The sequence below is a fragment of the Hyperolius riggenbachi genome, chromosome 9, assembly GCF_040937935.1.
Source record: "Hyperolius riggenbachi isolate aHypRig1 chromosome 9, aHypRig1.pri, whole genome shotgun sequence".
Classification (NCBI taxonomy): Eukaryota; Metazoa; Chordata; class Amphibia; order Anura; family Hyperoliidae; genus Hyperolius; species Hyperolius riggenbachi.
The window spans coordinates 173,311,450-173,436,449 of record NC_090654.1 but is presented as its reverse complement, the minus strand read 5'-3'; the positions used below and the strand labels follow the sequence as shown (position 1 = coordinate 173,436,449).

General features: G+C 44.3%; 2 protein-coding genes across 2 annotated transcripts in view; one reads left to right on the top strand and one right to left on the bottom strand.

Moving 5' to 3' along the window:
* Positions 1-7,752, top strand: part of TASOR (transcription activation suppressor) — a 165,231-nt gene extending 157,479 nt beyond the window's left edge. The window contains 3 exon segments of the mRNA XM_068253699.1: positions 1,717-1,895; positions 2,424-2,579; positions 5,531-7,752. Coding sequence (XP_068109800.1) covers positions 1,717-1,895; positions 2,424-2,579; positions 5,531-5,976 — 781 coding nt within the window. The 3' untranslated portion in view covers positions 5,977-7,752.
* Positions 7,753-27,545: 19,793 nt separating this feature from the next.
* Positions 27,546-123,789, bottom strand: CCDC66 (coiled-coil domain containing 66). Its single transcript, XM_068253698.1, has 12 exons — positions 123,645-123,789; positions 121,202-121,333; positions 111,234-111,469; positions 110,485-110,569; positions 105,295-105,456; positions 103,065-103,209; positions 94,513-94,659; positions 80,363-80,865; positions 70,742-70,779; positions 62,468-62,736; positions 47,044-47,171; positions 27,546-27,796 (listed from the first exon to the last, which is right to left on the bottom strand). The coding sequence occupies exons 1-12, from the start codon at positions 123,756-123,758 to the stop codon at positions 27,743-27,745; spliced, it is 2,013 nt and encodes a 670-aa protein (XP_068109799.1). The 5' UTR covers positions 123,759-123,789; the 3' UTR covers positions 27,546-27,742.
* Between the last annotated feature and the right edge of the window lie 1,211 nt (positions 123,790-125,000).

The following is a 125,000-nucleotide window of genomic DNA, read 5'->3' as shown; positions in this document are numbered from 1 at the left end:
GAGGCAAGTGAGGCCTGCAGTTCTTTAGATGTTGTCCTGGGGTCTTTTGTGGCCTCTCGGATGAGTTTTCTCTGCGCTCTTGGGGTAATTTTGGTCGGCCGGCCACTCCTGGGAAGTTTCATCACTGTTCCATGTTTTTGCCATTTGTGGATAATGGCTCTCACTGTGGTTCGCTGGAGTCCCAAAGCTGTAGAAATGGCTTTATAACCTTTACCAGACTGATAGATCTCAATTACAGTACTTTTGTTCTCATTTGTTCCTGAATTTCTTTGGATCTTGGCATGATGTCTAGCTTTTGAGGTGCTTTTGGTCTACTTCTCTGTGTCAGATAGCTCCTATTTAAGTGATTTCTTGATTGAAACAGGTGTGGCAGTAATCAGGCCTGGGGGTGACTACAGAAATTGAACTCAGGTGTGATAAACCACAGTTAAGTTATTTTTTAACAAGGGGGGCAATCACTTTTTCACACAGGGCCATGTAGATTTTGAGTTTTTTTTCTCACTAAATAATAAAAATTATCATTTAAAACTGCATTTTGTGTTCAATTATGTTATCTTTGACTAATAGTTAACGGTTTTTGATGAGCAGAAACATTTAAGTGTGACAAACATGCAAAAGAATAAGAAATCAGGAAGGGGGCAAATAGTTTTTCACACCACTGTATGTGTGTGTGTATATATATATATGTGTGTGTGTGTATATATATATATACACACACACACACACACACACACACACACACACACACACACACACACACACACACACACACACACACACACACACACACACACACACACACACACACACACACACACACACACACACACACCTTCAGCTCCCTCGCCGTCCTCTTGGACTCTCTCGATCCTCCGCTAGGGGCCTCTGAATTTCCCAGGAGTCGCTGGGAGCGTTCTGCTAACGCTTTCCTCATATAGATGGCCTGATGTGCCCCTTTATTAGCCCCTGTATAGATAGCCAGACGGCCCCCCCCCCATTAAACCCTCCATATAGCCAGGTGTGCCGCTTTATATAAGTCCTTGTATAGATAGCCAAATGTGCACCTTTATCCCTTCAGGTATAGATAGCCAGATGTGAGCATTTATTTCCGCCTTCAGGAATTGCGCACAGATTTTCAATAGATTTTATGCTAAAAAACAATTGAAAATCTGTTTGTTGTCCGCTAATAACGACCGCCTCTGCCGATAATCTCGTGTGTGAACAGCAGCACCCAACCACTGCCTACAAAGCGAATCCAATCCAAAGCCCCCCTTCAATCAATTCGGCCAATCAAGGGCCAGCAGCTTTTGTTCTCCAGCTGCCACAAGCCCCTTCAGGAGAGTCTGGTCTGCTTGGATTTGTTGCATTTCCGATAAGATCATCATGACTGTCAGGTGTTTCGTCTTCCTATCTTACAACCACCACCTTACCCCTCATCTCAAACCAACCGTGTTTTATGTAACAATGTTTTGGTTTTTGGGGGGTTTTTGTTACATTTCACTTTTTTACACTTTCTGACTTGCTCTTCATGAGTACTAAAACAGTGTATGCATTTCAGGTAATGTTTAGCAAATCTTTCTAGCTATTTAATAAAATTTGGTTGAAAAAATTACTTACTGTACTAATAGTAGCGGTTCATTTCTGTAAAAAAAAAATGTGCTTCTTTCATATGTACTCGTTAATTTTTTTCTTTTTTTTTTTCTTCCTCTTTATTAGGATGAACAAAACGGCTTTGAACATGTTGACACTCATAAACACTTATCAAAAGAAGCATTTAGTGGAGATCCTCGCTTATCATAATTGTGATTCTCAGAACAGACAAGCTCCAGAACTGGACTGTCTGATCAAGCGGCAGGTTGAAAACATACAGCAACGGCACTTAATATTCCTGACAGGTACCTTATCCACTGCAATCCTCTATCAGTATTAGCAGTAAGGCCCAGTGCACACCGAGCGGTTTTTGGAGCGATCCGCCGGCCGCATCCGCCTCTAAAAACGCTTGTCTAATGTATTGCAATGGGATGGTGCACACCGGCGGTTTGCGGTTTTTGCCAAGCCGCAAACGCGCCTCCTGCTGCGCGTTTGCGGTTTTCGGAAGCGTTTCGTCCTCAATGTAAAGTATAGGAAAAACGCAAACCGCTCTGAAAAACGCTAGTTCAGAGCGGTTTGCCAGGCATTTTTGTTACAGTAGCTGTTCAGTAACAGCTTTTACTGTAACAATATGTGTAATCTGCTACACAAAAACGCACACAAAACCGCTAGGTATGTTTAGAAAACCTCTCTAAACATACCTAGAATCGCTCTGAAATCAGCTCCCAAAACCGCTAGCGTATTGCGGATCTGCTAGCGGTTTTGGTGTGCACTGGGCCTAACTGAGTGAGCATTCTCGGTTTATATGCCTCACCATGACAATTCTCTTGCAGAAAAGAATGAATCGCTGTTTTCTAGCCATGCTGAGAATGGAATTGTGGTGACACGAATGGAAGAGTTCATGCAGAATTTTACAAATCTTGTTGGGCACCATAACAGTAATGAAGAGAATTGCTTATCACAGCTGGTAAATCAAGAAAACAAACCAGGTACTTTAACATATGAATTACCCTGTACGTTCTGTAAAACTACTTAAAGTATCCATCCAAAATATATTCACTCAGTCTACTCTTCTACTACATAGATTTGGTAAGGTTAAATTCTTTTTGATGACTCTGGAAAGTTAATGGCTGCAATTGGGGACCAGGAGGGGTTAACAGCAGCACTGCATAAAGTACTGCACCCATCAATCTCTCCCGATCCCCAGTTGAAGCCATTAAAGGGAACCAGAGAGGAAGCACCCTTGGGTATTTTACCATATATATCAGTAAGAACATTAGAGAAAACACTGAAGCTGGCCATACACTAGGCCGATTCCCTGCCGATCGACAGCAGATTCGATCACTGGGATCGAATCTGCTGTCAAATCATTAACAATGCTAAATTTCAATCTATTTTGTCCTGAAATAGATCGGTCCCGTCGATTGCTCCTTGCGGGAAATTACCGTCGATCGGTCGCGGGTAGATAGCGCGTTGCTATCGGCGTTCGAATGCTCGACGACCGAAGCAATACAGCTGGAATACATTACCTGCTCCGCCGGCGCGACTCCCCAGGTCTCCGCTGTCTTCTTCTCCGCACTAGTCTCCGGGTCCGACAGGCTTCACTTCTTCCTGTCCCAGCAGGAAGTTTAAACAGTAGAGGGCGCTCTACTGTTTTAAACTTCCCCGAGACAAGAAGTGAAGCCTGCCGGACCTGGAGACCAGAACGGAGAAGAAGGTGGTGGGGTGTGTTGTAAGACACAATTTGTGATTTATATGTGAGTTTTCACTCAGTGTGTGTAACACTTGATAAAGGCCACTGGCCGAAACGTCGTGTGTTTTTTCTATTACTATGGTACAATAAACCAGCATTTTTGCACAAATCCAGGTGGAGACCCAGTCATTTTTGTCTTTGCTGCTGTGAATGTTACACACCTAAGAGGGATCCAGGTGTGGACTGGTTGACTCCCTGGTATATCTATTACTTTGCGGTAGAGCTGAGGGATCACTTTTCTTGCTGCAGAACGGAGAAGAAGACAGCGGAGACCTGGGGAGTTGCGCCGGCGGAGCAGGTAATGTATGCGGGGGGGGGGGGGGCGCGGCGGCAGCACCACCGCCACAGATTGTGAATCTATTTCAGCCTGAAACCGTTCACAATCTGTTTGCAGTAAAGGAAGCCATACGATCCCTCTCTTATCAGATTCGATCAGAGAGGGATCTGTTGGTCGAATCTGATGGCAAATCGACCAGTGTATGGCTACCTTAACCATGCTCTCTGTTTCATCCTCACTGCTAAAAGTGTCTGTTATCAGCTGTGATAAGAATCCCGGACTGAGCATTCAGTATGGCTTTGCAGGGAATAATTATAGCTGAGTCATTATAGCAGAGCCACAAGGGGGCAGGCTTGGGCTTGAAAAGACACCAGAGAACACAGACTCAGCTATAATCTTTCTGTAGCAAAGCTAGACTGAGTGCTCAGTCGGAGATTCTTATCAGAGGTGATAAATCAGATTAAACAGAGAACAATGAAACAAAGAGCAGATTAGGTGTTTACTGTCATGTTCCCACTGATTTATAAGGTAAAATACAAGAGGGTGCTTCATCTCTGGTTCTCTTTAACTCATATGGCCCCCAAAATCTGCCCATTAACACCCCCGCCCAGTATGTGTCTCCCTAAGGGCGCCAACCTCTCTACCTGTGTGGATCTAAGGCTAGCAGAGGGGCTGCAGCATAAACTAGCATACCTAAGCTGCTCTGGTAGCCTTAGATTCACACAAGAAGAGGGGGAGAGAGACTGGCACCCTTAGGGAGACATGTACTGATACTCTGATATTGGGACCCTTGTCTATAATCTGAGAAATTTAGGTCTCACTAGTACAAGGCAACCCCTATGACTCAAGTATAGAGTGACTATGTCTGACACACCGATCTCCGCTCCACTGAGTTTCGCCCAATCGTAGGGGTGCTGCTGCCGGATCTTGTCCGGCATGGCCTCTTCCTAATTTTTGGACAAACACTTTGAACCTATAGCAGCATGCGCTGGGTAATAATGAAATTACGCTTGCACACAGGGGGATGGTGCTACAACACGCAAACTGGCCCCTCCCCATGCCGCCAGGTCACCTCCTCCACTCCGTCACCGACCCTCCATATAGCTCTTTCCCAATCACCCACATTCTACAAGCATACCAGCTATTAGCCATTCAGTGTGGATCACTCTGCCACCAGCCACATAGGCACCCTGGTTTCTGTCTGATGTAATGACAGACACTCTTCATTGTGGTGGATTTGCTTTATTGCCACGGCAAATACCTCTTTCACCTGATTTTTAGTTTTATGTTGTGAGAAATACAGTGTGTATATATATATATATATATATATATATATATATATATATATATATATATATATATATATATATATATATATATAAATAATATCTCCTCTTGCATTTGTTTATTCAATCTGGGTAGTTAATGCTACTAACTTTAAATGTGCGTAAGAAAATAAGTATACTAACATGTTTACTTGCTATTGGAATTCCCTCCTACATCTTTACACTGCAGGCTCATCTTTTTAACATTAACAGAAAAAGTTAATGCTTTTGGAAATACCTGTAGGTGCTTTGCTTTTGTACTCTGTATGTGCTTTGCTGGGTTTTTTTTTTTGTTTTTTGTGTGGGAGCAAACTCCTTCTCTCAGCTTGGCTTCTTTGACCTCTGCAGTTGGCAGATTCTGGCATTTCACCTTTGGTCTCTGAGCTGGGATTTCACAATAAACTAACTTTTTCTTTTCGTTTTTTTTTTTTTTTTTGTTTTTGTTTTTTTCAAATCCCAACTTCTACGCCAAAGGACAATGACCGCACCACTTGATAGAAGAATTTTCCAATGCATGCTGAGTATAAGAGGCTGCCAGAGTGGGTATTCTAATTAAGTTAAACCTGGATTCTCTTTGCCATACAGCTCTCACCGAAGCTGATGTCAAGGAGGAAGAAGATATGTCTCTAGATTCAGAGGATGAGATGCCCCCGATAGAAGTCTGCACAACCAACCTGAAACCAGAACCTCACGTCGATGATGCTATGAGCCACTTAGAATCTGCTGAGGATTCTCAGAATGAAGCGTTAAAAAGGACACCCATTGTTGACCCTGAATTCATGCAGCCTATAACCCCAGTGTCGACGGCTGGTTCCACCACAGGTGGGGATAGCAACACAGCTTCCAACAATTATGGGGACTACGATAGCAGACCATTGGCCATTGCTCCTTTCAACCTCTTGACTCATCAGACTTTTCTAGGATCAATGTTATACCATAACCAAACATCAGGTGAAAACTTTTTCACAGGTTCATACAACCAGTCAGCGGAACAAGAGACATTTTCACACTCTAAATGGGATCAGAAGTGAGATGTAATATAGTTTTTCCTTTCACTTACGTGATGTAATTGAAATATTTATACATAAATGACATTTTGTAAAAATTTTGTTTTGTTATAAAAAAAAGTAAAATACAAATTTTATTATATGTGAAGACTTCTGCCTTTTTTGTATTTATGATGCAGAATGAACTGGTAGACCATGTATTTTGCCACTCTAGGAAAGTTTCACACTTAGTAACTCCTTTTTATACTTTGTTTTGAACAGTATTTGACTGACTGAAACCATATGTTTTATTCATTTTTATGGAATTTTTTTTTACTTACCTCAGTGGTTTCTACTTAAAACTTATTTTTTTCCTGATGCAGATAAAGGAGATTTAGCTTGCCAGTATAGTTTATTAAGAAAATGACTGTAAAGCATGAAAGATTTTTCTATATCAGAGAAAAGGTGAAAGTTGAACTCCAGGCAGACTGTTTAAATGCACATGATATAGAAATATATTTTTTTTATACATATAAAAATGTATGTGATATCTAATCTGCAAAAAGACCATTTAAGTGAGTGTCGGTCTTTAGCTATTCCAGCAACACACAAGCATTGTGCAGCTCAGCTGGGCAAAGTCCCTCCAGCTTGCTGATAAAATAATGCTGATCAGCAGCTAACTGGGTTGGTCAATGAGATGCAAATAATTTTGAGTTGATGTGTGATTATGCAAATACAATTTTCAAGCTGCATAATTTTGCATAATCCTGCATTAAATGACAAAAATTTGCACCTCATTGACTCTCTCTACTAAGAGATAAGGTACTTAATTGTATTTTGTTTTGTTTTTTCTTCTCCCAGTGATCAAGCTCACCACAAGCCTGACCTCAAAATGCAGTGCTGTGAATCTTGAAATGCCAGCATTTGTTACATGTGGGCAAAAGACTGAATAAGGGACTTTCAGTGGCTGTTTATAAAGTAAACTCTGATTCAGTAAACATTTGGTTATGGTAAACTAAATGTCCTGGCCAAGCACCATAAGTATATGGGAGTAACATATGGTATAGTAAAACCTGGATATAATAGAAGTTCTGTTATAGTAAACCTGTTTTTGGGCCCCTGCGATATTCTATACCTGGATATAATGGAGTGGATGCACGCATACCAGTCAGACCCATGAGCCGTGGCCAGTAAATTGTAGCCTGCATACTATCTGCAAACTAGTCTGGATTACCTCAAAAAGCAGCAGCCGGTGAAACCTATGCTTCCTGTGTAAACTGATCACTGAAGGAATTGCCTATAATCTGTGACTTGTTTGTGCATGGCTGCCTGCAACCATACAGCATCATCCAGGCTGCACAGACATGTGGACAGAGGAACACACTATATAAGTACTGTACCAGCATTAACTGGTGAGATCTACTGTAGGATTTCAGTGCATGCTGTTGTGATTATTGCATGCAAATAACTGCATATAGAGCACTTTGTGTTTATATATAGCTAAATTGTCTGTGCTCCCTTGCTGAAGTTTCTGAAAAGAAAAAAAACTGCTCCCAATTATTGACTGAATTAAGCACAAAATATACTGTAGTACAGTATCTTGAGTATGATCATTTCTGATACCGTAAATCACTTTGCCCGGGCCCTTGGAGTTTACTATATAAATAGATTCCACTGTAGTGCATTGACTGCGTTAAATATTCTGTTGGTGAACATTTTATTTATTTTCAACTTGCCTGGAGTTCATCTTTACTTGCAACCTGTAAGTTAATCTTTGTAGCACATCATCCACTCAATTAAAATGCTGCTTATTTAAACATTTCCAGGTGTTTTACTCTTTTGTGAGAAATATATACATGATATAAGTTTTTTGTTGTCACTGCACTATTATAAATGACTGCGCACTCTGACATTATTCAGTACATTGTGGCTTCTATGGAAAGTTTCAAACCATACACTGCAAAATATAGTGGCTAAATAATCTTACTCTAGTTGCAGATAGCAAATGGAGGACTGTATCTACTCATTCGCTGTATGGCACAATATAGGACTCTAAAATAGTAAGTTAAGTAATATGCCACCCACTTTGCAATGCTCTTTCCTTAGGGCCCTTTTACACTTAATGCGTTTGTATGCATTTTTCCATAGCAGTGCATTGTGAAGAATATTTCAGTTAAAACACACATGTATAATGGGAACTGTGCCATAGGAAAACGTATGCATTACTTTGAAAATAATCATTTGCTCTCTGTTATAACAAAGAAAACTTAAGTGCAAAAGGGGGCTAAGGCACCTTTTACACTTTATCACAGCTCTTATAAACAGCAACTGATTATCGGCCATTTCTAACTCTCTATTCACAAAGTGGAAAACTGTTGGCACTTGTCAGGAGCACAGGTACTGAGGGCTCAACTAAATCTAATGCTGAACAAAGCAAATTATGATACCAGTATAGATAGGTGAATATGAATAATGTGACAAAATTCCAGTTTTATGGGCTGGAACTGTGCTACAACATTCTTTTCGCGCTCCCTAATAGTCCTACCTGATTTCAGCCAGCCAGTAGTTGCAGCCAAGTGGCACACAGATGCTTAACAGGTCACAATTGCTTAAAATTGTGTGCGTTTTCCACAATGCTTCCCAATGCACAATAACAGTGCACTGGGGGCAATGTGTGATTTCCCACACCGGGAAAAAAAAGCTGGCACTGTTGCACAATGTGCGTGATTTCCTACTGATGACAGCTGGTTTTAGCTGGCTGCCACCAAGGATGCATATTTGTCTGCAGAAAACAGACATTTTTCCCTATAGACTCAAGTGCCCTGCTTGATAGTCAATAAGATGCTAATAATTCTGACTTGTTTGGAACACAAGTGGTAGCTGCTCTGATCAAGCTAATAACTAGCACACGAGGAACAGGAGGCTGGCCTATGCATGAGACAAACACTGTTACGAGGCAGGTGCATCCCCTGTTGGCACAAGGGTACCCTCAATGGAATTTGCCTTGTTGCAGCTGACTTACCACACATGCCTGTGGCTATTCTACACCAAATAATCTTGAAGACTGAGCTCTTGTGTTCATCTGCTAGTTTCATGTCTGAGCAGAGGTTTCTTTTTAAGGACTCCCGAGGTGAGAAACTTTTTTTTTTTAACTTACCTGGGGCTTCTTCCAGCCCCTACAAGTTGCCTGTCACTTACTGCAGCTCCGATCTTCCTTTGTCTCCCACTGGCAGCCTCTGAAGATCGCCGACCCTGGATGGGTAGACATCTTCTGTGCGGACACACCCATGTCATCAGGAGAGTACTGCGCAGGTGCAGTACGCTCCAAGTGACCAGAGCTGCAGTGAGGGGACACATGACATGTAGGAGGCTGGAAAAAGCCTATATTACTTTGGGTGTCTGTGATGATATATAACATAGGACACTGGCAAAGGCTATTATGGAAAGGATTCAGCTGTAGAATTATTCCACCAAAACTTCTTGGATTTCTGCAACCTTGATATTCCAGTAAAACAAAAAACTTAACAGCAGCATAAGCATAACTACCAGCATATGTAGTATCCACAGACAGAGCACTCCAAACAGTCCAAGAAGTTTAAAGGTAAAGTCGAGTCAATTAGTCCAGTATTCCATATACAAGCAATTGGAATTTTTCACTCCTGTAACTGTCGGATCCAGGAGGTTGGAGAAACGGCACCACAGCTTGCTGTCTCCTTCACAGACTCCCTCCACAAGCCCCAACTACCTGACCTTATATGCAGATACAGGATCCTAGCTACCTGGAGACTCCTTTGCTCCCAGACCATTCAATAAATACAGACAATCCCCTCCTTCAGGAGCCAGCAGTCAGACCATTGTCTATTGGTAAACAGGAGCGGATAAGGGCAAGTCTGCTAGCAGACAGTAGAACAATAGAAACTCCACCTGACTCCAGAAAGCTAAAATAAACATGACAATATACAGATCACTGCAGGAAAAATTACATATTGCAAGAATAATAACATACATCAGCGTCCTTTAACCTTTTCAGGACCACGTGCATTAGATTCTACGCTGCACTTGTGGCTGTTCTAGCCTGATGCGGCGTAGAATCCGCTCCCGACGCGATCGTGTGCACCCGGAGGGGGAGATTAAGCTGTCATATGACAGCCGACATCTCCCCCGAGTGATCAGCAGCCATCGCGTATGGCTGCTGATCACGTGATCACTATGATCGCCGTCGGATCGCAGTGATCAGTTTGACAACTGCGGCGGCAGGGGGGAAAAGAGGATCCACTCACCTCCCTGCCGTTCCCGCGACGATCGGCACCCCCTTCCGCTCTGGCCGGCATCTCCGCTCCGTCTGACGTCAGCGCCGGGTCCCGGCTTGATGACGTCATCAAGCCACGACCCGGAACTGATCGTCAGACAGAATGGAGATGCCGGCCGGAGAAGAGGGTCCCGTGCGGCTCATCGCTGGAGCCTGGAAGGTAAGTGAAGGCTGCTGGCAGAAGGGGGGGCCCAGGCCACCATGGGGGGACACAAATCCAGGCAGCCACAGACGGGATCCGGCCGCCTGACCCCCCCCCCCCCCCCCAAATGCGCGCACTCCCTTCCCGCTCAAAATGCCTGGTCCTTAAGGGGGGGGGGGTAGGGAAGGTGGCCGGTCCCGAAAAGGTTAAAGAGGAACTGAACTCAGAATATAAAAACAGAGCATTGCAATCTATGTTAAAAATTGTAGGCAAACACAGTACAATATATGTACAAAAATGTGAATAAACTATAATATACAATTATATTGATAAGCCACACCCTCTGTGACCCTACTCTGCTGAGGCAAGGCTCCCAGCGATCAATGGGAGACCTTCTGCTTATGCAAATCCCCTGCAGCTTTGTTTGTTGACACAGTGAGTCATCAGGAGGCACTGTGAAAAGAGAATCCTGACAGCCAGCTGAGGGACTGTAGAAACTTAACTTTGTTGTAAGGCAATGGGAAACACTGGGCTAGCTGATAAAAAGTGCAATTAGAGGGCAGCATGATGCAGAGCTGTGCATGGAGGGTCCATGGGCAAAAATCTGTCTGGTCTCTCCATTGTTATGACTGCATGTTTGGATAAGGTGTTAAACAAATTGAAATGTTTTTGCCAGTCCCTAGACTCCAGGACGACTGCTTTCTGACTTGTGTGAGTGACTGGCAGGGAGTCACATTACAGGCAAGTAGCCTCTGTGTGATGTGGGTCTGCAATACAGATAAGATCTCTGCTCCATCTCCGGCTATTCTCAATTTCTCCCTATACCTCTTCTTTCTGGACTAGAGCACGCCAAAATCACAATAGCAATCGCTAGCAATTTGTGAGCGCAATTTTTAGAGCGATTTTTGAATGAATCGCTCCAAAAAATGCTACATGCAGTGTGTTTGCGTTTTTTAAAAAAATCACTACGCTACGGTGAGAACGCAGTCATAGGGGTAACATTAGCCAAGCGCTTTTCAAATCATTGTAGATTTGAAAACCGTTCAGAAGTACTCTTGGTTTAAAAACGGGCTCTAGGTCTGCTTTTCACCGCGCCCGTCCGCCGCCCGCTTACCCAGCCACCCGCGTCTGTCGCCCGCTCACCCGCCGCACATCCGCTCACACGCCGCCCGCTCGGCTCCTTTGCCCCGTCCTCCTGTGTGTGAGGGGCTGGGTCCGTGCTGCGCACATGCGCAGTAGCAAAACACACGGACCCAGCTACACAGAGACAACTGTCCCTGCTGTACGTAGGGACAGTTGCCTATTATTATATAGGATTTATATAGCGCCATCTTTCGCAGTGCTGTACAGAGCATATTGTCTTGTCACTTAACTATCTTTTTCCTTCTCTTTCAGATTTTCTCTCCTCACCATTTCTCCCCTTCTCTGCATAAGGGCTCAGACACACTATAAGCGCTTTTCTGAGCGATTTTACTGCGATCGCGATTTTAATGTAAGTCAATGGGAGCTCTTTTTAAAAGCTTTCAGAAAGTTCTGATGGCTAAAAAGTGCTCATAAAAGCGCTTATAGTGCTTCACAGTGTAAATAGGACTGAACAAGTTTTTCCCTGGAAAAAAAATGAATACATTTATATGCTTCACTGTTAATGCTTCACTCTATATAAAACTAAACAAATGTCCACTAAAAACATATAACAGTCCTCCTTACACTGAAGCACCAAACCTCTCTTAGTGTGTATGTGAACTGATAACGAGAGGGGGACATTGGGCTTGATTCACAAAGCTGTGCTAACTGTTTAGCACGGGCGTGCTAAACAGCTAGCACGTAAAGTGCTGCGCCATTTGCGCGCGATAACGCGGACTTTTGTCTGCGATCGCGGCACTTTGCGCGCGCAAAAGTTCGCAAGCGGTACTTAACGTGCTAACTGTTTAGCACGCCCATGCTGAACAGTTAGCACGGCTTTGTGAATCAAGCCCATTGTGTATCTAAAAGGGTTGCTATTTTGCTAATTTCAGTAAAAACATTTTTTTGCCAGAGTAAAGTAATATCAGTGAAGCGATTCAGTGTAAAAAGGACTGAACAAGTTTTTCCCCAGAAAAAACATGACTACATTCATATGCTTCACTCTATTAAACTAAACAAATATCCAATAAAAAAATATAACAGTCCTTTTTACACTGTGAAGCACCAAACCTCTATTAGTGTGTATGTGAACTAATAGTGAGAGGGGGAGATTGTGGGTTGCTTTTTGGCCCCCCAAAAAAATAGTTTTTCCTGAAATTAAGAGTGAAATAACAGTGAAGCATATGCGTGCCTGTCATATTTTTTTTAGTGGACATTTGGTCGGTTTTATAAAGAGTGAAGCATATATATTTATTTTTGGGAAAAACCTGTTCAGTCTTTTTTACACTGTAAAGTGCCAAACCTCTCTTAGGGTGTACGTATGTGAATTGATAACGAGAGGAGACGATTGTGTATCTGAAAGGGTTGTTTTTTGGCAAAAAAAAAAAAAAAATTTTCCTAAAGTTAGCAAGAGTGAAGTAATATCAGTGAAGCATATGCGTGCCTGTCTTTTTTTTTTTTTTTTTTTAGTGGACATTTGGTCAGATTTATAAAGAGTGAAGTATATAAGTGCGATATATATATATATATATATATATATATATATATATATATATATATATAATCTCTCTACAGGATGACAAGCAGCCGATCTCACACTGCAGGAGGCATAGTTAGAGAAAAAATAATAATACTTTATCAAGGCATGGGCCAGTATAGTGCAGAGCAGCAGCAGAAGCCACAGCTGTCACTTTCCTGTAACAGGGCGACTGCTGATGACCTCATGACACTGGGCTGCAAATCTCATTCTGTGGGCGTGAATGGGCATGTCTAACTCCAACTGTGACACCGCCCACAGAATCAGACTCTGCACCTCCCATGGAGTGAGAGCTGCAAGATGGAGGGAGAGAGTTGCAAGATGGAGCCTGCCATTCTCTTTTATTCATAGTTGTATTGCTCAAATATATCTACTTTTATATTGCCCTTCACAAGTGTTTTGTGGCTAATCATTCATTTCAAAGGGATAAGGAGGCCCAATTTAGTGACTTTTATGGTTCAGTTCCTCCTCCTTGCCGGTTCAATTCCCCGGCAAGGAGGCAGCGCAGGAGGGTTTTTTATTTTTTTAAATCATGTAGCGAGCCTAGGGCTCGCTACATGATAGCCGCTGAGCGGCGGCATCCCCCCACCCACTCCGATCGCCTTCGGTGATTAGCGTAAGCAGGAAATCCCGTTCAGAACGGGATTTCCTGCAGGGCTTCCCCAGTCGCCATGGCGACCGGGCGGGATGACGTCACCGACGTCATGGATGTCGGGATGTCATAGGGAATCCCGATCCGCCCCTCAACGCTGCCTGGCACTGATTGGCCAGGCAGCGCAGGAGTCTGGGGCGGGGGGGAGCGACTCGGCGCGGCGAGCGGCGGCGATCGGGAGTTACAAGCAGCTAGCAAAGTGCTAGCTGCTTGTAACAAAAAAAAATTATGCAAATCGGCCCAGCGGGGCCTGAGCAATCCTCCTGCGCAGGTTACCCCGAACTGAGTTCGGGATAACTGGCAAGGAGCTTAAAGCAGTATTGTCACCATAAAAATCTAATTTCAACAGCAACTGGTCTGAGTGTATTAAAGTGGATCCGAGATGAAAAACGTAAATGATCATTTCTTTCTGTGATACAATGCGGGCAGCCATGTTCTGCTTGTCACCATTACACACAGGTAAAGCTACTTTGCATCTCCACTCCTCAGCCTGTGTAAACTCCACGCCACTCTCTGCCCCCTTGCCTCTGAAATCTTGTGCATGCTCAGTGGGAGACAGCAGAGAAGCAAAAAGACAGCTGGGGAAAGAGAAAGGATGAGGGCACACAGCACAGTTTCTAGAAAGCAGAAAAATGTATGATAAAATGGTGGCCAGCAGCACTGCAGAGGATTGCAGGACATATCACAGAGTTCTCCGACTTAAAGGGATACTGTAGGGGGGTCGGGGGAAAATGAGCTGAACTTACCTGGGGCTTCTAATGGTCCCCCGCAGACATCCTGTGTTGGCGCAGCCACTCACCAATGCTCCGGCCCCGCCTCCGGTTCACTTCTGGAATTTCTGACTTTAAAGTCAGAAAACCACTGCGCCTGCACGCCCGTGTCCTCGCTCCCGCTGATGTCACCAGGAGTATACTGCGCAGACACAGAACATACTGGGCCTGCGCTGTGCGCTCTTGATGACATCAGCGGGATCGAGGACACGGCAACGCAGGCGCAGTGGTTTTCAGACTTTAAAGTCAGAAATTCCAGAAGTGAACCGGAGGCGGGGCCGGAGCATCGGTGAGCGGCTGCGCGGGCACAGGATGTCTGCGGGGGACCATTAGAAGCCCCGGGTAAGTTCAGCTCATTTTCCCCCGACCCCCCTACAGTATCCCTTTAATTTAGAAAAACAATACAGCATTAGCCATTGTGTACCTTAACATACTACTGTGCAGTGTCAGTGTTCAATTTCTTGCACACTCCCTGCACTCTTCTGCAGAAACACTAGCAGCTTTCTGTCCTGGCTGCCTCATGCTTGTGTCTGTAAATGGGGGCGGGGCTGCTGTAGATATACAGCACATTCCTCTCTCCTCTGCCAGGCCAAGTGCCTGAGTGTCAGATAACGGCAGGGGGGGAGAGAGAGCCCGGCCAGGCAGCAAGTTACCCAACTGAGCTCCAGTTGATATGGAGCATTCAGGCACTTATTACTCTGCAGGCAGCTGTGCACGAGTGGACAGGGCTTTTTTGTGATGGGCAATTCAGCATGTGTTGCTCTCCACTGCCCCTTTGAAGTGACAGTGAAGTACCCTGCACAGAAATCCAACTCTGGTAGCAGGTGTGCATAGCCGGCCTTTGACCTGAGCGACCAGAGCGGTCACTCAGGGTGCCGACTTCCAAGGGGGCGCCTATACCTGATTTCCTATACTGGGGGCACCTATAGCTGGCTACCTTTTACTGAGGGCACCAACACCTGGCTATCTAAACTGGAGACATCTACGTCTGGCTACCTATGAGGGGGATGGAGACCTTAACTGACTTCCTATACTGGAGGCATCTATGCTTGGCAACCTATATTGAGGGCACCTACATATGAGATCCTAAACTGGGAGGGGCACCTATGCCTGGCTACCTGCCTATACTGAGTCTGAGGGCTTTTTTTTTTGGGGGGGGGGGGGCAGCACTGCGGCTAGCCTATAACACGTGGTGCAAATTGTCAGTGTTGTGCTATCATTCTAAATGGGGGGAAGGTGGCTAACTGTCCCACTGTCCTAGGAGATATCTCAGGAGAAAAGGTGAATTGCATATGGGTGTGTGTGTGTGTGTGTGTGTGTGTGTGTGTGTGTGTGTGTGTGTGTGTGTGTGTGTGTGTGTGTATACACACACGTGCACGCGGAAAAAGGATGAAGGGGGGGGCGCACAAAAATCAGGTTTCGCACAGGGCGCTGTGAAACCTAAGGCCGGCCCTGCAGGTGTGCTGCGTTATTACCCATCCTGACTCCAGAAGCTCTCCACATGATGACAGCACATGAGTTCAATGAGTGGGCACCTCCCCTTAGGCTTCTGATTGGGCTGATGCGGCTAGGAAGATGCAGAGTAACCAGAAAAGTAGTGTCTGCAGTCAGTGATGCTGCTCAAAGAGTTCAGAATCTCCCAGCTGGTAATGCCTCCTCCCCAAACTGAGCTCCCATGAGAACTTGCTACATGGGACTCTAACGCCTTAGCATTGGAGAGGAGCTGTGGGGGTGGCTTGATTACTTCATATGGAATAAAGGCATTAAAACTTAAAATAAATTTGGCTTGAGGAATGCCCTGTAAAGTACATGTACGGGGCACAATTGTGAAATGTGTGAAAGTTTATCTCAGATCCACTTTAAGTGATAAAGATGCTAAGCCTGCATTTAAAACTTGCAAAACGGTTTCTGCTGTTATGGTTTGTAGTTATCACAAACTTTGGCACTAGGGCCAGTGCTCCTAAAGAGTTGAATGCTGGGAGTTCTTTTTATCTGTAATATATTCATCCTCTTCCATTTATTTTCCTGTCTAGCTGCTTATCAGAAACACCCTCTGATTACTTGTGTTCACAAGCAAGGCTGAGGTGACTCTGTCTTTTTTTTATTTACACATCCAATCACTGTGCAGTTGTTAGTATACACCTCAGTGGGAGTGTCTGAAGACTCTGGGAGGAGGGCAGCTAATGAATACACAATGAGCAAGAGAAGGGAGGGGGGGAAACCAAGAGTCAGGGAGGATATGTCATCAGCATTAGCTTGGCAAAATGGCCACTGCCTAGAATAGGATTTTCTGCTTTTCCTTTTATAAAATTCACAGGAATCATTACGTGGATAGCACAATACATCTATTATGTAAGTAGAATTAATATTTATCTATTTACGTGTTTTTATTTCTAGGTTAGCATGGGTGTCACTTGTTCTTTAAAGTTTTTATCATGCATAGCCCACCCTCTTGCTCCTCATGTACAAGTTATTAGCCTGATCTGAGCAGCTACCATTTATTTGTTCTTTGCTTGGAATTTGGCATGTGAAATGCACTTCCTGCTGAATACCCTACCCATCAAAAACCACATCAGTTATGTTGGGTACACACCAAGATTTTCTGGTCGATTTACTGTCAGATTGATTATTTCCAACATGTCCGATTTGCTTTTCGATCGAGCATTTTCTGATCGGAAAGCAAATCAGACATGTTGAAGATTGATCCGACAGTAAATCGGTAAATCTCAGTGTGTACCCAACATCAGTTTAGGCATACCTGTGCACAAAAGTGGTCCGACCATATATTTTAGATTTGTTTATTTGCTTGGCGTTAAGTTGATTTTTAACAGTATTCACATCTACCTGTAATGTCTGCACCATAAAATTTTTAAAATTCTGATACTGGGAAGTAACCGGCTGGAGAAAAATTATTAACTTCAAAGGTTTCTAATTTGATACAACCTGTATCCAAATGCAACAACTCAGGGAAAATAGCATCTCATTGATCATGTCTATTTAGAGGTTCTAAGTTTGTGTAGCTTGAAACACGTGTGTTGAAAGTACACAAAATATTTGCTTTTTGCAACAGAGATGAAGAAAACTTAAAGGAACACCATCAAAGTTTGACTTTTTTTTTTCTGATCCTCTTTAATAGGAACTCCAAGAGAAGAGACCCAGCACCGTCTTCAAGTGTATTATAAGCTCTTTTATTTATTTAAGGCATCAAAAAGACAAAAAGGGCAAGTCTGTGCGACGTTTCGAGAGGCGACTCCTCTCTTTCTCAAGCTGACAAGCCCTCTGAATACATAAGACACAATCAGCCTTAAATAGTCCTTGCTCCACTAGGGAGCCAATCAAAATGGTCTGGACGCCCTGTCATCAACCAATTAGGTTAAGTTCCTGCTTGCAGGCCCTCCCATCTGGTGGAGGACCTGATGGGGAACTACATCTATTTATACACTCCAATCATTTTAAAATGGCCGCTAGAGGGTCGACCAATGGGGGTAGAGCATGTTCTGAATGGAAAAAACGTCATTCAACCGTCATGCGGAAATCCGCATTGAAAATCCGCATGTGGTTGCGTTCAATGCGTATGCGTAAAAACGTACGCGTAAAACCATATTCCAATACTATGACCACGCGGAAATCCGCATTGGATATCCGCATATGGTTAAAAATTAATGCGTATGCGTAAAAACGTACGCGTAAACACCCGGAAGCAAAAAATCGTCTAAACCATAGACGTTTCAATCCAATCGCCTATACCGGTTACGCATAAAATTGATCTATACCGATTGAAAAATGTACATGCTCCTAACCCTAATAGGAATGAGTGTCAACAATATAGAATATATGATAAGAGAAATCTGAAAAAAATATAAAAAGGAAAAAATGACAAAACTCACGCTAGGTGTCTGGCGGCCACCCACAGCGGCGGCCAGACACCGAACGTCACAAAAAATGAATATAAACCACATCTCACCCTCCCAGACTGGCGTCCGTCTTAATCGCGGCGGCCAGTCTGGGCTAGCGAGAACAAAATTACCAATTCTGTCCCGACTGGCGTCCATCCCTGGCGGCCACTCGGGAAAGAAACAGGCAAAAAATCAAAAAATATATGCTTTGAAGGCCAGCCCGGACTGGCGGCCACATATCAGCGGCGGCCAGTCCAGGAGAGCCAACAAATCAACATAGTCAATAAATATATTTTTTTCAAAACAAATAATAAGTTTTGCTATAAACTCCTCTCCCCCCCGGCCGGCGGCCACCAATTGTGGCCGCAGGTCGGGAAGGATCGGGAAAAAAAGAAAACAGAACCAACCCAAAAAGGAGACTCCAGGCGTCCAGACCAAACAATAAACAACAAGACATCTATCTATAAACACATGGACCCAACTCGTATTTTCAATGCGGATTTCCGCATGACGGTTGAATGACGTTTTTTCCATTCAGAACATGCTCTACCCCCATTGGTCGGCCCTCTAGCGGCCATTTTAAAATGATTGGAGTGTATAAATAGATTTAGTTCCCCATCAGGTCCTCCACCAGATGGGAGGGCCTGCAAGCAGGAACTTAACCTAATTGGTTGATGACAGGGCGTCCAGACCATTTTGATTGGCTCCCTAGTGGAGCAAGGACTATTTAAGGCTGATTGTGTCTTATGTATTCAGAGGGCTTGTCAGCTTGAGAAAGAGAGGAGTCGCCTCTCGAAACGTCGCACAGACTTGCCCTTTTTGTCTTTTTGATGCCTTAAATAAATAAAAGAGCTTATAATACACTTGAAGACGGTGCTGGGTCTCTTCTCTTGGAGTTCCTGCTTGCTGTTCCTGGAGACAGAGGGACAACGACCAATAGCACGTCGCATCTAGATGGTTGGGTGCTGCCTGTAACCACTTGATCCTCTTTAATAGAAAGAAGGGAGTTGGGGGGGGGGAGGGGGGGCGAAATCATGTCATTACTTTTACTACCACTTTCACTTTATCAGATCTTACATATGCTTTGCTAGGAGTGGAGTCACCGATGGGTCTGCAAGGCAAGCCCTCTGCCCTGTCCTGCTTGCATTAACAATCCAGAGATGTGGGGGCAGACAGCACTATTTAGATATTCATTGAATAGTGAACTCCATAGTCTGTATGTAATCTGCCTGCCCACACCATAGCATGGATTGTTTATCCAAGCAGGATAGGGCAGAGGCAGAGATTGTCTAATCTTGTTGCTGTGCAGACCTGTCACCCAACTCCACTCCTAGCACAGCATATATAAAATCTAATAAAGTGACAGTAGTAGTAGTAGTAAAATAAAAGAAAAACAAACATTATTACTAACTCCCTTCTGCCTATTAAAGGGGATAAGAAAAAGTTACTTTGGATGTCTACCAGGCTTAAAGGAACACTGTTTTTTTTTTATTTGCCAATTTTACCACTTCCTTGTAGTATGAGCTTATGTTCATAGTATTCAAAATGTGTTTGTCCTCATGCTACATGAAGGTGGCAACATGTCAATTAAAATGAGATATGTTTACCAAGCTTAAGCTGTCTGAACAGATCCAAATAGATAATTCTGTTAAATTTATCTACATGGGGTAGGATCCATAAAGTGCACCTGAGACAAATGGAGAAAGGTTTTTTCTTTTTTTTTTACTCACCTGAGACTTCTTCAGAATTTTTTTTTCTTTTTCCAGCCCCTGTAGGCAGTCTACTCCCTCTATGTTCTCTCCTTGTCACCTCCGTTGTCAGCCCTGTAAAGCCCGACTTGGCTGAGTCAGTCACAAAATACTGCGTAGGCATGCTCCTGGCCACGTGCACCACCCCATCCTGCTCCCGTTGCCGGTAGCATCCTGCACATGCAGTTTTCACAAACTGTAACTGCGCTTATGGGATTGCAATGGAGGAGGCATGCGGCCTGGAACCAACATATTTGTAGTGTCCAATAACCCAGCTGAATTGTGGACTTCACAACGGCAAAATAAAAAGGGACCAGACGGACATCGAAGGGTGCTGACAGACTACAGGGAGCTTGTAGGAAGCTCCAGGTAAGTAAAAGTCCTTTACTCCCATTCATCTCAGGTTTACATCAACTGAGCAGGAGGACCTAAAGAAGGCTGGGCACAATGTGCATATTGGAAAAAAGGAAGGTCTGAAGTAAAAAATAAAGTTGAAGATTTTATGGTATTGCCATCATAACTGCAGATTTCTAGTAAAAAGATTGTGTATATCGGGCATGGCTGAGCCCTTATTCATAACATATGACCGCTCATCCTTATATGCATGATCTTTTTACTAGGACACTGAAGTAAAAAGTTGAAGATTTTATGGTACTAAATCATAACTGCCGACCTTCCTCTTTTCTCCAGTCTCTCAGTAAGGCTTAGTCAATACATAATTCTGCATATTTCTAGTCCAGTACAGTTTTCTATTAGTTTTAGTTATCCAGTTTAGTTATCCAGCTAGGAATGTACACCTCTTATGTGAACATAGCCATAGAAACATACAAAAATGATGCCAACTGTCAAAAACTGACAGGACACCTTTTTATGTGTGAACCAAGCTTTAGTTCACACAAAAAGCTTGGTTAACACACAAAAAGGTGTCCATAACAGTTAGCATCAGTTTTGTATGTGTTCACACATAAAAGGTGTAGATTTGGTCCAGTCAGGTAAAACTGACAGGACTGGGATTGTCTGAACCAAACCTTAACTGCTTCCCAACCGCCGTATAGACAAATGGCGGCCGGGAAGCTGACGCCGCAAGGACCGCCGTATTGACAAAATGCGGCGGTCCTTGTATGGGCATGGGCGGAGCGATCGCGTCATCAGTGACGCGATCCTCCGCCGGGAGTCGGAAGCCCGGCACTTTGCCTCTGCTCGCCGGCCACTTAGCAGCGCCGGCGAGCGGAGGGATCTCGGGGATCCACCAATCAAAAAGTATAAGGCACTTTGTTAGGTAAACAAAGTGCCTTATACGTGCTTCCTCCTCGCCTCGTGGTCTCATTGTTGCAGAGACCACCAGCGAGGAGGAAGCACATTGTGAGTATTCACCAACACTGCTTTTTTTTGCCCTTAGCCTCCCTGATCACCCACCCCAGGCCTCATACCCCCCCTGATCACCCCAGCAGACCCCTGCCTAGCACCCTTGCACCCCTACAAAACCCCCACCCGCCACTAACTAGCGACGCTGCCCCTTAGTTTAGGTCCCTAACTGCCTCCTAGTCACCCCTGATCCCCCCCCCCCTACCTTTAGATCACCCCCAGACCCCATCCCAGACTACCCCCCTGTATACTGTATACATCTGTATACAGCTACCTTACCCTCTGATCCCCCTCTGATCACCTGTCTATCACCTGTCCATCACCCCTCGGCACCCCCACCCATCAGAGCAGACCCTAACTGCCCCGCGGGGGTAACCGATCACCTGCCCAGGCCCTCGATTGCCCTCATACCCTCCTTCTGATTACATCCCCTGCTCTTTGTTTACATCTGTCCTCCCCAGCAATCACTAACTGATCTTTGATCAGTAACCCCGTGTCTGCCTCTCATCAGATCAGGACTCAGTCTGCCCCGTGCAGGCTCCTGATCAACCCCCCACCCCCTCAGACCCCCCCCCCCCCCTAATCACCGTCCAAGTGCATTGTATTTGACTGTGCTGCGCTTGTATTTGATTGTGCTGCGATTGTATTTGATTGTCCCGTGATCTGCTTCGATTGTCCCGTGATTGTTTGATTGCCTGAGACCCCACTTCCCACCACACCCAACCCCCCCTCCCCCCCCACCACACCCAACCCCACCCTCCCCCCCACCACCACCTTCCGAGTGCATCAGATTTGCTTGTGCTGTGATTGGAGTCGATTGTGCTGTAATTGTATTTGATTGTCCCGTGATCGGCTTCGATTGCCCCGTGATTGTTTGATTGCCTGAGACCCCACTTCCCGCCACACCCAATCCCACCCTCCCCCCATCACCTTCCGAGTGCATCAGATTTGATTGGGCTGTGATTGGATTCGATTGTGCTGTAATTGTATTTGATTGTCCCGTGATCGGCTTCGATTGCCCCGTGATTGTTTGATTGCCTGAGACCCCACTTCCCACCACACCCAATCCCACCCTCCCCCCATCACCTTCCGAGTGCATCAGATTTGATTGTGCTGTGATTGGAGTCGATTGTGCTGTAATTGTATTTGATTGTCCTCTGAGACCCCACTTCCCACCAACCCCAATACCTCTCAAATACTCCCTTTTTGCTAGGTAGGTGCTCTTTTTTTTCTGGGTAGTCTCGGAGGAAAACCCCATAAATTTAGCAATCCAAAATGGCAAGAAGGGGGCTTTCCGATGACGAGGTATACAGGTACATGGACCAGTCGGATGAGTTCTTTTGGGAAGAATCATCCGTCGAATCTTCCGGGTCCGAATTTGAACCTGTAGAAAGCAGTGGTTCCCTGACCGATAGTGATGACGAGGCTATGGTCCTGGCTAGAGCCAGGCGTACCAGACCCCAAGTCGTTAGACCGCAGGTGGCGCAGGATCCGCCTCAAGGGCAGCAGGGTGGTGCTAGCGCTGTTGATAGTTTTCTTGGTGAGGCAGGCACCAGCAGCGCAGCATCTCCTGGACTTGGTACCAGTACTTCTGTAGACCCTGGCGAAGTGGTGAGCGTCAGCATGGAAGTTGAAACTGGTACGGTGGCAAGTGCAGTAGTACCCCCGTCGCAGCCACCAAGAAGAAGACGGGCCCGTAGTACCCATAGACTCCCAGAGGTGCTGGCACAACCAGATTGGCAATCCCCTGATTCCGCCGCACCCGTAGTGCCCCCTTTCACCGCCCAGTCTGGAGTCCAGGTGGCGACAGCTCATCTAGGAACGGCCCTAGAATTTTTGCAGCTGTTCATCACCCAGGTTCTCTTGGACTTAATTGTGGTTGAGACCAACCGTAAAGCCACACAATTCATCACCGAGCACCCAGAGAGCATGTATGCCCAGCCTTTCGGGTGGAAACCAGTCCAAGTTTCCGACATTAAAATCTTTTTGGCCCTTATCCTTCACTTGGGACTAATGAAACAAAATGTATTGCGGTCGTATTGGTCTACGAACCCAGTACATCATGTTCCCTTGTACCCTGCTGCCATGTCCAGGACACGATTTGAGTCCATCCTGCGCTTCCTGCACTTCAACGACGACGAAACCTGTCATGAAAGGGGAGACCCTGCTTATGACCGGCTCCACAAAATTCTGCCCCTCATAGACCACCTGTCCTCAACATTTGCAGATGCTTATATCCCTGAACAGAACATCTGCGTAGACGAGTCCCTCTTACGCTTTACCGGGCGCCTTGGCATCAAACAGTACATCCCAAGCAAGCGCGCCCGGTATGGGGTGAAACTGTATAAGCTCTGTGAAAGGGCCACAGGCTATACATGTCGTTTTAGGGTCTATGAGGGAAAAGACTCAAAATTGGAGCCGGTCGGATGCCCTGACTACCTGGGGAGCAGTGGAAAGGTTGTGTGGGACTTGGTGTCACCCTTGTTCCAGAAGGGGTACCATCTTTTTGTGGACAATTATTACACAAGTGTGGCCCTCTTTCAGCACTTAAAGTTAGAAGGAATCCGATGCTGTGGCACTGCGCGGCCTAGTCGCCAGGGCTTCCCCCAACGGCTCATTAACACCAGACTTCAACGGGGGCAGAGGGCCGCCTTGCGTACTGAAGACCTGCTCGCGGTGAAATGGAGGGACAAGAGGGACGTTTACTTTCTGTCCACCATTCACACAGACACGACAGTCCAAATTCAACGGGCAACTGCGGTCATTGAAAAGCCCCTTGTCGTCCACGAATATAATGTCAACATGGGAGGGGTGGACTTCAATGACCAGAGGTTAGCGCCCTATTTAGTTACCCGGAAAACAAGACGCTGGTATAAGAAAGTGTCTTTTTATCTGATTCAATTGGCAGTTTACAACAGCTTTGTTCTCTACAGTAAGGCTGGGAGAACTGGATCTTTCCTCCAATTTCAGGAACAGATCATTCTGGACATCCTGTATCCAGGAGGTACCAGGCCCCCCCCCCCCCCCCCCCCCAGATGCAACTACCGACTGCATGGTAGGCATTACGCCTATCAGATACCGTGTGCCCCAGGTCAACGCATCCGAAGAAAACGTTGTCGTGTCTGCAGCAGGACTGGAAGAAGAAATGACACCAGTTTTTATTGTCCCCGCTGTCCTGACCAGCCTGGCCTATGCATAGGGGAGTGCTTTAAGAGGTACCACGAGCAGGTACACTATTAGAACCTAGGGAACTCCAGACACAGGAGTAGGCACACACTCACTTGTCTTTCGCACAATGTCCCAGGTGGAGGAGAGGTGAGCTTGAAAACCCAAAAAAACGGGTAAGCATAAAAGTGGGAAGAAGGATCGGTTTCCATGCTTGATATTGCTGATCTGTCCTGGGTTGGCGATATAAGACGGCATGTTTGAATTTCCCTCGAGTGTGGACACCCCCGGTTTATATGTGATTTGGGCCTATGATGATGCTTTAATGCCACACAGAGTCATCTCTATTGGCAGGCATATTGCTGTATCCTACAGGCATAATGCTGTATACTAAAGTTCTGAGGCCCAGTCACATAAGTTGGTGGCTCACCCTGAGTGCAGGGTGGCACGGGGTGTCTCTCTCCTGAGGTTATCACTGCCATTGATGTGGAGGAAGATCTGCCATTGATGTGGAGCAAGGTATGTTTGCCGTTCATTTTTCCTTTCAGCCCAGAGTGCATTACTTGTATACCCAATATAAGGAGTATAGCAGAAACTCCTAATACTGGCCATACATGTAATGATTGCAGAGACCCTAAAATGCCAGGACAGACTCCACAAATGACCCCATTTTGGAAAGAGGACACCCTAAAGTATTATGTGAGGTGCACGGTGAGTTCATAAAAGATTTTAGTTTTTGTCACAAGTTAGCAGAATTTTTTTTTTATTTTATTTTAACAAAGTGTCATTTTCCGTTTACTTGTGACAAAAAATAAAATTTTCAATGACCTCACCATTACCCTCATGGGATACCTTGTTGTGTATTCTTTCCAAAATGGGGTCATTTGTGGGGTGTGTTAACTGTCCTGGCAAGTGGGCGGGGTGCTAAATTGTGAGCACCCCTGTAAAGCCTAAAGGTACTCATTGGACTCTGGGCCCCTTAGAGCAGTTAGGGTGCAAAAAAGTGCCACACATGTGGTATCGCCGTACTCGGGAGAAGTAGTACAATGTGTTTTGGGGTGTATTTTTACACATACCCATGCTGGGTGGGAGAAATACCTCTGTAAATGACAATCTTTTGATTTTTTTACACACAATTGTCCATTTACAGAGTTATTTCTCCCACCCAGCATGGGTAAGTGTAAAAATACACCCCAAAACACATTGTACTACTTCTCCCGAGTACGGCGATACCACATGTGTGGCACTTTTTTGCACCCTAACTGCGCTAAAGGGCCCAAAGTCCAATGAGCACCTTTAGGATTTCACAGGTCATTTTGCGGAATTTTAATTCCAGACTCCTCCTCACGGCTTAGGGCCCCTAAAATGCCAGGCCAGTATAGGAACCCCACAAATGACCCCATTTTAGAAAGAAGACACCCCAAGGTATTCCGTTAGGAGTATGGTGAGTTCATAGAAGATTTTATTTTTTGTCAAAAGTTAGCGGAAAATTGATTTTTATTGTTTTTTTCCACAAAGTGTCATTTTCCACTAACTTTTGACAAAAAATAAAATCTTCTATGAACTCATCATACTCCTAACGGAATACCTTGGGGTGTCTTCTTTCTAAAATAGGGTCATTTGTGGGGTTCCTATACTGCCCTGGCATTTTAGGGGCCCTAAACCGTGAGGAGTAGTCTGGAAATCAAATTCCGCAAAATGACCTGTGAAAGCCTAAAGGTGCTCATTGGACTTTGGGCCCTTTAGCGCAGTTAGGGTGCAAAAAAGTGCCACACATGTGGTATCGCCGTACTCGGGAGAAGTAGTACAATGTGTTTTGGGGTGTATTTTTACACATACCCATGCTGGGTGGGAGAAATACCTCTGTAAATGACAATCTTTTGATTTTTTTTACACACAATTGTCCATTTACAGAGTTTTTTTTTTTTTTTCTTCTCACAAAGTCATTTTCCGCTTACTTGTGACAAAAAATAATATCTTCTATGAACTCACTATGCCTCTCAGTGAATACTTTGGGATGTCTTCTTTCCAAAATGGGGTCATTTGGGGGGTATTTATACTATCCTGGAATTCTAGTCCCTCATGAAACATGACAGGGGGTCAAAAAAGTCATAGATGCTTGAAAATGGGAAAATTCACTTTTTGCACCATAGTTTGTAAACGCTATAACTTTTACCCAAACCAATAAATATACGCTGAATGGGGTTTTTTTTTATCAAAAACATGTTTGTCCACATTTTTCGCGCTGCATGTATACAGAAATTTTACTTTATTTGAAAACTGTCAGCACAGAAAGTTAAAAAAATCATTTTTTTGCCAAAATTCATGTCTTTTTTGCTGAATATAATAAAAAGTAAAAATCGCAGGAGCAATCAAATAGCACCAAAAGAAAGCTTTATTAGTGACAAGAAAAGGAGCCAAAATTCATTTAGGTGGTAGGTTGTATGAGTGAGCAATAAACCGTGAAAGCTGCAGTGGTCTGAATGGAAAAAAGTGGCCGGTCCTTAAGGGGTAGAAAGCCCTAGGTCCTCAAGTGGTTAAGCCGGGTTTACATTGGCACGCATCCGCTCCTGTGCTGCGTTCCGCTCCGTGAAGCGGAGCGGAAGGATGGTGCAGATCGGGAACGTCCACTCCAACGAGCGGAACGCAGCAATGTGAACTTTCCCATCGGGAAAGCATTGCTTCCGCTGCTGCGTTCCGCTCATTGGAGCAGAATGTAAACTATTTAGAGCCTAATGTGAACCAAGCCTAAATCTGCTTGTCTGTGTCTGTTCTAGAATTTATGTATAGTGTGAACATGGACATGGACATAATGCTGGCTCATTCAGCTTTTTTCTAGAGTTGCGGGAACTAACACCCCCTCCCCCTAATTGTTTTTTATTTGAAAAATATAGGTACTTTTTAAAACTAACATTAAAAAAATATTTATTATATCAAAAAACAAGCTCTAAAAATACAAATTACATAAACATCTGATAAATAGACAACACAGCCACAAACACAAGTTCACAATAATTTAACAGTGCATCTAAATATAATTTAAACAAATACTAACAAAAACAGTCCCGATGTAAATGCCACATCACTGGAATTCCAGATATCACCCTAAACATCAGGCATCAAGCCAGTCTCCAGTTCCCTTTGTTTCTGCAGCAAGCCCTAGAAATACAAATAATTTAAAGGTTAAGTTTACTTCAGCTGTGGACATTATAAATCTCACAAAGTCTTTTTATATGCTTTTCACACCCAGGAGATGTGTAATAGATGTGAACATGGCCATATAATTATATGGATAGTACATATACACAGTGTGTTGTACAGCTTACATTATTTTAACATGTCTTACTTTTTTCAAACAATCTTTATTGATAAAGAGTAATAATACAGTTTACATTGATTTCAGACAATGTGATCAGCCAAGCAAAACACATCAAACAAGTAACATTAACATATATAATGATATAGGACAAGAAATATAAAATGATCTCGCTGTAGAAATATAAAGCAATTGAGCCAGTAAAAACCAGGAAAAGTTCCTGGTAATTCTATTTTTAATAACCCTCCAGGACAGTGACTTTGAGACAGGGCTCCGCCCCCAGGAACAGGAAACACCTGCGCGAGCTCTCTATAATTTTTTTCCCTAGGTATCTCACCTCAGTTGTGTTAAATGACCGGAACCTTGTATATAGGATACCTTACTTTTATCTTCACCCACATCAAAATACATGATGCTTATGGGCGGGAACTAAGACTGTCCTGGAGGGTTATAAAAATAGAATTTCCAGGAACTAATCCTGGTGTTTTCATCTAACCCTCCAGGACAGTGACTTTGAGATGATAACCAAGTATCACCCAACTTAGGGAGGGACCACAGCTTGCAGGACCTTTCTCCAAAGGACTGTTCTCCTGCTGACATCAAATCCAACCGGTAGTGTTTTATGAATGTATTCATGTTCTTCCAGGCTGCAGCTTTGCAGATGTCAGATGCTGATGCCCCAGCTCTATAGGCCAAGGATGTTTCCATGGCTCTCATTGAATGTGCTGTAATATCCTTTGTTGACTAGACCCCTGCTTTTTTAAGTTTCCTCAATACTAATTTTTAACCATCTTGCTATTGATGATTTTGTCATCTTTTCTCCAATCTCATTTCCTGAAAAGTTGATGAAAAGGCTTGTAGAATTCCTAAATTTCTTCACTCTTTCTAGGTAAGTAACAAGACATCTTCTTACATCCAATGTCTGCCATTTCTTTTCCTTAGGTAAAATGTCATCTTTACAAAAAGAAGGCAATATAATTTCTTGACTTCTATTCACAATTGATGACACTTTTGGTAGAAATCCTTCTACCGTCTTCAGCACCACCCGATCATCAAAAATTGAACAAAATCTCTCTTTAGCACTGAGTGACTAACTCCCCAATTCTCCTTGCTGAGGTTATTGCAACTAGGAATATTGTCTTAATCGTCAGAAATCTTAAAGAGGCGTCCTGTAAAGGTTCGAACGGTTCCTCCATTAGGGCATTAAGGACTAATTATAAGTCCCACTTAGGGTATAATCTTCTAATAACTGGTTTTGATCTCTCCACCGACTTACAAAATCGAATGACTAACGGATCTGTTGCCAGTTTCTTGTCTAATAAAACTGACAATGCAGCCACCTGTACTTTCATTGTACTCAACGCCAGACCTCTATCCAGACCATCCTGCAGAAATTCAAGGATGGTATCTATATCATTTTGCGTAAAACATGTCTTCTCCTTCCATGATAGGTATGTCTTCCAATACTCTGCTGGATAAACCTCTGGCCTCTAAAACGTCCCTCTCAGATACCATGCTATGAGATGTAAATTTGGGATCTGAACCCACTTGCATTCCCCTTGTTTTAACAAAAGATCTTTTTGTGGAAGTGGCCATGGCTCCGCCTTTAACATGGATATTAGAAGTGGATACCAAGTTCTTTTAGGCCAATTTGGTGCTTTTAGAATAAGGGACATCTTTGATGACTTTAGTTTTTGTAGTACTAATGGGATTAGTGGCATTGGTGGAAAGGCATAGGCCTGCTTGAATGTCCAATCCTGAGCTAAGGCATCTATTCCGCATGCTCCTCTCGGATCCAGTGAAAAGAACTTTGGACACTGACCGGTTTCCTGGTTGGCAAACAAATCGATCTCCGGATCTCCCCATTGCTTTGCTATTGTGCGGAACACTCTTGGATTTAACATCCACTCTGAGTTGGACATAGTTTGTCTGCTCAATATGTCTGCCATTGTATTTAAAGTTCCTTTTAAGTGAATTGCTGATTTCGATAACAGATTATTTTCTGCCCAATTCAGAATACTTAATGACAGATCCAACAGCTTCTTGGATTTTGTTCCCCCTTGCTTGTTTATTTAGGCCCCTACTGTCACACTGTCTGTTCGAATCTGCACATGGTGACCTACCAGATTTTCTGCAGCCTGAACCAATGTTCTCTTTGAGTTTTGAGTTCTCTGTAATTGGAGAACTCTAGAGTTGTCTGGACAGACCAACTCCCTTGAAAATATAGTCCGTCAAGATGAGGCCCCCCAACCTGCTAGACTTGCATCTGTTGTATCAATCTTTGAGATTGGTGGTCTCCATAGTCTTCCTACTTGCATGTTTTCCCGCTCTTTATACCAAGATAGAGACTCTTTTACTGTATTTGGAATAATTAATACGTTTTCTAAAGAGCTTTGACTTTTGTCCCAGTTTGTTAACAACCAATTCTGGAGTATTCTTGTGTAAGCCATTGCCCAGAAAATTGCGGGTGTAGTTGAGGTTAACAGACCTATCACACTCATTAATTGGCGTATAGATATTGTCTCTGATTCCTGAAAGTTTTTTATGGTGTAAATAATCTTCTCTATCTATTCTTTTGGTAGAAACAGCTTCTGACGGGGAGTGTCTATAATGAATCCCAAAAACTGTATGGTCTGAGTAGGGTCTAAGTTGGACTTTGGTAGTTTATCAACCAGCCTGCCTTTTGTAAATTGATCTATAACTCTGTTCTTGTCTCTTTCTAAAGCTGGCCATACACTGGCCCGATTTGCTGCCGTTTCGACAGCAGATTCGATCACTGGGATCGAATCTGCTGCCAATCGTTCGTGCTACACGCCGAATTTCGATCCATTCCGTCCGATCCCGTCGATCGCGCCGTGCGGAAAATAACAGTCGATCGCCCGCGGGTAAAGAACGCATCGCTAGCGGCGTTCAAATGCCCGACGACCGACACAATAGAGCTGCAATACATTACCTGCTCCGCCGGCGAGACTCCCGGGTCTCCGCTCTTCATTCTCCGCTCTGGTCTGGTCTGGTCTCCGGCATGCTTCCCTTCTTCCTGTCCCGGCAGGAAGTTTAAACAGTAGAGGGCGCTCTACTGTTTAAACTTCCTCCAGACAGGAAGAAGGGAAGCATGCCGGAGACCAGACCAGACCAGAGCGGAGATCCAGGAGTCGCGCCGGCGGAGCAGGTAATGTATGCGGGCAGGGGGAGTGGTGGCAGCACCACCACCACCACCACAACAGATTGTGAACGGTTTCAGGCTGAAATCGGTTCACAATCTGTTTGCAGTAAAGGTAGCCATACGATCCCTCTCTGATCAGATTCGATCAGATAGGGATCTGTCTGTTGGTCGAATCTGATGGCAAATCGACCAGTGTATGGCTACCTTTTCAGTACAGCATTGTCTGCTATTACTAGCAGATCGTCCAGATATGGGATGATGGTAATCCCTTCTCAATGTAAACTGCCTACTAACTCCGCCATCACCTTGGTAAATATCCTCGGGGCTGATGATATCCCGAATGGGAGACAGGAGAACTGATAGTGCCTGGTTCCATGCTTTTCTTGTATGCTGAACCTCAAGTACTTTTGTGATCTCTCGTTTATGGGTATGTGCCATTAGGGGTCTGTAAAGTCTATGTTTACCATAAACATATTGTGGCTCAATAGATTTCTCACTGAGAATACTGTTTCCATTCTGAACTTCTCGTATCGAATGAATGGGTTTAGTGGTTTTAAATTCAGAATCATTCTGTACTTGCCAGTCGGCTTTTTTATCAGAAAAATCCTGGAATAAAACCCCGACTTTTTTCTCCTGTGGAGGAACTTCTTTATGACATCTCTGTCTAACATGTCTTGTAATAAATCTTGTAAACCAACTCTCTTTTCCATCTCCTTTGGCATCAAAGTTTTTACAAATCTTAGAGGAGGCTGTTGAGCGAATAGGATCTTGTAACCATCTCTGATCAGTTCCAGAATTAAATGATTCTTTGTCATCCTTTGCCACTCTGGAAAAAACCGAGACAGTCTGCCCCCTTCTTTTAGTTTGGCGTCATTGCTTACCCTGGGAATCAGCTGATTTTGACAACTGATTCCTCTTAATGGAGTCTTTTTTGACAGGCCAGGGCTTCCTTTTTTGTATATTTCTGTCCCTATTCTGCTGGGTTCTACAAAAAAAAGGCTTATTAGTTTTAAACCTCTTTTTCTTTGGGAAGAAAAACTTCCTACTGGCTGTTTTTTCTAGTAACTCTTGTAATTGAGGACCGAACAAAAATTCACCTGTAAATGGTAAATGACAGGCTTTAACTTTAGAAGACTGACTGCCCTCCCAAGTCTTAAAGTGAACCTTAAGTTTTGAAAAAAAAAATGAGTTTTACTCACCTGGAGCTTCCCTCAGCCCCCTGCAGCCGACCGGTGCCCTCGCCGTGTCTCGCTGATCCTCCCGTCCCCGGCGGCGACCACTTCCGGTTTCACCGTCAGGACCCGACAGGCAGGGGAACGCGAGTGATTCTTCGCGTTCCCAGCCAAAATATCGCCCCTATGCGGCCAGGTGGCGATATTTTGGCTGGGAACGCGAAGAATCACTCGCGTTCCCATGCCTGTCGGGTCCTGACAGCGAAACCAGAAGTGGTCACCGGCGGAGACGGGAGGATCGAGCCACGGCGAGGGCACCAATCGGCTGCAGGGGGCTGAGGGAAGCCCCAGGCGAGTAAAACTTAATTTTTTCGAGACTTAAGTGCCTCTTTAAGCCATACATTTTTTTCTTGCATTATTAATTAATACAGATGTCTTGGCTGTAATTCTGAGAGATTCCATTGCTGCATCTGTCATATAATTGGTAGATTTTTTTAACTACTTCTAATGCCTCAAAGATATCTTTTTTAGGTGCATCAGACTTTACTAAATTTTCTATTTTCTCTACCCATAAACTTATAGTTCTAGAGACACAAGTACTAGCAGCAGCAGGTTTAAAATTTATGACTGCTGCTGAATAGGGCTTCTTGAGTGAAAACTCCATCTTTTTATCTGCAGTATCCTTTAAGAACCCCATATCTTCGAAAGCTAATTCGTTTTCTTTGTTTAGCTGGCTAAAAGCAGCATCTACGATTCCTACAATTTAGAGTCCTGCTCCACAAAGGGGAATCTTTTCTGGAATTCCTTAGAAATAAATAAATTTCTTATCCGGATTCTTCCACTGAGCATTAATTAGTTACATTTTTCCGGTTCATTCTTCAACAAAAAAAAATCTGAGGGGCAGGATCCATCCCTGCGTATAGTTTGTCATGCATAGACATTTCTGTAAAATTGCCTGTTCTTTCTTCAATGTTGAATGAATAGCCTGGATTAGTTCTTCTGTCTCAGACTGAAAATCTAAATCTTGAGCAGATAACTTTATCCTCAGTATCACTCTGATCTGAACCCTCTTCCTGTGAAAGTTCAGGGTAGGCTGTCTAGCAGGAAATTCTTCCTGATCTTCATCAGAAGAAATAATCCTAACTGATTTTCTGACTGCCTTTTTGGGTTCAACAACAGTCCCCGTTAGCCCAGCCGGTGCAGCCGCTGATGATGATGCAGGCAAACTGCTTCTAAAAGCCTTGAATGTCTCCACCATCTCCTGTCTCATAGCAGACAAAGTTTTTGCATGAAGCTGCATTATCTTCATCTATTATCTTGTTAATACATTTTTTGCAGGATGCTTTGGTCCATTCAACTGGAAGCTTGTTTTTCCATAAAAGGCAACACCTGGACCTATTAGAGCTATCTTGCTCCGATACATCCTGAAAAACATATATAAAAAGATAAAATTACTTAATAAGGCTCATCCACCTCAATTAAGTAATTACTCAATTGTCTGCTATATTATGCTTAGCAAGTAACTTTAGACCAACATATTATGCAATTATCTATAACTCACTCAGAGTATAATTACGACAGCTGAGAAATACTACTGAAAAAATATAATCAATCTGTTATGCTTATAATAGATAGGCACCCAGCATTAACATTAGCTTTATATAATTCCATCCTTGTAATAAACAAAGGACATTAAAAAACGCTCTGGTCACCTCAGATCAGCCTTAGCGTAATAAAAGTAATGGTCAGCTATGTATGCATCCTAAGCCACATTACACAGCAAACCTAAGAAGTTGCAACACAGTGAAATACCAGTTCAGTAAAGAACATACTGTTATACTTATAGTGGATAGGCACAACCTAAAATACTTTCTATCTATAAACATCCAGTTCCATAATCATTTGACTTTAAACGCTGTAATCAAATCTCAGATCAGCCCACAGCGTAATGTATATAAAGTCATGTTGCCTATACCACATTTATAAAACAATAGTCAGACCTCCATGAACAGACGTGGCAAAACTGCTCTCCAGCTGTCAGCTCGCCTGCTTACCTCTCCGGCGTCTTGTCTGGCGTCCATCCTCCACCACGCTGCACATCGGCTGGCTTGGATGGACGCGTACAGCGTCCTTTCAGTTGCGCAAGATCGGATGCGAAGTATGCGACCTTCCAGTTGCAACGTCATGTTTGGGCCACACCGCTCAGTGGGATGTTAGGAAGGCCCTGCCGAGAAGCAGGGAAGGAGCTGCACGCACACAATTTGTAAAAAACCCTCCAGGCTGGTGCTACAACTTCCCAGGGACCGGACTAGCCTTAGCTCTGCCTGGCTGCTGACTAGCAGATCCCATCAAGAGCTCATGTTCCCAGGGCAGGAAACACACAACTGAGGTGGGATACCTAGGGAACAAATTTATAGAGAGCTCACGCAGGTGTTTCCTGTTCCTGGGGGCAGAGCTCTGTCTCAAAGTCACTATCCTGGAGGGTTAGATGAAAAGGAATGTTTTCCTCATGGAACCAGATATTTAATAAGTGAGGAAGGCAAGGAAGCTACCTTCAAGAACTTTCTTAAGATCACATATCAGACTTGACCCCACCATCATAAGCGGAAATGACTGCAAAATAAATCACGAGGGACCAGTTCTGTGAGAGCATACAAGATGTCAAGGTCATAAAGTGAGAAGTTAAAGCGATTTATCTCAATAATTCACAGGATCCATTAATCTTCTGATGGGGTATGAGTGGGGCCCATACAACTGTGCAGTGGAAGCATGGGTTGTAATGGGATAGGGGCATTAATAGAGCGAAATGTATCGCTGTCTTGGAATTCAAACCCTTGTGTCCACATGATGATACATTTTTTCAGACTTTTCCTCTCTGGAGTGTATCAGCTCCTCCATCTTAGCAATTTGTTCTATTTTTTTGAAACCAAAGGAGGATCGAGGGAGGACCAATTTCCACTTTAAAGGGATACAGGCTTTTGCCACATTTAACAGATGCTTTACTAAGGATTTTTTGTAGGAGCGGATGCTTTCTTTAGATAAATGCAGCAGAAAGACTTCAGGTTTCCATTCTAGAGTTTCACTAGCAATTTCTTTAATCAGAAGATGGACCTGCTTCCAGAACGGTGTAATTTTATTACATTGCCACCAGATGTGAAGTAAATCTCCAGCAGATCTCTGAGACTGGGAAAAATTTGGTGTAGAATGGCTGGAGTTCTATACCAGTGAGATAATGGTTTAAAATTCATCTCCTGAGTTAACACACTAAGGGAACTTTTATGGGTCATAATGCAAACTTTTTCCCAATCCTCTTCTTCAATTGTAATCTGAAGACGTCTTTCCCAAGCATCTTTGAATAAGACATCTTGTCCCTGGACTAAGTATAGAAGGAGGTGATACATTTCAGAAATCACATGGGTCATAGGAGACCCCTGTAGCACTATTTTCTCAAAATCAGTAAGTCTCCTAGAAAAATTAGTGAGTTTTCGTATTAAAGATAGAAAGCGCTTTAGCTGTAGATATTGCCATATTGGAGGTGGTTGGGCGAAATCTTACGTGAGGGCCTCAAAGGCAATGGGTTTGCTGTTGTTCAACAGATCTTTTATTAGTAAGGCTTTCAGGTTTTGAAGGTGTGGAAAAAATTTGTTAGAGCAACCGGGGGGCGGGCAGGGGGGTGGATGAAAGTCTTTCTGTGCCTTACGGAGGAAAGAGGGCCCAGGGTAGAGGAAAGTTGTTTCATAGCAACATTTTTTAAATCCCTGAAGGGTTGCCCATATGAGGGGGTGTGCTTTTAGGTTAGAGTATAAAAACGTTAAATGTTCCAGATCAAAGTTCCAGGTTAGCCAAGCTATATCTATGTTAAGGAATTGCCTCTTGAGTTTCACCCAATCTTTGGTGGTTTTGTTACAATTAGAGATGCGGCGAACATCTTTGGGGCTTTTACTACTTCTGGGTCGCACTGACCCGGAGTAGTATGCCTGCGCTGCCCGGCGGAGCGCGTCCTAGATCGCACTCCTGTTGCCGGGCACTCTCTGCGCATGAGCGTGACGTTGTTCATGACGTCACGCACAGAAAGTGCCCGGCAACAGGAGCGTGATCTAGGACGCGCTCCGCCGGGCAGCGCAGGCGTACTACTCCGGGTCAGTGCGACCCAGAAGTAGTACAAGCCCCAGGGATTTGGAGATGTTCGCCAGCGAACGGTTCGGGAACCGTTCGCCACATCTCTAGTTACAATGCCAATCTATTACTCTAGTCAGCAAGGTTGCTTGATAACGCCAAATGTCTGGAAGACCAGCTCCACCACTGTCTTTAGGGAAAGATAGTTTTTCACGTTTGAGACGGGGGAGGGGGTTATTTCCCCAGACAAATTTAGACAGAAACCAATTTTTTGGGGGAATAAAAATTGGCAAAGTAGCCAAGAAATACAATATACGAGGAAGTATTGTCATTTTAATGTTAGCTATCCTTCCAAACCAAGACAGGGGTTTACCCACCCAGTGTTCCAAGGTGTGTTCAGTGGTCTTGTCAAAGCCGAAAAAGGTCCGTCATTTTTGAGGGGATCTGAACCCCAAGGTAAGTAAAGCTTTCCGACGCCCATTTAAATGGGAAATTCTGTTTAAACAAGGAGTGCATAGGGGTGGAGAGGGAAACATTCAACCCAAACAACTTTGTAAAATTGATTTTTAAATTAGAAATGATGGAAAAGTTGGAGAATTCCAGTAATAAGTTAGGTAGTGAAATTAGAGGCTGTGTTATGAAGAATATCGTCATCAGCAAAGGCTGCCGTTTTATATTTCTTCTCTCCAATCTGCACTCCGTGTATGGAAGAATTTGCCTGCACCGAGTTCAGAAAAGGCTCCAGAGAAAGGATAAAGATAAGTGGGGATAGGGGGCACCCCTGTCTTGTTCCATTATGTAAACAAAACCTCTCAGAGAGCACACAATTTACCCTAACTTGAGCGGAGGGGTCACTATATAATAAGCCAATCCATTTCATCATGTGATTTCCTAGGCCTAAGTCAGTCAGAAGTAGAGTAATATAGTTGCAAGAAATCCGATCAAAGGCCTTCCCGGCATTAGTGGGGAGGAACATTCCCTCCATCTGATGCAGAGAAAGCCAATGGTGGACGCCAAGGACCTTAAGAGACTGAATATGTGGTAAAAGCCTGTTGGCCAATATTTTGGCAAACAGTTTGATATCCACGTTCAACAGAGATATTGGTCTGTAGCTTTCACAGGCCAAAGGATCCTTACCGTCCTTGGGAATAACCGTGATATGGGCGGTCAAAAGCTCTGGGGAATTCCCATCAGTGGTAATGCTATTAAAAGCTTCAATAAAGTGAGGGGCAGGCATGTCTTGAAATGTCTTAAAGTACCGTGACTTAAAGCCATCTGGGCCAGGACTTTTTCCAGTGGATGTTTGTTTCAAAGCTAGCAAAAATTCGTCTGTCGTCAATCTATCTTCTAACAGGGCAATGTCTTCCATCTCAAGTTTAGAAAGTATAAATTTGTTCAAGAACTCTCGGATTTTCTCTTGTTAGCCGATACCTGAGTAGGTAAATTGTAGAGTTCAGAATAGAATTCTGAACATCTCTGTGCGATTTCTGACAGTTTGTAAGTTTTAGGTTTTTTTTACGTATACAATTAACCTGCAATTCTGTTTTACTATTCCTGAGCAGTCGAGCTAGTAATCTACCAGGTTTATTACCTTCCTCGTATAAAGTTTTCTTTCCCTTTAAAAACATATATTGGGCTCTGTAGTATAGCAATTTCAGTAATCGCTTTCTCTTTCCGTAGATTCTCCAAATCAGTGGTGAGTATGGTCTTTATGAGCAATCTCTAGAGATGTAATCTTTTCAATCTGAAAGTTGATCCCAGCCTCCCTCTCCTTCTTGAGTTTAGCCCCAATTTTAACTAGAACCCCTCTAACCACTGCTTTATGCACTTCCCAAACTGTCATGGGATTACTATCTACTGTTTTATTCTCCTCAAAATAACTGCGAATAAATTCTTTACCTCTGAAATTCTCACCTTATCTGAGAGTAAGTTTGGGTTCAACTTCCAGAGCAATTGAGTTTGAGGCATTGATCCCCATTTTAGTCTTGTACGTACAGGAGCATGATCGGATATTAACATCACTCCGATCTCAGAGTCTATAATTCTATCTAAGTCTCTTTGCATTATCGTGACAGTCTATTCTGGTGTACTTATGATGTACAACGGAATAGAAAGTAAAATCTTTTCCAGAAGGGTTAAGCATTCTCCAAGAGTCAATCAGTTGAAGAGAATGTAGCGCGTCTTCAGATCCTATCCCCCCCCCCCCCCCCCCCCAGTATCAATATCCCTTCTGCAAATCCCTTAAGTATAAAAAATTAGAGTCCAGGAAACGACATTGTAGTGTGTTGGGGGCATAGACATTTACAATTGTAGTCAGTTCACCATGAATTTTCCCTTTTATGAACAGAAATCTTCCTTCATCGTCTTTAAATGTATTCAAGCGCTCAAAATTAAGTCTTTTATGTAAGAGGATCGATACATCTTTTGATTTCCCATTAGGGTTCATGGAATGAAAGACCTGGGTGTATAATTTGTGTTTAAGGTATGGGGTTTTGTCTCTTGGAAAATGCGTCTCCTGAATTAAGCCTATATCTGTATGCTGCTTTTGCAATTCCCTCAGAAAAGGTTCTTTTTTTCTGGAACATTCAATCCCTTCACATTATAAGATGTTATCTTTAGGGTCATGTCTGATCTAACCGCTGGCATTTTACAATGTTACCGGACTGTCAACTGAGCAGTGTTATCAATAAATGCTGGTAAAAGTGTGCCCTAATTTGACACTAAGAAAAAGAAAAATTATCTCTGGCATCCTATAAAAAAAAGGCAGGAACACTGTTAAACGTGTTTGGAATAGTTGTTGGGGAGAGCAATAATAGCAATTTAGAATGTTTATAGATAGCAGTTCTCAGTAAGAGCAAAGGCAAAGTAAGGTAGCTCGATCCCCTGGTGGGGTAGCTGGTATTGCGCAACAAAAGATGGAAGCAAACAGGTCACCAAATGTCAAATCAATATTAAATGGTGTATTAAACAGATTTAAAGATTAAGAACCAAAAACTCCTCTATCACCTCTGTACCCCCTAAAATAGCTAGGAGGTTTAAATTCTACAACCTTCCCAGGTAAAATCCTCACAAGCACGCCATTTCCCTCCTATCAGGCCTAAGCTAGAGGACTCAATAACATTATTAGAGTGGTTATTATTATTCTCTTAAGTTGGAGCTCCTGACCAATCTTCCAGTTATCAATCTAGTTTAAGGTGGGACTGGGAGGTTGTTCATTCCTCACATCTCTTAGGAGGAAACACTTAAAAATCAAGAAATCATGACACTTAGATGACGGGATATCACACACAATCAGAATCAGGGTGAGATAGCAGTAAAGGCATGCAAGCAAAGATCTAATTAAACCGTATTGTAAGCGCAATCATAGCCCACAACAAGAGATCCAGTCCTGTAAGGAGAAAGTCATGGTTAAAGAGACATGCGAGACATAATATAATGCGTATAAGTGTACTCAGGAAGGGAGGTATGTTTGGGTCAGACCTCGGCTAGGTGAGTACCTAGCGTGTCACAAAAATCTTATGTCATAGTACTTTCAAGCCTCTAGTAGGCAAGGAGTCCAACAGAGCTGCAAATAGAAGAGAAAAAAATAAGAAAAAGCCAAGAAATCATAAGGTAACTGGTAGAGGTGATCGGTACAATGCTATCAACCATAATGTATCAGAACCAGTTATCAGAGGCACAGTTAGTCACCCGTATCAGAAGAAGCTTCTCTACTCCTTTGTCTGGGAGATCTGTCTCTATGACACGGAGTGTCCTCTCGATGTCGGTGATCTTTCCAGTCTGGTACTTTACGTGAGCGCCGTGGTAAGGCCTTAGACCATGCGCCACCTACTGGTCTTACAGCTCCTGCGTAATACATGTGATCCAAAACCTCTGGGAGTCTGAAGTCAGCATAGAACTCTGGCACTTCAATGTATGACATGTTCAAAGTATCGTAAAAGCGTTGCAAATCTTCTGGGTACTGCAGAGAAGCTATAGTGCAGTCTAGAGTCGCCAGCAGGCCAAACGGAAACTTTGTATGTGATGCCCAATCTGCGTAATTCCACGAGTAGTGGTTTAAAGAGACTCTGAAGCGAGAAATCTCGCTTCAGAGCTCATAATTACCAGGAGCACGTGTGCCCCTACTAAACCGCCGCAATAGCGCCGCTAAACGGGGGTCCCTTCACCCCCAAACCCCCCACTGCGACACTTGGTCGCAGACTTGGTCGCTCCTGGAGGCAGGGCTAACGGCTGCAGCCCTGCCTCCAGTCACGTCTATCAGCGGCGCATTGCCGCCTCTCCCCTGCCCCTCTCAGTGAAGGCAGACTGAGAGGGGCGGGGGAGAGGCGGAATTATGCGCTGACAGACACGCGTGGGGCAGGGCTGCGGCGGTTAGCCCTGCCCCAACCAGGAAGCGCTCCCCCGCTGAAACGAGGGGATTTGGGGGATCAGGGACCCCCGTTCAGCCGCGGGAAAGCGGCGGTTTAGCAGGGGCACACGTGCCCCTGCTATCTATGAGGTCTGAAGCGAGATTTATTCTCGCTTCAGACTCTCTTTAAGAGAGCGTCTATTTTTAAGAGTGATTAAAGAAAGGTCCTGGAACAATTTAACCTCCGTCTCATTAAACATAATAGCATCTTGCTCCATTTGCCTTTAAAACGATCTCTTCTTTAAGCGTAAAGTTGGTGACGCAGCAGATATCTCTCAGGGTTTGAGTTGGCGCCACGCGGCCGTAAAGCTCTATCTAGCTCGATAGGAGAGTCTTCAGGGCGATCAAGAAGGCTATTAAAGATAGATAAAAGAGCTAAGTGTATGTCATCATTCTGCACTGATTCGGGGACCCCCTTAATTCGGATGTCATTCTGTCTTCCCCTATTGTCAAGATCCTATAAGGGCTCTTTCACACTACAGGCAGCAGTAAAAGGCTAAAACGCTGCGTTTTGGCTGCAGGCGTTTTGAAGGCGTTTTCAAGGCGTTTTAACGCCAATACATCACTATCAATTGTAATAAGAAACGCCGCGGTAGGCCCAGAAAAAGCGCCAGGGAGCGTTGAAACGCAACGCTCCAAAACGCGGCGTTAGATGTGAAAGGTAAAATGAAAGTCTATGGACTTTCATTTTACCTTGGAAAACGCTCACTTTGGCCGTGGCGTTAAAACGCCGAAAAAGCCCTCTAGTGTGAAAGGGCCCTTAGTGTCTATTGACTTCAATGAAGTGTAGATTATGGTTGACAGAGGCTTGTTGCAGTTCTTCTATGGCCGCATCTCTGTTATCTCCGGCCTTATTATCTAGGCCAGTGATGGCTAACCTTGGCACTCCAGCTGTGACAAAACTACAAATGACATCATGCCTCTGACTCCCTGATTTATGCTTAGAGCTGTCAGAATATTGCAATGCCTCATGGGACTTGTAGTTCCACCACAGCTGGAATGCCAAGGTTAGCCATCACTGATCTAGGCGTTTCACCAGGCCCTGTAAGTCTTCCCTAAAGTCTTGTAAGGCCCCCATCATGCTTTTTTTTAAAGAGGAGCTGTTAGGTATAAGGTCTCAGAGAAAATAAACACATATATCAGTAGCTAAAGATTGGCTGTACTTACATTACATATGCATTTCACTGTCCACGTTTGGATTTCACAGAATTTTTATATAGTATATGCAGAGAATGATGCTCCTGACAGCCCATGGCAGGTTCCATGTTTGTGAAGCCAAATGTGTCGTCATGTCCTGCCTGCTTCCCTATTCACAGAGGAGCTCGTACAGAATAACACAGTGTGCAGTGAATATTAATGAGCCATGTGGCTAGGAACAATAGCTGACTCCTGCAGTGTACTCTGCCCGCAGAGATTTATCTGTGCTGTGGCTGGACTGAGTTAGAAGCTGCTGAAACTTGATCCCGTCTTCTCCTTAGCAGCCGAGGGGAGGGCCCCAGAATGCTTTGCAGTATGGAATGCGGCTTGCGTCCTCCTTAGGAGCTTAGCTTTGCTGATAAGAACACATTAAATGTAAGAGATTTTTATCTTTAGTAATGTCTTTTTGGCTTCTGTCTAAACTGTTTAACACAGGAGAATAGAGGTTTAAATTAGCTTCTGCAGCCTGACAGTTACTCTTTAATGTCCGAGGCAAGCAATGTCATGTCTGACATTGTCGGTAATGGTTTCATATAGGTGAACATCTTTTGTGCAGTCACCAGAGTATTTTGTGGGAGAGAGTCTGCTGCACTCGGGGCTCTGGCCTGTGTGGGAGATTGAGTCTGCGCCATCTTGGATGGATCGCGCGCTGCGTCCTCCGGCTTCTGTGAGCGGAACATAGCTGGAATATTCCGGCCGGAATGATAGCCAGAGTCTCCCGGGGGTCCCTGGAAGTGTCTGGGTTTGTTTGCTTTCGCTGCCATAGCTGTGGGAACAATGCTGAAGCGGTGAAAGATGAGCCGCAGTCGGAGCTTCTTTCTTAAGCTGCCATCTTCCTCGCTCTGTGACCACGCCCCCCAACACTTCTGACTTTTACACACGCAGCGTTAATGTGTGGATTATGTAAACACACAGTATGACTGTACTATTATATGCAGAGGGTAGGAATGGTTCTGAGTTGATTATGCATATTGATTGAGACATGCAAATTTATGCAGCTTGAAAATGAACCAACTGAATCCTGCTGAGGTAAAATTCAATTGGTCCATTCAAGCTGTATAAATTTGCATAGTCCTGCTTCAACTTATGGTGACCACACACAATACTACAGTAAAATGATGACATTTTTACAGCAATTCAATACAAAAAAATATTCCTGAAAAATCTATAGTTTTTTTTTTAAATCAAGTAAGAAATCAGATCGAATTTCTCGTTTTTATTCAATAAGTCGATTGGGAATGGTGGATTTTGCCGATCAATTTTTTGGAAAATTGAATGGTTTGTGTGGTAGATTGTCCATTTATTAATAAATACACCCAAGCAAATGTTCTCAGTTTCCAATCATAATTGAGGAAAAAACGAACGTGTGTGTGTGTGTGTGTGTGGTACATTGGTCAGATTTTTGAAATGTTATAATCAGTCAGAAAAACTGATTGGCATTCTTGAATTGAACGGATATTTAAAAAATTGTATAGTGTGTGGCCACCTTTAAAATTATTTGCATCTCATTGACCTTCTGTAGTTGATGGACCATTGCTTACTCCTGCACTTGACTTTCAAAGTCTTTATTTGAAGTTTTTTTAGAAGTTTATTATTTTTTATAAGTTTGTCTATCTACTTTAGCGTATGAAGCACCTTATCAGCAGACCTAATCCTCAGTCTCCTTCCAGTGAAAAGTAAGCATTAGCTTATGAATGCATATATGTTCTGCCTAAAACAGAACAGAAATCGAGCCTTTGTAAGTACGGACGACAGCTGAGGGGGATAGCTCACCCTTATCACCTGCAGCACTCCAGGTCATGTTCCATCACTCTTACTTCCTCCTTCAGAAGGAAAGATCAGAGTGATGGAATGCAACGTGGAGTGCTGCTGTCAGAGGTATGGGCAACAAGGGTGTGTTAACATCCTCTGCAACAGTCCAAATTTACAAAGGCTTGGTTTCTATTCCAATTAAAGTGGTACAGATGTTTGCATTTGTAAACTCATCCCCTAGTGGAGAGGATTCCCCTGAGCTAAAGCTGTATTGATCAATTTCTACTTCCTGCTGCTGACACATTCACTTTACACTGCGTATAGTATAGTTTGCAACCATATGTGAACAATCAAATATACTTTAATGGGGTGAAGGTGCATACAATAACTTTTGCTTTTGGAAACTGCAACCCAATCCCCTAGGGTGAGGATTGTGGACACAAGCTTTGCTCAGCCAAGTGATGTGTGCCGACTCTATATAAGGCAGGCCAGATCAGGGTGAAGCGGGACACATGCTGGTATCACAGCTGTGTTCAAAGCTTAAAGTAGACCCGAACTCTTGCACAAGACAGAAGGAAAACAAAGAAATGCACCCTGTATGTATTCAGGCCTCATTCACACCTAAAATCAAACGCAAATGTTTTAAATTTTTGTGCGCTTTTTTCCCCCTTCCAGCGCTCCACTGCGTGCTGCGTTTATGGTAAAAGCGCTTTTCCAGAGTGGTTTTGCAATTCACTCCCCGACAAAAGTCAGGAAGTAAACTCTTTGACCCAGAAAATAATAAATACAAATGTATTTAATCTTAAAAAACGCTCACACAATCGCTGCACAAAGCGATTTTGTGAGCATTTTGCGTTTTTCCCTATACCTTCCATTGAAGCAAAATCGCCTCAAAAATGATCCAAGCACCGCTTTGCTGAACGGATCGCAAATTAACCGTTCAGCTGTGAACTCTCATGGAGAATCATTGCACAAATGAATTTGAAAATCGCCTGCGCTATAAAAAAAAATAAAATGGGCAAAACACCCATAAGGAACGTACACACGCCATACCGCTGCCAACGACAGGTCCGCCAGACCCTCCCGCTGTCCGGACGTTCAGACCCTCCCGCTGAGCGGATCGTTCAGAAACGGCCTCATCAGTCTGCCGACAGTGCGTACACACGTGCTGCTGTCGGCTGAACGTCCGCCCAGCGGGAGGGTCTGACGGACCTAGGTTAGTGTGAACGAGCCCTCAGATTAGGCTGTCCAATTTCCCTTCAATTGTGTCCAATCTCAAGTTGTAATTTGATCCTCCCGTGTCACATGTCTACCTATGGCAGATAAGCCCACTTGAAAGCACGGGCTGTAAATAATATGTCTGCTTCCAAGAATCAGGAAGTAGAAACTGTGCAGATTTATTTTAGGATTTGTATTAGTTGTAACAAATAAATGTTTTTTGTTTAAAGGTTATTATGCTGTTGTATATCTTCGAGAAGAGAGGAAATCTGAGTTAAGGTCCACTTTAAACACTTGAGGACTGCAGTGTTAAACCCCCCTAAAGACCAGGCTAATTATTGCTAAATTGGCCATTGCAGCTTTAACCATTACTGCCCCCGGACGTGAATCGCACGTCCGGGCGGCTGCTCTGCTGCGGTGCCGTGCTTTCTCCCGCTAGCCCTGGGATCAGTGAACGAGAACATGGTTCCCAATCACCGATCCATGTCCCCAGCAGAAAAACCGAAGCGCTCTTACAAGAGGCTTCAGTCTTTCTGCACGTAAAATTTTCCGTGTCATCCTTGTGCTTCTGGTTAGCGAGAAGCACAAGGAGAAAAAAAAGAAACTGAAGGTGGCCATCTTGTGGCTAAATAGTAAAACTGCATCTACATATTTTTTACATTACAATTTACACATATAATAACATTAAAAATTAACTGTTTATTTCCCACACCAAAATATTACCCAAATAAAATTAATGGAAAAAAAAAAAAAAAAAAAAAGACAAATAGTTACCAAAGGGTCTGAACTTTTTAAATATGCATTTGAAGGGGGTATACTACGAACATTTTTTTAAAATTAAAAGCTTGTAAATAGTGATGGACGCAAAACGGAAACAATGCACCTTTATTTCCAAATAAAATATTGGTGCCATACATTGTGATAGGGACAAAATTTAAATGGTGTCATAACCGAGACAAACCGGGCAAATAAAATACATAGGTTTTAATTATGGTAGTGTGGATTATTTTAAAGCTATAATGGATGAAAACTGAGAAATAATGATTTTTTTCCATTTTTTCTTATTAATCCTGTTAAAATGCATTTATAAAAAAATAATTCTTAGCAAAATGTACCACCCAAAGAAAGCCTAATTGGGGCGGAAAAAACAAGATATAGATCAATAAATTGTGATAAGTAGTGATAAAGTTATTAGCAAATGAATGGGAGATGAAAATTGCTCTGATGCAAGGTGAAAAATCCCCGCGGGCTGAAATGGTTAAGGCCAAGCTGCAGGGCCACACAACACAGCACACGAGTGATTCCCCCTCCCCCCCTCTTTTCCCCCCACCAACAGAGCTTTCTGTTGGTGGGGTCTGATTGCTCCACAGCTGTTTATTTATTTTTTTAATAAATTTAGCTTTTTTAATTTCCCCTGCTCCCTCCCCCCCCCCCCCCGCCAGCCAATCAGGGTGATCAGCTGTCATAGGCTTTAGCCTATGACAGCCGATCATTCCCCAGCCTCAGGAGGGGACAGTACAGCACTGCTGCCGATCGCAGCGCTGTACATGTAAATAGACGGCGATCACCCCGTCTAACAGTCTCCCGAGCGGCGATTGCCGCTCGGAGACTGAAGGCGGGCGGAGCTCCGCCCCCCGAGCAAGATCGATCTCCTGCAAAGTGCAGCCCCAGGACTTGACGCCAATTGGTGTTAGGCGCCGCGGTCACGCCCATTGGCGTGAGGCGGTCCTAAAGTAGTCAAGTGGCAGTAAAAGAGTAGCAGTACTGGAAAAACATGAGGGACTTGCCTCCAACTTACACTGATTTGGATGAGATGCATATGTCTTCCTGCCGCAGCATTTTGTTTTTCTTGCTGGCTTGGAGTGCTTACCTCTGGATATTATTTGAGAGGGTGATTTTATTAAAAATGTAGTGGGTGTTTTATAGTAAGTTTTTAAGTTCTTACTCCTTTCCACGGTGACACAAAACCCTCTTTTCTCCAAGTCTACCGTATCCAGTAGAATTCTGTGGTAAAATTAAACTGCTGGTTATATTTAAATAGCATAACCGTAATCCTATGCAAACCTTTCTCAGTTCAGAGAGCCCTCTCAGTATTGCTTGCTGGCGGTCCTTGTTCCGTACAACATTGGGATTCAGCAATGGGTCTCTTACGTGGCCAGAGCTGAATATCTGCCGAGATTCTTGATCAGCACCTAAGACAAGAAATCAATACATAACCAATAAGTAACTGACGATAATGGAAAATCTAGAATTTATTAGTTATTGTGGATCCCCTACCCAAAAAAAAAAAAAAGACATACAGGGTAGATGCTAACCATCTTTGAAACATAACCCTAACCCTTTTGTATTAAGCCATTCAGCATAAAAGGTGTTTTTGTGCCTAAGTAATGTATCATACATGCATGCAATGTCCTCTATTAGAGCTGGCAGAGGTGAGTGGTATCTTGACTAAATGTAGGGGATGACTTATTTGAATGACAATGGGCAGTAATAGGCTGCCTGTTGGATTTTCCTCAACAGGCTGCTTGCTACTACCGCCCATATTCATTTAAATAATATGGGGGCAAAAAATTAATTAGGCCACATAATGTTTCACAGGGAAGCAACCCCTGTGAAGACAGATGGGCTCACCAAGAGGATGCTGACAGTCTAATAAGGGGGCTGCATTTTTCAGGTAATTAATAAAAGCAAAACTTACACAAGGAAATTTAATGTATACCAAATATTCTTTATTAAAATGCTTTGCTTTCAAATAATTGACGGTGTAAAAATAGTTTCTTTGATATCTACATAGATTTGTCGTGCACTTGAACAAATTTTCCTGGACGGCAGCAAAGACAAAAATGAGAATATACCTATATTCCTATTAGCAACATTCAATAATAAAAATATCTGCTGCGCTCATATGAAACCTCAGATATATCATCTCTTTACATAACACATAAAATACAGTAAAATCATAAAAAGAGAAAACATAAAATATGCAATAAATAAATGCATATGCTGATTAGCAATTGTGCAAATGCTGGTTAGCAATGATCAAAACCAATGGTATGTTGATTAGCAATGGTCAAATACTGCCAAGTACAAGAAGAAAAAAAAAAGTTGCAAACAATGGTTATCTAGCAATTATCAAATGCAATGGTATGCTGATTAGCAATGGTCAAATACCACCAATAGCAAAACACAGCTATACTCATATGGTGCCTCAAATCACCTCTTAACACATACGGAGCACGGCTGTCGGATATGGTAGACTTTAGTAAGTAAGATACAAAGGAGAACCCGCTCTATGAATCTTGGTGAGCTAAATGAGAAAGCGTATGCAATTTTCCTACTGCCTCAAGCAAGCTGGAGTGACAGACTTTGCTTCACTGGCATATAGGAGTATTGGTTGCCACAGTTTGCATCAAAGTATAGTGATGCCAGTGAGACGACAATACGGTGTGCTGTGCTGAGATTTGCAGCACATTGCCTTACAGCGCAAACAGCATTTTAGTTTCAAAGAAGTTTTATTGGTAAAACAATAAATATTACAGCAATTTTAGATATGTCCACTTCGGGACTAGATGTATAATGATAATTGGTAAACAAATTAAACAGGAACAAAACAAATAACTGGTATGCAGATATCCAATATATTAAGCAGTGATATAGTAGAGAAAAGAGTGTTCATTTTAACGCTTTATGGTTAGCACCTATGGAGAGATCATAAGGAGAAGACACAGGATCGAAGACCGATAAGCTGCCATGTTTTGATAAAGGTATCAAAAGTATCGTTAATGATTGCAAGAATCCTTTCAGATATCATTATATCCAAGATAATGTTGTCAGTTAGCTGAATGGAGAGTGTTTGCTGCAACCATTGTCTTGCGATGTGAGATCTCACTGCTTTAGCTATATGTTGTGCCAACCGGTGAGGGGGGTGCTTCCACCTGGGGAGTTTGTCCCCAAACAGGAGCATCCCTGGGTCTGGCCCCAGTGAAGTTCCCAATGCTGTGTTTATGAGTGCAGTTACTTTCGCCCAGTAGGTTTGCACCACAGGACAGAACCACCATATGTGGGGCATGTCACCCTCTCCCCCACAGTTTCTGAAGCAGTTTACTTTTAGTTGAGTCAATGTTGTGTAGTTTTAGGGGGGTAATGTAGGCATGATGCAGGATTTTGTAATTCGTTTCAATATGGGAGTAGTAGGTGCTACCTTTGGTGAGAGTGGTACAACATTTGGACCATCTTTCTGGGGTAATTGTGATTCCTAGTTCTGACTCCCAGGTTGTCATAGTTTTAAGTTTGCTAAAATCAGGGGGTTGAGAGAGTAGAGCATATAGTAGTGAAATGAGGCCACCCTCTAAAGGTCTCAGGTCACACCATGCTTCGTAAGAAGTGCGCTGTGGGATATATATTCCCAGTCGATGGTGTCGAAGGCCTTCTCCATGTCTAGAGCAGCAAGTGCCATAGGGATTCTATTTCTCTTGGCAACATGGAGAAGGCCCACAACTTTTCGCACGTTGTCAGGTGCCTGCCTAAAGGGGATAAATCCCACTTGGTCTCTGTGTATCAGTGGGGATAGAAATTTGTTTAACCTGGTTACTAGGATAGATGTAAAGAGTTTATAGTCTATATTAAGTAGGGAAATGGGGCGGTGATTGACATTCAAAGGGTCTCTATTAGGCTTTGGGATCACTGCAATCAAGGAGTTTAAGAATTCAGCTGGCGGGGTTTTTCCCAGAAGGATGGAGTTATAATATCTAAGGAGACACGGGGAAAGCTGGGCCTTAAATTTTTTGTAGTATAGGGCTGAGAAGCCGTCTGGGCCTGGGGATTTGCCATTTTTAAGGAGTTTAATTAGCGTCCTTAAATTCATCGTTAGTTATGGGCATATTGAGGGTTGAGGATTTCTCAGGTCTGAGTGATGGCATTGGGAGCTTGCGTAGGTATGTGTATGGTGAGATTGAGGAAGGTGAGGTGGATTTAGGGGCATATAGTGAGGTATAATAGTTAGCAAATTCCTGATGGATTTTTAATGGGTCTGAGGTGATGTCCCCCTTATCAGTGCGGATTTGTAACACTTTATTTAGATTATGGGCCTCCTTCAGTTTTCTAGCTAGCCAGGTATTTGGTTTGTTGTATTGCGCATACAATTTTGATCTGGTCCATCTTATGGCCTTTTCTGTGCGTGAAGATAGGATTACATTTAGTTGGGCTACAGTAGTTTCAATTTGTTTTTGTAAGTCGAGTGATGGAGTTTGGGCGTAGGCCATCTTTAGTTTGGAAAGTTTGAACTCAAGATTGGATTGCTGCTCTTTTTTATTACGCTTGTGCTGTGATGCTAATTTGATTAGGCGGCCTCTGATTGTAGCCTTATGCGCGAACCAGAGTGTCGATATCTTTGTGTGTGGGGTATCGTTTAGCTTGAAGTAGTCTGTGAGCTGTTCCTCAATCTCAAGTACCGTTTCGTTGCTAGTTAGTAAGCTTTCGTTGAGCCTTCATGGTGGCCTTGCCATAGGAGAGGCGAGAGAGGTACAGGAGGTCAGTACCATGTCATGATCTGACCATGAGCTGATGTGAATTCGAGAGAATATGAGGTTAGGTATAAGTGATGTGGATAAGTAGATTGCGTCTATTCTCGAGTATGTTTTATGGGGGTGGGAGTAAAACGTGTAGGCTCTGGTTTGTGGATTATATTCTCTCCACGTGTCTATCAGATGTAGGGAGTACATGTAGGTTTTAAGTGCATTGGATTGTTGGGATTGTCTCGTAGAAGGGGAAGATGTAGATCTGTCTAAGGAGGGGTTGAGTGCTATATTAAAGTCTCCTGCCCAAAGGGTTTGTGCTTTGGGGAAGTTTTCCGATTTTTTAAGGATTTGCCCTACCGTATACAAAGGGTTTTCAGGTGGGCAGTAGGTGTTTACAATACAAATCTCACTGTTCTGTAGAAAGCCATATAATATTACATATGTTCCATCATCGTCTAGTATTGTCTCATTAACTCTAAAAGGGATGGCATTGTGGAGGAGGGTAATAACACCTCTATGTTTGGATGAGGCTGAGGAGGCAAAGAAACGTTGGAAGTTTTTGTGGAAATAGCGTGGTATTGAGGATTTGGTAAAGTGTGTCTCCTGGAGACATAATGTCTGGGGAGCACTTTTGGTAATCAAACGCTTTTCTGCGCTTCATAGGGGAATTTAAGCCCTTGGCGTTATGTGTTAATATATTCAATGACGCCATTTAGGGTGAGTAGTAAAAATGATAATTGTAGTTTTTGTCATATAAGTGGTTTCCGTGCCTTCTGAGCTTGCATTTTTAGATAGGTGCAGTGTGCAGTAATGGATTCTCTTTCCAATTAAAATGGTACAGTGTAGCTGCTTCAGTGCATACCAAAATAACAAAACAAAACATAAACCTGGGACCAACAGGATCTCAGCATTAGGCAAAACGCCTTTAGGAATGGAAATCATAGACAGAGTTATTAAAGCTCTGAGTATGTTGACCATTTGTGGTGGGACAACAATGCAAAAGTGCAGGCTAGCACTCTAGTGTAGAAAAATTTTGTTAACATTTAAAGGGATACTGTAGGGGGGTCGGGGGAAAATGAGTTGAAGTTACCCGGGGCTTCTAATGGTCCCCTGCAGACATCTTGTGCCCGCGCAGCCACTCACCGATGCTCCGGCCCCGCCTCCAGTTCACTTCTGGAATTTCTGACTTTAAAGTCAGAAAACCACTGCGCCTGCATTGCCGTGTCCTTGCTCCCGCTGATGTCACCAGGAGTGTATTGCACAAGTCCAGTATGGTCTTTGGTTTGCGCAGTATGCTCCTGGTGCCATCAGCGGGAGCGAGGACACGCAATGCAGGCGCAGTGGTTTTCTGACTTTAAAGTCAGAAATTCCAGAAGTGAACTGGAGGCGGGGCCGGAGCATCGGTGAGTGGCTGCGCGGGCACAAGATGTCTGCAGGGGACCATTAGAAGCCCCGGGTAACTTCAACTCATTTTCCCCCGACCCCCCTACAGTATCCCTTTAAACACAGCTAAGCTTTAGGTTAGCATTTGTGGCGCAACAGCACCACCTAGTGGGCAACTAAGCCTATTCTTAAAACAGAATGAAAAAAGGATCTTAACGTATGTTGTATTCAGTCTAATTCACCAGGTCTTCGCTAGGAATATATAGAGAAAAGTTCAACACTGCAAGTAGCAGGGGTTCCCTTCTTCGTGTATATGAAAAATACAAATAGTGGTACAAATGTTCCTCAGACACTATGGAGAAAAAGTTAGTTCAACCAAGATGAGATGGACCCCATCTTCCAGTTCCAGCGTATAGATTCATGGTGGAGTTAAGGTATAAAGGTCAGTGTGGACTGGGCCATCACAGATAGGCGTTGGATGTGGGGATATTCTATTAGGTGGGAGACCCATATAGGCTCGTAGAGCGAGTCGTCCAGATTGTTATATAGCTAAAACAGTTCCTCTTTTTGTGAAGTACCTGGGTGTGACGTATGGTAAGTTCAGCATACCTTGTATAGGCTGATAGCATAAAAGTAAGGGAGGGGATAAGGGAGCAAGAACAAGGGTGAGGCCGCTCAGAAAAGTCGCCTAGTCATATCTAGGTGTGGGGCCTTTAATGTGTGGAGGTTATACTCACGCCAGTATGGCGGCAGTCCATATTGTTGTAGGCCTCAGTCATCGATGCAGCTAGCCCTCCGGGGCAGGGGACTGTGTGGAACGAAGTCTCGTGTTCCGTGCCGACCATACTCTTGCCGGGCGTGATGCCCGTTGAGGCGGAAGAGTCGAGGTGACCTTTTCAATTGGTATCCCAAGGATCTCTAGGTGTCTGCGGCCTTCCTCTGGTGTGCGTGCAACGTAGGTTTTATCCTTGTGAGTAAAGGTGAGCGAGAACGGGAATCCCCAGCGATATTTGATTGAAGCTTTTTGCAGCGCAAGGGTGACCGGTCTAAGCGCTCTGCGGCGCTGAATGGTAGTGGAGGCAAGGTCAGCATATAATTGCACAGAGTTAGGAACGTCCGGCAATGAGGTAAGGTTGCGGGCTGCTTCAAGCACTAAATCACGTACCTCTTCAAATTGAAATTTCAGGATCACGTCCCGGGGTAGATCACTGTTGCGGGGTTTGGCTAGTGCTCTGTGGATTCTCACCATCCGGAAGGAGGCCGGCTCCATCTGTGGAAGGAGTGCACTAAAAAGGTTCAGTGCTGTGGGTTTAAGTTCCTCCTGTGTAATGGATTCAGGCAGGCCCTGGATTCTAATATTGGCCCTCCTGCTTCTATTTTTCATGTCCTCTAATTTTAACTCAAGAGTATCGATCTTGGAGGCTTGATCATTAATGGCCATTTTGCCATCCTCAAGGGCCTCAGCAAATGTGTCTGCTTGCTTTTCCAGGTCTGTTATGCGGTTTCCCATCTCCCTGATTTGGATGGTGAAGTCTCTTACCGCTTCTTTTAACTCCGCTCTGAAGACCCTAGTGATGTCGGCTAGTAAGGTATCCAAAGGTGGGGTCTGAGCTGGAGCCGGAGCCTCGGTAGTGTTTCGCTTCTGGGTTGTAGAATGCGGCAGGCTGGCTGACTTAGGCGAGGCCTGTTGTGGGGAAGCTGGTGCTCCGTCGGCCATCTTGGATTTTGTGGCGCCGCCGCTTTTGGTCTTGGAGTAGCTGCCGATTGTGAGGGTATTTCCTTGTTTTTCTTGCCCCTTCCCCTTCGCGACATACCAGGTGGGGTTTGCGTCAGTTTAGGTGCATATTGCTGGGGCTTAGCCGGTTCAAATTGGCGAAGAGTGCCAGCCCGACTGCGGAGCAGCGGAATCTAGGTCATGTTCCGTCTGCGCCGCGCATGCGCCCCTCCGCAAACAGCATTTTATATGAACAGTGTCCCCCTACTTTAATGGAACTTACTGCATAACAGCACAATACAATATCTGAATTCTCCCATTGAGGTTTCCCTATAAACAAAGCGTGATTTCGCAGTGTGGCTGTACAGTGTGTATGACCAGTGTGTTTGCAGCTGTTTTTTTTCCTATTGGTGGTATTTAACCATTGCTAATCAGCATACTATTGCATTTGATCACTGTTAATCATCATTTGCACCATTGCTAATTAGCATACACATTTATTTAATGCATATTTTATATATGTTTCTCTCCTTTTTTATGCCTTTACTGTATTTTATATGTGTTATTAAAGGAGGTGATTTATACTTCTCATATACATTATCCTATGTTCCCAGCAGAGGGTTTCATTAACTCTGCAAAAAGTGATCAAATTTATTTTTAAAACTTGTTTTCCTGTAACTTGCCAAAATGTGTCAAGCAAGGGTCTAGTATACAGTGCAGGAGAGTATTGATGTGTTTATCATGTTTATAATGTTCACAGCATGTTTTTATGGACGGATATATCTGTCCATACCGCTAGGGAGGTTAAAGAGAATCTGTATTGTTAAAATCACACAAAAGTAAACATACCAGTACGTTAGGGGACATCTCCTATTACCCTCTGTCACAATTTCGCCCCTCCTTGCCGCATTAAAAGTGGTTAAAAACAGTTTTAAAAAGTTTGTTTATAAACAAACAAAATGGCCACCAAAACAGGAAGTAGGTTGATGTACAGTATGTCCACACATAGAAAATACATCCATACACAAGCAGGCTGTATACACCCTTCCTTTTGAATCTCAAGAGATCATTTGTGTGTTTCTTTCCCCCTGCAGCTATCTTCCACTGAAGTGTCAGGCTGTTTCTTCCTGCAGAGTGCAGACAGCTCTGCCTGTATGTAATTCCTCAGTATGTAAAAGCCCAGCCAGCTCAGAGGAGGGTTTATCCAGCTTGTAAAAGCTAAGAGAGAAGAGAGAAGCTTCCCTAATCTAAATAATACACAGGCAGTGTGCAGAGAGGGACCTGGAGGGGGGAGATGCATCACAGAACCACAACACTGAAGAACTTGGCAGCCTTCCAGACACAGGCTGACAAGTCTGACAAGAGAGAGATAAGTTGATTTATTACAGAGATGGTGATAGCAGAAAGTGCTGCAGTAAGCCAGAACACATTAGAATAGCTTTTGGAACTTGTAGGATGATAAAAAACAGGATGCAATTTTTGTTACGGAGTCTCTTTAAGGGATGTAATGATACCTCTTGGATCACATGACTTCTGCAAATCAAGTAGCAGAGTGGGCCCAGTTCCACTAAAAACAGAGGAAATATCACTTCAGCTATGGAACCGAATGCAGAGTTCTCTGGACTACAAGCTGCACCTTACCAGAGGAGCAAGAAACTTGGTGGGATAGTGAAGGAAAGTAGAAAATCTTTCAGGGAGCCACAAGCTCCAATCAGTATTACAATGGATGCCAGCTGCTGGGTTTGAGGCCACTGCCTGCCTAGGCTAAGTACGTGGGAACCGGAACAGACACAAACAGGGCAGATTTTAGGACATCATGGGGGGGGGGGGGGGGGGGGGTGTCAGTGCAGGATGGGGCTCGAGTGAATCTGGGGCCCGGAGAACAATGCCACACACAGGCCCCAACTGCAGTTTATTTCTCCTTCTGGATGCTCATTAACCACTTGCCGACCGTGCGTCGGCAAAGTGGCAGCTGTAGGACCAGCGACGCAGTTCTGCGTCGCCGGCTGCAGGCTAATTAATCAGGAAGCAGCCGCTCGCGCGAGCGGCTGCTTCCTGTCAATTCACGGCGGGGGGCTCCGTGAATAGCCTGCAGGCCGCCGATCGCGGCTCGCAGGCTAAATGTAAACACAAGCGGAAATAATCCGCTTTGTTTACAATCGTACAACGCTGCTAACAGTAGCAGCGTTGTACCAGATCAGCGATCCCCGGCCAATCAGCGGCCGGGGATCGCTGTCACATGACAGGCAGGAGCCTGTTAGAGGCTGCACAGGACAGATCCGTTCCTGTGCAGCCTCGGATCTCCGGGGAAGGGAGGGAGGAGAGGGAGGGGGGGAATTTCGCCGCGGAGGGGGGCTTTGAGGTGCCCCACCCCCCGCAACACCCAGGCAGGCAGGAGCGATCAGACCCCCCCAGCACATCATCCCCCTAGTGGGGAAAAAAGGGGGGGGCGATCTGGTCGCTCTGCCTGCACCCTGATCTGTGCTGGGGGGCTGCATAGCCCACCCAGCACAGATCAGCTAAAACAGCGCTGGTCCTTAAGGGGGGGTAAAGGGTGGGTCCTCAAGTGGTTACAGAGACACCGAAGCGAAAAATAATTATGATATAATGATTTGCATGTGTAGTACAGCTAAGACATAAAACATTAGGAGCACAGATATAAGTCTCATATTGTTTTAAGTACAGGAAGAGTTAAGAAACCCCCAAAACCCTATATAACTGAAAATAAATATTAGAATATTTTCTTTGCTACTAATGTTTTACTAATTATTCATACTACACAACCAATTCATTATTTCATTTTTTTTCGCTTCAGTGTCTCTCTTTAACTACTTGCCGATGGGCATGGCAGCAGCCCCAGGCCCGCCTAATGCCGATCGGCGCAAGGTTCTGTGGGCCTGTTTTGCAGGAGATCGCGCACATCTCTGCTTGGTAGGCGGAGCTCCGTCCCGCTTTCAGTCTCCCAGCGGTCGATCGCCGCTAGGAGACTGTTAGACAGCGAAACCGTCATCTAATTACCCCGTACATGCGATCTAAGGCAGCGCCATGTGACACGGCTATCCGCTCCAGAGGCTCAGGGGTGATCGGCTATCATAGGCTGAAGCCTGTGACAGCTGATCATGGGGATTGGCTGGCGGGGGAGGGGGGGGGGATACAAAAATATAAAAAAAATAGGGAAATTTAATAAAAATTAATAAGATAAATATTTACAATAAATAAACAAAATCTTGGGGGCAAGCAGACCCCAACAACAGAAAGCTGTTGGTTGGGGGAGGGGGGGAGGTAGGGAGAGAATCACTTGTGTGCTGACATGTGCGGCCCTGCAGCGAGGTCTTAAAGCTGCCGTGGCCTATTTCTTTAAAAATGGCCTGTTCTTTAGGGGGTTTTAACATTTGCGGTCCTCAAGTGGTTAATGTGGTGAGAGGTGCCGGGTGGCTCATCCAGGAGTTACCTTAGACAGATAGTGAATAAAGTAATCCTGAGATGAATGGGACAAAAGGATTTTTACTTACCCGAGGCTCCTTCCAGCCCCTGTAGTCCATCAGCTACCTTGATACCCTTCCGATCCATTGTGCTCCTGTGAAGTCTGCACAATCCAGCTGGGCTATGAGGCACTGCGCATGCATTGTGAGGCGTACCTCCTCCATTGTGCTCCCATAGCTGGGAGCCTTCTGCGCAAGCACAGAGGATACACAAATAGAATTTGACGTGTGGGGGACGAGGGGAGTGAGTGGGGTCTATTAAGTTTGCCCAGTATGGGGCCCAACATTTTCTGATGGACACAAAAATCTTCGGATTTCAGGGAACCTCTAGAAGGCAAGAAAGCCCTGGTAGCTTTTCCACCCATTTTTGCATAGAAGGAAGTGATTATTTCTGGCAACACTAACAATTTCATACATAAACAAAGAGGTACCAGGGTTCCCAAACTTCTTCACCTGTCCATAAACATTGAGGCCTCGATGGAACAAAATGCCACATCCATTTCCATAGTTCTCATCAATGGTTTACTAAGTCAACACCAAGTGATGAAGGGAGAATAAAATCTAAACCCAAAAACATTCCAGTCCCTTCTCCATTAGTGAGGAATGCGAAGAACTCTTTGCATCCTTAAACTAACTTGTCTCATACTTTGCAGATAGCCACTGGCAGGAATTTCTCTAACTATTAAGCATTCCCTGGTTCAGGGGCAAACCCAGGATTTTCAAGGGGGGGGGATTCCTGAAAGGTCTCCCTCAGCCACACACAATACAGTATAATAATAATTTGGTAGGACATCATGCTGGGTACACATAATGCAATTTCCCGTCCAACTGACTGACCGGCAACGGGATCGATCAGAAGCAGTTTGGATACAGATAATAATGAGGACAGCCAACATTGGTAATGAAGCATGAAAGTGAAGCATTCACTCAGCAGGGCACAGGGCTGTGCTCATACCTGACTGTTAAGTTCCCCAGAGCTGCTCCATGCTCTGTACATATGCTGCTGCTACATCCAAAGTCAACTGTAGCAGGGAAAGAAAGGGGGCAGTGCAGTGAGCTGCAGGATACCTGCAGATATTCTGGTGTCTCAACTTCTGCCTGTCCGCAGACACTGCACAAACTCTGGTCTGAGGTGTGATTCTGGGCAGCTGTAATCCCCCCTGGGTTTGTCTATGCTGGTTCCGATTGTTTCAGAGTTCAACTATCTAAAACCATCTCGCAAACAGAGATATTCTGTTTCAGGGTCATGTGTTTCATCCCAAGCCAGGTCTTCTGCACCCAACAGGAAAATCCTTAGGAAAGAAAAATGCTTCAAGCATGTCCTAGCTACAAAGTAGAAAGTCACCAGGAGGAAAAAAATATAAGAAAGTGCTTTTTTTCCTGGGTGTAAAGAAAGGAGACTTCAGGGAGCTTTACACATATTTTAGTTTTCCTTCAGCACGGACCAGACATGGCCCTGACTTTTAGTACACTCAAGATACAAAAATCAGCCTCATCAGTCTTCTAGATATGGAGCTGGCTAAAGGTCGTTCACCAATCTCAGGCAAGGTAGTGCCTCCCTGGTGAACTATTTCTTAGCGGCCCTTTGAAACCATGGAAAGGCCATTTTTTTAAATGCCTAAATGTGCGTACACCCTCAGGCTGGGCGGACTTTCTGTCGACAGTAGTGCGTGTGTACGCACTGTCGGAGGACTGATCAGGCTGTTCCTGAACTATCCGAGCGGATAGTTCAGTAACAGCCTTATCAGTCCGCCGACAGTGCATACACACGCACTACTGTTGGCTGAAAGTCCACACAGCCTGAGGGTCTGACGGACCAGTTGTTGGCTTCCGTAGTGCGCGTGTACGCACCTTTACTATTAAAGGGATCCTAACATGCAGCTAATCCAGTCTGACTTCAGTCAGAGCACCTGATCTGCATGCTTGTTCAGGGTCTGTGGTTAAAAGTATTGGACAGATTGTCAGAAGGACAGCCTGGCAATTTTTGTGTTGAAAAGGAAATAAATATGTCAGCCACTATATCCCTCTCATTTCAGGTGTGCTAGGACACCTGAAGTGAGAGAGTGGTATGGAGGCTGCCATATTTATTTCCTTCCAAGCAATACCAGTTGCCTGGCTATCCTGCTGATCCTGTCTCTAATAGTTTTAGCAATAGACCTTGAACACGCATGCAGTAGATCAGCTGTTTCTGTAATTTTTGTCAAATCTAACCAGATTAGCTGCATGCTTGTTTCTGTGTTATTCAGACACTACTGAAGCCAAATAAGTCAGCTGGGCTGCCAGGGAACTGGTATTGTTTAAAAGGAAATAAATATGGCAGCTTCATGTTCCCTTTAAGGTAGCTTCCCTGGTCTCTACCACCTCACCCAGGAGTAGAAATGCTCAATAAGATGTAAATAATTCCAGCTTGCCCAGATCCCTCTCCAGCCCACCGATCAAGCACTGGGGTCCCTCTATATTTGATCCATCGGCTCAAATAGGCCTTTTCTGACTGGGAGCGCAGCCATGAATGAGCACATCCACACTGGCCATGTGGGAGAAGAGGGAAGCACTCATGCATGGAGGAAAAAAACTTGCACAATCGCTTCCTTCTACTGGGCATGCACACATCGTAATCGCACGTGCCCACTGTGGTTGTGCTCTTACACACCCGTGCTCCTGGCCAGATGTTAAAAAGTAATCCAGCACTGGATCGGTGGCATGAAGAAGGTTCTGGGAAGCCACTGGACTAACCAGAGACATACCACTAATGAGGTATCTAACTTTTGTGTTTTTTTTATCACTTCAGGACTGCTCTAACTGCAATACTGTACTACTGTTCTAAACGCAAATAAATTACATTAGCCTCCATAATTTTTATTTGCTCTTCAAAAGTAATCACAAGTCATCAAACCCAGGGAAATATTTTATGCATATATGATCGAAATGATGAGTTCTGCCTGAAAGGAATTACCGTATTTTTCGGACAATAAGACGCTCCGGACTATAAGACGCACCTAGGTTTAGAGGGCAAAAACCAGGAAAAACAAATATACTAAACCTGGTGTGCCTATGGTGCAGGGGTGTCTTATAGATGTTCTCCCCCCCCAATCTCCTCCTGTCCCCCTTGGTGTCCTTCTGTTGCCCTTCTTTATGTTCTCCTCCTGTCCCCCTCTGGGTCCCCTCCTCTCCCCCTCTGTGTCTGCCTCCTGTCCACCCTGTGTTTGTCACCTGTCCCTCAATGTGTCTGGCTCCTGTCCCCCTGTGTCTGTCACCTGTCTGCCTCCTGCCCTTGTGTCTGTTGCCTGCCCCCCTCTGGCTGCCTCCTGTCCCCCTGTGTTTGTCACCTGTCCCCCTCCGTGTCTGGTTCCTGTCCATCTGGGTCTATCACCTGTCCCCCTGTGGCTGTCACCTGTCTGCCTCCTATCCCCCTGTGCCTGCGTCCTGTCCATCTGTGTTTGCCCCCTGTCCATCTGTGTTTGCCTCGTATCCCCCTGTGCCTGCCTCATGTCCATCTGTGTTTGCCCCGTGCACCTGTGGCTGTGTCCTTTCCCCTTCTTTGTCTGGCTCCAGGTGGCCTCCCTCTGTATTTGACTCCCATCCCCCTCCATGCCACTGTGTCCTGCAGTCAGTCTGTAGGAAGAAATCAGCGGCAGCCGCCATCACTCACCTCATCCAAAGAGTGCCTGCGTTGATCAGCTGCTGTTTCCTCCTTGTCGCTGGTGTTCTCCGGGTCCCCAATGTCTTCATCACCACCGCACTGCAAGTAGAAATCAGCGACGGTAGACGCAGGCATCCTCACCTCATCCAGTGAGCCTGCGGCGATCGGCTGCTTCTGGCTCACTCACTCCTTCTCCCTAGTGGCTATTCGCGTCTGACCAGGAAGTGCTGATGCTAGGGAGACATCGGGGACTCGGACACCTCTGGCGGCATGTCCCCTTAGGGACAAAACAAGGAGGGGAGTCCGATCGCTGGGCTCCATAGCTAGGCTGTGCAGGAGGCTGAAAAAACTGTACAGCCCAGCTGACCAAAAAAAGAGCCTGGTCGTTAGGGGGGTTAAGCCTGGGGACCTTAAGTGGTTAAAAGACACCCGAAGCGAAAATAAACTAATTAAATAAATGATTGTATCTATCTTCCTTCTCCTAAAATGACTTAAGATATTCCACAGTTTTATTTTGTTTAAATCTACTTTTTAAGTTTTAACTGTGTTATGGTTTTTGCTCAATGACACATTCATTGAAGTATGCCAAAGCTAAAATATATGAACTATTGAACCTTTTTATCTCTTTCCTGCTCTCAGAAGCCATTTTCTGTTAGGAAAGTGTTTTATAGTTGGAATTTCTTATCAGTGAGGGTCACACTGTAGTCACTTCCAGTCTGAGTAAGGACTGAGTCAGCCACTTACATACCTGATATTTAACGCTCTCAGGCAGAGAAAGAAAAAAAAAGGAACACAGCATAGTTATTTGTGTTCTAGGCACTGTACATCTCATGTCACCTCAGTTATCCTTTAAGTAATGCCTTATTGTATGTTCAAACATTTGTCTGGAGAAGAACATGTTACAATAAGCAGATCTCTACATTACACAGCTTCCCCATGTATTGTTGTTTGCACAGACTTGCACATCACCCCTGCCAACTCCTTTATAAACCAGCTAATGATGAGTGCCTGCAGAGTGCAGGTAACGATCATGCTGGAAGGTGGAAGATGGCGTGCACGCCAAACCCTCCCAAAAAAAGATACTCTTATGCTGGGAATACACGTTTCGTTTTTGCCTTCGTTTTAGCCTTCGTTTCGATTGTGCCTTTTGTCCTTTTCGTTCCCGAAATAATCGAACGTACGGTTAATATCACCACCCACGGTTTCGTTTTGTTTTTCGATTCTGATGGTTTCGTTTTTCCAATAATCGAAGGCTGCAAAGAAACGAAACGAAAATCCCTTTTTACAGGGACGGACTAACATAAACGAACATATAATCGATCTGAACAGCCATCAAGCCTACCAATGGCTCGATTAGATGGATAAAGAGAGATAATATCAAACATGTTCGATCACTAGTCGTTCGTTTTTGGGGTCTATTAATCGAAACTATAATGAGATTATGACTATTTTCACATACGTTTTCAACACTCGATTCGTTTACTGAACGAATCGAAGGCTAAAACGAAGGCAAAAACGAAACGTGTATTCCCAGCATTAGGGCCTGTTTCCACTACACACGGATTCTGGGTGAAGAAAAACTGACTCCATTAAATGCCTATGGGCCTGTTTCCACTAACGTGTCCATTGTATGGGAAATGATGCATGATACAAATATCTGCAAATCGCGTTTAGTGGAAACAGGCCCATAGGCATTTATTATTTATGCATAGATAGATCAGCACACCATGGTAAAGGAATCGATCAGTCTTACCAGACTGCCTGTACTGGGGGTCATGTGTGGAAGGTCTTGACATAGGAGCATCAGGGTCTAGATAGTAGATCTCCTTTGTTCGTACATATGGTACAAACTGTGAGGAAGGTGGTCTGTCAGCATCTTGCTTGTTTTCCACATCTGGAGTTGTGTTGATCTGAGTGGAAACAGAATTCTCACTGTAAACTGTGGGGGCAGGAGTCACGTTTGACCTTTTCTGAGCTTGATGTAATCGGTTTTTCACTGCAGGAACTGGAGGAGACTCAGATCTGTGGAAAGAAGTCGAAAAACAGGGATAAAGCTCAGGCATATAAATCACTCGCTCTTATCTTCTAATACAGCCTATCTTTTTCTTAATCAATGCTTTTTATAGAAGGCAAAACAAGCAATATTTACAGCATCGGCAACACATATTTGATAAATATAGACAAATGGGATATAATCAAATTAAAAGCAGAAATCTCAAGGGTATCTCCCACCAGACCTGCCACAACCTCTTAAACTTACCTAGACAGGCCATGTGTGTAGAGAGTACTTTATATTGTGGACTATAATACTCACTTTTTCCCCTCCAAAAGTGGGGGATAAAAGTCACTGCGACTTATAGTCCAAATGCAAATGTTCCTGACTTGTGAATGCCTGCCAATACGAGCCTCTAACCCGCCACAATGTCTGGGACTCCCTGTACTGTGCCCATGCAGAGGAGGACACGGGAACAAACGGAGGACACAAAGGGAACACAAAGGGGCATAGAGGAGGACACCAGGAGGACAGTGGCAGACACATAGGGGACACAGAAAGACACAAGGAGGATAGAGGAGGACAGGGAGACACAGAAGGTACAAGGGGACATGAAGTACAAAGTGGGCATAATCCACAAGATGCCCCTTCACCATGGATGCACAAGGTTTAGTATATATTTTTTTCCCCTTGGTTTTTTGTCCTCTAAACCTAGGTGCGTCTTATGGTCAGGAGTGTCTTATAATCCAAAAAAATACGGTAATTTCTGCAATCAGAGAGAGCTATTTGAATAAGTTCCCGAGGTGACACGTGACTTGATGAGATAAACATGTGTATGTACAGAGCAAACATAATAATCATAATAATCATATGTTTTTCTTATTTTAATTTTGCTGCCTGAAATACTTCATTTTCAGGCATGCAAGTAACAGCTTCTGTCTTGCCGGTGCCTTATCAGGAATATAGCAAACCGCACGGATAAGCAAATTACAGTCATAAAAGTTTTCCTGGCAGAATACAGCTTCTGAGGGCAGGGGAGAGATAGAACAAAAGTCCAGAGTTCATGTATTTTAACTCCGGGATGCTTAATAGACCGCCATTGAGCAGACATAACAAAACATTCAATCTACTTTGTAAATGTTTAAATATAAAATAAAACCATGGGATAGCTAAAAAAGTAGACATTTTTAAGAGCAGGAGAATAAATACAATTGTTTATTTCATCAGTTTATTTTCAGCCTGGGTTCAATTTAAGATGGCGGGACATATATTTATCCAGTGTAGTTGTGGAGAGTGCACCCCCAGTTTGTTAATAAATGAGGCATATGTGGTATCATTTTAACCGTGATTAGTTGTAGAATACATTTTGTTTTTTTTAAAGCTTGGACCCACGTCTCATAAAAAAATAGGTAAAGACAAACTCATTCCCCCCCCAAAAAAAAATTCATTTTCAGAATTATAATCAAACTTTAGTTTTAGCAAAACTACATGATTTGAGGACCATTCAGTTTAAGTCACAAACTAAATCAAAAGCAATTACATTTTCACATATTCTGTACCAAAATAAGAGTTGTAAAAAGAAAACGAAGTGACAGAATATAATATATAATATAAAATACATATATTGTTACCTGGTTTCTATAGCCGAAACATGTGGGTTTTGTTCTACAGGGTGGGCCATTTATATGGATACACCTTAATAAAATGGGAATGGTTGGTGAGATTAACTTCCTGTTTGTGGCACATTAGTACAGTATATGTGAGGGGGAAAACTTTTCAAGATGGGTGGTGACCATGGCGGCCATTTTGAAGTTGGCCGTTTTGAATCCAACTTTTGTTTGTTCAATAGGAAGAAGGTCATGTGACATCCAACTTATTGGGAATTTCACAAGAAAAACAATGGTGTGCTTGGTTTTAACGTAACTTTTTTCTTTCATTATTTACAAGTTTCTGACCACTTATAAAATGTGTTCAATGTGCTGCCCATTGTGTTGGATTGTCAATGCAACCCTCTTTTCCCACGCTTCACACACTGATAGCAACACCGCAGGAGAAATGCTAGTACAGGCTTTCAGTATCCGTAGTTTCAGGTGCTGCACATCTCGTACCTTCACATAGACAATTGCCTTCAGATGACCCCAAAGATAAAAGTCTAAGGGGGTCAGTTCGAGAGACCTTGGGGGCCATTCAACTGGTCCTTGATGACCAATCCACTTTCCAGGAAACTGTTCATCTAGAAACGCTCAGACCTGATACCCATAATGTGGTGGTGCATAATCTTGCTGGGAAAACTCGGGGAACGTGCCAGCTTCAGTGCATAAAGAGGGAAACACATCATCATGTAACAATTTCACATATCCAGTGGTCTTGAGGTTTCCACTGATGAAGAATGGCCCCACTATCTTTGTACCCCAAATACCACACCATACCATCAATTTTTTTTGTTCCAACAGTCTTGGAGGGATCTAACCAATGTGTGTTAGTGTCAGACCAATAGCGGTGGTTTTGTTTGTTAACTTCACCATTCACATAAAAGTTTGCCTCATCAATGAACAAAATCTTCTGCGTAAACGGAGGGTCCTGTTCCAATTTTTGTTTTGCCCATTCTGCAAATTCAGTGCGCCGATCTGGGTCATCCTCGTTGAGATGCTGCAGTAGCTGGAGTTTGTAAGGGTGCCATTTGTGAGTAGCTAATATCCACCAAAGGGATGTTCAACTAATGCCACTCTCCAGTGACATGCAGCGAATGCTACGGCTGTGGACAGCCACTGGCATTTCTTCATTAATGACAGATTTCATGCGTCCACATTTTGGCAAATCCAACACGAAACTTAGCAAGCAGTTTGATAACTGTAGCATGGGAGATGGGTGGTCTCGTAGGTTGTCTTGCATTGAAATCTGCAGCAACGACCCGGTTACTGCGTTCACCAGACATTAACACAATTTCTATCAGCTCCTCACATATTAACCTCGGCGACATGTCAATGGCTGTAAACAAAGAGAAACTTCTAAATAACTCATGAAAGAATAAAGTTATGTTAAAACTAAGCACACCATTGTTTTTCTTGTGAAATTCCCAATAAGTTTGATGTGTCACATGACCCTCTTCCGGATGAAAAAAAAGCTGGATTCAAAATGTCCGACTTCAAAATGGCCGCCATTGTCACCACCCATCTTGAAAAGTTTTCCCCCTCACATATACTAATGTGCCACAAACAGGAGGTTAATATCACCAACCATTCCCATTTTATAAAGTTGTATCCATATAAATGGAAAGGAAACCTTGTAATGTGCGCTCACTGTTTGACATACACCCTAGTAAAGACAAATATAAATGTATATAGAGTCCATAAACCAAAGTCCAAACGGCTACTTATGTGTCCATGGATCGCTGCATCAGTCACCAAGCATAAGATGTAATCAGATTTCTTTTTCAAAATGCTGCACTCACATGTGTGTCCAGTCTTCTTGTAATAGATCACTCAAAGATAAAAAGAAGGGGACAAAACATAGTGTGATACTGTTTCAATCAGTTGCCACTTCACACCACCCAGTGCTGCAACCTTTATCCCTTAAACATTCACCACGACTCATAGGGTTATGCAGGTCCTCACCATGTGAACTGACTGTCAAATCACAGACAGCAAACCAGCACCATATGCACTCTCCCAAAGCATGCAGGTATCCACCAGGTCATGCGTGGCCTCTCACCTCACTTTCTGCCGTCCAAATTATAAGACAGCATCAGCGCTTAATCACTCAGATGGAATACTCCCAGCCGTTTTTTCCAAACGATATTACTCCACTAGAGTAATAGTAGAGTCACTAGAGTAGACTCTACTATGAGGAATCTGCTCTAGTGGAGTAATATCGTTTTGAAAAAACGGCTGGGAGTATTCCATCTGAGTGATTAAGCGCTGATGCGGTCTTATAATTTGGACGGCAGAAAGTGAGGTGAGAGGCCACGCATGACCTGGTGGATACCTGCATGCTTTGGGAGAGTGCATATGGTGCTGGTTTGCTGTCTGTGATTTGACAGTCAGTTCACATGGTGAGGACCTGCATAACCCTATGAGTCGTGGTGAATGTTTAAGGGATAAAGGTTGCAGCACTGGGTGGTGTGAAGTGGCAACTGATTGAAACAGTATCACACTATGTTTTGTCCCCTTCTTTTTATCTTTGAGTGATCTATTACAAGAAGACTGGACACACATGTGAGCGCAGCATTTTGAAAAAGAAATATCCATATAAATGGCCCACCCTGTACATTATGTACAGTGTTTTCTTTGTCCACATCCTTTTCCTTTACTTTTGTCTAGAGTGAGGTACCGTATATTGCGGCATATAAGACGACTGGATGTATAAGACGACCCCCCAACTTTTCCAGTTAAAATATAGAGTTTGGGATCACTCGCTGTATAAGACTACCCCTCTTCCAACGCACAAAAAAAAAAAAAAAAAAGCATATACTGGTGCTATGTATGAACAGATACTGGTGCTGTACCCTATGTGGTACCCAGTATATAACAGTATATAGGAGATTGACTGCTTGGATTGGTCAACTTTCTCTCTACCTAAGTGAACTGGTCAGCTCTCCTTGTCTGCCTGTTTATCAGAGCGCTATGGAAGAAAAGATTGCGCTGTGTGTCACACACCCCCTGGTGGCTGTGTGCCTTCCAATTGGTTTCAGCACACAGATCACCTAATCTCGTGGATGCAATCAGTGTGCGGAAATCGCTGGACAGACCAGAAGGAGGCGTGCAATCTATAAAACACAAAGTACTAGGCTGCCACCATCTCGGTTACATGGGAAGAGAAGTCTAATCTGCCTGATACTAATACCTGCAAATAAAAATGTTAAAACACACCCTGTTCTGACTAACAACAACAATTCTCAGTAGCGAATCTTCAGAAGGCTAGAATTCTTTCTGTGCGTGGCTGAATAGTAGGTGTAGCCGAAAGATAAATGACTTTTAGAAGTCTTTTATTATAAATGCAATATAAATAATACGTACAGAAAATCATTAAAATCAACAATTAGAGACAATAGCAGCACAGTATGAAAATAAAAGTAAGGGGATAAACAAATACTTAAGTTCATATGAAAATGTCCTTTGTGGAGTCTGAGCACATGGAACAGTCCATTGTTTTCAGTTCAGGAAAATGACCACCAGCCACATGGTCCTCTGGCTGGCTTGAACAGGTGATGTTACACAGGGGAAGACGGCCCCTCCCTGCATGCATCCTGGTTTTATGGAAGCTAGTTTTGGGGGTAGAACAAGGCCGGCCCCCTCCGGTTCACAAACCAATCACCGTTCATTCCCTTGGAGAGAGATTTTAAATTTACTTGTAAAACGCTGTAATTCAAAAATGGGAAATGCCATATTTTGCGGACGACAGATTCATATTCTTCGGAATATGACAATTCCTATGACATCAGACTTGACTACCATATTATGTTTAGTTCCTGAGAGGTTTAATACTTTTTCGTGGCTTATCCCTGGCCCCCCAAGACTGGTATCAAAATGTCCATCAAAACACCACGAATCAGGTGATATACCTCCCATAACTGTCCTGGGTACGGTATTCCTTAGACACGCAAAAATCATATATAGCATTTATTTTCCCTCCGGCCTACGTGGAGTCAAGAAGTCTGATCTCCAGCTGGGTTTATCCTGTCCTTACAGAAAGCCAACAACGCTTTGCCACTTGGGCTTACTGCTGGAAAGCCTTCACACCTAGGTGTCACTGGTCCATGAAGGAACGCCTTTTGAACAAGTTAATTACACAAACATTAAAGGTAGCCATACACTGGTTGATTTGCTATTAGATCGACCAACTGACAGATCCCTATCTGATCGAATCTGATCAGAGAGGGATCGTATGGCTGCCTTTACTGCAAACAGATTGTGAATCAATCACCGATCACAATCTGTTGAGCTGCTCCTGCCGCCTGTCCCCCCCTCCCCCCGTATACATTACCTGAAGCTGGCTCCGGGTCCTCTTCTCCGTGCTGCACCCATCACAGCATCCCGCACCGCATCCCAGCGTACACTTTGTCACTCCGTGACCAGGAAGTTCAAATAGAGCGCACTCTATTTGAACTTCCTGGTCATTGGAGTGACACAGGGAGTTAATGTACGCTGGGATGGAGCAGGAACAGAGCGGTGCAGCGCGGAGAAGATGCCCGGGAGCCAGCGTCAGGTAATGTATTGGATCGGTCCGTCGATCATGCCGTGCGGGAAATTACAGTCGATCGCCCGCGGGTAGGGAGCGCGTCGCTAGCGGCGGCCGATACCTGTATCGCATCGGCCGCCGCTAGCGACGCGCTCCCTACCCGCGGGCGATCGACGGTAATTTCCCGCACAGCACGATCGACGGACCGATCCAATTTCGGGAGGAAATCAGATCGGTGGGTGTGTTTAGCGCGAACGATTGGCAGCAGATTCGATCCCAGTGATCGAATTTGCTGTCGAACAGCGGCAAATCGGGCCAGTGTATGGCCACCTTAACTCCACTGGTCAACAAACTTACTTCATGAAAAGAGCTCTATCCGCTACAAAGAAAAAAAGAGACCCCAGGCTTGACAGTCTGCTACCCCTAGACATAAAATTTTGATCTGGGGTTGGTAACGACAATCGGTGCAGAAAACCGATTGTGATGATGTTCTCTTTTCTCACGACTCTTCCGTGACACTGTGCCCATAAAAAACTCCTCTTTCACCCTTTTGGTCCACCCTTGTATCCTATTTACCTCCTTCTCTGCCTCTCAGATCTCCCACATGTGCGCCTGCGCCGCTTCACTACAGTCCTCAGCAGCGAGATCTGAGAGTCGGTAACAGGATAGGGTGTATCACCTGGCATCATTGTCACCCGGCGTATAAAATGACTCCTGACTTTTCAGAAGATTTTCAAGGGTTAAAAAGTAGTCTTGTACGCCAGAATATACAGTATATTGGCTCAAACAGTGTTGAGTTCACCAATTACACCAGCACTGTGAATTAGTCGCAGCCTATATATATGACATGGATTTTTGAGTGCATATAGGCTCTGGCAATTTTCATATCCTGCCAGTCTGACCAGGTTAGGCATTATGTTGCCTGCTTGAGCAGACACAGAGACACTAGGAGACACGGACACTAGGAGCCCCTGATAGTGTAGGACGTCAAGGGTATGGGACACTCAACAACGGTATGTGCAGAATACTCACAAGGATAGGTTGCAAGACCAGCAACCACAGTGTAATGGCTGGTGAGGAAAACCCGCCCTCACTCAGGTTCTTTAGTCTTCAACAATGTTGGTCACTCTCCAGGAAAAGAAAAGGGGGTATAAGAGTTCCAAGAAACCAACATACACGGCAAACACCCCAAGCTGAGGGGGTTGGTGTTGGATATTACTGGGAGGGAGGAGGCGCCCCAAGATGTGATGTGTGGAAAGGATAATGTCAGCTGGATAAAACATAAATAAATAGGCTTACCTCTAAAAGAAGGGGGTAGCCCAAATAAAATTTTTATTAGAAACCAGGCACTTGAATGATAATGTGTTTCGCGAACTGCAGTCCGCTTTCCCAGATCAAATTACAAAAAGTGTCTTAATACTAGCGTTTTGCAAGAAGGTACCACCTCAACGCTAGTTTTAAGATCTGAGGAAGCGGACTGCGATATGCAAAACGCATTATTCAGGTGTCTGGTTTCTAATAAAAATGTTATTAATTTATTTGGGCTACCCCCTTCTTTTAGAGGTAAGCCTATCTATGTTTTATCTAGCTGAGATTAACCCTTACACACATCACATCTTGGGGGTGCCTCCTCCCTCCCTGCAAAGCATCTACTTGTGGCTACTAAGGGAAACCTAGACAATTCTTAATTTACACTTTGAGAACTAAGAGCCTTTTCCTCTGCAGAGATGCACATCAAAACATAGCTGCTGCTGATCTTGTGACAGACGGTATAAATTTTTGTTTTCAGGATGTCTAAAGAACAGACTAATCAATAATAAATGTAATCATAAGTTGAGCATGAATCACAAGACTTACCTTTTGTAATTGGGAGCAGGTTTCTGAAATGGTTCCTCCTGAAATTACAGAATGATTTTTTGTAAGAGCTGTTACTGTTTCTATTTTTGAATTGATTCACGGACTTACGTATGTAGCAGCATTCCAGAAAACAGGGTCCGTAACAAAAGCCCCCATGATTATAGAGGAGCCTGGGGGACTTTGGGGATCCACTCCTCCTCCCTCTCCCCACCTGCTTTCAGATAAGCATAGGGAGTGGCGATAATATTTACCTGCTCCGGCGCTGCATGTCTCTGCTGTCATTTGCCACTCACCAATCACGACCAACATGAGTAATGAGATCGGGAGCCAGGGGATGGCAGCACAGAGTGTGCAGCTGTAATGCATAGAGGAGACCTGCAGCGCTGGAGCAAGTAAATATTACACTGCTCCCTGCGCTACTCTGCATGGTGGGATGAGGTGGCCGGGAATTATTTTTTTTGGGTGGGGGGGGGGGGTTGATTTGTTTTTGTAATGGCTACCTACCTGAATCATTAACTCAATGCCAAATATAGGAGGGGAGCCAAGTAAGTTATCGGTGTGTTTTTATGACGTGGGAGCAGGGCAGTTTCTGGCCTTTTTGTAATTCCTGGCAAGAAAACCTGTGGCGCCCCCCCCCCCCCCCCATCCCACCATCGAGCATATCCCATATGATATAAACCATATGCCATATAGTACATGTGGCATCAAATAATGAATGCAGGTATTGCATCGCTCACAGAACACATTCCGACATCATGTCCCCATAGAACAATTTCAGGCATCATGTCCTTCACATTGTAGGATCAGATTATCAACCAACAGTCTCCATTTCAACATACATCTTCACAAACATTATGGGATATGCAAATATATTACCACCTGTTACGATTGATGTGGACTGGGGGTGGGTATATCATGACAATGAAGGGCTGACATACTGATATGGTACAATAGTTTAGCGATTCATAACCCAATCTGGAGATAAGCACAGTATGTTGGAAGTGTAGGTGAGACAAGGTGAGAGAATAAGAAAGGAGGAAGGGTAGTAGAGGGTTAGAATTGATGACATGGATGAGCAGCTAGATATTAGTGGGAGAGAAGCACAGTGGAGAAAACGTTTTGTATTATAGTGTCCTTTGTTTGATTCTCAGCCCAGGACAAAATCTGCATGAAGTAACTATTTTTTCACAAGTTTCAACCAGGCACTTCATATTTTTCAATATCCCAAAAATATACTAATAACTAAAATAATTTACCACAAAACAAGCCTATATTAAAAAAAAATATATAACTATTGTAGGGATTAGATTGTAAGCTCTTATGAGGATGGAAAGGACCCCCTGTAAGGCACGGCAGCCACATGACAGACCCTGCGAACAGACAGGGCCCTCAGTAGTGCACATCACATACAGGACAGACCCTGCAAACAGACAGAACCCCCAGTAATGCACAGCATGTACACAACAGACCCTGCCAACAGACAGGACCCCCAGAAATGTACAGCACTGACAGAACAGGCCCTGCCAACAGACAGGATGTCTAGTAATGCACAGCACCCACACAACAAACCCTGTGAAGGACCCTCAGTAACACACATGGCTGGACCCCTAATAGCAGAAAAAACCCCAGTAACAGATAGCCCCAACAATAATGCCTCATTATAGTGCTTCTACTGGCATATCTCCTGCTGGCAGTTCCTCTATGCAGCAGATATGTCAGACCTTGGGAGCTTACTAGTCTCCAGACTCTACAGCAGCCTCCACCTCCATCATCAGCTTTGAGCATCCTACACTGGCACTTCTCCCTGCTCCTACCAGTCAGATGACACTGGAGAGCAGAGGAAGACAGGAGAGGTTCTTCTATTTTCTGCAAGGGGCAAGGAGGAGGCTGTCGGGACACTGCAGCAATGCACTGTGTCTTGGGCACAAGTGGTAGTTGCTGCCGGGAACAAAAGGGGTAGAGCCAAGTACTGCGATGGGCGGAGTCACAGACTGCTAGGGGGCAGAGCCACAGATCACTTGGGGAGGAGCTAGGCATCAGGACTGGCGCACTGGCTGCTTTGTTTTTTTTTCCCCCTCAGATTAGTCACATGCTCAACCAATAGGTACATAACTTCATTGCCATGCTCCTGAGTTGAGCTGAACTATTATCATTGGTCGGCTTTATAAGACTGCTTTATTATACTGTTGCTCGATAAAAATCCTTTTTGGAACGTATAAAGAGACAAACTTTACTTTTCCGTATACAATCGTTGCACAACCCACCTTCCTATTTTGAAAGCTTTAGCTCAATTAACCCTCCACCATTCAGTCCACCCCATTCTTACCTCCCTAAGCTCCTTCTCCACTCACCCCCCCCCCCCACCCCAGATAAACTTTCATAATACGACTCAATCAATCATCTATCATTCAACCCCCTCCATTCTTAACTTACCGCCCTGGACTTTATCCCTACATACCATCTCCTCACCAATAACATTAACTGCATATCTCCAGCCCTTTTGCTCGCCACTAGTTTTCTACAGGGGGCCCGTTCTTTCAACACCCACTCCTCTAATTCCAGGAAGTTTTCCATCTCCCATATCCATTCCTTCAAATCCGGTGCAATTGCACTTTTCCATTTAAGGGCTATCAATTTCTTAGCCACTGTTTGTCATATTGTAGTTATCTCCTAATCCAAAGATTACGGCCTCTTCTGTAAATTTACAAATATTTTGGACCTGCCTATTGCAAAAAGCTTCAATGTCCATCCAAAATTTTTGAATCTCAAGGTAGGTCCACCACATATGTCTGAGTGAACCCCTATCTGTTTGGCATCGCCAGCATACATCTCCCGTGCTTGCCCCCATCATACCCAATCGAGCTGGAGAAACATACCACCTTGCTACCAATTTACAATTGACCAGCTGGTACTCGGGATTATGAGGTAGCCAGATACACTGGAATATTTTCTCCCAATCCTGAGCATATCAAGGCTCTAGCTCCTTTGTCCATTTTACACAAAAGGAGGGAAGAGTTGGGTCAAAATACCAACCTATAAAATGATATAACTTGGATATTGATTTCTCCAGCTTTATGGCATTATAAAAGCATTTTTGAGAGGGTTTAACGGCTTACCAATTTTACCTTTAATTTTGGTGACAAAACTCATTAATTGATAATATTTAAATGTATTTTCTTTTTCAGTATTCAAATGTATTATCTCCTGCCCCATGAGCTCAAACATAGAAGTCGTCGAGATAAGCATTGTATCCTTAAAGAGGAACACCAGTGAAAATAATGTAATAAAAAAAAGTGCTTCATTTTTACAATAATTATGTATAAATGATTTAGTCAGTGTTTGCTCATTGTAAAATCTTTCCTCTCCCAGATTTACATTCTGACATTACATGGTGACATTTTTACTGTGTGCAGGTTATGTAGCTGCTGCTCGCTGTTTTGGCTGTTAGAGACAGCTGTAAACAGCTAATTCCTGTCTGTGAACCCTGTTACATTGTAACAAACTGCCAAAAGTACCGCGGTCCCAGAGCTTCTTGTGGGAGGGGTTTCAGCACAAAATCAGTCATACAGCGCCCCCTGATGGTCTGTTTGTGAAAAGCAATATATTTCTCATGTAAAAGGGGGTATCAGCTACTGATTGGGCTAAAGTTCAATTCTTGGTTGGAGTTGCTCTTTAAGCCCCATCTACACGATACGATTCTTTGTACGATTCGATTACGATTCTATTTACAATCCGATTAAGTTCGACATGTCCGATCGGGATACGATTCGATTTGCCATTGTTTTGCAAAGGCAAATCGGATTAAATCGTATCCCGATTAGAAATGTCGGATTTAATCGGATCGTAAATAGAATCGTAATCAAATCGCACAAAGAATCGTATTGTGTAGATTGGGCTTAAAACCATTGTGGATCCAGACCAGGCTAAAAATCAGGGTTGTTGCCTAATGTCCTTAGGGGGGAGATTTCAATTTTTTTATAACCCAGATCCAACAATTCCACAAATGCTAGAAGGGTGGGAGTAAGAAGCGGATGGGAAACCTACCGTAACGCATCCCTTACTGTTTTTGGGTGCCAGGATTTTAATAAAAGAAAAGTCTATCAGTTCCTTAAATTGGGACCAGAACTTTTGGGAAGATGCTATCCTTATATCTAATAATCTGTCTAGTTGTATGCCCCTATAATAATGCTGGATATTAGAAGCACCCATTCCTCCATATTTTTGGATCGACTGATCGTTCTGAAAGCTATCCTATGTTTCTTTTTCATCCAAATAAACTCACCGAATAATTTGTCCCAATTCGTAAACCCAAGATTTAGGTGCAGCTATTGGAAGATTTTGCATAACAAAATTTATCTTTGGCAAAATTTTCATTTTGATAAAGTTGATTTTACCTATGGCATTAAAAGGGGATCTTTCCATTACTTTTAGCAGATTTATACATTCTTCTTGAATTGTTACATAATTCTCCTTAAATAAATCAAAGTTTTTGCAGAGATAAATCCCGAGATATTTAATTTTGCTATCTGTGAAATTAAATTGGTATTTTCTTTTGATCTCCTCTAATGTAGATTGATCACAAACCAAATTCAATAAAACTGATTTTGTATTATTTATTTTGAAATTCGAGACTTTGCAAAATCCCTCAAGGGGGCAGAGCCACAGATCATGAGGGGAGGAGCTAGGCATCAGGACTGGCGCACTGGCTGTTGATTGGCGCTCCAGGCCATTGTCTATACCTTGAAACGGGAAGAAGAAACAAGTGCCACACAAACATGGGCAAAACATGGGCAAAACATACAAACTACAGGGATAGGGGATAGTGTCCAAGCTGGGAACTGAACCTAGAACAAAGCTGTGAGACAGTCATTGCAACTGACCACACCCCTTTTTCCTCTTAACCTCTATAGTTACATTCAAGTATAACTACAGTAATTTTGGATAGCATGAGGAAGAACAAAAAAAAACAAAAAATACATCAATAGGAAGTCTCCGATCAGTCTGCAGAAGATTATTTGAAGAATCCGATCATTTAAGGCATTTGAAAAAGTGCTGGGGGACACAATTGTCATGCCTTATCTGTATAGCCCATCTATGCTTTTGCAATAAAGCCCTTGTGATTAGGCAATAGAGGTCTGCTGAATTTAATGACAATCCACTAATTTGTCATATTGAAAGGGAGTATCTGCTTGTATGCATTATGCTGGGCATACACGGCTTGATCGTGCCGCTCGATTCTCCCGCTCGATCAATTCCCCACTCGATTCAGCAGTCAATTCTCTTATCTTCCGCTCATTTTTCTTATCTTTTTGCATTGTCCTCAATGCGGAATCGAGCAGCGAAACGATCGGGCGGGAGATCGGACGTGTTGGAATTTATCTATCGAGCCATCTAAATGGCTTAGAATCAAGCAGTGTATTCCCAGCATTAGACTAAAGTCACTGGATGTTCTTTTTTTCCTTGAACCCATACGTTCCATGTCTATACCAGGTAGGGTGGCCACTTGCAGAACCCCAAAAAGGAGGACATCACACCCTGAAAAGGAGGACATCATACTGAGCATGCCAAAAGTGGGCATAGTCAAGCATAAAGTGGGCGTAGTCATGGGTGGGGCCAAATATACATGACCTTAGCAGTGGTGTAAATGGTCTGCCGGGGAAGTTTGAGCTCTGCCGTAGTGTAGCCCCCCAAAATAGATGTAATCTGACAGCATTTCACCAAAAATACGCGTAATCTGGTAGAAGTTCCTCCAAAATACAGATGATATGGCAGTGGTTCCCCCAAAATAGACAATGTGGCAGCAGCAGTTCCCCCCAACATACACATAATCTGGAACCAGTTCCCCAAAATATGCGAAAGCTGGCAGCGGATCACCCAAAATACATGTAATCTGGCAGCAGTGGTCCCCCAAACATACACAATTTGGCAGCAGTTCCCCAAAATACGCAAAATCTGGCAGCAGCCGTGCCCCTAACATACATAATCTGACAGCGTTCCCCCAAATACACTTAATCTGTTAACAGCGGTTCCCCATAAATACAGATAATCTGACAGCAGTTACCCCAAAATAGGTACCCCCAGCATAGGTAGCCAGGTCTATAGGTGTCCCCAGTATAAGTAGCCATGAGTATAGTTGTCCCCAGAATAGGTAGCCAGGTGTATAATGTCCCCAGAATAGGTAGCCAGGTCTTTTGGTGTCCCCAGAGTAGTTAGCCAGGTCTATAGATGTCTCCGGTACAGATGGCCAGGTTTTGAGGTGTCCCCAGAAGTTAGGCAGGTCTATAGGTGTCTAGGTAAAAGAGGAGCGCGCCATAGTGCATTACATCAAGAGAGGGAAATTTATTGTATTACAAGTTATACTCACAAAGGTACAGATAAAAAGCGCGTGTCAGCGGACAGCCAACCGCTTCAACTCAGTGGAGGATGACGCGCTGTGGCCGGCAGCGCGGGTCCCGATCGTCTGGGTACTGTCTCACTGGAGGTGGGCGTGGCTTGACGCTTAGCACGCGTATGACGTCATTACGCGTTTCGGTGCTCTGCGCCTTCGTCAGATGACGTCTAACGTTGCAGCACACAAGGATATAGGCTCCCGTCATAGCCGTTGTCCTAGCAACGGATGGAAGCCATGGTAAAAACACTTTATTTAAACAATACATGCGGCCAAGCTATACTGGGTATATATCGCCGTGTATAGCTAAAACAGCGCATCATCCTCCAAAATCATAGAGGGATTTTCACATAAGAGTGAGAGTGGTGGGGATAGGGGAAAGGGAAGGATGGAGGGAAGGGACTGGCACTGTGGATCGACACCAACAACCCAATGGGACCCTCCCGAACGTGGGGGCTGGACTCGGGTGGCCCCAGTGGGCCGAGACTAAACAGGGTGAATTGATGGAAGGATGTGTGTAGGAAGGGATATATGTAAATGAATAATTGGTTAAATGTGTGGGGACATGCACAGATCAATACAATGTAGCGCCTGCTCACGATGTCCAACATCTGCATACAGCCGTCTCCCACTGCCCTGAGAACATGTGATTACATTTCAGGCTGTCTGTAACTGCTGAAATGTAAGATATATATTTATGGTGTACCAATGGTGCCCCATTTTATTGAATGTGTATATTTTGTGGTTCTATCTAATGAATATTATGCTGCCTTGTTATTTATTGTAATTTTGATATGGAAATTTGTTGTTTTGAAAATGTTTTAATGTTAAAAATAAGTTATGTGAAAATCCCTCTATGATTTTGGAGGATGATGCGCTGTTTTAGCTATACACGGCGATATATACCCAGTATATACCCAGTATAGCTTGGCCGCATGTATTGTTTAAATAAAGTGTTTTTACCATGGCTTCCATCCGTTGCTAGGACAACGGCTATGACGGGAGCCTATATCCTTGTGTGCTGCAACGTTAGACGTCATCTGACGAAGGCGCAGAGCGCCGAAACGCGTAATGACGTCATACGCGTGCTAAGCGTCAAGCCACGCCCACCTCCAGTGAGACGGTACCCAGACGATCGGGACCCTCGCTGCCGGACACAGCGCGTCATCCTCCACTGAGTTGAAGCGGTTGGCTGTCCGCTGACGCGCTTTTTATCTGTACCTTTGTGAGTATAACTTGTAATACAATAAATTTCCCTCTCTTGATGTAATGCACTATGGCGCGCTCCTCTTTTACCTAGAGACCATTTTGACAAGCAACCCTATAACGGAGCGTCGCAGTACATGCATTGAGGAGGAAGCATCTGTATGTGATTGCCTGAGACCAGGAGCGCAAGAATTTTGTTTGTAGTTACGAAAAGGTCTATAGGTGTCCCCAGTATATGTAGCCAGTTCTTTAGGTTCCCCCAGAATAGTTAGCCAAGTGTATAGGTGTCTCCAGTACAGATAGCCAGGTGCAGGGCCGGCCTTAGGTTTCACAGCGCCCTGAGCGAAACCTGATTTTTGTGCCCCCCTTCATCCTCTTCACGCATGCGCGCACACACACGCACACACACGCACACAGGCCCATATGCAATTCACCTTTTCTCCTGAGATATCTCATAGGACAGTGGTTAGCAACCTTTTTGATGTTGTGATACATCACGCCAAATGCTCAGATCTCTGTGACACGTCACATATGTATCATAGGAAAAATACTATTAATGACCACGAATGGATGGAAAGAGTGCATTATCCTGAATATACTTAAAAATGAAAGCTAGAACCTTTCAGGAATATTAATAAAAACAATCAGTGGGACAGTTAGCCCCCCCCCCCCCCCCCAGAATTATAGCACAGCACCGACAATTTGCACCACGCGTTATAGCCGCAGTGCGCCACACCTAAAAAACCGCCCCCAGATCTCATGTGTAGGTGCCCTCAATATAGGTTGTCAAGCATAGGTGCCCCCCGTATAAGAAGTCAGTTGAAGGTCACCATCCCCCCATAGGTAGCCAGACATAGGTGCCTCCAGTATAGGTAGCCAGGTGTTGGTGCCCTCAGTAAAGGTAGCCAGCTATAGGTGCCCTCAGTAAAGGTAGCCAGCTATAGGTGCCCCCAGTATAGGAAATCAGGTGTAAGTGCCCTCAGTATAGGTAACCAGCTATTAGGCGCCCCCTTGGAAGCCGGCGCCCTGAGCAACCGCTCTGGTCGCACAGGTCAAAGGCCGGCTATGGCCAGGTGTATAGTGTTCCCAGTATATATAGCCAAGTCTATAGGTGTCCCCAGTATATTTAGCCAAGTCTGTGAGTGTCCCAAGTATATGTAGCCAGACCTGTAGGTGTTCCCAGAATAGTTAGCCAGGTGTCCCCCCCCCCCCCCCCCCCGCAGGAGGGGCGAGCTTGAAGGGAGAGCGGTAGGTGAAAGGGGGGACATCTCCCCCCCCCCTTTTTCCTCACCTTTGGGCTCCCCCTTCCTCTCTCTACCCTCTAGAACTAAAGTTTTGGGGTGGCTGGCAGCGGGCGGGACTTACCTCTGCCTCCTTCCACGGCGAAGCAGTAGTGATGTCCGGCTCATGAGTCATTTGAGCCTGTTCTTTCCTGTGAGCTTAATGATCCGACTCATCCACTGAACCGAATCAGTTCAGTGGATGAGACAGGAACTGCAGCTGCACACAGTGTTTAGCTGCAGTTCCTGTTTCATCCACTGAGCTGATTCGGTTCAGTGGATGAGTCGGATCATTAAACTCACAGGAAAGAACAGGATCAAATGACTCATGAGCCGGACGTCACTACGCAGCGCTTGGAGCGAGGCAGAGGTAAGTCCCTCCAGCTGCCAGCCACCCCAAAACTTTAGTTCTAGAGGGGAGAGCGAAGAAGGGGGAGCCCAAAGGTGAGGAGAGGGGGGGGGGGGGGATATGTCCCCCCTTTCCCACTGTGCCCCCTGCTTCCTCTTCTCTGCGTTCTCTCCCTCCTCCACACATCCCAGGGTCCAAAAAGGAGGACATCTGGCTGTTCTTCCTTGCCTTGCTCCGGGCTGAGGACAAGCAGTCCAAAATCCGGACTGTCCGGCCTAAATCCGGACGGATGGCCACCCTAATACCAGGGAGATAAGTTCCTAAACAGGCAGCAGCTGTAACGCCTGAAAAGTAAAACAAGGACCTTCACTAATACAAAATATTTGGACTTTAATTACCTTTTCAGCATCCAGAGCAGGTCTCATATCCTGATAAGGATGGGAGATCTTGGTTTCCTCTCGAGGAACAGAAGACTTTTCAGGAGAATGACCTCTCCTAGCTGTCATGTTATTGGAAGAGTTCTTTTCCACTAAATGAATGAGCTCCATCTGTCTTTTGGCTTTGCTCTCCTCTCTTTGCTTTTGAAGTCCCTTGGGGTATCTTTCAGATGCTGGGACAAATTTCTTTTGTGTTTTGTTTCTGTTCCAGTCGGGCTTTCGCCCCGGTTCCCTGACTTGTTTTTCTGTCCTTGCATACGGGTCATATATGTCATTGGTGGCATTTTCCTTGCATGATTCACTTCTGTCTCTCTGAGGCTTTATCTTCTTTACCTGCATATTGGCCTTTATCTGTTGGTAGGAGAATTCTATAGGTATTTCAGGAGAAGCATTCTGTGTTTGTCTCCATGATTGCTTATTGGCATAAGATACAGATTCAGACTTCATTCCAGGGTCCAGGTCATCTGGGAAGAGCACATATAAGCAGTTTAGCATTTCTAGAAATAACCATTAGCAACAACAGCATACCACAGTGATAATTCCTAGAATACAACAGAGAAGGCGTTTTTCCAGTTGCATCACAAGTCCAGGTACTCATTTTACTTTTCTTATATAGCGTTCAATTTATAACATAAAAAGGGCCCTAAAGTAGGAGTGAACTGCATCTGCATTAAAGGAGGCATTGGTGAGCATAATTCATTCTTGAAACATGCTTGAAATCCAAATCATTCTTATATCAAAGTGAATTTCCCCATAAGTAATAATGGAAACTCAGATGACTCATTCCTCAATCAAAGAAAATGTATTTTCGTCTCATGTTGCATCTGAGCACGGCAACCGCTGTGTCCAACAACCATGCCAAGCGCCTGGCTGGTGGACAGGAGCAGATGACAGGTGGCGTATTCATCGTCTGCAGCTGCTCGTGGAAAAGAGGCCTTCTCACTGACCATCCCTAGCCCTAAGATTATAAGAAATAACAGCTTCATAGGTTTCTTATGGCCCTGAAGGTTTCTGAGATTCAGTAACCACATAACGTACCTCATCTTTCCTTTTTTTTACCTGAATGTTTATATAGAACTGTATATGTATTGCTCAAAAGGGTTTTGACGTCCCAACTTTTTAGAGAGATCCATCTTGACTTGTGGTCTAGATCATGAAACAAGACTTACAAATACAAGGACAACATCCTTATATTTCTAAATTTTGTTTCTGGATCTAGACAAGTCAAGGAAGCTGCAATGTTAGGATAAGCTCTTTAGGGCTGTAGCCCACTGAAAATCACTTAAAGCTTTTGCAAGCAATTTTTGCTGAGTTTTTTTAAGCAACTTCTGGCACGTTTGAAGTGATTTGTTTTTTGTTTTGATTTTTGTTCTGTGTAGTAAAATTGCTGCAAAATTGCTTTGTACATATGACTAAAAAGCATTTTGGCAGCAATCTTATACTTTGTATTGGAGCACAAATGCTCTAAAAATGCTGCAGGACCTGCAATTGCAATTTAGGGTAATCACAATCGCTCTTTCATTAGCTCAGCGCTTTTGGAATCTCTTACAATTTCAAAGTGCAAGTGAAACAGTAAAACGGTAAAGCTGCCCATTCTTCCTGGCAAGGCCAAGTCGACCGGTCATTGGTTACAGCAACATAAAGTGAAGGGTCTGAAGCAGCCAACTCAGTCTCCTGACTTCAATATCATTGGGCCACTCTGGGGAGACAGCAGACATGCAGGCCATGCATGGCAGCCCAAGAATTTATGGGAACGGGAGGCTTTTTGCCAGGAATAGGCAGCTTTACCGTCTGAGAATATAAAGAGGGTCATCCACAACTACCACAAAAGTCTACAAGTGGTTATTGATGGTAAAGGGGACAAAACACGGTATTGAAGATATGTACACACATCCAACTTTTACGACCAACTTGTCGTCCGACTTGTTGGAGCGAGAAGTTGGACGTTTGTACGCAGGGCCGGCGCTACCATAGAGGCAAAGGAGGCAGCTGCCCCAGAGCTTGTAGGGGCCCCCAGTGGCTACAAGAGGAAAAAAAAATTTCAAATCGACCTTATAGTTTTTGAGAAAATCGATTTTAAAGTTTCAAAGGAAAAAAATACACATTTAAAAACCAGCCGACTTTAATGGTTAATGGCAAATCCACCTTAAATTCTAGAAACCCTAAATTTGCAGGATATGTTAAGGAGATCATTGGGAATAAGAGGAAAAAACAATTTTTCAAAAAGACCTTATAGTTTGAGAAAATCGATTTTAAAGTTTCGAAGGAAAAAAGTATACTTTTAAATGCGGTAAATGTCACTTTTAGTAGCAAACCTAACGGTAGTGTAATTTTACATGCATCAAAAGAAAGAGCAATAAATTTCCTGGGGGTCCATACGCAGCCGCAGCGCTCTGGCCAGGGATTGCTATACAGCCGCAATATGGCTGTATGAAGATCCCTGGCATTTTTTTCCTATTTTCCCAAATTTTTTTTTATGTTTAGAGTGTGGGAATTTTTTTTTTTTTTTTTTTTTTTTAATTATGTGGGGTCCCCCCTCCTGAAACTTTTTAACCCCTTGGCCCCTATGCAGGCTGGGGTAGCCAGAATTGGGGCTTCACACCCTGACTATCCCACCTGCAAAAAAGGTCCCTTAATGCCAGTTTTTGCTCCGGGGTCTCTGTTGGGGGGGGGCCCAGATTTATTTTGCCCTGGGGCCCCATTGTTGCTTAAACCGGCCCTGACGACTGGTTTGCCCGATCCGCTTAGCGGATCCTTTGAACCAACTGTTATTCGTACATGTGTACAAACCCCTCCTAGTCGTTTGTCTAACTAATAAACATTCAAACAAGTTGTTTGATCAGTCGTTTAATCTAGTCCATTGTCCATTATCAAGTTGGTTAAACAACATGTAAATTAGGTAAATAAGCATATCAGCCGCTTTGTTGGTCAGTGTGTACATGATGTCTGAATGACTTGAAGTTAGTTTGCACTAAGTCGTTCAAACGACAGTTTAAATGACAATCAGGCGCAAAGTTGGATGAGTGGACACACCTCAAGAGCTGGTCACTTGGGGAGTTTGTGTAGAATGTACAACTTTAAAAGAAATACAGTTGTTTGACAATAAATTAGGTCAGGTGGGGGATTTGCTATTGTTCTACTGTTACCAGACCTGCCCTTGTTCTTATCTGCTAACATTTGATGTCTGATATAGGCTGTGCTCCCATTGAGGTGAGATGGGACATTATCCACTCATTGCAAAACTGACAGTCAATGCACGTATTTTAAATACAGGAGCCATTCACACTTGTCAGCCTGCAATGAATCAGTGAGAGCCATTGCGGTAAGCGGGCCGTACTTCTGTGCAGTCCGCCATAATCTCCGGCATGTGTTCCCCCACATAGCCTATGGGGGGTAACATTGTCCCGGGCTGCAGCCAGACCACAGTAAAAGTCTATCAGGTCCCACGCTGCAGTTCTGCTGTCTGCCAATGTCCTTTATGTCATATGATATACTTAACTTTCCCAGCTGTCATAGGGGTAGCAGAGCAGGAGGGGGCTGAGAATAGAATGTAAGAGACACAGAGGCAAGGCATAGAGCAGGGAACATTCCTCTGTGTCCCATAACCCCCCCCCCCTTCCCCAAATCCATCTAAGGTACACTTTAAATGACTTAACTCATCATTTATTTCTTATTGGGCCTGATGCACCAAAGGGCAGTAATTTTGCTGTGCACAGACAATACATGCTAATTTTATGGGTCTTCATGCCAGGGGAGCACCTCCTGATACTATATTAACATCACGCGCAGCACCAGGAAAACATGTGCATTTCTATGGTATAGTGCAGCATAACCAAGTCAGGAAGATGGACAGAGGTGTGCAACGTAACTACCAGAGGCGGAGACACAGGTAAGTTAACTCCTCCTGTCGCGGAATGACGCCTCCGTGCACACTGGGACATTTTCTCATTTCGTGAAACTATTCCCACTCATTCCTATTGAATACTCCTGCTATTAAGTTCTGCTCTCAGTTTGTTTAATCGGACTAAAGTATAAAGTTTTCTGTTTATTTTCCTCGCTTTGTATTTTAACTACCGTATTACATTGCTATCGCATAAATGGTTTTAGGTAGCTCATAAAGAGAACATTTTAGGAAGTGCATTTTTTTTTAAATGCTTGAAGAAACAAAACATTTTTTACTTGTATTGCCACCTCCTTCCCCCTGCCCTGGCTTCAAAAATGGACTGCACTTCTGTGCTGTAGGGGAGCATCAGCAGCTTGCCACACAGTGGCTGTGCCCACATCTCCCCCAGTGTTACATAGATTTTACCCACAGCGCAAGCTAAAGCTGCGCTCGGGACACTGCAGGAGCGCCTGTCAAGCTGACATCATCGCAGCTCATGCCAAGTCTGTAAAGGGAACCTTTGTGCTCAGTTTCTACAAACATTATTTACAACGCAGCACAAGGATCTCCTAATATGGAGCACTGGTCCACAGGGCACATACGCATGTTATTTGGCAGCTGCCCCCAATACCTGTAGAGACGTGACATGATGGTCCCCTCTACAGGCCATCACGTGTCAGCATGACAGGAGCTCCTGTAGTGTCCCCGAGTGGAGCTTCAGCTATGGTGCCAAACAATATAACCCTGGCGGAGATTTGACCAAAGCAGCTGTGTGGCAAGCTGCTGGTAAAGTGCAGATGTGCGTTCCCTCACCAATGCCATGACAGGGGAAAGCAGTGGCAATATAAGTTATTATTTTGTATCCAAGCATTTAAAAAAATGCACATTCTAACATGTATCGTTTGTGTGCCTCCTAAAACAGTTTCTGCTGGATACAGGCCCTTTCATGATAGTGGTCCTTTAAACTGATATACAGCCCATTTGTATTTTTGTATATGTTCACACACAGCTTTCTGGTTCACTAGTGCTGTTTAGCCAACCCAGAGCAGTGTTTCTCAGTTTATTATGAACATTGAAGTAGGGCTGACTGTTGGCATAGTAATGGTGGAGAATGGAAAGTGGAGCAAAAGAATCTTTGACAGAGGTAAAGAGTTACATTTGTATGCAGCAGAACTCTGGCTCAGAAACAAGTCAGTATGGGTTACATGGAGGTTGAGCGATCCTGGAGATCAAAACTGCAGTGCAATTGCAACACATTCCTTTAAAATAGTGGCCATGATTTTTTTATCACGCAAGCACGCAATCACAACGCAATAGTGTAAGAAAGCCATAAGAATTAGCATACACTACAGTCAGGTCCATAAATATTGGAAGATCGACACAATTCTAACATTTTTGGCTATATACACAACCACAATAGATTTAAAGGGGCACTATGGCGAAAAATTATGTTTTATAGCCACTGTACTATGCCTAGCTGTTTGTAGAGCATAGTAGCTTACATGTAGTGAAGCACAGGGGCTTTTTTTTTTAAACAGTGACATCACCTTGTATACATTATCAGTCACGTCGGCAGAAGTACCTTTCCGACGCCACTTAGCCTGTTCCATGTAGTTGTAGGGAGGCAACTTTCCCTGTTGCTGTAACTGACGTTACAGTTTTCCCCTCTCTGCAGCGCTGGAAGGTTTGTTCTAAATTTCAACTGCACGATCGTGCAGTTATAGTGATCCCCCATGAGCCGTAAAGAGTAGCAGCTTATGTGCTGTGAGGGGAGTGGAACGCACCCTCCCTCTTACGTGAGACGCAACTGCATGTGAGGAGGACTGTGGAGGAATGCATCATCATTACTGATGACGCTGCCCGGCAAGGACCCCTGTAGCTGAAGCTGGCATGTGCTGCGCAGACAGAGCGGCAGCTTGCAGAGCAGACACAAGCGCTGTAGCTGTGTCCTGCTAATTGTACAGTAGTTGTGATTGTGCGTTCCACTCCCCTCACAGCACATAAGCTGCTACTCTTTACGGCTCATGGGGGATCACTATAACTGCACGATCGTGCAGTTGAAATTTAGAACAAACCTTCCAGCGCTGCAGAGAGGGGAAAACTGTAACGTCAGTTACAGCAACAGGGAAAGTTGCCTCCCTACAACTACATGGAACAGGCTAAGTGGCGTCGGAAAGGTACTTCTGCCGACGTGACTGATAATGTATACAAGGTGATGTCAGTGTTTAAAAAAAAGCCCCTGTGCTTCACTACATGTAAGCTACTATGCTCTACAAACAGCTAGGCATAGTACAGTGGCTATAAAACATAATTTTTCGCCATAGTGCCCCTTTAAAATGAAAGTAACACAGTGTGCTTTAACTGCGGGCTGTCAGCTTTAATTTGAGGGCATTTACATCCAAATCAGGTGAACGGTGTAGGATTTACAACAGTTTGCATATGTGCCTCCCTTTTGCTAAGGGACCAAAAGTAATGGGACACAATAAAAATCATAAATAAAAAACTTTCACCTTTTTGGTTGCAAACCCTTTGCAGTCAATTACAACCTGAAGTCTGGAACGCATAGACATCACCAGACGCTTGGTTTCATCCCTGGTGATGCTCTGCCAGGTCCCTACTGCATCTGTCTTCAGTTCCTGCTTGTTCTTGGGGCATTTTCCCTTCAGTTTGGGCTTCAGCAAGTGAAATGCATGCTCAACCGGATTCAGGTCAGGTGATTGACTAGGCCATTGCATAACATTCCATTTTTTTCCCCTTTCAAAAAAACTCTTTGGTTGCTTTTACAGTATGCTTTGGGTCATGGTCCATCTGCACTGTGAAGCGCCGTCCAATGAGTTCTGAAGCATTTGGCTGAATATGAGCAGATAACATTGCCCAAAACACTTCTGAATTCATCGTGCCGTTTTTGTCAGCATTCACATCAATAAATACAAGAGAACCAGTTGCATTGGCAGCCATAAATGCCCACGCCATGACACTACCACCACCATGCTACACTGATTAGGTGGTATGCTTAGGATCATGAGCATTTCCTTTCCTTCTCCATACTCTTCCCATCACTCTGGTGCAAGTTGATCTTGGCATCAACTGTCCATCGGATGTCAGAATTGCGAAGGCTTTTTAGATGTCGTTTGGCAAACTAATCTGGCTTTCCTGTTTTTGAGGCCCACCAATTGTTTACATCTTGTGGTGAACCCTCTGTTTTTAACTCTGGTGAAGTCTTCTCTTGACTGATGACTTTGCCAAAAGCAGCAGGATGAATTCAGAATGATCTGCTCATTTTCAGCCAAATGCTTCAGAACTCATTGGACGGTGCTTCACAGTGCAGATGGACTAACCCAAAGCATACTGCAAAAGCGACCAAAGAGTTTTTGATGGGAAAGAAAGGGAATGTTATGCAATGGCCAAGCCACTGAGGGAAAAATGCTCTAAGAACAAGCAGGAACTGAAGACAGTTGCGATAGAGACCTGGCAGAGCATCACCAGGGATGAAACCCAGCATCTGGTGATGTCTATGCGTTCTATACTTCAGGCTGTAATTAACTGCAAAGGATTTGCAACCAAGTATTAAAAAGTGAAAGTTTTATTTATGATTTTTATTCTGTCCCATTACTTTTGGTCCCTTAACAAGTGAACAGCACATATGCAAACTCTCGTAATTCCTACACAGTTTACCTGATTTGGATGTAAATGCCCTCAAATTAAAGCTGACAGTCTGCAGTTAAAGCACATCGTGTTAGTTTCATTTCAAATCCATTGAGGTTGTGTATAGAGCCAAAAATGTTAGAATTGTGTTGATGTCCCAATATTTATGGACCTGACTGTATAGTGATGCAGTAAATGATGGATACCTATGTGATATAGATCCTCCCATCTTGCCACAGGGCCACTAGAGATCTTATATCAGATTTCATCAGATGTGCCTCTATGGGACCAATGCCTCACAATTAGCCATGCACAGTGCTTCACAGCACCCGGCAGGTGCTCCAGAGCAGCCGATAGCCATTGGATTCACTACCTGCACGACCAGATTTACCATAAGGCCCTGTAGGTACGCACCTACAGGCGCCTGATGATGGAAAGGCAGCTCACTCCCCTCCCTGAGCGCCTCCCTCCCTTCTTCCCTATGCAGAGTCCTGATGAGAGAGTAAATTAGTGGTACTCACTCTGCTCTTGGCATGCTACTGACGAGTCAGAGGCACCTCTTGCTACCCAATAATGGGGTTCCTCTAGCTACCTAATATTGGGGCACCTCTAGCTACTTAAAGGGAACCTGAAGCGAGAGGGATATGGAGGCTGCCATATTTATTTCCTTTTAAACGATACCAGTTGCCTGGCTATCCTGCTGATTATCTGTCTAGAATACTTTTAGCCACAGACCCTGAACAAGCATGCAGCAGATCAGAGGTTTCTGACATTATTGTCAGATCTTACAAGATTAACTAAACGCTTGTTTCTAGTACGATTCACACTACTACTGCAGCCAAATAGATCTGCAGGGCTGCCAGGCAACAAGTATTGTTTAAAAGGAAATAAATATGGCAGCCTCCATATACCTCTCACTTTTGGTGTCCTTTAATATTGAGGGTACTTATGGCCATCTAATACTTAAGAGCGCCTGTAGCTACCTATGACGGGCAAGGGAAGTCAGGGAGAAGTGACAGCTGAGACAGCCAGCAGTGCATACTTGCAGTGCAGTTCGGTGAGGGTTTGTAGGTTCAGGGAGAGTGGAGTCAAAGGTGCTAGGATATCTATGCCTATAGGCTCCTGTGAGGTAAATCCGGGCCTGGCTGCCTGTGTTACTCAGCCTTATGCTATCTAGGTGGAGAGAACACAGCATAAGTAATCAGAAGGGATAGCATGGGTGTGAAAAGATGAAAGTCAGCAGGCAGGACAGAGAGACCTGCAGAATTTTTTCATATGGATAATTCAAGAGGGAGGCGTGATCTAGCCACAAGAGTTTCATGTGGCTAGATAACACAAAAGGAAACCATTTTGGGGCCTTGACTCATTTTTCCTGAACTGGATTGGAGGTCTATATTCCTCTCCCTCAGCTTCAGTACAGTTCTGGGGTCATAGCTCGTCATCCTTCCCAATAAAACGAGGGACCTGCCAAGGCTGCCCGCTTTCTCCCTTGCTTTTTAATTTTAGCCCTGGAACCTTTTGCGTGTTTTCTTTGCGATAATGTTAATATCTGTGGGGTAGAAAAGGCAGGTATTTCCCACAAACTTCTAAGGTTTGCAGACAAAACCTTGCTTTTTTTAACACATCCCCATATTTTCTATCCCAAACGCCTTGCAAGCTTTCGAACTATTCGCTCGTGTCTCTGACCTGAGCATCAATACAAAGCAAAGTCTAAAGCCCTAGGCATATCCTTAACCCCACAACTCGCTATAGAGCTTGAGGAGTACTGTCCTTTTAAATGGGTTCAGTCCTTACCATAGCTAGACATTACCTTAACGCCTAATTATGCCTCCCTTTTTAGCGGCTAATTATTCTCAGTTATTAAAATCTTTCATCACTCACTGATTCTTGGTCCTCGATCCCCCTTTCCTGGCTAGGCAGAATTAACTCAATCAAGATGCCCTTTTTACCCAAGCTCCTCTACAATTTTCGCACTCTTTATTTGGGGCTGTAAACACCCTAGAGTTAATAAATCTACTCTTTTCATTCAAATTAGATGGAGGTCTTGGGGTCCCACAAATTTGCTCATATTATCGAGCGGCAACCATTACCCAGCTCACTAGACCATTTCAAACTCGGGACACCCCACTATGGGTTTTTCTTGAGATTCCTGACAGTGCGCCCCAACTCCCAGGCACTCTCCTTTGGTTACCTCAAAAATTGAGATCCCCCCTCCCTCAGCCCCCCCATGCAGCATAGCCTTCAGGTCTGGGGCGTGGGCCTATATGCAATTAACTTTTTCTCCTAAGTTTTCTCCTAGGTGATAATGTTGCATTTTCTCTTTGCAATTAAAAAAAATACCTAAAGTAGTAGAAAAAGTAATATCAAAATGATTTTATGTATTTTCTTGCTTGTTGGGGTTTTAAAAGTCACTTTATTTATAATGTGTTAAAATATCAACTTGGAGAAAACTAAGGTGAAAAAGTGAATTGCATATGGGCCTTGGTCCGATATTCAGCCGGTTTCTTGTCCTCCCACCTCCCATTACTGCCAATCACCAACCAGTAATGGCAAGCTTTTCTACATAAAAGTGGAGTCATTGACCTCGTCCCAAAATAAATTAGCCTCCTTTGTCTTCTCAGCAGCCACTATGTCCATTGCCGGCAATTGGAAGAAACCCTCTGTTAACCACCCTGGCGTTCTGATTAAAACCGCCAGGGTGGCTGCGGGAGGGTTTTTTTTAAATAAAAAAAAAACTATTTCATGCAGCCAACTGAAAGTTGGCTGCATGAAAGCCCACTAGAGGGCGCTCCGGAGGCGATCTTCCGATCGCCTCCGGCGCCCAGAATAAACAAGGAAGGCCGCAATGAGCGGCCTTCCTTGTTTTGCTTATATCGTCGCCATAGCGACGAGCGGAGTGACGTCATCGACGTCAGCCGACGTCCTGACGTCAGCCGCCTCCGATCCAGCCCTTAGCGCTGGCCGGAACTTTTTGTTCCGGCTGCGCAGGGCTCAGGCGGCTAGGGGGGCCCTCTTTCGCCGCTGCTCGCGGCGAATCGCCGCAGAGCGGCGGCGATCAGGCAGCACACGTGGCTGGCAAAGTGCCGGCTGCGTGTGCTGCACTTTATTTGATAAAAATCGGCCCAGCAGGGCCTGAGCGGCAGCCTCCGGCGGTGATGGACGAGCTGAGCTCGTCCAGACCGCTCAGGAGGTTAATATTAGCGAAGTAAAGTCTAGACCAAGGGCGTAGGGCCCGTGGTCGCAGCGGTCGCCTTGGCGACCGGGCCCGGCTCCTGAGGAGGCGGGGGAGGGGCCCGGGGGGCCCATCTCCGTTTGGAGGGCCATGCGCCCGTTCGCGCTGGTAGGAGGGAGCCGCAGCCGCGGGGAGGGCAGCCCGACCTCTTCCTCCCTTCCTCTCCCCGGGGCCCCCCCTCAGATGCAGAGTAAGCGGCTAACGGAAGCGCTATAGGCAGAACTCACCTCCCTGCGTTCCACTCGCCGCTGATCTCCTCTCTGGCTGGCTCTGCATAGATGTTGTTACACACGCAGCTTCCGGCTAAACAGGAAGCTGCGTGTGTAAGCATCTATGCAGAGCCAGCCAGAGAGGAGATCAGCGGCGATTGGAACCAGGGACGGAGGTGAGTTCTGCCTATAGCGCTTCCGTTAGCCGCTTACTCTGCATCTGAGGGGGGGCCCCGGGGAGAGGTCGGGCTGCCCTCCCCGCGGCTGCGGCCCCCCCCTCCATTATGGGGACGGGCAGCTACCTAATCTATCCTGGGGGGCAGCTACCTAATCTATCCTGGGGGGCACCTACCTAATCTAAACTATACTGGGGGGCAGCTACCTAATCTATCCTGGGGGCAGCTACCTAATCTATCCTGGGGGGCACCTACCTAATCTAACCTAATCCTGGGGGGCACCTACCTAATCTATCCTGGGGGCAGCTACCTAATCTATCCTGGGGGGCACCTACCTAATCTAACCTAATCCTGGGGGGCAGCTACCTAATCTAACCTATACTGGGGGGCACCTACCTAATCTATCCTGGGGGGCAGCTACCTAATCTATTCTGGGGGGCAGCTACCTAATCTAACCTATACTGGGAGGCACCTACCTAATCTATCCTGGGGGCAGCTACCTAATCTATCCTGGGGGGCAGCTACCTAATCTAACCTAATCCTGGGGGGCAGCTACCTAATCTAACCTATACTGGGGGGCACCTACCTAATCTATCCTGGGGGGCACCTACCTAATCTAACCTAATCCTGGGGGGGCAGCTACCTAATCTAACCTATACTGGGGGGCACCTACCTAATCTATCCTGGGGGGCAGCTACCTAATCTAACCTATACTGGGAGGCACCTACCTAATCTATCCTGGGGGCAGCTACCTAATCTATCCTGGGGGGCAGCTACCTAATCTAACCTAATCCTGGGGGGCAGCTACCTAATCTATCCTGGGGGGCAGCTACCTAATCTAACCTAATCCTGGGGGGCAGCTACCTAATCTATCCTGGGGGGCACCTACCTATTCTAACCTAATCCTGGGGGGCAGCTATGTAATCTATCCTGGGGGGCAGCTACCTAATCTATCCTGGGGGGCAGCTACCTAATCTATCCTGGGGGGAAGCTACCTAATCTATCCTGGGGGGAAGCTACCTAATCTATCCTGGGGGGCAGCTACCTCATCTAACCTATACTGGGGGGCACCTACCTAATCTATCCTGGGGGCAGCTACCTAATCTATCCTGGGGGGCAGCTACCTAATCTAACCTATACTGGGGGGCAGCTACCTAATCTAACCTATACTAGGGGGCACCGACCTAATCTAATTTATACTGGGGGCACCTACCTATCTAACCTATACTGGGGGCACTTACTTATCTAACCTGTATTGGGGGCACCTAGCTAGCCTATACAGGTGGCAACTAAACTGGCTACCTATATTGGAGGCACCTACCTAACTAACCTATACTGGGGGCACCTACCTATCTAACCTACGCTGGGGGCAACTATTCTGGCTACCTATATTAGAGGCACCCACCTAGCTAACCTGTACTGGGGGCACCTATCTATCTAACTTATACCGGCGGCGCCTGCCTATCTCACCTATACCGGGGGCAACTATACTGGCTTACCTATGCCTGACTACCTATACTGGGGGTACCTATTGCTGGCTATAGGGATTTTGATATGTGTGTGCATCCGTCGGGTGTTGTCGGGGGAGGGGGGGCTGTTGTTGCCGGGGGGGGGGGGGGGGGCCCACATCCAGATTCCGCATCGGGGCCCAGAGGTTTGTAGCTACGCCACTGGTCTAGACTCAACTCCTTCACGGTGAACAAAAAATTAACTAGCAGACACCCATAAAGGACACCCATAAAAAAATTTGAGAGGATATGGGATCCCTGGGTCCAATTTGAACACTCATCAATGGAAGGTTCTCTAATAGCGATGCTATAAGACGGGTTTACCCTCTCTTCTCTTCTCCTTGTTCCTTCTTTTCTCTCTCTTCTTCCCTTTCTTCTCTCCCTCTTTTCATCCTACCTGCTGAGCCAGCATTTGCGACCTCTTCTTTTGGTGGCTCGTCTATCGCTCGACGACGAGCTCCAGGGGTCTCAGTTAGTCCTGGTTTAATACCAGGTTCTCTCCCCCCATCGATTCATAGCATGCCCAGAAAGTTGGGTATAGTCCTCTGGGGCACATCTCACATCACCTTAAGCGATCTCCATTTCATTGGTTGTCATTGTTTTATTGTCTATGTCGCTATTGCATTGTTATTTCACGTTCAATCTAGTTTTATGTGATGTACCATTGTATTTCCCTCAAAACTTAAACTTAAAAATTTCAATAAACATTTTGAAACAGAACATAACAATAAAAAAAGGAAACCATTTCAGGATAGGGAATAGCAGGTATGATTATTAAACTTCTCTATTTCAGGATATAACCGTGACTTCATATGCACTGATCCACTAAAGGTGCGTACACACCTTAATTTATGTCACCTGTTGGGGATCAGGACCAGAGTTCCTTTGGCCACATTGCTGGCTGGCCTGTACAGACGTGCATCAGCTGACATGTTCTGTAGCTATGTGCGGTGGGGGGAACAGAGTGGCAGATGCACATCATCACACAGCAGGCGGGGAAGCAGTGCAGACTATGGAATTGGCCGTAGCAGGGCTAAGAAGGTCCTCCAGGCAGACCGCCCATGGGTTGGGGGCGCTGTACACACTCTTGACTATCGGCTGAGGCGGTTGTTACCGGCTGCCTTAGGCGTGTGTACAGGCCTTAGTGTCCCTTTAAATCAACGACATGCTTATGCTAATTAACACAGTGATCAGACAGCCAACCTTTGAGCAGTGGAGAAGGCCTGGGTGCACAAAGGTTACCAAATAAAGAGAAAGCTCTGGGCAATCAAGTCACACATTCTGTGTATTTGTATGTTTACTTTACATTCCTTTTAATGGAAAGCACCATTTATGGAGAAGCAGCTCTACAAAAATTCTGTATCTGTACTTAATGAAAAAAAGGACAACAGTGTTATAAAGGCCGAGACAATTCACTCTTATCCCTCTCAAACATATAATAATAACAATAAAGGTTACCTGTCTGTACTGCTGTGTCTCTCCTAGGAGAGATTAATGCTTTAATACTTGGTTGGAAAACACTGTTAGCTGCACTCTGAGAACCCTCTGATTGTACATCAGTGGTGGGATTAGCAGTCCGGCTGAGATCGGAGTGGATAAACTCACCTGAAGAAAAATCAGATGTGTACATATACTGTATTATACCAGGTATTGCCTAATTCTGGCCAAAGACTACCAAGCAGGACTAACAGTTCTAACCTATATTAACGTCATGTATGAAAGGAAATGGCAAAGCAGTTGGTTTTTCAGAGTTTATAATATATCATATTTATTTATTGTGTATTGTTACTTATTTTATATTAATTTACTTGGTTGCTTAACATTAGAGCATGTTGGCGTGACATCAGTGGTGCAACTAGTAGTCCAGCCGACATCTTAATGGACAAACTTAAAGTTTAGATGCATATGTTATGTCAACACAGGCTTTACTGCTAATCTATTTCAGATTTTATGGAAATTCACATGCACCTCTACTTGGTAAAGTTTGTGCACAAAGGATTTACTCTTTTGTTCCATTATAAAAGTCTCTAATATACAGGAGCAAAGTCTCCAGACTTGGCAATTTACAGCTTGGCCCTACTCTTTTCTATGTAGCGACCTTATCTGCAGTAGAATGAAGCCTGCTGGCACAGTGGAAGTTGCTAATTAAGTGGCTGTTACTACTGCTGATGTAATGGCAGCTGCTAATCAGCTGCTGCTGCAGAGTACCTGCTCCTGGCACAGTGGCGGCTTCTAATCGGCTGCTGCAGCCACAGTGGTGACTTCTAGCTGTGCAGAGAGGTGCTTCTCTTTACACTTCAGGAAAATGCCTACCAAAGGAAGCCACACCCTCTTTATAATATAGTGTGGCCTTCACTACACATCCAGTCTGTAGTTGGCCTCCCACTCCGCTCTTCCTCCTCCTGGATTGGGACTCCTGTGCCCATTTTCCGTAGTGCTATAGCAGTTACTGCAGGACTACTAAAAATGGTCTCCAGAGTCTGCATTTAGATATTTTTTTTAGTGTATAGTCAGTAAATACTGAAAAATATGTCCACTAATGAAGACATTTTTTGTATTCTTATTGTACTTCTAATAGGACCACAGAGAGCGTATGAGGAGGCAGAGCGACACACAAATGTGTTGCGGAACACGAGTTGGGAATCCCCACTTTAGCATAAAGCTAAATATATCGAAGCGTAATCACCTATAAAAGGTATACAAGATGATGTCTTGAGACTGTATCATGGCAGTCACAGCCCAAATGTTGATATTTATTGTGTGCTAATGTACCAATAGTAGTGTAAAACCACAATACATTTTGCAGTTACATTAAGGAAACATGGAACCATCCTGCCTTGCGTCAACAGTTCAAGCAGGTGGTGTTATGGTGTGGGGGACATTTTCTAATGTCTACTTCCAGCAGGATAATGTATCATATGTCACATCAGCATTTCAGATAATGCACACAGCTCACATCATCTGAAATTGATTTCTTGAATAAAAGTGGTCAACCTATGTTAATGTAGGTAGGCAGCCCAAGTAATCAGACAACCATTTAGACGGGAAACCTCAAGTAGCAGTAAGGGTTACTATCAAAATCAATCAACGAGTTATGAAAATCCCCCTTCAGAAATGGTGAATACGGAGTGAAGGCTAGTTTCACACAGAGTCATTGGGTACCCTGTAAAAACAGGATCTCAACGCAATAGAGGGGAAAAGTCTTGGCTCCCTGCACTCCACTTAACAGTAAGCGCGTCTTGTAATCACGCTCCTGCATTACTTAATACGCAGGTTTTTCCGCTAACTGTTTTACTAAAAATCTGAACACATACGGGTTCTCAGGCCGCCTTAATATGCAAGGTATCAAAATTTATTATAAATAAGTCAAAGACATACAGTAACTCGAATGATCACAAAGGGAACAAAGCACACATGATTCATAACTAAAATTGCGTAAGCAAAGCTACATTCTGGCCATCAATCAGCCACCATGATAGATGTATCAGCTTGATAATGCATGGAGGAATTACCCATTCACACATCCCAAGCATGCCGCGCTTCCACACTGGTGCCATGCAGTATTGGTTGAATATGGTGGGGGCCCCCCTCCTCATGAGGACAATAGTTCAAATTCCTGTTATAATCCACCTCAGCCGATTAGTAAGTAGACATAGGGGCTAACAGAAGTAATTCTCCCGAAGATAATACAGTTCGTATGTTTGTCAGTGTGGAATAAAGGATGGGTCTCACCACATGATGTCTCCTGCTCTCCTGGAGCTCGTGTTCTTATTCCATGTACCACTGTGGGGTCACCTGATGGAAAGAAGGCCGCGTCTCGGCCTGTACTCCCCAGCGATTTAAGTGCCCGGTCCTGGCAGCCTAGTTAGCTGCTTCATCCGTAAGGCATGCGAACGTGACGGGACGCCACTCCATGTGTTCACCAACGCGGAAGCACAGCCGAGGGATCAGGCTGCGTGGCTCCGCCCACCACGCAGCCTGATCCCTCGGCTGTGCTTCCGCGTTGGTGAACACATGGAGTGGCGTCCCGTCACGTTCGCATGCCTTACGGATGAAGCAGCTAACTAGACTGCCAGGACCGGGCACTTAAATCGCTGGGGAGTACAGGCCGAGACGCGGCCATCTTTCCATCAGGTGACCCCACAGTGGTACATGGAATAAGAACACGAGCTCCAGGAGAGCAGGAGACATCATGTGGTGAGACCCATCCTTTATTCCTCACTGACAAACATACGAACTGTATTATCTTCGGGAGAATTACTTCTGTTAGCCCCTATGTCTACTTACTAATCGGCTGAGGTGAATTATAACAGGAATTTGAACTATTGTCCTCATGAGGAGGGGGGCCCCCACCATATTCAACCAATACTGCATGGCACTAGTGTGGAAGCGCGGCATGCTTGGGATGTGTGAATGGGTAATTCCTCCATTCATTATCAAGCTGATACATCTATCATGGTGGCTGATTGATGGCCAGAATGTAGCTTTGCTTACGCAATTTTAGTTATGAATCATGTGTGCTTTGTTCCCTTTGTGATCATTCGAGTTACTGTATGTCTTTGACTTATTTATAATAAATTTTGATACCTTGCATATTAAGGCGGCCTGAGAACCCATATGTGTTCAGATTTTTAGTAAAACCATTGTATTGGGGTTGGCCCCGCCCATTATCCCCTATTTGGGTAAGATAGCCAAGTATTAAAGGGACTGCAGCCACAGGCAATTCTTTGCCTCCGTACCTACATTGTTTATTTTCCGCTAACTGGCCGGCCAATCCTATTCCCTCTTAGATATAGATAGATAAATAGATAGATACAGTGGGTTGCAAAAGTATTCGGCCCCCTTGAAGTTTTTCACATTTTGTCACATTACTGCCACAAACATGCATCAATTTTATTGGAATTCCATGTGAAAGATCAATACAAAGTGGTGTACATGTGAGAAGTGGATCGAAAATCATACATCATTCCAAACATTTTTTTACAAATAAATAACTTCAAAGTGGGGTGTGCATAATTATTCGGCCCCCTGAGTCAATACTTTGTAGAACCACCTTTTGCTGCAATTACAGCTGCCAGTCTTTTAGGGTATGTCTCTACCAGCTTTGCACATCTAGAGACTGAAATCCTTGCCCATTCTTCTTTGCAAAACAGCTCCAGCTCAGTCAGATTAGATGGACAGCGTTTGTGAACAGCAGTTTTCAGATCTTGCCACAGATTCTCGATTGGATTTAGATCTGGACTTTGACTGGGCCATTCTAACACATAGATAGGTTTTGTTTTAAACCATTCCATTGTTGCCCTGGCTTTATGTTTAGGGTCATTGTCCTGCTGGAAGGTGAACCTCCGCCCCAGTCTCAAGTCTTTTGCAGTCTCCAAGAGGTTTTCTTCCAAGTTTGCCCTGTATTTGGCTCCATCCATCTTCCCATCAACTCTGACCAGCTTCCCTGTCCCTGCAGAGATGCACACCCCGAGCATGATGCTGCCACCACCATATTTGACAGTGGGGATGGTGTGTTCAGAGTGATGTGCAGTGTTAATTTTCTGCCACACATAGCGTTTTGCATTTTGGCCAAAAAGTTTCATTTTGGTCTCATCTGACCAGAGCACCTTCTTCCACATGGTTGCTGCGTCCCCCACATGGTTTGTGGCAAACTGCAAACGGGACTTCTTATGCTTTCGGTTAACAATGCCTTTCTTCTTGCCACTCTTCCATAAAGGCCAACTTTGTACTGTGCATGACTAATAGTTGTCCTATGGACAGAGTCTCCCACCTGAGCTGTAGATCTCTGCAGCTCGTCCAGAGTCACCATGGGCCTCTTGACTGCATTTCTGATCAGCGCTCTCCTTGTTCGGCCTGTGAGTTTAGGTGGATGGCCTTGTCTTGGTAGGTTTACAGTTGTGCCATACTCCTTCCATTTCTGAATGATCTCTTGAACAGTGCTACTTGGGATGTTCAAGGCTTTGGAAACCTTTTTTGTAGCCTAAGCCTGCTTTACATTTCTTAATAACTTGATCCCTGACCTGTCTTGGACCTGTCTTGTGTGTTCTTTGGACTTCACGGTGTTGTTGCTACCAATATTCTCTTAGACAACCTCTGAGGCCCTCACAGAGCAGCTGTATTTGTACTGACATTAGATTGCACACAGGTGCACTCTATTTAGTCATTAGCACTCATCAGGCAATGTCTATAGGCAACTGACTGCACTCAGATCAAAGGGGGCCGAATAATTATGCACACACCACTTTGCAGTTATTTATTTGTAAAAAATGTTTGGAATCATGTATGATTTTCGTTCCACTTCTCATGTGTACACCACTTTGTGTTGGTCTTTCATGTGGAATTTCAATAAAAATTGATTCATGTTTGTGGCAGTAATATGACAAAATGTGGAAAACTTCAAGGGGGCCCACCCACTGTACATACAGTACAGACCAAAAGTTTAGACACACTTTCTCATTCAAAGAGTTTTCTTTATTTTCATGACTATGAACATTGTAGATTCACACTGAAGGCATCTAAACTATGAATTAACACATGTGGAAGTATAGTACATAACCAAAAAGTGTGAAACAACTGAAAATATGTCATATTCTAGGTTCTTCAAAGTAGCCACCTTTTGCTTTGATTACTGCTTTGCACACTCTTGGCATTCTCTTGATGAGCTTCAAGAGGTAGTCACCTGAAATGGACTTCCAACAGTCTTGAAGGAGTTGTTGGACTTGTTGGCCCTTTTGCCTTCACTCTGCGGTCCAGCTCACCCCAAACCATCTCCATTGGGTTCAGGTCTGGTGACTGTGGAGGCCAGGTCATCTGGCGCAGCACCCCATCACTCTCCTTCCTGGTCAAATAGCCCTTACACAGCCTAGAGGTGTGTTTGGGGTCATTGTCCTGTTGAAAAATAAATGATGGTCCAAATAAACGCAAACCGGATGGAATAGCATGCCGCTGCAAGATCCTGTGGTAGCCATGCTGGTTCAGTATGCCTTCAATTTTGAATAAATCCCCAACAGTGTCACCAGCAAACCACCCCCACACCATCACACCTCCTCCTCCATGCTTCAGCGTGGGAACCAGGCATGTAGAGACCATCCGTTCACCTTTTCTGCGTCACACAAAGACACGGTAGTTGGAACCAGAAATCTCAAATTTGGATTCATCAGACCAAAGCACAGACTTCCACTCGTCTAATGTCCATTCCTTGTGTTCTTTAGCCCAAACAAGTCTCTTCTGCTTGTTGCCTGTCCTTAGCAGTGGTTTCCTAGCAGATATTCTACCTTGAAAGCCTGATTCACACAGTCTCCTCTTAACAGTTGTTCTAGAGAGGTGTCTGCTGATAGAACTCTGTGTGGCATTGACCTGGTCTCTAATCTGAGCTGCTGTTAACCTGCGATTTCTGAGTCTGGTGACTCGGATGAACCTATCCTCCGCAGCGGTGGTGACTCTTGGTCTTCCTTTCCTGGGGCGGTCCGCATGTGAGCCAGTTTCTTTGTGGCGAGACTGCACTTGGGGACACTTTCAAAGTTTTCCCAATTTTTGCACTGTCTGACCTTCATTTCTTAAAGTAATGATGGCCACTCGTTTTTCTTTGCTTAGCTGCTTTTTTCTTGCCATAATACAATTTCTAACAGTCTATTCAGTAGGACTATCAGCTGTGTATCCACCTGACTTCTCCACAACACAACAGATGGTCCCAACCCCATTTATAAGGCAAGACATCCTACTTATTAAACCTGACGGGGCACACCTGTGAAGTGAAAACCATTTCAGGTGACTACCTCTTGAAACTCATCAAGAGAATGCCAAGAGTGTGCTTCTCAGTAATCAAAGCAAAAGGTGGCTACTTTGAAGAACCTAGAATATGACATATTTTCATATGTACACGTGTGTGTGTGTGTGTGTGTGTGTGTGTGTGTGTGTGTGTGTGTGTGTGTGTGTGTGTGTGTGTGTGTGTGTGTGTGTGTGTGTGTGTTTTATATATATATATATCTCCACAATCCATCAGCTCTTGACGAAGTGGCCACGTGTGTGTGGAGCATTCTTGTGCCTCCCTCTGCCCAGACTGATTGCTGCCATACTTCCTTCTATCTGTGAAACGTTGGGTCTGTATATTATGCATGCCACCATTTACCTACCTAGTTCTCATTTATATGCCTGGTTCACTCATTTTGTCTATTTTGCACCTTCCTCTGCATTTCAGAGGAAGGTGTACGTGCAGCAATGCTACAAGATACACTCTACACACCTTCAACACCTAATATGGGCCCATCAGTAGCAGCACTGCATGGACACAAGGGAAGCAACACAGGGCAGAACAGGAAATTCTTAAGCCTTATGCTGGGTACACACTATGAGATTTTCTGGTCGATTTACAGTCAGATCGATTATTTCCAACATGTTCGATTTTCTTTACGATCGTTTTCCGAGCATTTTCCGATCGATTTCCTATTAAAGTGCACGGAAATCGATCGAAAAATGCTCAGAAATCGATCGAAAAGCAAATCGGACATGTTGGAAATAATCGATCTGACAGTAAATCGACCAGAAAATCTCAGTGTGTAGCCAGCATTAGAGACCCTGCTTTTGCAGGACAATAGCTAGTACAGTTAAAATCCACATTAAAATGGCAAAAGCTTTTCCACTCAGATGTTGAGGTCATATGTTTTATCAGACCTCCATACCCCCAGCATTACCAAGTGTCAAGTGTATGTAGTTCTTAAGCAATTTGTCGGCAGCATTTTTTGTCAACCTGGCTGCCTGCATGCTTGAATAGCTGAGAAGTAGCAGAAAGTAAAAGAGACACGCTCATTTCAATGCAATGCACATGTGGAGGATCATTTTACAGCAGTCTTACAACAATGAAGGTTATCCTTTAAAAATTGTAAATGCAAAGGCTGTTTAAACTAAAGAGGGTGTGATACACAGCATAATTTTTTTACATTCAATCTCAGGGTTCCAATTAGCAAATTAATTCAAAGGTAGATTGTAGGAATCCTGCAATTAAGCTTCAAGATCGCTGTACCTCTGCCAAGCTACACAGAGCACAAGATAAGTGATGTTTCATAATTAATGAATGCATGAAGTAGATCTCTGTAGCAGCAATCTTTACACTGCTGATCCACTGTGAAGTGGGCCCTGGACTGCCAGGCAATGTCTTGTACCTTAGAAGACAGGATGGCCCACTCTAGTAATGGGGTTCTGTGGAGGGTTTAAAAAAAAGAAAAAAAGAAAAAAAAAGAAAAGAAAGAAAAGAAAATGACACTTACCTGGGGCTTCTATCGGCACCCTGCAGCTGTCATGTCCCGCGCCGTCCTCCTATGATTCTCTGTTCCCCACCGGTCCCGGTCTAATTATTCGTCTAACTAGACGAATACTATGCGCTCCCAACTCTGGGACCGTACTGCGCTGGCACAGTATGAGAAAACCTCGTACTGCTCCTGCGCAGTAAGCTCCCAGAGGCATGTGCGCAGCCGCAGTTGTATTAGAAGAATAATTAGACCAGGACCAGGATGCGGGGAACGGATGATCGTAGGACGATGGCGCGGGACATGACAGCTGCAGGGTGCCGATAGAAGCCCCAGGTAAGTGTCAGTTTTTTGTTTTTTTTTTAAAACCCACCACAGAACCCCTTTAAATACTGTGGGGGAGATGAATGGTGTTATTTCCTCAACCTGAAATGCCGTGCCCTAATGCTCTTTGCTGATAACTGAATTCAGATTGGCACTGTGAGTGGGGGTCATGTAAACCAATGCTACAGAGACAATACAGGCATTAGGCATTTTAAAACTGAACTTGTACTGTGGGGCAGATGCTAGAGGTCAGCTGTGTATAAATTGCATTTCAGGATTCACGGACTGCAGGATCACATAGTTTATGTAATAGCTAATATGACAAACCACAGGCATTTTTGCAAGGCAGCATATTACAGTAAGCAGTTGTCTGTCCAAGACAGAATGCATATCACACATATGACAATGAAATGTACGTGGAAACAGAGCAGGATAGATTACCTGCTGCATTTTTCTGCAGGTTAGATACATCATGTCCTTTCTGCAGTAAGTGGCGCATTCGCTGCTCCTGCTTTAACCGTTGGGCCTCTTCCTGGGCCCTCTGCATACTCTGGTACAGTTCTCTGGTCTTCAAGTGTACAACCTCCTGGTAGACAAAAAGGAAACCACTTTACTTTGCTCTTCAAAACAAATAAAATTATTAAGAATCTCCAAACACAGTGACAGTACTACAGTGTAATTATAGCAAAAGGAAATCGATTTAAGACGACAAAGTTTCCCACCACACAAGCAGTGCAGACACCTCTACAAACAATATGTATGTAACCACACATGTTTAGATGCACTGTAAAGGTGTGTACACACACGCAACACTCGATCCCTTTAGGGCCCGTTTCCACTAGAGCGAATCCGCATGCGTTGTCTGCATGCGGATTCGCATAACCAATACAAGTGGATGGCCCTGTTTCCACTTGTCAGTTTTTTGGTGCATTTTTCTGTGCAGGATTTTTCTGCACGGTAGAGCCTGCAGAATTCGCCTGCGTGTGGAATGCAGGCGATTCGCAGGCAATGTATTTAATAGGGGAAATCGAACATGCGTTTTTTGCCGCGATTTCGCGTGCAAATTCGCACCAAAAGTAATCTAAACTGAACCAGGCAGTGACATGGTTAAATTCGCATATACCCTACCTATGCGAAATCGCATGCGAAATCACAGCAAAACCCGCACGCGGAATCGCATCCGCATGCGATTTCGGCAGCGGTGGAATCCCGGCGATTCGCACTGCGCTAGTGGAAACGAGCCCTAAGTGACCGTTCAAACATGTACTGTTGCTATGGTGACAACGGCACAGAGCATCATGGAGTGGCTTCCAGAAAGCAGGGTAAGTAGCAGAACAATGCAATGGGCCCTTGCCATTGTTTAAAGATCCAGCGTGCCACATAGTCAAGCAAGATCAGTCTAGCATGTCCACGAGGCTTTACACTTTTTGCAGTGTAATGTTGTGGCTGAAGCTTTCCCTCAGTTGTCTGTTTGTTATTGCCAGAAAGGCTTGACAAAGTTTCAGGAAAGGCAATATCTGCTAATCTCTAAGATATTTCAGCTCCATATAGAATAGCAATGATAGTTGACAGAAACAGACGGACAATCTTTATAGTTTCAGATGGCTTTTTCTTCTACAAACATGTTGCTTGGCCAATTGTGAAAAACAAAAATGCTTATCTGTTGCCATTGGAATAAAGATAGAAATTGCACAAGTTACAATTGTGTCTGGGCCCTGTGCTCTGCCATGAACACTGCCTGCTTGCCCAGGCACATGAATTCAAAGAACAGCAGTACTGTGTGCAAGTAGTTACCTTATTTTGCCTATTATTTGCAATCCTTGCCCTCCGATCGCTGCCTGGTAACCTCATGGCACCGGATATGTGTAATTGTGATGTACCTAGTGTGATAAAAGTGATCAAGCAGTGGGGGTAGTGCTTAAAGTAGGGCTAGGAGCCATTTCCAAGGCCAGTCAGAGATCACAGGGCAGCAGCAATGCTGGTTGGATAGGAAAGGGGACTATATACATACACATTCTGCAGCCATACTTAGCACTGGGGGAGAAGACTACAGAGAACACTACAATAAGTCTACAACAGCCACTAAAAGGGGGCAATGCAGGGCTCTACAGAGGGCATCTGAAGGCACTATTATAAGTAGTACAAGTAGTATAAACACTAACAGGCGGCCCAGGTCTTAAGTTCACACAGGGGCCTTTCTGCCTTTACCTATGTCACGGTCTTGTACCTTCCACTAAAACCTTGTACCTTATGTACCTTTTAAACAATACTAGCTGTCTGGTAGTCCTACGGATTTCTGACTGCAGTAGTGTCTGACTCAAGCATGCAACTAATCAGATCAGACTTGGATCAGAGAACCAGATCTGCATGCTTGTTCAGGGTCTGTGGCTTGAAGTAGAGGATCAGTAGGACACCAAAGCAATTTACATTGTTTATAAGGAAATAAACATGTCAGCCTCCACATTCTTCTCACTTCAGGTGTGCTTTAATATTCTACTTACTGTACATTTTTCTTGTTTGGATAAGAAAGATCAAAATATTTTAAGGTATTCATAAAAAGAAAAAAAAAAACACATCAATGCTTTTGTTGAACATTTGTTTCCTATAGAAGAGCATTCTGAATGAATCCACTATAGTGTCAAACCTAAAGGCAAATGGCTGCCTGACATACCTCCTTCTGTTTCTGACGCAATATATCATCCTCATACTGCTTTTGCATCAGCTCCCGCTCTTTTGCCAGTCGCTGCTCCTCCTCCTGCTCTTCCCGTTGTCTCTGCTCATCCTCTAGCTGTTTCCTCCTGCGTTTTTCTTCAACCTGTGCGGCTATGGCTTTCTGGTGAGTATGAAGACAGACTGTAACATCTCCTTAAATGAGACGCACATAAACTTACTAAAACATTTTTTACTAGGCCACTGATAAAAGTGAAACACTGGACTGGCTGCTAAGAAACCACCTCATCTATGTTTCCGTTTCACCAATTCTACATCCCAGCAGTTAGGTTCGGTTATGATGAAGCAATATGGCTGTAAGCTCTGCAGGTCACAGTATGCACACAAGGCTGACTGCTTAAAGGCTGATACACATGATGCAGGTTTTGTGTTAGGTACGGTTTCTGTTTGAGAAAGGCAGGGCTGTGATCTTGGTACAAAAATAATCCAACTCCGCAGTTTATGAAACCACCCACTGACTCCAGCTCCAGGTACCAAAAATTGCTCAGACTCCTCCACTCCAACTCGAGAGCCCTTGCAGAGCTATGTATTGGACTCCTCAGTTAATGAAACCACTGACTTTAGACTCCAGTTACCCAAAAATTGCTTCGACTCCCCGACTCCCACTCCACAGCCCTGGAGAAAGGGATCAATTTTCCCACATCTCAAAAACATACAGATAAGTTAATTGGCTTCCCCCTAAATTTGGCCCTGGACTACATACATACATACATAACATGATACATACAGAAACATATGACTATGGTAGTGACTAGATTGTGTTCCCCTCTGAAGGACATTTAAGTGACAGGACAATATACTCTGTACAGCACTATATAAAAACACTAAATAATAATAATAATTTTGAGATTAGTATTGCACAAAATCGATCCCTCTCTTGAACTGAAGCAGATCGGGCAAGCTAGAAATTATCAATCAGTCTGATGCAAACGTTGCATCGGGTATATCCAGAATTACACATATTCCTCTTGCTTACAAAAGTGTTAACATTCAGAGGCGAGACTGGTAGGGCATTCCTCTAACCTGGTCTTTGTGAAAAGAGCAGAGAAGCAATTGGGGTCAGTCAACAGCGTAGGTGTTGTACTGGCGTCGTTGAGGTGGGTGCAGGGTGAGCCAAATGACGGCTCAACCTGCTGTCGCTAAACTCCCCAGCGGCGTTAAATACTATTAACCCCTTCGAGTTGTGGCAACTCAGAGGGAGATGTAATTCGGGGTAGGTCGATCACCGGATCTACAAATTGCACTTACGCACCCTGCACAGTATATCACTGCTGCCCAGCTTCGGCGATCGGACCTGAGCGCTGGGCACCAAAATTACCTGATTCACAGTCAACAGGACAGACAACACTTAAGGTGGCCATATATCAGGCGACTTGGCGGCTGATCGACCATCTGTCTTGATTTTTATAATCACAATTGGATGAAAATCGGTGCAGCCAAGTGCATGCCCGACTGACAATGAGACCAATTTCAGGTCAAATTTGGCTGCATTAATCATTCGGACAAGCTGCAAGTTGTAGGGCCGACTTGCTTGATCAGGTTCGTGGCGTTAGCGGCAATCTATATCGGGAGGAGTGACAAAACTCCCGACGCTGTACCCCCGGTGCCCAGTGCAATCAATACATTACCTCTCCGCAGCCACCGCTTGCTCTGGGCTCCCTCGGCTGTCCAAATAGGCAGCTTTGTGAAACAGTTACACATTTGATATTTCTAGACAAAATATTCTATTCCAATCAGGAGAAGAAAAATCTAATGTGTGTTCATAGCATTAGGGACTACATTTCTAATCTGTTTAGTATGTGCATCGTTACATTATTTTTAAGTCCATCTGTTGGCACATATCTAAATATTCCACTTGATAGCTCCCTAAGCAGGGCACATCTTTTGTGGGTCGAAGATGCTTATTTCAGATAAAAATCCTGTCTAAAAGCACTTGCAAGCTTCTGTGCATTTTTCAGCAATGCATATCAGTCTGTAACATTGGTGTGTTGCTGAACAAATGCGGGCAAGTGTGCTCAAGTCCCCCCAAAATATTGATCATATGGCCTGAATTAACAGGAAACTCTGGTGGAGGGGTAGCAGCTTGGCTCAGCATTGAACTGTTCAGCCAGCAAGAGAGTGGGCAGACAAAGCACTGAATGGACTGCAGTCTATAGGTATGGACGCCTACGGTGCAGGGGGTAGCAAGTGATGAAGCTCCTGACCAGGAAAAGTGATGACATTATGAGTGATTGACATTAAAAAAAAATCAAGGCCTTCCACACACACAAAATTACTTAGTGTCACAGACCACCTACACGGGGTTGGAAAATAGTTGTGCCTAGAGCTGGGATTTAAGTAAAAGAGATTGCAAAAAGGATGGGCAATTTACCCATTTGTAACCTACAAAAATGAAGGCAAATATCTAACCTAGAGGGTTTGAAGAGGACCCTCATATTAGAGTAAAATACACACATTCAAGTGGTTGTCTTCTAACATAATAACTTTCCAGGTCTATATCTTCTGAATCACTCACAGAGCCCCGTTTCTGCCAGTTTCTGGCACATAACCCCACCCCCTTGCAAAAAAAAAGGTCCTTAGCACTTTATCTCAAGTAGAGAAAGCACCAAGTGCCATTCCTGCAAGGGATGGGGCTACACGCCAACAGACACAAGGCTCAGGGAGGGATATAACAGAGAAACCCAGCAGGTTGTTATAACTTTCTATTAGAAGACGATCGATTGAGGCAGGGAACACACTTGTCTTTCAGTTTTCTGCACACTGTTTTCTGCGTACGTTTTGCACACAAAGTGTGTTTCTAAGCAAAAAAATGTGAGCTTTTTTTTACAGCAGCTAATGTAATTGATAGAGAAAACTGACAAAATCTGCAGAATCATGATGCAGAATGCCAGTTTTTTTTCTGCGTGCGAAAAAAGCATTGAGTGTGAACTAGCCCATTGATTAACATCAGTTCTCAGTTTTTCTGTGCAGAAAACGCGTACGAAAACAGTTAAGTGTGTCCCCTGCCTGAATGTGTAATTTGCACAGGTGCCATTTAAACTGTATCTCTGGTCACAGAACTAGAGTTTATTTTACAGAGTAGCTATGTACTCATAGCTACTCGGAACTGAAATTTAAATGAGACAACTGTGACCTTAAGAGAGGGAGGTTAACATACCCATGTGGCCATCTGATGCAATGCGTCCCACGTCACTCCCACACTTCCTCCTTCAACCCAGAAGGTGGAAGCATAGGAATGACGTGGTATGTGACGGTAGAAGCATCGGATCAAACACCCACATGGGTATCTTAACCTTCCTCTCCCATGGTCACATGTGTCATTTACATTTTATTCCGAGTAGCTACAAGTACATAGCTATTGGAAGAAATCGATACTACACAGAAGTGGAAGATTAAAGCTTTCAATGTGTCCAGCAAGAAATTCAATAGCCTTGTGGTTTCAATATGCTGTAGCTGGAAAACCACTATATTCAAATATGGCCCTGTGCAGCCCTGAGCCAGATGCTTGTGTAAATACTCTCTACATTTAACAAGTGAAAAGAACATTCTCTAGAGTCACTTAGTTCAGGCACATAACTTTCTAAACAGGCCGTCTAATTGCAGGGCAGTTTCTAGGCTAATTTTTTCCAGTTTCTAGGCTAAATTGCACCCAGGACGAGGGTGTAAAAATTCATTCCAATCACCAATCGCTTGCCTCCTCTGCATAGCCGCTGATACACGCTCTACTTCCGCATAAGCCCCAAGAAACAGGGCTGTCTAATTGCTCTCACTAAGCTGCCCATTTTGTAACAGCAGAATTGAAAAGACAAGCAAATAAGGAGGGAGAACAGAGTAATCTGAAGCACTAAAGATAATCTATGACGCTCCCAGACAGAAGCCTTCCTGACCTTTTCAGAGATTACAGTTTTAGGTCACAAATAAAAGGTATTTGTGGGGTGTCTTTCTCAGATAAGCTCTGCTTGCCTAGGAGGGAGTGAGGTTTGGGGTGAGAAAAAAAAAAATCTTTGGTTGGGAACTGATGTAAAGTCAGACTTGAACTACTCCCGGCCGTGGGAGAGCGTCCACGAGAGGCACACGGTGCATGCCCAGAAGCCCAGGACCCGGCAGGGGGTCAGCAATCAAATGGAGGGGACAGTGGCGGCCTGGCAGACAGAACTGCAGTGTGGAACCTGATAGACTTCTAGGGGCTGGAAGAAGCCCCAGGTAAGTAAAGCTGCATTTATGTTTTTTTACCTTGGATTTCCCTTAACTTTCCTTCCTCCCTGCTGGGCCGATTTGCATAATTTTTTTTTTTTTTTGCTACACGCAGCAAGCACTGTGCTAGCTGCATGTGCACACCGATCGCCGCCACTCCGCGCCGATTTGCCGCTACCCGCCGCGCCACTCCCCCAGACCCCTTGCGCAGCCTGGCCTATCGGCGCCAAGGGGTGGATCGGGACTCCCAATGACGTCATCACGACCGTCGCCATGGCGACGGGAAAATCCCTCCAGGAAATCCTGTTCTTTGAACGGGATTTCCTGAGCGCCGGAGGCGATCGGAGCGGGTGGGGGGATGGGGGATTAAATCATGGGGGTGGGGGGATTAAATCATGTAGCGAGCCACATGATTTAATAAAAAATACCTGGCGGTTTTTAACAGACCGCCAGGAGGGTTAAAGAGGATCTGTATTAAAAAATGCCCCTTGAGGTTAACTCACCTCGGGAGGGGGAAGCCTCAGGATCCTATCAAGGCTTCCCCCAACGTCCTACTGTGGCAGCAATAGAGTTCCCCGAATAGCAGGCATGTAAATATTTACCTTCCCGGCTCCAGCGCAGGCGCAGCAGCGGCTCCGAAATAGGCAGAAATAGGCAATTCCAGCCAGCGCAGTAGAGCGGACCCAACTGGGATCAGCTACTTCCGAGCGGAGAGCCGCAGCAGCGCCGCCGTTGGGGCCAGAAAAGGTAAATATTACACAGCCTGACAAATTGTCGGCTGTGCTTTCCGTGAGCCAGAGTGAGACCACCGTGGGACGAAGGAGGTTGGGTAAGCCTCAATAGGATCCAGAAGCTTCCCCCTCCTGAGGAGAGTACCCCCCAGGGGTGGGTTTTTTTTTTTTGTACAGTCTCTTTAAAAATAAATATGTATTCATACTTGATGTTCTAGCTGCTTCAGCCTCTTCCGGTCTCTCTCTTCAATCTGGGCAGGATCTAAAAGAGCAGTCATGGAACGGAGGAACCTGAGAAAAAGAAGAAACAACCACAACAGAAATGACGATGGTTGAATGATGATTTAGTGGAATAGATTATTATTATTGATTTATACAGTGCCAGCATCTTCCGTGGCGCTATAAAATAGCATACAGGGTATAACAATACAAAGTATACACTACAACAGTTGATACAAAACAAAAGGGTATAACAGCTAATGCAGTGAACAAATTAATTACATATTTTTACAAAGGGGTGAGAGGCATGTACACCCATTACACACCATTGAGAGACAAAAGGGGAAGAGTCCTGGCCAAAAGGCCTTACAGTCTAAAGGTTTAAGGTACAGGACAGTAGGTAAAGCAAAGCGGTGTGTGGAGTGGTAAAATGGTGGTTAGTGGAGAGTGTCCTAGGTAGGAGAGTTGTTATAGATGTTAGAATCCATTTATTCAGTAAAAGCTGGTTTCTTCAGAGCATTCACGTTTTCTTCTAGAAGTAATTAGCATATCGAAAGGAAAAGGTGACGAGACCTACAGCAGCCTGCACTACAAATAATGCTTGAAGTTTTCATTTATCCTATAGGCTGCACAGACTCAGAAATAAAGACCAAATATTATATCGCATGGTCCGTGAGCACAATTCTGACAATTACCATCACCTTGCCCCAGGCCACACAGTACGACTCATACATACCCAGCTTTCTGGCTTTGAGAAAGGTCTTCATCAGTTGACATCCTTGTTGCTGGCTGATACTGCTCTAAGTTACTTGTAGCAGAAGACTGCTGTCGTTCTGTGGGGCCAGGATCTAATGACAAAGGAGGACTTTCGGGTTCCTGGACATTAGCAGTGTACTGATAGACAGGTGTCCGATTGTCTGCCATTTTTTTGAAGGAATCAAAATGCACTGCCCAAAGATCCTGTTGCTCGGTCTGGTAAAGGCAAGTAGGACATAAGAAGTGACAGAAAAAAATATACATAACAATGCTCAACCAAAAACTAAAATGACCCTTGTGTATGAGAACACTAGTTCCTAGAACTCAATCATTCACTACTGTTGCAGGATGTTTGTTTATGTAATTACTGTTCATCATCACTACAGAAGGCTAATAAGTTCTGAAATTAAAGCAAAGCTGAACTAAGAACTTCCTCACTGTTCTAAAAGATAAGCAACAGCATAATAACATTTAAAGTAAAACATTTTTGTTACCGCTGATACAAATCCTGCAGTAAATCTGGAGTGTGTCTATTACCTATTTTCATAGAAGCAGACATAGGGTTAACATCCAGTGTTTACAAATTAGCTGCTCTGGCATGGATTGCCGAGATTTCTGAGCTGACACAGCTGAAAGATCAAAGTACGCTTGTGATGAGTCACAGATAAGGGGGAATTAGACAGGCTAAACTCTCTAAATACATGCAGGGTGCATTTCTCTGTTTTCCTTCTGTCCTGTGCAAGAGTTCAGGTAAACTTTAAAGTGAAACTAAAACTAAAAAATGATGAGATAAACAACTGTATCAATATACAGCAACTAATCCTAATAAGGACTTTCCTGGAATCCCATAAGGCTCATTTCCATCGGGCATCACGTCAGTTTCTGAATCGGACACAACACCCGCTCTGCAGCGAAGCCGCAGCCAAATTGCTATAACCATGCCATGCTAAGGGGATACGGATGCGTGTTACAAAATAGTGTGCAGCATGACATCGAGATTCACACCGCCATGCGTTTCGGACTGCAGGCTGCTGTCTGAATAGGCAGGAGAAACCCTGCATAGGAGAGAGTGGAAACTGGCTCCTATTATTTTTAAAACCTCAGGCTCCCTCCCCAATTTTTCACTCTTAGTAAAAGGTAATTTACAGGACTATGAAATTACTGGCACAATTTTCATATTTGATGTAGTTGTTCCAGAGAAATTCACTGAAAGGACACTGAAATGAAAAAAAAAACATTGTAATGATTTGTATATGTGGTACTGATAATTAGCAGAAAATTAGTGGCAAAGAAAATGGTCTCATATTTTAATTTTTTGATTTTTTTTTGTTTTATAACATTGCATGATTCTGTCATATTTGCAATAACAAGCCACACTCCATATTTTTAATTATAATACAAAGAGCTAATGACCCTTTAAACTCGCCTGTAGTTAAAATCTTATCTAAATCTGTCTCTGGCCGTTTCTTTGATGTATAAAAGGTAGCCATACATCAGGTGACTTGGCTGCTAATCGACCATCTGATTCCATTATTATAATCAAATGAAAATCGGTGCCGTCAAGCGCATGCCCCGACCGCCAATGCAACCAATTTCAGGCCGAAATCGGTCGCATAAGTCGATTGCGCATGTTGCAAGATGTAGGGCCGACTTACTCAATTGGGTGCTTGGTGCTAATGGTGTGCAATTTCGGGACGATCGGCTAATGCCCAGAGCTGTGGAGTCGGAGTCGAAGCTATTTTGGGGTTCCTGGAGTCAGGAAAAAATTAATGACTCCTAATGAATTTAAACTGTAATTAAAATAGAAAATACGATAAAATGTTCTATTTCTCAGAAAATAGTCATCATAAATAATTTATACTGTATATACAGTAATAGCTCTGTTTAGTCCACAAAAATGAAATAAACCAATCAAAAATAGTTACTTGCTGCTTCAATTAACCAGTCTCTGTATTTTTTAAGTCAGATACACATCTGATTGTGACTGTATATATGATGTGTACACAGGAATCTCTTATATATACTAAATAACATCTATGCTGTAAGAATAAAGCCTGATGTGTAGCTGTGTCACTAATAGAGATGGTCAATGAGCTGGAAATAATTCTGCGTTGATGCTTGTTTATGCAAATTTATGCACTCCCTTTGCTCATGAAATCAAATAATTTGATATGTTAAAATTTGGTTTGGCGACAACGAATTAAAGGGTACCTGAGAGATGAAAAGAAAAGGTTTATACATACCTGGGGCTTCCTCCAGCCCCCTTCAGGCTAATCAGTCCCTCGCTGTCCTCCACCACCTGGATCTTCCGCTATGAGCCCCGGTAATTCAGCCAGTCATCGCAGTCCGGCCGCATGCCGCTCCCACAGCCATGAGCAATGTGCTGCGCAGGTGTAGAATGTTCCCAGCGGCGGAGTGTGTGCATGCGCACTACGCCCGACTGGCTCAAGTACCTGGAACCATAGCAGAAGATCCAGGTGGCGGAGGAGGACAATGAGGGACTGATTAGCCTGAAGGGGGCTGGAAGAAGCCCCATGTATGTATAAAACTTTAATTTCATCTGTCTCAGGTTTACTTTGTTACACATTAGTACTATACTCTACATATGTACTCCCCAAAGAGCTGCAGGGAATCCACTGAGAATGTTGTGCACATTGAACACAGAAGTGTCGTCTATCACCCATAAACCTGGTTCAGATTGTGCATGAATAATGTGTAAGAGAGGAAGAACACCTTCATTCCCCTGCAGAGTACCTGCACATCACTTTTACATGTACCCACAGTTACATTGCCTAGGGCCTGATAGATGTTCTTTGTTCCTGTCTGTACCATCTACAAGTACTCTTACCAAGGACTAGTTTTAGTCTATGACTGAGGCTAGATTCACAGTGGGACGTTGCGTTTTGATGCCACGTTAAAGTCGCACCGCAAACTTACAACGCAACGCGCCCAAAAAGTGGCAACGCAGCGTTAAAGCAGATACAGTAAAAAATACAGGCAATGAAAACTATGCTTCCAAGTCATTACTGAGCATGTGCAAACAGTCCAACGCAGCTAATAACGCGTATAACGCACTGCATGCAGTACTTTCACTTAACGTGCAGCGTTAGACACCAACGCAACGTGTGCACTGTGAATGGGGCATTGATTTTTCATTGCAGTGAGTTATTCTGCGTTAAATGCTGTTTTAACGTGCGACTTTAACGTCCCACTGTGAACTTAGCCTAAAAGTATTAGAGGCAGAAGATCAGCCGGCTAACCAGGTAACTGGTATTGTTTAAAAGGGAATACATATGGCAGCCTGCAATATCCCACTCACTTCAGTTGTATTTTAAAATTCCTAAGCGGAGTTAAGAGATGCATTTCATGTTACATACTTTCAATCAACAAAATTGTAATATGCAAATTAGAGGAGTTGGAGTTGAGGAGTAGGTGGAATCCTAACCTGAGGAGTCGGAGTCTGGATTTTTGTACCGACTCCACAACCCTGCTGGTGCCCAGTGCATGTCATGCGTTAGCTTTCCTCCACCCTCGCTTGTCCCGGCAGGTTCCGGGCGCACTCCACTCTCCATACATGTGCACCACACATGGCTGCCGAGTAAGGGCACGCGTATGACATCAGACATGCGGCCACGCTACTAGGCAACCACGTGGCGCACGTGAATGCAGAAAGAAAAAAAAAAGAGTGTGCCCAGAGCCTGCGGGGACAAGCGGAGGTAGCAGACAGGTAATGTATAACATGCACTGGAAACCGAGGGTGGGGGGACGCACTTAACATTAGGAGGAAAAGGTTGGGGTAGCGAGGCGGTCAGATGCGGCGTCACAAGGCTGATTCTGGATTGATTTCAGCATGAAATTGATCAGAATCGGCCTGCGGTATATGGGCAGCCAACAGATTTCTCTCGTCAGATTCGATTAGAGAGAGATTTGTCTCTTGGTCGAATCTGCTCATCATCACTAGAGGTATGGCTAGCTTAAAGAGACTAACAAAATTTTCAGCCTTATTTCTTCTATCCTATAAGTTCCTATACCTGTTCTAATGTGGTCTGTGTTACTGCAGCATTTTCTAGTTGCACAGTGGCTGTGTTATTACTGTTATATGATCTAATCTTCTCTCTTCTGTCGGCTCTGTCGGGCTGAGGCTGGAATGTGTGGAATGTGCTGCACTGCTTGTCTTTGGCAGAAGCTATACACGCCCTCTCCAAGCTCTGTATGAGTCAGAGACTGAGCTACTCTCAAGCCTATCACACTCTAGTTAGAAGCCATGTCTTTTGTTTGTAGCCATGTCTTTTGTTTGTAAACACTGCCTAAAAATGGCAATTACAAGCCAGGATTGCAGCAGGGAGTGGCAGAAACAGCACAGAGGGGCCCAGGAGAACATAATGAATAGAATGGTATGCTTCTTATTGTAAGAATTTTAGAATACAGATTCTCTTTAAGTGCTCCAGAAAACAGCAACCCAAGATGGGTCGGATAGCTCAGAGAGGCTCTTTTGCATACATAACATTTCTTAAGCTGTGTACACACTTGAAAGATTAATGAAAGATATCAGACCAATTTTACCCCCTTCCATGTAGTATAAGAGCCCTACTTTACACAGTCTATTCTATTAAGCTGAACTCCCCATCAGATAAAAATCGTTGCAAGATCCTGCACACAAAGATGCTTTACACACTCAAAAGATCATTATCTGCAAAAGATCGGCTCCTGCAAAATGCATTCATAGTCTATGACAGGGGTGCCCACACTTTCTCAGCTCGCGAGCTACTTTACAGCTTGCCGAGTCCAGGAGAACTACCAACATTTCAAATGTTGCAGATTCTCCTCCCCCCCCCCCCCCCCCCTATGAACATCCACCAGGTACAAGTGCCTCCAGTATCGGTAACCAGGTAAAGGTGGTAGTTAGGTATAGATGCCTTCAGTATAGGTAGCCAGGTAGATGTGCCTTCAGTGTGGGTAGCCAGGTACATGTGCCCTCAGTGTGGGTAGCCAGGTACGTGTGCCCTCAGTGTGGGTAGCCAGGTACATGTGCCCTCAGTGTGGGTAGCCAGGTACATGTGCCCTCAGTGTGGGTAGCCAGGTACATGTGCCCTCAGTGTGGGTGCCAGGTACATGTGCCCTCAGTGTAGGTAACCAGGCAGATGTTCCCTCAGTGTAGGTAGCCAGGCAGATGTGCCCTCAGTGAAGGTAGAGTAGGTGACACTTACCTCCCTTCACCAGTGGTGTCTGGGGCTCGTCCTTGTCTTCCTATTCGGCCGCGGCAGGCTGGAGTGCAGAGCAGTGCCCGAGGGAATGCTCCAGCTGGCGGCCGTGGACAGCGTGCGTGGATACGTGTGCCCGGCACCGCCCCCAGCCATGATGTCACAGCCGCGCCGCCTCTCTCCGCTCCAGCTATCCCTATTGGCTAGCGGCCGGCAGCAGAATGTGATGGGAGCTGCCGGCCGCAAAATTCAATGTGCCACATGGCCGCGATCTACCAAATAGGCAGTTGCGATCTACCGGTAGATCGCAATCAACCTATTGGGCACCTCCAGTCTATGAAATCTGCAGATCTCATACACACCTTGTTTAACAGACATGCATCTGCAGATCAGATCCACCAGATGATCTGCAGATGATTGTCAGATCTGCAGATGAATGTCTGTTAACCTTCCTGGCGGTAAGCCCGAGCTGAGCTCGGGCTATGCCGCGCAGGAGGATTTCTCAGCCCCTGCTGGGCCGATTTGCATACTTTTTTTTTGCAACACGCAGCTAGCACTTTGCTAGCTGCGTGTGCATTCCGATCGCTGCCGCTCCGCGCTGATTCGCCGCCGATCGCCGCAACCCCCCCCCTCCCAGACCCCGTGCGCTGCCTGGCTGAAGGGGAAGCCCCAAAGATTTCCGCAGCGGGCGGGCGGGGGGATGCCGCTGTACAGCGGCTATCATGTAGCGAGCCCTAGGTCCGCTACATAATTTAACGGAAATTTATTTTTTTAAAATAGTGCTGCGCTGCCCCCTGGCGGTTTCTAATAGACCGCCAGGAGGGTTAAACAAGGTGTGTATGAGATCTGCAGATAGACTATGAATGCATTTTGCAGGAATAGATTTTTTGCATATAATCTTTTGAATGTGTACAGAATCTTTGTGTGCAGGAACTTGCAAAGATTTTTATCTGATGAGGAGTTCAGCTCAATAGAATATACTGTGTAGAGTAGGGCTCTCATACTACATGGAAAAGGGTAAAATTGGTCTGATGTCTTTCATTAATCTTTCAAGTGTGTACACAGCTTTAACTCTTCCTGTACTGGAAACAACGAGACCCATGTCTGTGCTACTAATGTTCTACTACACATACAAGTCATTATCTCATAAGTATTTTTACTTCAGATTCCCTTTAAGAGACCCAGGATCCATCAAAACGTCTTTTAGCAGCTAGTGAACAGCTCTGACTACTGAGCACACAGTCAGTGGCGTAGCTAGAGATCACGGGGCCCCATAGCAAAACTTCCATGGGTTTCATGGGGACCTCAGAAGTAGCCACTCTTAAAGCGGAACCAAACCAAACTAATTCAAAATATTTAGTTGCACCACTGACACATACAAAGATAAATAAACACTCCTTCAAGCCTATGAGCATTTTAAGTGCATGCTTTTCAGCCTTCTCTTTTCTTAACTAGGATTATACCGGTGGCAGCCATTAGAAATTCCTCCTTTGCTGGACACCATCTACTCCACCAGTTTGCCGGAATCTGTCCCGGCAATATGAAAGGAAGGGAGGGGTTCTGCCAATAAATGTAAAATATTTTAGATTTATCATGCAGCTGAAATTTTTTTTATTATATACCGTATATACTCGCAAGCAAGCCGAATTTTTCACCCCCCAAAAGTGGCCCAAAAGTTGGGGGGTCGGCTTGCTTGCGAGTCATGGGTAGGTGGGTAGGTGGTGCCCCTCTCCGCTCCCCCCACGGCCGCCGCTGCTATTACCTTAGGCGGCGCCGCTTCCTCTATTCCCCGTCCTGCTCCGATAACTAACTACTTCATAGCAGCGTGCCCCCCGCTGCTGTAATGACGGAGGAAACCATAGAGAGCGGTTCCCATAGTAACGGCATCGCCGCTACAGGAAGCCGCTCTCTATGGTTTCCTCCGTCATCACAGCAGCGAGGGGCGCGCTGCTGTGAATTAGTTCGTTACCGGAGCAGGACGGGGATAGAGGAAGCGGTGCCGCCTAAGGTAATAGCAGCGGCGGCCGCGGGGGGGGGGGGGGGGGGGGGAGGGACACTAGCTACCTACCCACCTACCCATACTGGGGCACTATGCTAGCTATACTGGGCACTATACTAGCTATACTGAGCACTATACTGAGCACTATACTAGCTATACTGAGCACTATACTAACTATACTGAGCACTATACTGGCTATACTGAGCACTATACTAGCTATACTGAGCACTATACTAGCTAAACTGGGGCACTTCACCAGCTATACTGAGGACTATACTGACTATACTGGGGCACTATGCTAGCTATACTGGGGCACTATGCTAGCTATACTGAGCACTATACTAGCTACACTGAGCACTATACTAGCTACACTGGGGCACTTCACTAGCTATACTGAGCACTATACTAGCTATACTGAACACTATACTAACTAAACTGAGCACTATACTAACTAAACTGGGGCACTTTACTAGCTATACTGAGCACTATACTAGCTATACTGGGCACTATACTGACTATACTGGGGCACTATGCTACCTATACTGGGGCACTATGCTACCTATACTGAGCACTATACTAGCTAAACTGGGGCACTTCACTAGCTATACTGAGCACTATACTAGCTAATCTGAGCACTATACTAGCTATACTGAGCACTATACTAGCTATACTGAGCACTATACTAGCTAAACTGGGGCACTTTACTAGCTATACTGAGCACTATACTGAGCACTATACTGAGCACTATACTAGCTATACTGAGCACTATACTAGCTAAACTGGGGCACTTTACTAGCTATACTGAGCACTATACTAGCTATACTGGGCACTATACTAGCGATACTGGGCACTATACTAGCTATAGTGGGACACACTAGGGGAATAAGGCGGCCAGCATTTCCTACCCCCGGCTTATATGGGGGTCAATCATTTTTCCCTGTTTTTTCAGGTGAAAGTTGGGGGGACGGCTTACATGCGGGTCGGCTTGCTTGCGAGTATATACGGGTAATATTTATTATAATTTAGAAAATAGATTTTATTTCTGAATCTTGTATTTTTAATTTGGGTCCACTTTAACAACTTGGCAACCTCTGCCACGCGTAGATAAGCAACTCCTGTTTATTTTCCTGCTGTGCGCAATCGCGTCCACGCAGATGCGCGTACAGGTCGGGCATACGCTCGTCCGTGATTGGCTGATGTGAACATGTGTTCACAAAGCCAATCAAAGTGCTTTCTAGTTTGAATGAGCACTGCCAAAGCCAATGACAGTGCTCATTCATTCAGAATGTGTGCAAACATTGAATCAGTCACTATGCTGTTACAGTTACTGAGATCACTCGTGAGAGGATCTCAGATAACTAATTCAGCATTAGTGAGTGATCAGCATCAGTGAGGTTTTTTAAAATCAATTATACCCCCATTAAGCCCATTAACCCTTGCCTCCCTTAAATGTGAAAATTGCTATGGTTTTTAGGTGAAAAACCCTGTGGTTGAGAAGTGGTTAAGCAATGCCACCTGCCCCTACCATATGGATAAGAGTTAATTGGGCAATTTACATTCTCATGCAATCAACACTGCACATACACACACACATGGGCACTGAGACAAAGTGAAAGGGTGGAGGAACACAAGAAAATGAATAGTGAATACATCAAGTAATCACCTGGGCCCCCTAGCAGCTACTATGACTATTGCTACGCCCCTGCACACAGTCATCCTGCCCACCTACTCCCTCAGCTGGTTGGAGATTAAAGCCATAGAAATACTTTAAAATTTTAAGTACAGACATGCAAGGCATAAAACATTGTGCACTGCTAATTAATGAAAATCTACTATTACCATACATGCATTAATAATAGGAGGATGAACTAGGGCTTTGTAATCCTAGGGATGAAAATGTAACTTTCTCACTGGCATCTGCTGCTGCTCTTAATGTTAATTTACTATCTACACAGTAATAATGATCTATTAAACTACTCATCTCTACCTTGCTGACAAGATGGTTTGTCCCAGCTACACACTAGTTGTATCCTAATTTATTAGTGAGCAGGGATAAGGCTCTGTTCCCCCTAGAGCAGAACACTGACTTTTTCATTCATTCTCCACGATCAGTAAACAGACAACGGTTCCTGTTTTATAAATAGGAGCCGTTCACACTTGTCAGGCTGCAATGGATCCACTAGATCCATTGGAGTATGCGGACTGCACTTCTGTGCAGTCCGCGATAATCCTAGGCAGGCAGATGTGTTCCTCCATATCACCTCCTCTGCACTTTGCCATTCACCATCATCCAGGCTTACTACTACATTGTTAGAACAAGTAGTCTGGCCTATATTGTTCTTCCTCCGATGTGGTTACTGCTGATTGATCCACTCTCAGGAGCTAAATCAGGGGACAGCATGCAAGCTGTGCTTCAGTGTGACAAGTACATTTGACTTATGATAAAGGTATACTGCCCACCACTTAGCTTGTGTACACTGTTTACATTTACTTATCATGCTAACTGGAGAGATACGCAAAGAGCGCACTTCTCCTGCGTAGACTGGAGCCGACTGACGAAAGTGACGGGACTCTGTTCCCGAAGCTGTGGGCAGCAGAGGATGGCGGCGTCGGAGCGATCCGAGCGGACGGGACTGGAGGAAGCCCCAGGTATGTATAAATCTTTTTATTTCAATCTGCTTTGGTACACTTTAAGCTAGGTGCACCAAATCACAGCTTCCATTCAGCGTTAGTGGCCTCCATACTAACCTCTTGAATTTTCTGTTTCTCTTGCATTCTGCGCAGTGCCACTTCTTCTCTTTGCTTGTTCAGTTCTTCCAGCCACCTCTTTTGCTGTTGCCGTTTGACAGCACTAAATGGATGATCTAATGGAGTGGCTTCCTGCAACATATACGCAATAAGCTATTAAACGTAATTAACATCAAATCAGACAATTTGCATTATCAAATAAAAATGGGGTTCATTCACAAAAATTTGCTTTTGAATTTTCCCACGGTCTGGTTTCCATTGCAAGAGCTTTTTAAGCGCTAGTGATTTAAAAAGCTCTTGCAATGCTATGGGTGATTTTCATAAAATCACATTGCTCAGGTGAGAACACACACATAGCATTACATTAGCAAGAGCTTTTAAAGTCACAAGCGCTTAGAAAAACTCTTGCCGTGTGAACCAGCCTTTACTAGAAGTAGAGCTAAATCATGAAATAAACAAATAAGGAGAGACAATCATTAATGAAGACAGGTATTGAGAAGTAATTTATGAGTAATGGCAGATAAGATATAATAAGGTAATTTAATTCATGAAATACGTTTTGCCAAACAAGCCCATTCTGTTCATTACTAGCACCTACAGACAGTGGGTGGAGCTTCAGATCAGTCATGATCATTATTCTCTGGTTTTCCATCCAGATGTACATATTCAACACCATGGGAAGCTGCCTGGGCCACTCGATCAGTTATTCCCAGCTGGCAATGGCACATAGCAAGCGAGGCTTGCTCATAATACACTATCTCATGTGAGGTAAACCTCACATACAAAGAGAGACAGTTCGTAACATGGCTATGGGCTCTGTAAGGTGCTCAAGAAGAGGTCAATGCTATATAAATACACAGTAAAAATTGTTATATATTACCTTAGACATGCAGTAAGGTGCAGTACCCACCAGAGCTAATTGCAGTATTGCTGGGTAAACCCCATTATTTCTAAAGGACTTCTCTCCAAAAACAATCACCAGTCACAGGTAAATTGCAATCCAAAATGCATATTCAGGACTTAACAGTATATTTAAAGAGACACTGAAGCGGAAAAAAAAAATATGATATAGTGAATTGGTTGTGTACTATGAATAATTACTAGAAGATTAGCAGCAAAGAAAATATTCTCATACTTTTATTTTCAGGTATATAGTGTTTTTTCTAACATTGCATCATTCTATAATATGTGCAGATTACACAACACTCAGCATTCAAAATGAGTCTTTCAGAGCAGTCTGTGAAGTAATGACCTCTCCTCTAGCAGAGGAAAAGTAAATAGTTCACTTACAGTTGAGATAATAAAAGTCAGATAACAGCCCTCTCCATGACTAGACTAAGGGCCTTTTTCCACTAGCCTGCGATTTGCTTCTGACTGCAAATTGCAAGGTACATTAAACTAATGGAAACTGCAGCAGCAATTTCCATTAGTGCGATCCGATTGCGATGCGATTTTGGTCAAAGCGCAATCGTCGTCCTGCTGCGTTTTGTATGCGATTGAGCTGGACTATAATGAGTATAGTAGCTCAATCGCAATCGCAATTGCATGGTGGAAATTGAAATGCGATTGCGATCATAATCGCGATCGCATTTCATAGTGGAAAAGAGCCCTTAGTCGGAGAGCAAATGGCTTGTTTGCATAGAGATAACAACTGGAGTTTCTTAACTCTTCCTGTACTGGAAACAATTAGACTGATGTATTTGATCTTAATGTTTTATTTCTTAGCTGTACTACACATACAAATCATAATATCATAATTTTTTTTTCGCTTCAGTGTCTCTTTAAAGTGGATATTTGTGTCAACTCAAACAAGATGAAAAAACACCCCAAAAATGATAAAATGAATTAAAAACAATAAAACAACGTTTGAATTGGCTTTCCTCAATGATGACAAATTCATATAAAAATGAACTTTATTAGCACTTAGCCAGTGCTATTAAAAGTTAAAGATCAATATCAAACCTTATTTTGTTTTTAATTAATTTTATCATTTTCTGGGTGCCTTTTGTTTGTGCATTGTAGACCAGAACCTCCCCCAGCCCCCCCCCCCTTCCCCCAGCTCAAGGTAGGGGATACCCTTGGACCTAATTTATGGCCCCCTGGGGCTGTTTCTTCGAAAAGCGTGACCATCTCCGGCTAGCCTGGACCCCCGAGTGGAGTCGGGTTTATGGAGCTCCACCAGCCAGTGGTTTATTGCCCTTTTGCAACCTCCCTTTGTGAGTGCCCTCTGTTTATATTATTTTGCTTCACCTATCATTTGTAACATACTGCACCATTTGGGCTCCCAGCGTCTGATTTTTTTCATTCGAGGATGACTGTTCACCCTCTACTTTGTCTACTCTGTTTCCTATGTGCAACGGCTCAATTTTTGCCCCAGTTCTTATACAGTAAACCATCTTCTAGGAGTACAGAGTTCTGTAAGGTCTGCTCTTCTCTTACACACCCCCACAATGAAAGCACTCCGGATTGCAGAAGGGAGCTCAGGAGAGCTAAAACTCGATGCTCTTCCAACAGGAGAGGAGTCGGCTGTCTCTGTGCCAGGGGACGTCTTAAACATGGATTCTGGAGTATCGTAATCATTCAGAGGAGTGTTCTAAAAAACAAGCATGATTTATGAGCTATGCAATCTGCATATTTTCAAGTATTATTAACTAAACATCCTTTTAGCTTTAAAGTGGTTATCATATTTCTACTTCATCATGTGTCCCTGTTGAAGAGACGTCTTTCCACCTTCAGCCTGTTATACCTGTGAAAAGGATTGGAAATAACTGAAAATGTCTTCAACAGGGACACTGTCCGTAAATAAAATCTAACATTTTTGAACCACCCAAAAAAGTTTTGAGTGGAATTATATTTTGCCTTGTATAACTTTGTTCTATGTTGTATAACCTTGTTGCGTCTGTCATTCTTGTATCATTGTATATATTTATTGTTCAGCGCTGCGTAATATGTTGGCGCTTTATAAATATAATAAATAATAATTATAAACTGCATTTACTTTTACTATAAAAGATGTCCGTTAATAATTCATAAGGCCAGGTGTCATGAACAACTTTAAAAAAAAAAAGCTAGGTTCCCTAAAAATATACCAGTTTACGCCACTACCAGGACTGGCCCTGTTCACGCCACTACCAGGACTAGCTCTACTCACCCCACTTCTAAGATTGGCCCTGTTCGCATTCAAGGCACTACTAAACTGGCCCTGTTCGCATTCAAGGCACAACGAGACTGGCCCTGTTTGTGCCACAACGAGACTGGCCCTATTTGCGCCACAACGAGACTGGCCCTGTTTGCGCCACAACGAGACTGGCCCTGTTTGCGCCACAACGAGACTGGCCCTGTTTGCGCCACAACGAGACTGGCCCTGTTTGCGCCACAACTAGACTGGCCCTGTTTGCGCCACAACTAGACTGGCCCTGTTTGCGCCACAACTAGACTGGCCCTGTTTGCGCCACAACTAGACTGGCCCTGTTTGCGCCACAACTAGACTGGCCCTGTTTGCGCCACAACTAGACTGGCCCTGTTCACAATCACAGCTAGATTGGCCCTGTTCACAATCACAGCACTACTAAACTGGCCCTGTTTACATTTATGGCACTACTAGCAGTGTTATTTGAATTCAGCATAGCCGATTTGAAAGACCCAAATACTCCCAATGTCCGCTGTTAAGCCCTGCAGAAGCAGACAGGGTCAGGAGGAGTTTATTGGCTTGCCAGTCACATGTTTCACATGAGTCCTACGCTTCCTCCTTCCAAATAGGAAAGGAGGAAGCATCTGAGTCACGTGAAACACAAGGAGA

What these genes read in the sequence shown, in the direction of transcription:
- CCDC66 (XM_068253698.1), bottom strand. Translation starts at nt 123,758, where the DNA reads ATGTTTAAGACGTCCCCTGGCACAGAGACAGCCGACTCCTCTCCTGTT. An exon ending in TGAAGCAGCTAGAACATCAA is followed by an intron (nt 105,457 to 110,484) that starts GTATGAATACAT and finishes CATACTCACCAG; the next exon opens with AAAGCCATAGCCGCACAGGT. An exon ending in CCTGCTCCCAATTACAAAAG is followed by an intron (nt 62,737 to 70,741) that starts GTAAGTCTTGTG and finishes TTCTTTCCACAG; the next exon opens with ATCTGAGTCTCCTCCAGTTC.